We start from the raw sequence: 144,179 nt of genomic DNA on the forward strand, positions 1-144,179 counted from the left end.
CAAGGCCTTTGGTGGTTCATGTAAACTTCTAAAATATTTCTTCTAGTTCTGTGAAGTACATCATTAGAATCTTGATGGGAACTGTGTTAAATCTATAGATTGCTTTGGGTATAGCATGCACATTTCAATGATAATTCTTCATATACATAAACATGGTGTGTACTTCTACTCATTTGTGGAAAGTAATTGAAGTATTTTCTTCAATTACTTTCAATGTCTTGTAATCTTCCAAGTACTGGTATTTTACTACCTTGGTTAACCATATTCCTAGGTATTTTATTTATTGTCTTTTGACTCAACTGTAAATGGGATGGCTTTCTCAGTTTCCCTTTCTGATAGTTCATTATCGGTATATAAAAATGCAACTGATTGTTGGATATTAATTTTGTGTCCTGCCTCTGTGCTGGAATCTTTAGGGTTCTCTCTGTACAGTATTGTGTCATCTCCAAATAAGGACAGTTTTACTTCTTCCTTTCCAATTTGGATGCTTTGATTTCCTCTTCTTGTCTGAATGCTGGGTCTAGCACATTCACTACTATACTGAATAAAAGATGAACATGGACATTAGCACCTTGTTCCCAATTAAGTGGAACACTTGTGGTTTTTACCCATTCAGTATGATGCTGGTGGTGGACTTGTCATATATGTCCTTTAGGTATTGTCCCTCTATTTCACTGTGCCTGGAGTTTTTATCATAAATGGGTGCTACATTTTATCAAATGCTTTTTTTGGTACCTATTGATATAATCACGTGGTTTTTATCATTCATTTTTATGTGGTGTATCACATTTACTGATTTGTGAATATTGTACCAAACTTACATCCCCAGAATAAATCCATCTTGATCATGGTGTATAATCTTTCTGATGTATTGCTGTATTCAGTTTGCTAATATTTTGTTGAGGATTTTAGCATCTATGTTCATCAGGGATATTGGCCTATAATTTTATTTGTAGCGTCTTTATTTGGTTTTGGAATAAAGATAATGCTGACCGTGTAAAATTGAGCTTGGGAGTCATCCCTCCTCTTGAATATTTTGGAATAGTTTGAGAAGGAGAGGTGTTATTTCTTCCCAGAATATTTGGTAAAATTTACCTGTGAAGCCATTCATTCCAGGGCTTTTGTTTTGGGGAGTGTTTTGATTACTGTTTTAACTATGCTAGATCTAATCTGTCTATTCAGATTCTCTGACTCTTCCTTATTTAGTTTTGGAAAATTGTATATTTCTAGTAATGTACCATTTTATCTAGATTGTCCAATTTGTTGGCAGATAGTTCATAATATTTTCTTACAATTTTTTTGTAGTTCTTGGTGGTGTTACTACTCTTTCATTTCTGATTTATTTGGGCCTTCTTTTTTTTTTTTCCTTGACAAGTTAGGTTAAAGGTTTATCGATTTTGATTATCCTTTTAATAAACCAGCTTTTGGATTCACTGATCTTTTGTATAATTTATTGAGACTCTATTTGTATAGAGTCTCAATAAACCCACCACTGATGTTTCTTGGAGTGGGCTTCTATGCCTTCATCTTGTTTGGGTCTCCACAATTCCTGAACTTGTATGTCTATTTCCTTCACCAAGTTAGGAATGTTTTCTTTATTTCTTCATATAGGTTTTCAGTCCTTGTTCTCTCTCTCTCTCCTCCTTCTGGTACCCCTGTGATGTAGATGTTGGTATGTTTGATGTCTCAGAGGCCCCTTTAACTCTTCATTTTTTAATTTTTTTTCTTTTTGCTATCTCAGTTGGGTGTTTCCTGCTCCCTTGTTTTCCAGATTCCTGATTCAACTCTCTGCTCCATCTAATCTGCTTCCTTCAAATGTATTCTTTATTTCAGCTGTTGTAGTCTTCAATTCTGACTGGATTTTTAAAAATGTTTTATTTTTTATGTTTTCTATTGCATTGTTGAAGTTCTAACAAAGTGTATTAACTATTCTTATAACCACTGTTTTGAACTCTATATATAATTGCTTGCTTTTTTCTGGAGTTTTTCATTCTTTTATTTGAGAAAGGTGAATTTGTTTCCTCATTGTGGCTCACTCCCTGTAATTGTTTCTCTGTGTTAGGTACCTGAGCTACATCTGCCAGTCTTGGCTGAGTGACCTTACGTAGCAGGTATCCTATGAGACCAAGTGGAGCTATGTCCCTGGTCACCTAAGCCAGGTGCTGCAGCAGTATCCCTTGTGTCGGTTGTATGTGACTTCTTTGTAGCAAAGCCTTGATGTCTGTTGGCACATCAGTGGTGGGACTGGCCCTTAGACTGACTGGCTGAAGGCTGGCCTAGTGGATAAGCTGTTTGTGGGGCTTGACCCCACAGAGTAGGAGTCACTTTAGTGGGGCTTTAGTGCCAGTGGAGTCCACCCTTCCTGTGTGTCATTTGTAGTGCTTATTGGGTGGTTCTCTAGTGTGGTCTGAAGCAGGCCACCTGATGTGTTGATTCTGGAGACTCTTTAAAGGGGCTCTAGTGCAAAGGAAAGTTGGCCACCATTTTTGCTCCACTTGGGGTGGCCTGGTTGGAGCTACAAAGTGATTTACAGTTGGCTGCCACTTGTGCTGGACTTAGAGGCACTTGGGAGAGGCTATGCTGAGAATCAAGTCCAGCTGCCACTAGTAGTGCTGTACTTGGGACCCTTGGTGGGCACCACAACGTGAGCTGAGACAAGTGCCACTTGTGCCAGGCTTGTGGCCACTCAGTTGAAGCTATGTTCTAAGCCAACACTGGCCATAGCTTATGATAGGTGTGGGCCTATGTGATGGAATTTACAATGCAAATTAAGACCAGTCACTGCCTGAGCTGGCTTAGGGCCACTTAGTAAAAGGCATAGGCCACAATGAGGCCAGCCACTGCTTGTTTGGGGTGTGTGGGACTTTGAGAGGTTTTAGGGGAGTCCACAGAGGAAGCCCAGGCAGGCTGTGTGCAAAAGCCATTGGAAGTGGCTTGGGTCAGTGAATGAGTTGGATGCTGCAGTAGTTCACCAGGTCAAGGTGAACTACTAGCTGGGTTAATAGAAATCACAGGTTTGGTGCCCTCCTTCTTCTGTAAGACTGAGTAGGGGGAGAGATCAACAAAGAAACATGCCTCCTGACATCTCTGTCTGGAGGCAGCTGCTCCGCCAGCTCCAGTCCTCACCCTGAAGCTAGACAATTCAGTTCCTCCCTTTATGTTCCTGTCACTTTTCGAGCTGCTGCCCCTGCACCGGCACCCAGAGTGAGTGAGCTCTGAGCATGCAAATCCATGTGAGGGCCCCTCAAGACAAATACCCAGGACTCTAGTAGCCCTCCATCTCACTCAATTGCTATCCTCATGGGTTTCCACAGCCAAATGTTTCAGGGACTTTTCCCAGTCCTAGTGCGCCAGGCTGGGGACCCTAGTGTATAGCTGGTACCCATCACTCTTTGGGGAGTCCTCCACAGGTGAAATAGTCCTTCAGATTCTTAATTACCACACTGTGGGTGTGGGGCCAGCCTCTTGTGCATCTCGCCACTCCTATCAGTTTCCTTCATGTCTTCTTGATATCCTTAATTATAGGACTTCTGCTAGTCTTCAAGTGGTTCTCAATGATGGTTTTTCTATAACTTAGTGTAACTGTGACATGATCATGTGAGGGGCAAGCACAGCTTACCTACTCTCCCTTCTTGACCAAAAGTCTCCCTACAGCACTCTACATCTTTCTATTCTTAGAAATCATTCTGACCAGTCCACTTTCTGGGAATTAACCTTCTCCTCAGGCCATCAATTTCTGCTGTCTCCTGAGTAGGTATGCCCAGTTCCCCAAAGGTTCCACTCATTTCCCTAGCAAATCAATTTGGCCCCCTGACACAAACAAGTACTTACAGTCTAGCCTGACCTTTGCATATGTCAAAGTGTGCTCCTGTACATCATGTTATACAAAAGGTCTTCTAGGAGTGCAAGCACTGACAACAGCTTCTAAATACCTCCCTCTGAACAGATTCAAAAATTTAGCTTAGCTCCCATCCCATGTTTTCCCTCCTCATTGGGTAGAGTAAGAACAAGGTTACCAATGCCCTCTATTGACAGGACTTCTGCTGCCCTTATGGGACGGACATAGTAGCCGTCAGCATTTTCAATAGCAGATCTCTCTCCCCACTCCATGCATCTTCAACAGGCTCCCCAAGTGACGGGGCCAGCCAGTCTGTGTGTGGGACAAAGGGAGTAAAACTCCTTGTCTCCCTGAAAACAAAAGGCAATGAGATGGATTTCGGAGTTTGCCAGACCAAGATTCAAACCCCAGTTCCACCACTGGCTAGCTGGTGACCTTGGGAAAGTTAAAGCCTCTGAGCCCTGGCTTCCACATTTGCATGAAAATGGATAGTAGTACCAAGTTCACTGACTGTATTTGGTTAGACATGAAAGCACTGTCAATGACGGCTAGTTTTCTTTGCCTTAGTATCTGGTAGGTACCCTTCCATAAGTTTAGGAAGATAGACAAAGTTTGCGTGGGCTGGGCCTTCTCCTAAAAATACCTATGCGCCTCACGAAGTCATTCACTGAGCTTGGAACCTTCACTACAGATCCTTCTGGAGGGAGAACTAGCTCCCTGACTACCTCTATAGGCCACCCATGAAAACACAGCTTGCACCTTTGGGCATTAACTGGTACTGATATGTTGCAAAGTCAGCATCCAATTTCAGGACAAGGGTAGGCTTAGCTCTAAAACTATTGGACATGAGTCCTGGACAGGAGGCTGGAGAGCTATGATGATGCTCTCCTGAGTAACCTGCTGACACCGTGAAATGAGAGATTTTCAAACTTACAGGAAAATGAGGATATGCCACCCAATTACTGTGTAATTCTGATGCCAGGGTACTCCTGGGCATTCCTACAGCACAGTCTGGATCATCTTAGTGATGACACTGAGCACTTCGATGGCACAGAATGTGTCTTTGTTATCTTTTACCTGCACTGTGTAACAGAGTGCCAGGCCTACCCACAGACATGACAACATCGGACAGATAAGTGAAGTGTTACTTAATGGTTGGACAGACCAGTGCAGTTCAGAGCACGTGAACTGACTGCCTGAGTGGTTATTTCACATAATGTGCTTTCAAAACACAAGCCTTTCTTTCAAAATCTAATTCTGAAAAGCAGAAGATTCCCAGGGCAAAAATGACTCCATCACAACTGTCAAGTACAATGATGCATTAAACTAATTCATTTCATCCCTCATTCATTCAACAAATACTTCCTAAATCTTCATTACATGCCAGGCACTGTGCCAAGAGCTACAGACAAGAAGAGAAATAAGATGTGATCCTTCAAAAGGCTGGCATGAGTCAATAAAAATTTTTCCTTTGTGGTCCTAATGTGCACCTGGGGTGGAGAAGGGCTGCTGCCCAGTAGGGCCATTGCTGACCACCCAGAGCCTGCACCCTAGTTCTGGAGACCACCCACCCACTCTCATTCTACCTCCCAGTCAAAACCTCAGACTAAATTATGTATTGCTTTTTGCATCTACCAAATAATGTTTCTGTTCCTTATGGTTACCTTAACCAGTAAAAAAATAAAAAACACTAAAATAGAATATTTTAAATTTGGCTTTTTCAAACACAAAAACCATAAACTGTATTTCCTTTAAACCAACATCTCATCGATTTAATAAATATATATTTATTAAATGAATATTACATTTAGTACAACTTAGATCTCATGCTTAGAAACAGTCCTAACCTTCCATCTAAACTTGGGTACTTCTGTGGGTAAATGTCCTCAGGAGGGAAAGGTGCTCCCGTCAGTATTGAGTAAAGCCTCACGATAAGAAAAACATGCCCATGTGCTTAGGCCCAGCACTACGTCTGACATCGATAAGCCCAGATTCCAGAGACGTGTCTTCGACTCCATTCCATACAGATTATCTGATTGTGGGTGGTCACTAGGGGGACCAAAGGTCCCCAGTCTTCCCGGGTCTGAGGGTTCAGCAGAGTCCCTGGCAAAACAAGATGACTGGTCCCTCTAGTGGTCACCTCTACTCTCTCTACCAAAGTTCTTCTCCCAGGATTGAAGCTGGTTCCATACAGTGAAACCTGGTCATTAAACCATACTGCAAGTCCAAACACTGTGTTGTGATATGGATAATGCCATACACTTTATGCCAATGGGCATATCTACTATTTTTGCTGGTGTACAAGATATGTATTTCTGATCTTATGCCTCAAAATATTCCTGTTGGAGACAGACCCTGACACACTTTGGGCACCTGCATGCCCCCCCTCTATACCTACTATCTAATATTCCTCCTGGGACAGCAAAACAGGGTTGCCCGAAGAATTCCTGGTAAAATTGGGGTAAGCCTTATACTCTGGCCCAAATGTGCTACTTTGGGCTACTTTGGGCCAATTGTCACTATTTCACATAAGAATTAGAGTTCAGGTTAGAGATAAACACATTGTTTCACATTTCACTGACCTAAGAGAAGCATCAGCTGGACACTTAGCACAGCCTATGGCTTTCTCAGGGTAGCCATGGATTTTGGATTTCAGCTCTACCTCTAAGTCTAACCAGGGATGCAGCCAGAAAACACGTCCCTGTAAAACAGGAGTGCATGATCTGGGAGGCTGGGAATGAAGGTCGGAAAGCACACCAAAAACAAAACCATCCAAGTGCCTGACGTAGAGGACAAATTGAACATGCTATACTGCTCAGGCTTTCAACAAGTAAAACCTTAAGTCTGTGCACATTTGTTAAAACAAGCACATACTTCAGACTATCCAGTCTCTACTGATATAAACAAAAAGCAATTCTTCTATTCAGAAATATTTCTTTTATATAGAAACAGTTTTTATTCAGTAAGAAACTCACTTTCAAACATCTGATTTGAACAAATTTGCTTCTCCCAAGGTATGTGACTGAGGGCACACCACTGTAGCATATAATTTATTATTATCATTCTCATTATTTTCCAGAACATTTAATACCATGTTTCCTCTCCCCACATAGAGTATTAACCAATAGGAGCCACAGCATGTTCATAACAAAGCTAGAAAACTGTCTTTCAGTTTTTGCCTTTCAATATGATAGTTCAACTAATACAAAGTCAGAATTAATCAGCTCTGAGACTGGAAAAATAAGTCAGCCCATCATAGCCATGAATATTAACATCGCTATAAAAGGGAAGAAAAGAGCATAATTTCTTGTCAACTTCTATATAACTTTAAATTACTTTAAAATTGTTTCTTTAGAAGACATTCTTCTGCCTCTGATGGTGCGACCTCTAGGGTGTTTTCTCAGGCCTGTCCTGGGCAAGCAGATGGCGCATGTGAAATGGAAAAACATCTGGAAAACAGCAGCCCCGCTCAGACTCCCGGTGTACGAGCACAGGAGACTTTCTGATTTACAATCTTGGCTCAGTTCAGAAGAAAAAAGGGAAGAGATGCATTCTGGAAAAAGGGCAGCCTACCGTAGGGCATGGCTGGCTTTCAGTTCATTCAAGTGTTCACGGCTAGTCCTCCTGGCTCGCAGCGTTCAGTACCCTGAAAAATACCCCCCCAGTCCCTGCTCCTCCTGGTCTTCTGATGGGGTCACTGTGTTTGAAATAGTAATGTCACAGGTCAAAGGATCTGGGGCTTCCCGAGGAACAACCATGTGTGGGTATGTTCTAGTTTAAGAAACCTATGACAAGTCTCCTCAGCAACCACCTTCTAACTTCTAGAGCAGATGTCTGGGTCGCAGCATCCACATTTCAGTGGCTGGAATCCCTGTTGGGGAAGCAGAGACCCAGCAGCCCAGATGCGCTGTTCCTGCAACTCTGGCAGGTTCCCCACACACCTCCATACCACTCAAATGTCCTAGAAAACACTAAAACAGATCAACTGGACATGGCTGATTTACTGGTACAAAAGGGCTTTACAAAAATACTCCCTGCACTTTTATTTTTAAAAATGCATGTAAACATGGCCTCTAAGTCACTGAAGAACACTTGAGCCTTTTCATCTCCTCTTTCCAAAGTTTTGCAGTTTTCCGTATCCAGCTTTTCTCGGAGATATCAATCTGTTTTTTTCTTATTAACAGAGTTCTGAGGCTGCCGTTGAACAGAAGATTGTGGTCTCATTGGCAAAAATAGTATTATCAGGAGACTTACGATGTGTAAATAAAAGTACATGGACCTAGGAGTAAAAACACACAAAAGTTATATTTCAAACAAGGACACCAACGGGAAACGCCACATGAACACAACTGCATCATCTATAGCTGGAGATGGAAGGCTCTGCTTCCAGAGAAGTGGGCGTGTTTGAACTCAGGCTTGCCCTGGTCCACTCTACAGACACTGCCTTTGGTGGGGGAGTGGGACCGAAACCACAAAACCAGGCACAGCAAACCCAGCAGCCATTCTGCAGATAGACATGCAGTATGATGTCCTGTCAATGGAACAAGACCAAGAGAACGAACCCCACAAAGGCCAGAACCCCCAATAGTCAATGTACAAGGAAGCACAGGACCAAATTTAAACACTGCACTGTGTTCCCCACACACAAATGCAACCGACACTCTCACCGATGTGCTCTATCTACTCAAGCGTTCTTGGGTGTATTAGGGGCCAAGAGAATACAAATTTTGAGAACTTACTCCTTAGCTCTAAAAATAACTTTCATCCAAACTAATAAGAAACAAGTTTTACTTTAAGGTCGTGGACTTTTTATGTTAAATGTGGTATTCAGCACAGTGGGTACAATGTAGACACTCAATAAATACTGGACATATCAATAAATGCAAGAAATTAGAAGCAGGTTGCATCTGTGTAACTGTCCCATATCCACTTGGAAAAAGGTTCAACTTATACTTTCTCTAATGCTTTTTGAAGACCAAAGGAAAATAATGTTAAAAGGGGAGGAAAATCCCACAGTCGATTTATGTATCATTCCTCAGCTTCTGTGATCACAAGGTTAGGATTAGAATCAGATAACTCACAGATCCCCCCTAAATTTCCCCACCTTTTGGCATGAGAAAGGCCTCCCTGAAAATGTCTACAAAATAGCCAAGATCTCTAACAGAAGCAAACATATCTTCACCTTTCCTTCTTTCAATGAAGTTTTACTGTTTAGAATGTATCAAAGCATTAAACTAGGATGGACAAAAAGGCAAAGCCACCGTCCCATCCCTTAGGAATGGAAAACAAGTACAGGACTAACAGTATTTTTTTTTTGATGTTCAACAAACTTTTATTGTTGTTATTCTCTTATATTCTATTGGCCACTATACAGATATTGTGGTAGGTTGGATAATGCCCCTTTAATGATATTCACACACTAATCCTCAGAACATGTGGATATATGTCCTTTTATGACATAAGGGACTTTGCAGATGCAACAAGTATAGGATCTTAAAAAGGAAAGATCACTGTGGATTATTAGGTGGGCCTGGTATAATCCCCTTACGAGAAGCATATGGGACAATTCCACTGTGTAAATGTACCACAGTTTTTTGTTTTTTTTAATCCACTCATTTACTGACAGGCACTTGGGCTGTTTCCAAATCTTGGCCATTATCAATAGTGCTGCAATGAACACAGTGGTGCATAGATTCTTTTCAATTGGTGACTTGGGATTCTTAGGATATATTTCAGCAGTGGAATCACTGGATCAAAGCCAGTTCCATTTTTAGTTTTTTAAGGAAACTCCACACTGTTTTCCACAGTGGCTGCACCTGTCTGCATTCCCATCAACAGTGCACTAGGGTTCCCTTTTCTCCACATCTTCACCAGCACTTGTTGTTTTTCATTTACTGATGACAGCTGTTTTGGCTGGTGTGAGGTGATATCTCATTGTGGTTTTAATTTGGATCTCTCTGATAGCTAGTGTTGATGAGCATCTTTTTATGTGTCTCTGGGCCCTCTGTATGTCCTCCTTGAAGTGCTTATTCAGGTCCTTTGGCCACTCTTTAAAATAAGATTGTCTTCCTAGTATTGAGTTGTATAAGTTCTTTATATATTTTGGAAATTACACCCTTGTCCAATGCATCATTGTCAAATATGTTCTCCCACACAGTCAGTTCCCTTTTCATTTTGATGATGGTTTCTGTAGCTGTGCAGAAGCTTTTTAGTGTGATGTAGTTACATTTGTTTATTTTTCCTTTAATTTCCTTGCCCTAGATTTATTGGCAAAAATATTGCTACATGAGATATCTGAAATTTTACTGCCTATGTTATCCTCTAAAATTTTTATGGTATCACAACTTACTATGCAGCAGTAAAAAAAGAAGGAATTCTTACCTTTTGTGACAGTCTGAATGGAACTGGAGACTATTACGCTAAGTGAAATAAGTCAGTTGGTGAAAAACAAGTACCAAATGATCTCAAGTGGAATGTAATGAACAAAATAAACTAATGAGCAAAATAGAGCTAGAGGCATAGAAACATGAAACAGACTGACAGCTGTAAGAGGGGGGAGAGGAGACTTCAACTAGTCCCCACCTCAGCTGTAAGAGGTGGGGACTAGTTGAAAGAAGGTGAAGGGATTGGCCAAAAAACGTTTATGAACCATGGACATAGACAATGGTGTGGGGGTTGATGATGAGATGGGGGGTGGGCTATGTAGAGGAGGGCAAAGGGGGAAATATTGGGAAAACTGTAATAGCATAAACAATAAAATACTTAACAAAAAAAAATACAGGACAAGTCCTCCTGAGAAAAGGATGTGACGATGGAATCAGAAGTTAAGCTGATGTACTTGGAAGACTGAGAAGGGTTCCTGAATGTAGGCATCCAAGCAGCTTCTACTAGTTTCCCATAGAGACTGTTAATCCCAGAAACAGATTCGGTTGAAAGAGAATCACTTTTTCTCCCAAAAGCTAGATGTGGCTTCTGACTGCCCTTGACGTCCCTGCTGGAAAAGAGGCCCGGGTGCCTGTTTACCCTGCACTGACGCCAGTGCGGACCCAGCCCCCCAGCACAGGTCACAGGTGCCCACGGGCTCCTGCTCCATGTTGTGGCTCCCTGGGCTCACATCGCCACGCACAGACGTTTCCCTGAACTGTACACACAGGTCACGGTGGTGGGTCCTGAATGGACGCAAACTTAACCATAGTCTTTCCCAGAACCCACTAAGCTCCCAGTTCTGACACAAGTCAACAACTCAGATCTGACACAAGTCAACAACTCAGATTCATACCCCCGGCTCAGGTGAGTTCCATGTGGGTGCTCTTTCTTTTCTTCAGACACACTGCTGGTCCACAGTGACATAGCTTTCGATATTTGAGTACGGTATAAAAAGATCAATATTTTGTTCTTAAAACACTGAAAGTTTTATCCTCATAACATCTGGGTTCTTCAAATATTGTATCTTAAATTTATCTGAACACTCCCATGCATACCAAGAGATAATGAAGAGGAGCAGCTCAAATAAATGATGCTGTCAAAACTGCCCGAGGACAATGGTTAATGAGTCACCTTGTATCACCTCCCATGAGAAAAATCTACTCACAGGTTACATACTTATCCATATAGACAAGACAGCTGACACTTGTCAGCTGACAAGACAGCTGACATTAAAACTATGCTTCACTGGGCATTCCATGCCACCTCTCAAAGCTGGCTTCCCATTTCTCTGCAGGCCATATTTTTTTCTTTCTTTCTTTCTTTTTTTTTTTTTTTTTTTACTTTTCAACTACAGCAGACGTGCATATTAGTTTCAGGTGTAAAACAGTGATCAGACATTTATATAACGTACAAAGTGATCAATTCAAAAATCTAGCACCATTCAGACACTACACATAGTTATTACAATATTATCAATTACATTCCCTATGCTGCACTTTTCATCCCCATGACTGTGTTTATAACAGACAATTTGTACTTCTTAATCCTTTCATGTTTTCACCCATTCCCTCAATACCTGCTCTAATCTGGCAATCACCAATTCTCTGAATCGATGAGTTTGTTTCTGTTTTGTTTATTTTTTTAGATCACACATATAAGTGAAATATGGTATTTGTCTTTCTCTGTATGACTTCTTTCACTTAGCAAAATACCCTCTAAGTCCATCCATGTTGTCACAAATGGCAAGATTTCACTGTTTTTTTATGGGTAATATTCCATTGTGTGTGTGTGTGTGTGTGTATATATATATATATATATATATACACACACACACATATATATCACACTGCTTTACCATTCTTCTACCAATAGACTCTTAGGTTGCTTCCATAGCTTGACTATTATAAATAGCACTGAAATGAACATAGGAGTGCATAAATCTCTTCAAACTACTGTTTTCAATTTCTTCAGACAAATACCTCAAAATGGAATTGCTGGGTCATATGGAGGTGATTTTTGAAAAAAACCTCCATACTGTTTTCCATAGGGCTGCACCAATCTACATTCCCACCAACATGTTAGGATTTCTTTTTCTCCATATTCTCAGCAAAACTCGTTGTTTGTTCATTTATTGACAATAGCCATTCTGACAGGTATGAACTGGTATCTCATTGTGGTTTTGATTTGCATTTCTCTGATCAGTGATATTGAGCATCTTTTCATGTCTATGGACCTTCTGTATGTCCTTTGGAGAAATGTCTCTGCAGGCCCTTTACCCATTTTTTTTTCAATTGTGTTGTTTGAGGGAGTTTTCTTGGTGTTCAGTTGTATCATTTCCTTATATATAGAGTCTGGCAGAAGTAATGCCTGCTTTTGAGTGTAGTTGGTAGGGTAATAATGTGGGTGTAATAATTTATAGCTTTAATTTTGAACATTTCACCTAAAATGTCATATGGTGCACCATATCACCAGCGTGATATTATGCTACAGAATTACATGCTTATGAATTTGTAATTACAGACTTTGTAGCCCTGGCTGGTGTAGCCCAGTGGATTGAGCAACCAGCCTGCAAACCAAAGGGTTGCTGGTTCCATTCCCAGTCAGGGCACATGACTGGGTTGTAGGCCAGGTCCCCCGTTGGGGGACGTGCAAGAGGCAACCACACATTGATGTTTCTCTCCCTCTTTCTCCTTCCTTTCCCCTCTCTCTAAAAATAAATATCTTCTAAAAAATCTGTAAAAAAAAAAAAAAACCTTTGTAATAATAGAGGCATTATATGTGCCAGACCCTGTATTTTTTATATTACCCCCCTTTTGAATGCACCACTCACAAATATCTTCTCCCATTCAGTAGGTTGTCTCTTGTTTTTCTAATTCCCCTTGCTATTCAAAAAATTTTAGTGCTGTAATCCCACTTGTTTTTTTTTTTAAGGAGACATCACCAAAATAACTATTACTAAGCAATGTCAGAGCGTTTACTGCCTATGTTTTCTTCTAGGATTTTTATGGCTTCAGGTCTTACATTTTAGTTTTTAATCCATTTTCAGTTTATTCCAGTATATAGGATAAAAAACAAACCCAGTTTCATTCGTTTGCATGGGTCTCTCCGGATTCCCCAATACCATTTATTGAAGAGACTGTCTTCACCACTTTGTGTGTTCTGTCCTCCTTTGTCACAGATTAATTGACCATACGGGCAGGGGTTTATTTCTAGGCTTTTAATGTTGTTTCATTGACCTGTGTGTCAGCGTTTATGCCAGTACCATGCTAACACGTACGCTTAGCCCTACAGTATAGTTTGATACCAGGTAGCATGCTGCCTCCAACATTGTTCTTTTTTTTCAAGATTGCTTTGGCTCTTTGGGGTCTTTTGTGGTTTTGTGTAAATTTTAGATGTACTTATTCTAGTTCTGTAAAAAATGCCATTGGTTTTTTTGATAGAAATTGCATTAAACCTGTCAATTGCTTTCAATGGCATGGACATTTTCAGATTGTTAATTCTTCCTATGCATGAGCATGGTATATCTATCTGTCCACTTATTTGTATTTTCTTAAATGTCTTATGGTTTTCCTAAGGCTTTTTGATGCACTTATAAATGGAATTGTTTTTAAAATTTTTCTGATAGTTCATTATTGGTGTATAAAAATGCAAGCAATTTTTAAATATTAATTCTGTACCTTGGTCCTTTACTAAATTCATGTATCAGTTCTAGTTTGGAGGGGACTTTTAGGGTTGTCTCTCTATATAGGGTAGGACAAAAGTAGCTTTACAGTTACGAGTATTTATTCTTGTATTATTAATTATTGTGTTCTTTTCCATATGAATAACTATAAACCCAATTTCCCCACCTTGGTGTATCATATCATCTGCAAATAATAACAGTTTTACTTCTTCCTTTCCAATTAGGATGCCTTTCATTCATTTTTTTTCCCCATCTGACAAATGTGACTGGGATTTTGAGTGCTATGTTGAATAAAAGTGGCAAAAGTGGGCATCCTTGTCTTATTCTTGATCTTAAAGAAAAAGCTTTATCTTTTCACTGTTGAATATGATGTCAGCTGTGGATTTGTCATATATAGTTTTTCTTATGTTACAGTATGTTTCTTGAATCCCCACTTTGCTTTTTAATTCACCTGTTGATATGATCATATGATTTTTATCCTTCATTATGTGTATGTGGTGTCTCATATTAAGTGATTTGCATTACTGAACCAACCCTTGCATCCTAGAGACAAATCCCACTTGAACATAGTATATGAGTTTTAATGTACTATTGAATTTGGTTTGTTAATATTTTGTTAAGGATTTTGCCTCTATGCAGATTATGCATCAGCAAAAGTCCTATGGAGTCTGGCTAAAGTCCTGCAATTTTATTTCTTTTCAAAGGGTCAGCTCTTGGTTCAGTGACCTTTTTTGATATTTACACTCCATTTTATTTCCACTTGATCTTTATTACTTCCTTCTATTTACTTTGGGCTTTGTTCGTTCTTGCTTTCCTAGTTCCTGTAGGTGACTGGTTAGATTGTTTATCTGATATTCTCTTGTTCTTGAGGTAGATCTGTATTGCTACAAAATCCCTCTTAGAGCTGCTTTGGCCATATCCGATAGCTCTGGGGTCATTGTGTTTGTACTTTCATTTTCTTAAATTTATTGAGACTTGTTTTGAGCCTAACATGTGGTCTGTCCAAGAAAATGTTCCATGCGCCCTTAAAAGAATGTATATTCTTCTACTTTTGGGTGAAATGTCCTGAAAATATCAATTAAGTCCATCTGATCTAATGTGTCCTTTAAGGCCACTGTTTCCTTGTTGATACTCTGGTTGATCTATTAATACACGGATGTTAATGAGGCATTAACATCCCCTACTATGACTGTATTACTGTTGATTTCTCTATGTCCATCAATATCTGCATCATAATTTAGATGCTCCTACATGGGGAGCATAGATGTTTACAAGAGTTATAGCTTCTTGTTGGATTTGTCCATGTATCACTATGAAATGCTTGCCCTTCTTTGTCCCTTGTTACAGCCCTTAATTTGATGTCTACTTCACCTGATACATGTATTGCTATTGTATGTATTGCTACCTTAGCTCTTTTTCTTTTGTCATGAACTATCTTTTTCCATTCCTTTACTTTAGTCTGTGTGTCTTTTGATCTAATGTGGATCTTTTACAGGCACCAGTGTATGGGCCTTTTTTTAATCCATCTAGCCACCTTACACATTTTTATTGTAGCATTTAGTTCATTTACATTTAAACTAATTATTGATAAGTATTAGTTATTGACACTTTTTCTGATTGTTTTTGTAGTTCTCCCCTGTACCTTTTACATTCTCTTGCTCTCTTGTCTGACTTTCTCTAGTGCTGTGTTTAGATTCATTTATCTATTTCTTGTGTACCTATTATAAATTTTTTTTATTTTTGGTTACCATGTGGTTCCTATAAGCTAAGTTATATTTATAGCAATCAATTTTAAGTTGATGGCCACTTAAGTTCGAACACATTATAAAATCACTAGTTTTTACACACCCCACCTACATTTGTTTGTTATTTTTTTACTTCTTTTGTGTATGTGTGTATTCCTTAATTTATTATAATTACACATGATTTTCCTTTTGCCTTATTAAAGTTGTAATGACTTTATAGTTGGTTGATCCACTGCTTTACTGTTTGCCTCTGTCAGTGAGAATTTTTTTCTCTCCTGTATTACCTTATTCATATTTTTAACCTTTTCTACTTTAAAAAAACCCTTTATCATTTCTTGTAAAACCGATTTATTGGTGATGAACAACTTTAACTTTTTCTTGCCTGGGAAACTCTTTATCTCCTTTGATTCTAAATGATAGCCTTCCTGGAAGGAGTTATTTTGGTTTTAGGTCTTAGCTTTTCATCACTTTATATATTTGCTGCCACTTCCTTCTAGTCTGAAATGTTTCCATTGACAAAACAGTTCATAGTCTTTTGGGAGCTCCTTTGTACATAACTTACTGCTTTTCTCTGTTGCTTTTATGATTCTTTGTCTTTAACATTTGGCATTTTAATTATGATGCGTCTTGGTGTGGGCCTCTATGGGCCTATTTTGTATGGGACTCTCTCCATTCCCTGGATTTATATATCTATTTCCTTCACAAGGGTAGGGAAGTTTTCAGTCATTATTTCTTCAAATATGTTTTCAATCCCCTCCTCTCTTTCTTCTCCTCTGGTACCCCTATAATGTGAGTGGTGTTATGGTTGACGTTATCCCAGTGGTCCCTTAAATATCCTCACTTTTTTTTTCTTTTTGCTGTTCTGATTGGTTATTTTCTACTACCTTGGCTTCCAGATTGCTGCTTTTATCCTCTGCTTTATCTAATCTGCTACTGAGGCTCTCTAAAGGATTCATTTCAAACTGGGTCTTCTGTGTTTTCTATTTCTTTGCTGAAGTTCTCACTGAGTTCACCTGTCTCCCCTAAGTTAACTGAGTATCTTATAAGCACTCTTTTTTAACTCTGTACCTTGTAGATTGCTTACCTCCATTTTATTTTTTTTTCTGGTACCTTGTCCTGTCCTTTCATTTGGAACATGGTTCTTTGTCTCCTCATGTTGGCTGGCTCTCTGTGTTTCTGTGTGTTAGGTAGACTGGCTACATCACTCAGTCTTCACAGAGTGGCCTCAGGTAGTAAGTATCCCCTATTGTCCAGTGGCACACTCTTTGTTGTCATACAAGTCATGTGCTCCAGGGGTGTCCCTTGTATGTGCTCTTCTATTGTTGAGCTTTGATTGCTGTGGCACATCAGTGAGTGGGAATGACCCTCAGACTGGTGGGCTCTGAGGGCCGGCCATGACTACAGCAGACAAGTTGTTACATGAGGACTGAGTGCATAGAATAGGAGTCGCTTTGGTGGCACTCTGATACCAGTTGAATCTGACCTTCACATATGTCATTTGTGGAGCTGGTTGGGTGGTGCGCTCATGCGGTCTCAGGCTGGCCACCAGGTGTGTTGGTTCTGGAGCCTTTTATGAGAAACTCTAGTGCAGGCCAAGTTAGCTACTATTTGCGCCCACATTGGGGCTGCTTTTTAGGAGGTACAATGGCCTGCAGTTGATGGCTACTTATGCTGGGCCAGAAGCACTTAGTGTAGAGGCTATGCTTTGAACTGAGATCAACTTCTACTAGTACTGGGCTTGGACCCTCTGGTGAACACTGTCATGTGAGCTAACGCCAGCTGCCTCTTGTGCCAGGCTTGTGGCCACTTAGCTGACGCTATGTTCCAAGCCAACACTGGCTGCAGCTTATGCTGGGCTTGAGACCATCTGATGGAAGTTACAATGGAAGTTGAGACCAGGTTTCAGGCCTGGGGTGCTTAACAAAATGTAAAGAGCACACCAAAGTGAGCCCCTACTTCTTTGGGGTTTGTGGACCTTTGAGAGATTTTAGAAAAGTCAACATCAGGAACTGAGGCAGTCCACTCCTATGGAAAAGCCACTGGAAGAGACTTAGGCTAGATGTGCAAACTGTGTGAGTCAAGGTCTTAGGGAATCACCAGGGCAGGGCAAACAGTGTTAGCCACATTAATAAAGAGCTCAGATTTGGTACCCGCCTGCACCAGGCCAGCTGGGTGGTAAAAGGGGAACGCTACAAGTCAACATGGCACCTGCCAGCACTTCTATCCCTGGAGAGAGCTATTCTTCCAGCCCTCACTCTGAAGCTTGTCGATTCAGTTCCACCACTGGATGTCCCTGGCGCATTTCAAGTTGCTGCCTTGCAGCGGAGCGAAGAGCAAGTGAGTCTATGAGTGAGTGAGTCCATGCATGGGACCCTCAAGAGGAACACCTGGGACTCCAGCAGGTCACCATTATCATTCCGATGCCCTAACTGACTACCACACCGTGGGCATGGGACCTACCTCTCTCCTGGTGGCTTTTTATATCCTTATTTATGTTCTGTTCAGCTAGTCTTCAATTGGTTCTCAATGATGGTGGTTCTGTAATTGTCATTTTAATGTGGTCATGGGAGGGGATGAGCACAGCATTTACCTACTTTACCATCTTAACCAGAAGTCTTCAGAGGAGTAACAGTAATGTAACCAGCGGATGGGCGAAGACCCACAGGAAGTGGCCATCGAATGTACGGTGTAAATCAGGGCATCACTGAGGGAGAAGGAGCTCCATAGATAAGCACACACTGGCTCAATAGGTGTAAACTGGGACTCTCAGGCACACCTTCCACACAGATATGGTAACTCCAGCTTTCAAAGTCTGCTCACCTAAAATACTGTATTCTTGCATTTTTCCTTAATTATATATATGTGACCAAATGTACACTGAAGCAATTAGGTTAGATTAAAGCCAAATATTTTGGTAATAAAGAGAAAAAAACTTCAGTCCCCTAGTGAAATTTAGTAACTTATTCTGACATTCTATATTTCTCTAAAATTTTCAAGACTACTTCATCTTTTTATTATGGAAGAGCTCAACTAACATTTATTGGCCAGTCTAGGAACTGAACTGAGTACTCCAGATACTAGATGAATAAAGCATCGTTCCTGCACTCAAGGAGTTTGTAATCTACCACAATTTCTACACAAATTCTAACATTCTTACATACCGAATTTTACTTTTTTAATTAATTGATTTATTTACTGTTCAAGTACAGTTTTCTGTCTTTTACTCCCACCCCAGCACCCCCCCCCGTGCTCCCCACCTCCCTCCCATTTCCACCCCCCCTAGTTTTTGTCCATGTGTCCTTTATACCAGTTCCTGTGAACCCTTCCCCTTTTCCCCTGAAATTCTCTCCCCTCTCCCCTCTGGTCCCTGTCAGCCTGTTCTGTACTTCAGTGTCTTTGGTTATATTTTGCTTGCTTGTTTTTGTTGTTTAGCTTCCTATTAAAGGTGAGATCGTATTTGCCTTTCTCATTCTTTCTTTCTGCTGCATAGAATTGCATTGTGTAAACGTACCATAATTTTTGGATCCATTCATTTACTGATGGGCACCTAGGATGCTTCTAACTCTTGGCTATTGTAAATTGTGCTGCTATGAACACTGGGGTGCGTCGGTTCTTTTGGATTGGTGTCTCAGGGTTCTTAGTATATACTCCTAGCTGTGGAATTGCTGGGTCAAAAGGCATATTCATTTTTAGTTTTCTGAGAAAATTCCATACTGTTTTCCATAATGGTTGTACCAGTCTGCAATCCTACCAACAGTGAACTAGGGTCCCCTTTCCCCCACAACCTCTCCAACATTTGTTGTTTATTGCTTTGTTTATGATGGCCATTCTGACCGGTGTAAAGTGGTATCTCATTGTGGTTTTAATTTGCATCTCTCTGATAGCTAGTGATATTGAGCATCTTTTCATGTGTCTCTGCATCCTCTGTGTGTCCTCCTTGGAGAAGTGTCTGTTCAAGTCCTTTGCCCATTTTTTAATGTTTGCTTGTCGTCTTAGAGTGGAGTCGTGTAACTTCTTTGTATATTTTGGAGATTCAACCCTTGTCTAAGGTATCATTGGCAAATATGTTTTCCTATACAGTTGGTTCTCTTTTTATCTTAACACTGTTTTCTTTAGCCATGCAGAAGCTTTTTATTTTGATGAGATCCCATTTGTTTATTCTTTCCTTTATGTCCCTTGCTCTAGGGCACATATCAGTAAAAATGTTGCTGCGTGGAATATCTGAGATTTTTCTGCCTGTGTTCTCCTCTAGGAGTTTAATGGTGTCATGGCCTACATTTAAGTCTTTTATTCACCTTGAATTTATTTCAGTGTATGGTCTTACACACTGAATTTTTAAAAGTGTTATCTAGTTGTATGAAGATTTGTTTTACACAACTGTTTCACATAATGGTTCTGCTCTGGACTGAATGCTTGTTTTCCCCCCAAATTCATTTTGAAGCCCTAACTCCCAATGTGAGAGTACAGTAATTGGAAAAGCAGCCCCTGGGAGCTAATATGGTTTGATGAGGCCATTAGAATAGGGCCCCCATGACAAGGTTAGTGCCTGTACATGAAGGGAAAGAAACCAAAGCACTCACAAGCTCTGTCTCTTTCTTCTTCCTCTCTCTCTGTCTCTTTAACTCGGGCTATCTTGGTCTTTGTCTCTTCACTGTCTCTCTGTTCTTTATTTGTCCTTCCTCCTCTCTCTCCTGCTCTCCTCCCTGTTTCTCTATACATCTTGTCCTCCTTCTCCTCTGTCTCTCTCTCTGTGATGCCCTGCCTGTCTCTCCTCTGCCATATGAGGACACAGTGAGAAGGCAGCCTTCTGCAAGCCAGAAGAGAGCTCTCACCAAGTGTGAGAAATCAATGTCTCATTTAGGTCATCCAGTCCATAGTGTTCAGTCATAGCAGCCCAAGCTGACAGGTTCTTTCATAATATAGCAGCCCCCCACCGCCCTCTCTTTGTTCCAGAGCTTCAGTTACCCATGGTCTATAGTGGTCTGAAAACATTAAATGGAAAATTTCAGAAATAAATAATTCATGAGTTTAAAATTGCACACTGTCCTGAGCAGTGTGATGAAATCTAGTACCATCCCACTCCATCCTGCCTGGGCCGTGCTGCACACCTTTGTCCAAGTCTCCACACTGCAGACACTCCCTGCACGTGGCAGCCTTCTCAGTGTCAGACTGACTGCCACAGTTTTGCAGTGCTTGTGTTCAAGTCATCCTTATGATACTTAATGGCCCAAAGCACAAGAATGCGATTCTGATGATTCAGATATGCCTAAGAAAAGCTATAAAGTGCTGCTTTTAAGTGAAAAGTTAGGTACATACAGAGGAAAAACATAGCATATATAGGGTTTAGTGATATCTGTGGTTTCAGACATCCCCTTGGGGTCTTGGAATGTGTCCCTCGTAGATAAAGGGGGACTACTGTATATTTAAGAGTTCAGTTGGGGCTCATTTACAAGAATTTAAAGCGGAGATTTGAAGTCACTAGAGATTGAAAAGTGACCAGACATAACAATGAAACAAATCTGAAATTTAAATATAAAGCAGTGAAGGATATACTAAGAAATGGATACACATAAAACTGGTTTATTGCCAGTTATGAAAATTAGCCCAAGGCAGGAAAAGATCTGGAATGCAACCAACCCACCTCTGCTAAGACCATGCAGTTTAACTTCTTTTGCCAGATACAGTAATTCTTATAAAAGATTCTGAAAACACTGGGGACACAGTCTATAATAACTGGTGACATTATGTGGCTGCTTAAATTCAAATTAAGTAAAATTAGACGAGATGAACATTTGAGTTCCGCAGTCCACTTGGCAGGTTTCAAATGCTCAGTGGTCACGGGCTGGTGGTTGATGTACTGGACGGCATTCCTGCCACTGTAAAAGCTTCTGGGTTTTTTTTTTTTTGAATTCTTGTTTCTTCATTCTTTTCTGTTTGGTCATTTTTTTCTTCCTTCTGGTCCACTCCCTTGATTTGAGTCCCAGTTTCCTTTCCATCACAATTGGGTTCCTGTGCATTTCCCGTCATTTCAATTAATTTAGCCTTCATATGTTCCTCTAATTTGTGACTAAAATCAACCAGTTCTGTGAGCATTCTGATCACCAGTGTTTTGAACTGTGCATCTGAAAGTTTGGCTATTTCTTGGTCACTTAGAATTGTTGGCTCTGAGTTGTTCTTAAGCCATAATGTTTTGGTCTGTTCGTGCCTGTTACGTACGAGGGGTGGAAAGACCTACAACCAAGATTGCTCTATCCAGCAAAACTTTCATTTAGAATGGAAGGGCACATGAAGTGCTTCTCAGATAAGGTCAAATTCAAGGAGTTCATCATCACCAAGCCCTTATTATATGAAATGTTAAAGGGACTTATCTAAGGAAAAGAAGATAAAAAAGATGAACAGTGAAAGGACAGCAAACTCACAGTTATTAACAACCACACCTAAAACAAAAGCAAACTAAGAAGACAGCTAGATCAGGAGCAGAACCATAGAACTGAAGATCACATGGAGGGTTAGCAACAGAGAAGTAGGAAGAGGAGAAGGGGGGAGAAGGTACAGAGAATAAGTAGCATTGACGGTAGGTAGAAAATAGAAAGGGGGAGGGCAAGAATAGTATGGAAAATATAGAATCTTAAGAACTTGTGACATGTTGGCATAAACTAAAGGAGGGGAATGAAGGGGGGAAATAGGACAACTGTAATGGCATAATCAATAAAATATATTAAAAAATAAAAACAAAGGATAAACAATAATTAAATACAAAATTATATCCAACTTTCCAATTATCTAAAATAAAAGATGGACCAGCAGTGACTGGCACTGGGATGTCTCATTTTAATTTTTAAGCAATGAATATTTTTAAGTAATCTAAATTATTTTCAGTTTTAAAAAAACGGTGGTCCAGGCTGGTGTAGCTCAGTGGATTGAGCACAGGCCTGCAAACCAAAGGGTTGCTGGTTTGATTCCCAGTCAGGGCACATGCCTGGGTTGCAGGCCAGTTCCCAGCAGGGGACACACCAGAGGCAACCATACATTGATATTTCTCTCCCTTTCTCCTTCCCTTCCCCTCTAAGATAAATTGTAAAAATTTTTTTAAAAGCTTCTGTTAAACAGCTGATCTAGATAAGGAGTGTAAACGATACACACAGGCACACCTCGGAGACACTGTGGGTTCAGTTTGTACCTCCGCAGTAAGTAAATAGTTCCATAAAGTGAGTCACACACATTTTTCATTTCTCACTGCATTTAAAAGTTATATTTTATACTACACTGTAATAAATTAAGTATGCAACAACATTTCGTCTAAAAAACAATGTATGTCCCTTAATTTCAATATACTTTAACCATCATCTGAGCCTTCAGCAAGTCATGATTTTTGCTGGTAGAGTCTTATCTTCAATTTATAAAATATGCAATATCTGAGAAGCACAATTAAATGAGGTGTGTGTGTGTGTGAGTGACTGTGATAATAAGGTAATACATTAGGTTGAAATGAGATAACACATTAGGCTGAATCATCTGAATTCACAAAATTAACAGGAATGTCAGTTTCACCCCAAACAAAGGAGTTTTTGTCCTAATACTCTACACTGGTTTTAAAAAGAAATGGAAATCTACTTGAGATTCATCTGGATTAATAACTCTTTAACTGTTACCCTACAGCCCTGCCTCAGTGTAGGAATTAGCAAACTTTAGTTGGTTCAATGCATGTCACCCAAATAAATCACCACTTAGTAGGATCCCTAAGCAGTAATTTTTCTCCCAAAGTAACTTCTCCTAAAGAAATTTTTAATAACTGTATTATTGATCTTGCTGTGAAAAGAACTCTGGTCTAGCACTTCCTTGCTGTGTGAGTTTTGTTACATTACTCACCTCTGAGCCCCCTCTTCCTCATGTAATAAACAGGGACACAACTACCTCTCTCTTCTCAGCTCACCACTCTCTACCTTGGGTCCTGTGTTCTACACACCCTCGTGTTTCTCGAGTCTTCAGTGCACAGAGCCTTCTCCAACACAAGGGGGCTTTTCTCTGCTGTTCCCCACATTTAGAGCTTGGCCCACAGTGCTCCACCCACCACCCTCACACGCGCTGTGCCTGCCTCACTCCTACTGTGCAGCTTTCAGGCCTTCGCTCAAATGCCACTTCCTCCTAAAGCCACCCTTGAGGCCTGTCTGAGTCAGATTCCTGTTATCTGCTCTCTTAGATCTTTGTACCACTTGCTCAGAGTATGTACAATCTCGCTTCCAACAAGCAGTCCTCTAGAAAAATATATTAGTAAAAATCAACTCAACTTCCATATTATACTGATATAACTCCTATGATGTAATAGTTGTTATAGAAATAAATTTTATTGATGAGTGTATATAGTTCCCTCTACCTTCTTTTCCTATAACCTGAAAAAAGCCATCCTGTGTAGCTACTGTGAGCAGTAAGTGTCTTTGATCATTCCTGACCAATGAATCAACTATAGGAAATCCTCAACCTACAAATAAGGCATGTTTGCATTGCTTATTTCTAAGATACTTTTCTGACCATCACTATGCTCCAAAGTTTATGAAACTGCATTATATAATGTGCAAGCCATTAGATAATACAAGTTAGCATTTACTGAAAACAGACTGTATGCCAGCCACGGGCTGAGCCCTTTCCACATCTGCATCAGTCCTAACAAATGTGCTTTGAGATGAATTCTATTCTTAGCCTCATTTTAGAGTTGAAGAAATAAAAGGTGAAAGAGGTCAATCATTTGCCAGAGGTCACATAACCAGTTTGAAGAGTGAAACAACAAAAATAAGTGAGAACAGGTTTGCAGTTCAGCTGGAGCACTGGCATTTGAAGATAAGGACCTACACCCTTCACTAAAGACCTCATGGCTCTTGTGTGAACCTCCTCCTCCCCCACATGCAAACTGGCCATGTAAATCCTCAGGCCCATCCACCAGAACTGCCATCTCCGTAGGACACAGAGGTCTCCTACAGAAACCCCAAGTCAGCTTCCCAGCAGCGCCCCACACCTCCCCACTTCAGTCCTTATCTCAAATGGCCCACAGACACCAACAGAGCCTAAGCCCGGGGGGAAAAGGCGAGGGCAGCAAATCACCCTCTGAGTTGGTAATTCAGACCTGCCCCTTAATTATGTTATGGACAGCTGAAGGGCTTCCGGTCAGCTCTGCTCATCTGTACTGGTATGTGTGTTAGTATTTCCAGGACCTAAATCTTTCTATGGACATTTTTACATTGAAGCCAAATTTAGAAATAGTACTGGTTGATCCCATTTACCAACTCCTAAGTCAAATACAGAGAACATATGCAAGTTTACCAAACAGCAACTGAGAACAATGGAGCTTACTTGTATAAACTGATGGTTGGTTCCACAGCCAACATAACGAAAGGCGCCACTGTGTACGAGACGGCCAGCTGCGTGGCAGCCCAGGTGACCACGTCGTAGACGACCTTGAGGGCTTTTGAAGAAAGGAAGTAATGTCTATAGTTGCTCCTCACCTACAAACCAAGGAAGGCAAAGGGGAGGGTAAAACGTGAAAAACAACTTCTACTCTGTGCAGGCAGGTATACTTCATGAACACAAAGGATTGAAACCACCTCAGTTCTATTTTCAACTAAAATAGTACCATCAAGGTTTTTCTTGTTGTGAAAAAATACATGCTCACTGTAGAAAATTAAGGTTTTTCTTGTTGTGAAAAAATACATGCTCACTGTAGAAAATTAAAAGAACTAAGCAAAAACAACTTTCTTTTTTAACATCTCCCAGAGAAAAAGCACTGTTTACAAATTAGGCACATATCCTTCCAAGGCTTATTTTATTCACAGATACCCACACTTCCATTTTCAATGGCATCGATCTATTTTTAGTCTGTTTTTTCATTTAGTTAATATGTCATGAGTTTTTTTCCCCACATCACTAAGTATTAACCCAAAATGTAATTTTAAATTATTTATGGAAGTGTTAGCTTGTCTGCCACCCCTGCTACAGCAAACAACTGTGATACTACCGTGGTAGATGAATCTCTGCACTGTTTCCTAATTTTCTTTGAAGAACAGCAATAAAATAATAGTACCATTAACAGTGATGAGAGCAGCCGCCATTTTTTGGTGCTCACCGCTTGCCAAGCCTGTGCTGATGCTCTGCCTGTATCACGTCTGTTGATTCTCCCAACAAGGCTGTCACGTGAGCAGCATTATGCTCATTTGACAGACAAGGAAACTGAGACTCTCTGAAGTGGAAAATGCTGGGTCAAAGGGTATATTCATTTGTAGGTCTTCTGACACATGTGACTAAATTTGTCTCTGGAAAGACACCTAATTTCCAGATCTAAGAAGCAAAGGCAGAGCTGAAACACACTGGCTTGTAGGTAGGTCAGCCTTTACAGTGGGAAAGGCCTCCCAGGGCTGCCAAGGAAGCTGACTCCTCTCCTCATTGGGACAGAAGCTGCAGGTCCACCCACGGAGGGGGCGGGGCCGCACGGGCAATGTTGGAAAGGACGTAGGAGATTCTATTAGGTGACTGCTCGGGTCTAAGACACTTCATGACTGCTTGATTTCATTGGGGAAAAAAATGGAAATACCATTCTATTAACCCTCTCCTCTCCATCCCTACCTTACTAATTTGTGAAAAATGTTTCCAAGCCACCCAGAAATGCTTTACTTAAATCAGTGCCGTTGGGACAGTTGAGATCAACTAAACCACAGATATTATAAGAAATATTCTCAGTATATTCTTGATAACAAACCAAACCCTAGCTTTTGTTTCTTATGTTGTAACCTCTGTTTCTCAGTTTTCTTTCATAATTCAAGTAGGTATATAACTGGAGAAAAAATGTCCTCCCTGTTTCCTATGCACAAATAGGTACATACACAGTTTATTTCTGAAGTGTGCTAATCAGTATGAATAGCAATCAATTATCCAATGCGGGGAAGGGATTTCAGGAACAACTAGAAAGGACACATGGACAAAACCAATGGCGGGGGTTGGAAACAGGGGAGGGTGAATACAGACAACTGTACTTGAACAACAGTAAAATAATTTTTTTACTCTAAAATAAATTATCCACCTTGTTTACAGATACATTCCAACACACCTTCATCTAACTAAACAAAGTTCCATGGTGGGGGGGTCTCTTGTCTTATTTACTATGGTTGCCTGGCATCTAGGACCCTGACTACACATAGTAGAACTCCCTCCTGACACACTCAGAGAACAGATAAGTGAATAGCTATGCTGGGGCTCCAACATCCATATCCAAAATGCAGTTCAACAAATGTCATTAAAAGCTGTTGACATCTGAGTAAGAAAGGTCAAAATCATTATCAAAGACTGAATAAAATCAAATACAAAATTCTGTATTTGACAATTAGAGTACATTGAATTGTAATTACTTGTATATAAACCCATCTCATTCTTTAAGTGAAGGCATATTTTTTATTCTTTTCTTTTCCTGCGCTACAGCCAGGAACAGTCTAGAACAAATTGCCCAAAAAACCTGGAGAACCAGACTTATAAAACTCAGAAAGGATTTCACACAAACGAATTTAATTGAATCAGATATGAGAGGTTAGAGTGATCTGACAGAACGCAGTTCCTGTGGCTGCAATTTTACCAGCTACTCAGAGGGTCTGAATTATTTCTAGGCTTAGGATAATGAAATAAGAAATGAAGTTTAAGTAAAACAAAGGCTTACAAAGCCTACATTAATTACCAATCACTGTCACGTTTGATTAGTAAATTGCATACCTTCACAGCCTTTAATGATTAAAAATGTTTTCATCTCTTAAGTTACTAAACATTGGTCCTAAAATTCCTTTTGTTTTGCAAACACCTTCTGTAAATATTATGAAGATAAAATGGTTAACCATTTTACGGCCACAAGTTCCTATATACTGAAGTATTTCTCTAATGGGAAGACTTCTGTTTAATTCTTCAAAACATCATTCCTACCCCTCATCCCCTGTCTCCCACTAGGACTACATGACAACAAACATGCAGGCATCCGATCACTGAGGAAAAGACTCCATGACCAAAGCAAGCTTACCGTTCTGGCTGCTACTGTGACGAGGATTCCAGTCAGGAAGGTGAAATAGTACCCCGGGTAGACACCATGCCACAGGGCAGACAGGATGAAGGTGAACACTGTGGGGTACCAGGGGACTCGCTCATAGCACACTCTGTAAAGGGAGGCAGGTGTGATGAGCCACGGGTCAAGCACACCAGGAATTTCCAGCTACCCTGGCATCTCTCTGAGTCAGACCCTCAGAAATCACGTGCTGCATTCCTGATGGCCTGCCTCACCCATTCGGGGTCTTGCAGTGCAACCCACACAGCCTGAACTCCAGTTCTCTTGAACACCACCAGATAGGCAATTCACAATCAGTAGTTTGAGAAGTGGAAACTTTTAATGTGCACAAAATGTGCACATTAAATGGCCTGGACGCCATCACCCTATAGCTAGTAAAAATCCAGGGCTCAGTCTCTGCCCAGCTCTTTCCACCAGTGGCCTAAGCCACCAGGAATAATTTTGGGTAAGTAAGGCCATTGGCACCAACAATTTTGGAATCAGGATAAGGGTCTTTAGAAGTGGATATTTTCATTTAGTCAAAATTAATTTACATTTTCAACCTAGTCCCGGTGCCATCTAACGAATCAACTCTGTGACCCTCTCCATCACTTCTGGCATGACTCCAGCATATCAGTGTGTCGGCTGTTATGGAGGGATATTATGTGCATCTAGAAACTGTCAGCAAAATACCCTGGAGATCCCTGGCTTTGCTGTTGATTAGTAAAACAAAGTGACAGGGGAGTTTCCCCAAATGGAGCCTAGGATTGCCGTGGCACTGTAAGGAAGTGCTACGCGGTTTACTAAAAGGCAGGACCCAAACAGAAAATAAACTAGAAACACAGTCAACACCAACCCTGCACTTAAACCCCAAGTAAGGAGTATGGCTCCCCCCACATAGGAAGAGAATGCATTTGGGGGGAAAAACAAAGGACTGCGACCCCATTTGCAATGTTCCTTTTAAAATGAGACCTAGTTTGCATATGCACTTGTTACTTACCCTCTGTATCTTTTTTTATAAATCAAATATTTCATTTTCCAAAATGTTTTTTTTATGTGCACATATATATGTTCAAATCATCTTAGAAGTCTGAATAGAGACTGTAGGACTCTTGGTACATTGGGATCACTCAAAATATACAAAGAGGGATTTATGCTAAAATTATTTGCAAAATTAACAGCAAATTTCTAAAAACTGCATGTTCAGATCAATTTTCAGACAGCACCGTATGAGCTCACTTGTCTCTTCTTTTACCCTAATTTCCACCTAAGAAAAAGGCTACTTGTCGAAAACAGAATCTAAAGGTCAGTATTTTTATGCTCTCCCTGCACTTATATGACAGGAATATTCACTAGCTGGAGTCTCAAAGACAGCATATTATTTCCAGGTAGCATATTATCAGTTCCGCACTACGTAATGTTTCTAATTGTGGAATGTGCAGGGAAACAGAAGTATCAACAAAAATGCAAAGCGTTAGAAGCATAAACACCTAAGGGGAGCTTTTAATGCTAGGGGTAAACGCAGTGACCTTCGGGGACGGGAGGCTGACAGCCGCCCTCTCAGGGGGCTGATCCGCAGACTCTCCTCTGGGGTAGAGGCAGGGCAGCCTGGGGGCGAGGAGCCGGCTCCACAGATCCTCTGCTTGGCCTCTCATCCTTTCCTCGTGAGTTGTATGGCTTTGGGCAAGTTACACAGTCTGACTCTGCTCTTCTGCAAAGTGAGGATAATAACTACCAACATCTTATAGGGTTGATATGAGGATTAAATGAGTGTCTGGTGGAATGGCAGAATTACCTGTTTGACACATTAAAAGCAATATTCTATATTGTGACCTCAAGTCACTATATTTCTACTTTTTCACATGCAGGGCATAAATGTTCATACCAAACAACAGTGACCAGTGACACTACTACTGGCAGACTACTCTGTTCAGCCAACACCTCCCATCGAAACACACCCCAGCGCCACGCGTAATGAGGTCACTTCTTACCGCTTTAGCCAAGTAGCTGTCTGAATATTCCAGTTTCCTAGGTACATTTTGAAACTTGTAGCAGTCTAGAAAGAAGAAAATAACACCTAACATTCGCTTTAAAAATACCCCAAGTAATGGAAACTCCTCCCCAGAATTTCCCTGGCAGCAGATTCGATGTGCTATTTCAATAGAGACTCCTCAGTCAGGAGTATATCAGCTGTTCCACCGAGTGCAGTCAAATGCTGATGTTTATAAGATTAACTAAAACTTGGCTTGCGAAGTCTCAATTTTTCTCAATTTATTTTCAAATTATAGGAAAACTGAAAGAATGTTTTGTGGGTTTTCCTTCCTCTCTGGTTTAAAAAAAATTGTTTAAGTCATCTGAATTTTAAAACTCAATACCCTAAGAGGGGATGTGTCATAGGAAATTTATTGCCTTTATGGAGACAACTTGAATTTAATTGTCATCGTTTCACTATGTGGCCATCTATAAACTAGGTCAGTCTCGTGAAGTTCTTCTACAAACAGCTGCATATGTTCAAATGCTTCCTATTGTATCTAGAACAGTAAGATTTTATGTATGAAGGAATCACAATACAGAAAAGAAAACAAAGAAATATCACCAAACTGGCAATGGCACAAGTAAATTAATCACTGAGGAAGACACATTCCAAAATAAGCCCTCAGTCAACTAGGTGTCCTCATTCAAAATTAAATGAAGTAATTAAATGCCTTATTACAGACTGGTGGTCGAAAGCATGAAACATACATTCAAGAACCGGAATGCCTAATGAGGGTGGAAAGTACAAGCGCCACTTTTTTTTCTGTTTCAACCACAAGGAAATCTGAGCTAGGTCACACACTGCACTCATGTAATATGTTTGGAAAGAAGAGAGATCATCGCTAGATATATACTGACAGATTCTGTATCATGAGTTTGTATTTCAAAACCCTAAGGAGTCCTATCTATCCATCTCTTCTATGGCCAACAAAACGTTATACACACAGCATCAAGGAACCTTAACTAAACTGGACTTCCTTAGTTTTCTTCAGCTCCTTGCTCTATATCGACTCGATTAAAATTACAAACTTTCCCCTGGCTGGTGTAGCTCAATGGAGTGAGTGCGGGCCTGTGAAGCAAAGGGTCACCAGTTCAATTCCCAGTCAGGGCACATGCCTGGGTTGCAGGCCAGGTCCCCAGTAGGGGACACATGAGAGGCAACCACACATTGATGTTTCTCTCTCACTTTCTCTTCCTAATCCCTCTCTCTAAAAATAAAAATATTTAAAAAAAAATACAAACTTTCTCCTTGTTTCCCTTTATAATGAATACATAACCTGATAAGTTGGCCCTTTCCCCAAACACACCCCCCCCAGTGAAGTGGCTCTGTCCTTTGGTACACAGCTGAGGAGACTGGGGAGCCATTATAAAGGACATTTACCCACAGCAGTGGTCCAAGAGTATTGAGAGAAAAATTTTAGTACAAAAGGGAAGGAAAGCCATAACACATTTGTACCCTCTCTGACATCATCTGTATAGAAAAGAGGAACCTGTCAATTATCTACACTGTTTTTCCAAAAATGAGAAAAGTTGATCTGGAGGCTAGAACTTGTCCATTTAAGATGAAGAGAAGCCTCAGGCATCAAGTAAGTGGAGGGTATCCACTGTAGTGTCCACCTAACATGGGTAGCAGATGGTCGGTCAGTCCCTGCACCCCTTGGCTTCTTGCTCTCTATGCATATCCCCTTCTGCCCAGATTCTCCAGTGGCACTCAGCCTCCCTGTGATGGGTGGAAAACTCCAGCCAATCCAAACACGAGTCACCTGGCTGCACAGCCAACACTGTGTATGCTGAGGACCATGCCCTTACTCCTAACCTCGTGGCCCCAAGGAGACCATCTGTAGCGATGAAGACATATGGAGAACTGTGTCCTAGGACAAAGCCAGCTAAAGAAAAGAAAAACCACACACTTTCCAGTGGCCTAAAAGCTGTGTGCCATGACCATTCTTCATAAACACAAATGAATTGTCAGTGTTGCAAAGGAAACACAGAGAGCACTTGCAACACTGAAATCTAAATGCAGACACTTCCAATCTATGTTCTCGACTGAAGAAGGTAGAAGATGAACAAGAGAAAATGGCTTCTGTAATTTCGAGTAGAAAGAACAGGAAAGTAAATAGCAAAAAGATTTTTCCTGGTTCCTTTTCAGATTATTTTTGTGTTGTTATTCCTTGAAACATTAAAACTATCACATAGTATCTTTTAAAAAGAGAAAAGCAAGGAGGAAGAACTTCTGAGACACAAGATGTGCAGGAGCTGCTGGACCTGCCTATTCTGAGAGCAGCTTTTCCTCGGGCACCGCACTCACTGCAAACCACTGCTTTACTCACTGTGGCAGCTTCATTCAGAAGCATGACAGACTCACCTCAATTTTCCAGATGTTTAGGTTAGAAAGCAGATCCCAAGAGAAATTTCCATTCTTATCCACTCCGCTGAACCCAAAGCCAGCTGCATTATTCACTGCATCAGCTATGGTTTTTAAAACAACACATTAGGATATGGAACAAAAGTCACATTGCCACTTTAAAATTTAGATACCAATGCCTGTCCAGCTTTAAGACTGAGAGGGATGCAGCAGTTTCCTCGGAAAGGAAACCCCCCAAATTTAAAGGAATCTGTGAGTTCCTTTACCACTGTGAATCTGAGAAACAGTTTTGGCTTTTTGTTGACCTCAATTTTTATTCACTCATTTTTATCCACTCACTAGCCTTTAGTGAGCACCTGCTAAGTGAGAAGAGAAGCACTAGGTGCTCACAGAATGCAACATGAGAAAAGGACAGAAAGGAAGAATCAAAGCAGCAAAGAGGATTTCGTGACCAGCGTGATATAAGAGGACAAAGGGAAAAAGGTGAAAGTGCACGTGAGCTCAGAAGCAGAGACCAGAAGGAACAAGAGGCCCAGCTGAGGTCCAAGAGCTGCCATCACAGGTGGCACGACCTGAACTGGGGAGACAGCATTAAGCCAGGAGAGGGAGCTCTGAAGAGCAATGGGAGTTCGTTCTGAATATATTAAGCACGACGTGCCAGTTGTGTTATCAGTTGGACCTGCCAAGGTGCAATTTGTAAAGTTCGGAATACGAGAAAAAGGAGAGAGCTAGAGACATGAATGGGCGGCCAGCTGCCATAGAAGGCCCGTGTGGACACAGTACCAACGCTGTCCTACCCATCAGGTCATCCCGAAAGCCCCTGCTACCATATCTATTTGATGTCGCTTAACTCTAAGAAAATGTCCCCCTGCAGTGAGTACACATTTCTAATCAACCCCCTAATGAAATGTTTTTATAAACAAATAGAGACTTGAGGAAATCAATATACTTTTACTCTGATAACCAAGAGAATAGTTTTCTCCTTTTATCTTAAGTTCATTAATTATTTTTTACCACATGTCTGTCTAGCTGTAGTAAAGAAAATACTGTAATAAAACTAATCAGATCACAGCACAGTAAAGACTTAGATCTAGAGAAATCTTCCTCTCGCTTAGATCTTAGCGAAATCTTCCTCTCCTGTAGCTCTATTCCTCCTGCTTCTAGAATTCAAGCCCAACTCAAGATGGACTTTGGAAGGGCTCCTCTAAAGAAAAACAGCCTGTTCTGTTTGTCTCCTTCAGTTTTGGCATAATTGATGATTTAACGTTGCTCATCTTACTCTTGGCTTCACTGTAAAATTATCTGCTTTCTTTTAGAAGAAAAGGTGAAAAGTGCTGAGTCTTGCTATGTCATTCTCCCAAGCCAACTGGATGGAAGCTCAGTGGAAAGGAAAAACAAAGCAAGAGTGTGCCAGTTAAGCAACTAATAGTTCTAGCCCTGGCTGGTGTGGCTCAGTGAGCACTGGCCTGTGAATCAAAGGGTCCCTGGTTCAATTCTCAGGGTTCATGCCTGGGTTGCAGGCCGGGTCCCGGGTTGGGAGTATGCAAGAGGCAACCTCACACTGATGTTCCTCCCCCTCCTTTCCCCTCTCTCTCTAAGAATACACAAATAAAATCTTTAAAAAGAGAGAGAAAGCCCTGGCTGGTGTAGCTCATGATCCCGACAAATGGTCCCAGCCCGAACCCAGCCGGTCCCCTCCTTCTAAAAAAAAAAAAAAAAAAAAGAGAGAGAAACTAATAGTTTTAAATGTGTGAGCACAAATTTGTGACTTACAGGAGATAAACTACACCAGGAGAAGAAGGGCCCTTGACATCGGTGTTGACAACCAAACACAGGGCTGGGCTGACCGCGCTGGGCCCGGCCCAGCAATCCCCGAGTTCCTTCTCCAACTCCTGCCTCAGATCTGGCCAGTGCACACACACACACTTGCTGTCTTTCAGGTTCTATACATTACTTTCCATTCTCATTTAGTGCTCCGGGTGGGCTCTGAAGGCAGATCCCCTGGGTTCCTGTCGCCACTCCAGCAGCAGAGTTAAACACATGGCCCTGGGAGGGTTGTCTAACGTCGGGAGGCCTGTTCTCTTGAACATGAAACGGCTGTAATGATGGCACCTATTTTAGAGGGACGTGGAAAGGATTCAAACAGCACAGCCCTGGCCACCACGCGGCTGTGGGTCAGAGTCCCCAGGGCACCTACGGGAGGCGACAGATCAATGTCCATCTGTCTGTCTCCACCCACCCTTCCTCTCTCCCTCAAATCAATTTTAAAAAACAGTCCAAAATTGCCTTTACTTATATTGTGTATGGCTCTAACATATTATTACAGATAAATTAATTTAAGCACGTATATTTTAGTTCGTGATTTTAGAACACCACCTGGACTAAAGTTCAGTGTCACTAATTATGACTAATTAGTAGGGAAAAAACAACCAGAATTGTACACTAGGTCCAAAGGAAAGAGCTGTATTATTTCAGTCTAAACAGTAACTAGAACGAGGCTAACACAGTGTAGCTCAGCCGAGATTCATCAAGAGGCCAGCTTTAGGGATCAAATTTATAATCACATACAATTAGTACATCAATTATATGTAAATGGAGTTTTAAGCAGCTGAATAAAAACAATTATTCAGTTAAGTAGTTTAAATATTCCCTGGTATACTATTCACTGCTTCGTTATTCATAAATACTACGCAGGTTAATTGCAGACCAGCCAGCCCATGCAATCTAAACTGTAACAAACTTCAAAACAAGGCCATACAAATTAATGAAGTGTTTCTATGGAAGCTACCAAAAAAAAAGATAAAAGGAAAAAAAGAAAAGAGCAAAGTCCACAGAGAAAGGGATCCACAAAAGGAGTTACTTCTGTAGTCCAAACGGCTGGGGAACACCCCAAAGAGCAGGACCACGCCAGACACCCCCACTCCCTATAACCCCTCCCCACTCAGACCCCACAAGCACAACCCTCCTCGTATTAGACTTTCCCTGTACGGCCATGGAATGGCCTTCTTTCCTCCTTAAATCAGGAGCTGATTTAGTCCACAAGCCAGCCCCTAAACCCTGGACACACAATACGGGAGTGGAAGGGTGGGGAGAGAGGGAGAGAAAAGGGGGTAAGGGAAGAAGTGTAAGGCAGTAAAGGGAGTGAGAGATTCTCTCAACCTCACACACACTCTCTCTCATGTTAGAGCAAAGTGAAAACACTATTTCACACAGAAAAACAGCTTGGTGTCCCAAGTAGGTCCAACCATAGTTAAGTATAATGCCTACATACTAAGGAAATTGTCTTTAAATAATAAAGCAACTGCAGGAAAAGGAGTAAGATACAAGGGGGCTTCCCCGATGACCAGGCCACGTTTGTCACCTCCCCTGGGGACAGCCCGTGGTGGGCCGTGCCGCTGGAGTGCGTGTCTATGTTCCCATGGAGGGTGGCAATCTCGAGTGCAGAGGAGGAGACGTCCTACTTTTGAACGCCTTACAGCACAGAACCTGGCACTCCACAGAAGCTCCTTGAATTAAACTGAATGTGACAAGAGACACAATTTCCTATACTGAAAAAATTTTTCAAGCTCTAAGTCAGATCTCTCTGGCTAAATGTTGCATAAATACTACTTTGGACCAAACTCATCCCTGAACAATTTGACCCTTAAAAACAATTTGGACCCAGAGCTGGGGAGAGGCTGGAATGGGGCATTATTTCTTTGCTGAGTGGATGCGGGGTTGCTGTTGGGTGGGGTGGAGGTGGCAATGGCCGCATGACCAGGCAAGTGAACTCAGTGCCTCTGAGATGTGCACTCGGACAGTGGTTAAAATGGTAAGTCTTATGTTAGGTAAACTTTTACCACAATAAAAAATAATTTAGTAGCTACACACTTTAATTTGGGGCTGAAACCTTGGAGCATCAAATGAGAAAAAAGGAACTCCATAAGTGCTTTGCCCTCACTCATGAAATATGGGCTAAGCACTGGGGTCCGAGTTTAATAATCTGCACAGCTTCGTACACGGTCACTGCTCCGCGCCTAATCAAACTCCTGTACCGATCTTGGGGGTAAGCAAGTAGAAGGGTTTATTGCTCACTTCAGCAAAGCTTTACACTTTCCCAGTCTAAATTGTTTGAAATGAGATAAAACTTAATATTGACTAAGTTACCTCACAAAGGGGAAAAAAGTGCATAAAAACCAAATTAAGTTGAACTTTCTACCTTAAAAAAAATCACTTGAAGTCGGCTTCTTTCAAAGACATCAAGCTTAACCAACAATTTCTTTACAAGTGTAACCTACATTAGCACGTATTGGTAAAATTAATGTGCATGCTGTATTTTGTATAACCAAGAAAAATTACAAGACAGCCAGATCATTCTGGACGTTCTCCCTAACTTTCCACCACACTAAATGGCTGTATGACTGGTGGAAGAAGCTTCCAAGCCTGGACATCTGTTAATAACATTGGGCTTAAACAGCCGCTGGGATTGCTTTTTTCCTTATCATGGAGTGTGCGGATGGCCGGGAAGGGGAGTCCTTCACTGGAGGGTAAAAAATGACCCTGGCTCAACTGCTTTCCACTAGGTATTGGACTGTTTTTGGCTTGGTGATCCAAAGTGACGTTCTGGCTAAGCTGCCCAGGGAGTATCATTTTTTCCTCATTCATTTACAGCCACTCCAACACACTTACCTAATGTCCAGGCAAAATAATACTTGGGCTTTGAGGCTTGCATGACAACATACAAGTAGCACAATCGAGTCAGAAAGTTTGCTTTATGAACAAACCAGTCATCAACCAGGCAGGTGACAGGGAAGGTCTTCGTGAGAGTCAAAAACAAAAGGAGAGACACCAAGGTCATGCACAACTTGCGTATCACAGCTCCCTGAAATTAGGGGGAAAAGATCAGTGGAACTACTCAGAAGACTTCTGCATGAGGACGACAATTCTGGCAAGGGCACATGCTGTTCTAATAGCTGCTCCGGCCACCATCCCTACAAGGAGTGGCAACAGGCATTCTTCCTCACGGCACAAATGGCAGGATGGGCACAGATGTTCTATTTAGATGCAGGACATACTTCTGACGCTTGCAGGCTGAATGTATCGAAAATGGAAGAAAATTTTCACCAGCCAATTCTACCAACAAAGATAGATGATTTCATTACCCAGCCCATAAGAGAAACACATATGATGGAGTGGCAGCCTTCCATCAGAGAGACAGAACTGTTGCCTTCCACTTCTGTAGCCAGCAGAGCCAAGGAAACAGGTCTGAAATGCCAGCAGGGAGGCTAGGGCTTCGTCAGGAAGGATTCTGTGCATGGAGATTAAATGCCTGTGCCAGGACACGGCAGATAACAGAAAGCTTTAACAACTTTCCAGGATGGATAAATGCAGTCTGCTCGGGGCTTAAGATGTACGGACATTTTAAATCCCTCTGGATAGAGTGATTTTTCCCAGTTTCCCTGGTATTCCAGGGAATGCCATTTAATATAGTTCCCAACTTTAGAAAAACAGTCCGTGTTACAGACTTTTATCTGTAACACAGGGGTAGCAACAGTACCACCCCCAGAGGGTAGGCTGGGGTTTAAGTGATGCACATAAGGAACCAAGAACAGTGTCTGGCTCCCACCTGAATGCTCACCATGCTTAGCCAGTGGTCGGGCAGTGGGCAGCCCCTTCCCACCAAATGCAACCGCCCCATGTGTTCTGGGCACGAAAATGCAAGAATCTTCTTGGAGCATGAGGTTAATGAAGACTCAGCGATAATATTATTTTCTAAATAAAAGCATGAGGAACACCAAAGCACTACTGTGACAGACACTGTGGGGACACACCTACGGTCACTCTGGTGACTCATAGCCATGGTGACCTCACCCCAAGACTGTTCCAGTTATGAGTTGGAGTGGAGACATCTGGCTAACAACAAGGTGCTACGGAGCCAGTTGTGTCAAGACCATTGAAAATTCATGCTTAATGCACAAATCACTTAAAAGTTCAAATACTTCATTCCACCTAAACCTTAGCATTTATGAAATATTTAAATTGCCCTCAACTTCTCCTTATCTAATGTTCCCCACCCCTTCAATTAATGAAAAATTTCCCTTAAACATAGGATATTTTATCTGAAGGAGCTTAGCTTATTTGTAAAGTTTGATAACTTTTCCTTCTGTAGAGTAATTTGACATTAATAAAATTCAAATTCAAATTCAAATATTATTTTAAAAAACCACCTTAAACTCTCTCAAAGTCAGTACAACCAAGCTTTGGGGAGTGTGAAACTGGTTTCCCTGGCAACACGCAGGCTCTGCAATATAACCATTTACTCTGGTCCCCACTTCCTCTCCCTCCACCTTTTCCTGACATATTATCCTTCAGCTGTGTATTAATTTCTATTCATGAAGACAGGACGCCCATATATTTGAATGTGTTACCCAGTACAGTGCCGAGCCCATGGCGGGCACTAAATACTGGCTGCCTAACCCATGGATGGATTGCTTTAATATTCTCAGCCAGTGGGCTCCTCTGTGAAATAAACATCTGTTTCTCCAACACAGAGAACCAAAAATAAATACCAATATTGGTATTTTAAGCAAATGGAGGGAAAAGTTATTGGCCAAACTTACCGATAAACTGTTCAGCTTTTCAATTAGAACAGTTATTAGTGACAGTCTGCTCTGGCAACAAAACTCTACATTCTGACCTCTGGGTAAACACTTGGCACTAAAAACTTACAGTGGGAGAAGGTTCTGGCAGGCTGTGGTAACCTTTTTCCTTCCAGTTCACTTCCAGCAACTTCATGTGTACATGCCTCCCCTCAATGAAGGCTACGTAGTCCTTGAAATTGTTACAAGGTCCAGCTATGACGCTCATGAAGTTCAGAAGGTAGCTTAAGTATTCCAAAAAGGATGGTTTTACTCTGGGAAAATAAAGAAGTGGAAAGGCCTTCAGTCCTTATTTTTTTCATATTTGTAAATAATCACATCATAAACACAGGTGTTATCTTTATAGTTTAATAAACATAACAGGATCTTTCCTTTGTTCTATTTCTCTAAAAATCCACCTAAGAGATAAATCTTGTAGAAGTTAGCGAGGTGAGTGGCTCAGAGAAAATGCAGCGCTCTGTGGCGCCCTCTGCTGACCACTACTATAAACACGGAGGGTGGGGTTTAGGGCAAAGGTTAGTGGGAAATGCTTTCTCACTAACCTTAGCCCTCTACAGGAGAAAATGAAGGTAATAAACATAAGGCAGTCAGGAGAATCAGCTCTACTGTTAGTTGACTGAGATGCTTTGAAATGGGAAAACTCTCTCCCAACTGCCAAAATAAATACAAAACAGATGATGGGTGGAACCAGTTTCCACTTGAAGAAGCCACACAAAACTACCCTGTAACAGTCTCTTGTCTGCTTTGGCATCAGGCACAAGGTCAATAGACAGAGTAGTGGCAGGGAAAAAAATTCCGTAGGAGCCGTTTTGTTTAGTGTTTTAATGGCATTTGAAGGGACATGCTCTTCCCACAGGGTAGAATCGTGGGAAAAGACTTCCTAAAAGGCCAGTGGTGACCAGTCACTGGAGTGACACCTACAGCACTTACACTCCCACATGCTCAGCAAAGAACCTGACACAGTAGACTCTTCCAGTGATTCTCCATTGGTTCCAAGTCCCAAACCCTTAGTGAAGAAATGAAGCACTCGCTCCCATTACCACATGGGCCGCTCTCCCTTTTCCCAATCACCTCCTAGTACTTGCTAGCAGGAGCTGTCGGCCATGACTGCACCACCATGCCCAACATGCTACCCCACTTGTCATTTCTACTTCCATGTGATAGCCTCCTACTTTGCATGACCTCCCTTCCTCTCCAATACCCACCCCCTTTCTACTACATGGCAACGCCAAAGTCCACCTTCAACCTTCCTCCTGTCCCCAGCCAGTATTCACTGCTCCAGCTTTACTTTCTATCTTGTTTCATGCCAGCATTTAATCATCCTGATGGGCACTGATAACTGTTTCTTGAGGACCCTAAGACATATGCCCAATAAATCTGGAACAGGTCTGCCCCCAGTCAAGGAGAACCCTGCAGAACTAATAAAATTACAGATCCACTTGCTTTATGACCCAGCAATCCCACACCTAGGAATCCTACAGCTCTACCCAAACCCATCTGAAGTGACCTATGGACAAGGTTGCTCATCATTTACCATTTGCAAAAGCTAAAGACTGGTAGGCACACAAGTGTCCGTCAATAGCAGATTCATTAAATAAACAATATTACATCCATGTAAATCGCATGCAAATATTTTTAAATGAAGCTCTCTAGATATTGATTGATATATAAAGCACTCAAGAATATATTGTTACAATAGCCAAGAGTTGGAAGCAACCTAGGTGCCCATCAGCAAATGAATGGATCAAAAAATTGTGGTACATATACACAATGAAATTCTATGCAGCAGAGAGAAAGAAGGAGCTACTACCCTTTGCAACAACATGGATGGAACTGGAAAGCATTATGCTGAGTGAAATAGGCCAGGTGCTGAAAGACAAATACCATACGATCTCACCTTTGACAGGAAGCTAAACAACAAAACAAACAAGCAAACAGAATAAAAACAAAGACACTGAAATAGAGAACAAGTGGGCAGTGACCAGAGGGGAGAGGGAAGGGAATTTAAGGGGAAAAATGGGGAGGGATTTTGAGGAACAAGTATGAAAGACACAGGGATGAGGACTGGGGGGGAGAAATGGGAGGGAGGTGGGGAGGTGGGGAGACGGGGTGGGGGGGGCTGGGATGGGAGAAATAGACAAAAAAAATGTACCTGAAAAATAATTAAATAAAAAAATTTTTTAAATTAAAAAAATATATATTATTAAATTTACTTTATAGCAAGTCGATGTTGCTCAGCAGACAGGTCTTCAGCTCTTCGACCGAGTCCTGTGAAAAAGAAAAAATTTAGGAGTGTTTGAAGTAGATAATTAATCTTAAAAGAGGCTTGTAAAACTCATTTGAAAAAAATGATTAATTTCTGTTTCATAAATCAAAAGTTTTCAACTTTTAAAAAAATACCCTGGATCAAAGCACTACCCATAGGTCCACATGTCAGGAAGAGTGTCTATAGGTTCTATGAAGAGGGTGGAATTCAGGGGATACTCCAAGTTAATTCCCACAGCATGACATGGATCCGAGAACCCTCCAGGTCTCCCGCACTGCTTAGCACGCTCTGTGTGTCTTTGTTGCTACCTGAGAGAAATAAGTCTGCCTTTGCAGCCTCCACCAACATAAATGCCTCTCTGATATGCTGAATGAAAACACCCGGTACAAGCTGAGAGCATGGGTGTGCACTGTAATGGGGAAAGCAATAGGGACTTTCCTCTTCCAAACACAGGAAAGGCAACTCCGAATGCAAGGGGAAACACGAAAGAATTGCCAGGAGGTGTTACTTCATTTAAAACACCCATGCCAGAAAAACTCCCGAACAAATTACACTTGTGCTTCTCACAAGATGTGTATGTTAAGTTAGTGTCAAGGAAACTGAAGTGTCATCTCATAAGCATTAGAAGTCAACTTTACAACCATAACATCAGTTAAGACCGATATGGTTGCTAAACACTAAAGTCAACCCAAAAATATGCCTAAGAGAAGGCAGAGTGGTTCCAGAATTTACTTCTTCCCACACACAAGAAAAAAAGACACAGGCAAACATTTTGCAGCACGTAAGGGATGTTCCAGAAAATAGGGTAAACTGTGAACGCTTACAAAAGTAAATCTAGGCAAAGAGTCTATGTAAAAAAACAAACCAACCAAAAATAATTTTTAAAAAAACCCACAAGACGCAATGTTTGAAAAATCACACTCATGTTTCTAAGACCTCATCAAATATATCTCTGGCAATCCCAGAAATTAAATTGATTTTAACTACTGATTTATGTTGCTGATGTCAGTCTATCAACACCTCCAAGTAGCTTTTCAGGGACAAAAACGCTGACCAACTCACCCCAGTTCACCCAGGACTGTGTTGCTTTAGGCACTAAAAGTCTTGTATCCTGGGAAAACCTCTCGGTCCTGGGCAAACCGGGACAGTTGGTCACTCTAGAAAGATGCCATCCTGGGTATAAAATTACCCAGTTCTCTACAGAATGACTAAGTCACCAGTATGAACTAGAAACACACAGTGTCGATGTGAAAATAAATTAGTTTCCAAGCTTCAAGGAGGAACAAGAAGCCTCGCGGAGACTGGACATCCCCTCAACACGCAGCGCAGGTCCAGCGGTCAGGAAGCGTTCGCTGGAGGATAAGTCCTCAGATACATGTTTGCTACTTGCCCCTGACATTGATTAGGCCCATCTCCCTTCAGATCAAAGTGCTGTTCTCCTCCCTTGGGACCCGGTTTGAACAGTGAAAATTGCATTTTCTGGCCATTTCCAGAAAGAATCTGAGTAAAGAAAATGTTCAGTTTCTATACAAACAGAAGACTCTGTCTTCTCTCAGCTTTTTAGAGAGTCGGGCTCATTTTATTAGATAATTTTCAAGAAAAAAAGAACTCTAACAATAAAAAGTGGTTAACTAGCCAGTGCTATCTAATCTTATATTACCTCATGGCCATCTCAGAGATCAAACCATAAAAACATGATGCCATTTTTTCTTAACAGATTTGGAAATGAAGAGCAGAGAGTACCGTAAGTTAAGTTCAATTTAAAACATTGTAAAAGTAAACAGAAGACCCACTGTTCTTAATGCAAATATTTCAGCAAATTTAGGCTACCAATTCAGGCGAGAAATGGTAAATAACAGCTGGGAAGGTTAAAAAGCTATGAGTAAAGAGGCCTACAAATTTTTGACAAGATATAGCAAGATCCGCCAGCACTTGTATAAACTTGGGGCTGTGTACAGAGTATAAAAAATGTCAGGGGGACTTCAGAGAGAAAAGGAGGGCTGTTTTTCTTACCATCGTGAACTTGGAATGCCAAGGTTGTGATCTTCTGAGTGACGATCATGAGGGGCCTGAAAGGGAGACAGAGAATAATCGAGATGAGCAAAAGTACCCCCGGAACTTTTATTCTCTTTCTCTGTGTGGTGGTTTTTCATCTTCAAGATGGGTAAATAAAATACAAAGGCACTGAATTCAAAATCAACGCTTTTTATTTCCCTTCTGAATCACTGTACATACGTAGCTCTAACGATGCTGAACAAGACCACACCAGGAAGTCCCTCTCGAGCTATTTATTACTCAAAGTGTGAGTTCCATGCCCAGTGCCGCCAGCATGGCCTGCAGCTTGCTGGAAATGCAGAATCTCACACTCTATTCCAGAACCAGAAAATGAGAATCTGCATTTTAACAAGATCTCCAGGGCATTCGAATGCACATTCGAGTGTAAGCAGCACTGGTTCAGGACATATAATCCAGTGCCGTGGTCCCCCCTGGATGAGACGTAGTTTGGCTTCTCCATTCTAACACATTCTGATATGCTTTATTCTATGAAAGGCTATCCTTCCGTGCACATGTAGTAAAAGATGCATTGGTAAAATGGAGCTACCTATGAATAAACCATTTTGTAACAAAAAGTAACACCAATCTCAACTTGAAAACAGCCATAAAATATAAACTTGCCCAAGAAGTGCCACCCATGTCAACTAGGGTGCCAAGATGATTCAATGGAGGAAAGAATAGATGTTTCGACTAATGGTAGTGGCACAACTAGACATCCACATATAAAGAATACAGAAAGTAATTGAACTGGATCAAGAGATTTACACAGATGTAAATCTTCATGGCCTTAGATTTGGCAATAATTTCTTAATGAAAGAAAAATAATACATTAAAGGATATTGTTAAAACTTAAAATCATTGTACCACAAAGAATGTGCCCATCAAGTAAGTGAAAAGGCATTTCACAGAAGGCATGAAAATATGTGTAAATCAGAGAACCAACCATATGGGAAAACATACTTGCAAACAATATCTCAGACAAGGGTTTAATCTCCAAAATATATAAAGAACTCACAAGACTCCACTCTAGGAAGACAACCCAATTAAAAAAATGGGCAAAGGACTTGAACAGACACTTCTCCAAGGAGGATATACAGAGGGTCCAGAGACACATGAAAAGATGCTCAGTATCAATAGCTATCAGAGAGATGCAAATTAAAATCATGAGATACCACTTCACACTAGTCAGAATGGCCATCATAAACAAACCAAAAAACAACAAGTGTTAAAAATGATGTGGAGAAAAGGGATCCCTAGTGCACTGTTGGTACGATTGCAGACTGGTACAACCACTATGGAAAACAGTATGGAATTTTTCTCAGAAAACTAAAAATGGATCTGCTTTTTGATCCAGCAATTCCACTGCTAGGATTATATCCTAAGAATCCTAAAACACCAATTTAAAAAAACCTATGCACCCCAATGTTCATAGCAGCACAATTTACAATAGCCAAGTGCTGGAAGCAACCCAAATGCCCATCAGTAAATGAAAGGATCCAAAAACAATGGTACATTTACACAATGGAATTCTATGCAGCAGAAAGAAAGGAGGAGCTCCTACCCTTTGTGACCCCATGAATGGAACTGGAAAGCATTATGCTAAGTGAAATAAGCCAGGCAGTGAAAGACAAATATCATATGATCTCACCTTTAACAGGAACCTAATCAACAAAACAAACAAACAAGCAAGCAAAATATAACCAAAGACACTGAAACTGAGAACAGGCTGACAGTGAGCAGAGGGGAGAGGGGAGGAAATTTCAGGGGAAATGGGTGAACGGTTTGCAGAAACAAGTATAAAGGACACATGGACAATAACAAGGCGGGGTTGGAAACAGGAGGGAGGTGGGGAGGGCTGTGGGGGTGGGCTGGGATGAAAGTAAAAGGCAAAAAACTGTACTTGAACAAAAATTAAAAATTAAAAAAATAAAAACAAAGAAAAATGTGTAAATCATATATTTGTAAGGTTGATACTAGACTGTATAAAGAACTCCTACAACTCAGTGATTAAAAGACAACCCCTCCAGCTCCGGGATGCAAGGGGCAGCCGTCAGAGTGAATAACCAGTGCCCTAATTACTGAGCAAGGGACAGCTGCAGGTTACTGCAGCGTCTTATCCACAGTAAATCTGAGCAAGGTATTTGAGGACCATGGTCTTGTTTGAACGTGGGTTTGGGCATTTGACCTCTTTGTCTCTCCCTTACCTGGTTAACTGAGACTGTATATGTGTATCAAAAACTTATGTGATCACTTTCTGACTAAGAATGACAATTCTAGAATAAAATCAGAAATGTATGTTTTTCATTTACTGGAATAACTCAAATGTCAAATAACGAGTTACAAAAATAAATAATGGTACAGATATGGAATACTCTGCAGTCATTAAAAATACTTTTGTAAAAAATACTTATAAGTAGAACAATCTTTACAGTGTGAGGAAGCAGGCTATAAACAGTGTACAATATCATTTTTGTAAATAAAAACGTACATACATGCATGGAAAAAGTATTAAGACATACATTAAAATATTAACATTGTTTTTTGGGGGAAAAAAAAACGATGACTGAATTTAAAAATGGCCCAAGGATCTGAATGGACATTCCTCCCCAAAAGATACACAAATGGTGAATGAGTACATGAAAAGATTTTCAACAATAATTAATTATGAGAGAAATACAAATCCAAACCACAATGAAATACCGCTTCTCAAGCAATGGAAGGACTAGCACTGAAAAGACAGCTAAAAGTGCCGGCCAGGAGCCGGGGAGCTGGAACACCAGCGCGCTGCTGGTGGGGATGCTGAGTGCCTCGGGGACCTGAAGGGCTGCTTCAGAAACAGGGGCAGTATCTCGAACGGCTAAACACGGAGTTACTGTAGGGCCGAGCAACTCCACTCCTTGAGCCGTGAGATTTTGTCTTTCATGGGACTTGAAAATGTTCTAAAAGCAGACACAAAAGAACACGTACTGTATGATTAAATGATATATATGAAATGTCTAGAACAGGCAGATCCACAGAGAAATGAAGTAGACTGCTGGGTGCCTAGGCTGGGCAAACTGAGAGGAAATAGGGGTGACGGGGAATACATTCAGGTTTCTTTCGAGAGTCATGAAAGTGTGAAATTAACTGTCATGAATGGCTGTACTCTGTAAATTTACCTTATGAATATGTTAAAAAGCCGCTGAACTGTATACTTTAAATGGGTGAATTGTATGGCGTGTCAACTGTCTATCTCAACCAGGTTGCAATTTTTTAAATGCACCCGTTTTTCCAATCATCTACCCTAGTTTGGTACTTTTAGTAGCTCTATTCTTGCTCAACAGTACAAGACAAAATTCCACTGCTCTAACTACCATACTTTCTTTCAAACCTTCTTTGTTTATGCTGGCTTTCTGATATCCATTCTTACGGCTTCTCACTGCAACTGCTGTCTCTGACCCTACAGACCGATGCTCGTCTATACGGATTGCTGAGGCTCTGATGAGTATCCAGCGGCAAGGATTTCCAACCTTTCCCATCCCATGGCACACACAAACTACCAAAATTCTGTGGCACACCAAAAAAACACACTTTCCGCTGATCTGGAAAAAAATCAGGTATAATTTTGATTCAGTCACACCAGATAGCTTCGTTGTGTTTGTTGCTGTCATTTTTTAATTTGACAACCTAAGGGGGAAAAGGTCAGTGCCCCTGACTGAACAGTCAGGTTTTGTATGTTTAAAATTTTTTGTGACACACCATTGTGCAGTGGCACACCAGGTGAACATCACTGTCCTTCAGCAGTGTCCCTTGCACAACCCTGGGATGTCCGCAGACTCCGTGCCCTGAGCCCAGGCCAGGCTCAGATGTGTGGGACGATGGACTTGAACACAAACTACTTTTAGGCCAAGTTCGATGTGTGTCAACTGCACTTAGCCACTTCTCTGTGAGTCCATTTCTTCTTTAATTCTCCTCATTCTAATTCCCACTTTCCATCTCTTTAACATAATAAGCATGTAATATTTTCAACTACTGTATTAATATAAACTAGCAAGATAAAGCATTTCGAAAAAGTACCAACGAATACACTTTCAAATGTTAACACCTACACCCAACTTTATATCTGACTTGCAAAAGCATGGTGGCCAGTAGCCAGTGGCCACTGCTTGAAACAAGATTCTGACTGTTGTGTATGAGGCTAAGAGAAGAGTGAGTCTGGCTGCAGAGGGGAGGACACCTGTGCTCTGCTGGGCCTGGGGGGAAGGTGTGGCAGCCAGCAGCCGGCGACGTGCTCATGTTAAGGCAGCAAGATGTGCTCACAGCTAACACTGCTGCAACCACGCTCTTTTATAATGAAAAAAAACAAAAAAACCTCTACTATTCCGGAATGCTGACGTTTGGGTCCACAAGTAGAGGCTAGATGGAAGGTTTCTACCAGACCAAATTTGTCTTAAAGACCATTATCATCTCGCAGCTCACTGCCTGATATTCAACAAAGCCTCTGACCCACAGCATACAACAGATGCTGAGAGCTGTCTTTCTTGGAAGAGATTCACTGTGAGCATCACACCCAAGGTAGTGTCATAAATGATGTTCAGAGCAGTACGGTTTTCTTTCCAAAGCCTTTGTGTCATCTTTTTTACCTGTAAGATTGAAAGTCCTAGGAATCTCTAATAGGAACTAATAAGCTCCCTGTTTTCCTTACACAAATCCCAATGAAATTTTTTAAAATTTGAGACACACTCTCTAGTGACTACGCAATTTGCAAATCAAGTAAATTCCTACATTTGATTTAATTCAAGTGAAAATATATATTTATATTTAATATATATATATATATTTAAGGGTCTAAAAATAGATATATCAACACAGACAGTAAAAACATCATGGAATTAGCCTACCTTTCTGTCTCTATAGAAATACGGCATTTGTCTTGCTCTATCTAGGGTTAGATTTGATGTATTCCATAGTTACGCACACACTGAGATAACTAAGAATGACTAAGAATTACTCAATATGAAATCTGCATTAGTAGGTCTATGTAGAAAACATATTGGTGCCCTTGTTGAGAAAAAAATGTCCCTTTAAAAAAAAACAAAACCCTGAAGAAACTATGGATCAAATGTTGTTGCTGGTCATCCAGACTATACTGTCCACAATGTACTCCTTCTGTTTCAAACATCTGAAGAATTTCCTAGCAACTGTATTAAAAAACAACTCACACGTGTGATCACTGATTATGATAGAACACACTGATAACTTGTGAGAAGCAGATCTAAAATCCTCAAACTGAAACCTGTTCACTAGAAGGAATGAATTTAGAATTCCTCCTACATTCCTACTTCGCCATGGAGTGAGGAAGAGCGCCATATGCTCTTGCTCAGAGAGAGGTCTCTCTGAGCAATTTTTCATTGATGAATTTATTTAAACTTACGGGTAGATCAAGCGTCAAACGTAAAATGCACAAGTTACTGAAATTCAAACATCAAACCCATGAAGTTACTAATTTAAAATAAAACTCAAATACCATGTATGGTGCATTCCAATCAAAACATAATATAATCTAAGACATGTCTGTTGGTTTGTGGTTGGAACTCATGGTTTCTTTTTTTGCAAAAATGCAAAACCCAGCATCCACATGCACATACTACAAGCACAGGAAGGACATAAAAAGGCTCTTTGATACAGCCAAAGAACAGGACAATGAAGCCTTAGAACTTGAGCTGCATTCAGATTTTCCTCCCCCTGAAAAGTGTGCCCTGTCCTTGGATTTGTATACACCTGTCAGTCATGTGCCCTGCACTTGAATCCATGGGAACCATCTGACCAATCTGAAGTCAGGGTTTGAGTCCAGCACGGTTGAGCTGGGGCCACTTCTTTTTTGTCCCATGAATTTTTCCCATGATTACAAAGAAAGCTAAAGAAAACCAATGTTTTCTTCCCAAACTTAAGATTATTAGTCAAACTGGGATAAGGAAATATAGGGGAAAATTAAGTAAAGGAAAACAGGCAGTTGGAGATGTGTTTAGGATGAAGAGCAAGGAAACAATGCCATCTACCTCTCCCTCCCCATAAACATAAAATCAAGGCCTGCTTATCCAGACTGTAGGCAATTTAGCAGAAGTGGTACCCACTCACCCATTTGCATGTCTTACATCAACTCCCAACAAAAATAACCTATCTTTAAAACATTAAACAAAACTCCATTTTGAGCAATATCCAATAAGACCTGCCTGCTTTACCTTAATCTTAGTCCCTAAAGTGGTTAAGTTCTCTGCCCTGGTAAAGCTAGGATGGAACAATGAGGCAATGTAGTCAGCGAAAGAGCCAACCAGACACACAGCTGGCTGGCCAGCATCTAGCTGGATCTGACCCTCAAGGGTCTTATCTTCCCCAATGGGTCGTTTTAGACCCCAGAAGTTATCCTTTATATTTTTATTACTTCTTGTGCTCACTTCAGCAGCACATACACTAAAATTTGTATTACTTCTTTGTTTATAATACAAATCCACGTATAACACTTACATACTAGGAAAGCGAGGCGTCAGGCAAGCAAAAAGTTCGGCAGGGTGGGAAAACCCAAGTACAGCAAACTTCCAATCAGCTGTCACCTAGGCCAGGACTGCCAATGTGAACAACAACCAGAGGCACCCAGGTACAGCACAAACTGTGCCTGGACCTCGCAGCTGAGGAGCAGAGGAGGTTCAGACAGTACCCACCTCCTCGTGTCCCTGCTGCTTCTGCCCTGCCTGCACCCCTGCTCCCTGGGTTACTTACTAAGGAGGTTATCAATGCTACCACAGCTTTAGTGGAAGGCTCCTAAACGCCTTTCAAATGTGCCAACATTGTGGAAGAAAATAAGGGATTCCGGGAGTCACAACAAAGAATGAGCACAGCTCCACCGGGCTTCCTAGGGTTGTAGCTGAAGGTAGCAGGAACTCCTCTGGACTCAGAGTTCGTGGTATCTGTTTAGAATCATCCCCTGTCAATCAGAGCAAAGTGGGCTTATACTCTTCCCACTCATCTTTTCAAAGATTTCATATCTATACTCTGGCACCCAACCACAACAAAATCACCAGTTCTCCACTGTAACAGGAACCCACCAAATGTACTTCATATAACCTAGGAACTCATGTCTTTGGAATTAAATTCCAAGTGACTATGCTAATTACTAAAAAGCTGGCAGCAGCCTGATGGAGAAACACAAAATAACCAAATACTGAAATCTCTTCACAAATATGTTCTTGTTCCAATCAGAGAGAACCCAATTATTTCCACATGCTGGGCCACCCAGCAGAGTGATCAGGATGTCATAACAGAGGAAAACATTTCCCATGGAACAATAGGGCAAGTGACCTCCACCAGGAGGAAGGCAGGTGAGTGACATCGCTACTCTGGGTTACAAGACACATAACAGGGTAAAAGGGAAGACAAATGGCCCTAGTTCTACTCCTGTAGGCTACAGTTCATAGTAACATGCATGCAAACATATGTAAATAACATTTAGGGTGTCTCATTATTATAATCATATAAAAGAGTAAAACACTTATTAAAATCATCAATAAAGCACACCCCCTACAGAATCACTGTCTTAGCATTTTATTTCCTCCTACTCTTTTTTCTACACATGTCCATATTCATAAAAATGGCATCTTAATGCATGTTATTTTTTTTGAGGTTTTTATTTTCCATCATCTTTTAATCATTTGCCAGTATCATTAACATACTTTGAAGACATCATTGTCAATGGATACATTTTAGTACCATCATTTAATCATTCACCTCTTTTGGACCATTTGGCTACTTCCAATTTTTCATTATTATTCACAACAGTTGAACATGCTTATGAATAGATTTGATTTCATTAATAATGTAATTCAATTTCTAGGAATTTATCCTATTAGACGATATGAACGCTTTAAAAATTCTTTCTTGAAATTTATGGCTAAATTGCCTTTCAGAGGGGTTGTACAAACTTATACTCCCACTGGTAATGGAGAAGAGTTCTCCCTTCATAACGTTTTCAGAAGCACATGAGCAACTCAAATTTCCAATGTGGTGGGAGGGCCATAACTGGCCTGAACCTGGCCTGCCCCACAAAGGAAAGACCATTCTTCTCGCTGCTTCCCTCAGAAGACAACCCAGTTTGTACCCTTCTCTGAGCAACAAAGAAGAATCAGTTCATTATCACAAACTTAAAAGGGAATCAAAAAACAGCTCTATTACAAGCAATTGCTGAGCTGCCCCGGAAAAGAACAGTAAATGTGTTAGTATCTGTAATTGCCCACGTTCACAGAGAAAGCACAGAGGACACTCGCCACTGTGTGCGTTGATCTACACTGGATTAGCAGCACTGATAAGAGTGTATTGTGTGTTATCCTCACCATTAACATCAGTCTAGCCCTTGAAAACTTTTATGACTTTCAGAATGATAAATAACGTTTCAAGCACCAGATAATCTAAAATACAGCAAGTTTATGTGTTCCCCGAACTAGAAACATACACTGTTTGACACAACACCAGTCTAATCCAGTCCCATTCCACTCCTGTCTGTGCTCTTTCGCTACAGGTGTAATAAAGGGTGTGAGGCACTTGGGTTTGCACGCATGCTCAAAAGAGGGCAGCTACCACATCGGACTGCTTTAAACAGGCTCAACTTTGTAATGCAACTTTATTCCTCGACAGAATCGTAAATAAGATTTTTAAACTGAAATAACAGTGTTTAATTCCATTCAGAAGGAAAACATGTGGTTGCTTGCATGGTAATAAAGAGAAAAACTGGTGACAATATGTGATCTAAAACAAGGGTCCCCAACCTCTGGGCTGCGACAGGTACCGGTCCAGGCCTGTTAGGACCTGGGTCACACAGCAGGAGGTGAGATTGAATATAATGCACTTGAAGCATCCCAAAACCAGCCCTCACCCCCGACCTCAGTCCATGGAAATTTGTCTTCCACAAAACCAGTCCCTGGTGCCAAAACAGTTAGGGCCCAGTAATTTAAAATATCTTGTCCACTTTAGGTTGGTACGTGCCTCTCCCTCTACATTAACTGACATTATCCAAGAAGATGAATTCATGTCAGTGAGGCACTGTACATTTACGGTGGTGGGAGGAGGGGGTGGTGGTACAGGGAAGGCTGCTTAATAATGCACTATAATTTTTTTAAAAAAGACATACCTTCAAGAACTGGATAATATGACTACTCAGCAATCAGAAAACTAAGTTGCATGCATTTACAGGTGGAAGACATGTTTTCTACCACTTCCCTAACAACAGTCCTTTCTAATTCAAACATTCTACAGCCTTCCAGGTAATGTCTGAGATGTCTTAATACAAGGAAATCCAGCGATGCCAGAAAACAACCTCACCTGAGGAAACGTATCATGGCTATTCTGCTGAAAGTCAAGTTGACAGGAACTGATTTCCATCCCCGCCCTGCTGCCAAAGACCAAATCCACAGCATTTCACAAACACATTACTGTTTCCCACAAATACCCTTTATTTTTCCTCATGGTAACTTCCCACAATTCTGATTATGCTAAAATTATGTAACAATCATTCAAGAGCTTATGGTTTTATGTATGACACCAGTAGAGGGGGACACGTGACAAGAGCAGGAAGAGATGTGGACGGCAGAGGCACTCTTACCTGCATGATTGAGGCTGGGGTGGGGGCGGTGGTAGTGGTGCATTTGTCAGCTCAGCAAAAGGTCTATGAAATCACAAAGCAATGTGTAGCCGTTTCCTAGAGCCACCATAACAGGTTACCACAGGTTGGGTGGTTTAAAACCAAAAACATCATCTGCAGTCTGGAACCTGAAAGTCCCACACCAAGGCATTGGCAGAACTGGTTCCCCCTGGGGGCTGTGAGGGAGAATCTGTTCCATGCTTTTTCCCAGTTTCCAGCAGCTGACAGCAACCCCTGCAGTTCCCTGGCTTGTAGCTGCATGGACTTCATACAGAGACACAACCATGATGAATTTAGGGGCCAGCTTAATCCAGTGGGTCTTCATCTTAACTAGTTATATCTACAAAGATCCTACTTCCAAATAAGGGCATATTCTGAGCTTCTGGGTATACATGGATTTGGGGGGACACTGACCAACCCAGTACACAATGATATGCTCACATCTGAACTTCCTATATAAACTTGAAGTAGGTAACTGGACATTCACTCCACTGTCCTTGCTCACTGCTGTCTCCAATAACTGTGCGGCATTTGCAGGTTCTCCATCAGTGGAGAGCGATGAAGAGATGAACCTTTTGATGCAGGACCAGGGTCCTTCCCTGGCATGTGGACCTGCTGAATGACGGCATCTGCCTCTCACATAAACCCCCATCCACACCTCCAGAATCATTTCCTCTAACACAGGCCAAGAAGGTAAAGATGCTCTCAAGGAAATCTGAGTGCAGGACTCTTACTTTGTATAATCCTCCCCACACCCTTTACGCATTGTCACCCACAATGAATTCAATAGCCATTACTTTAATATACTCAACTTGCTTTGGTGACTTTCCAAAGACCCAACTTAGATTTAAAGAAATTGTGCTCTTTCCTTCCATATATAATCAGCTTATATGTAAGTACGAACTGGAATGAGTTTTAGAACAAACACAGATGACACTAGATAAGCATGCACATCACCTGATGGAAGCAGCAGAGCCCGGGAGTGCCAGCTGCAAACACTCCAGGCCCCAGGGTCTCTGTGGGTATGATTATGGGCCACAGGCAGCCCGGGCCACCAAAAGCCAGGTGCAAGGTCCAAAATGCAGTGAGTGACTGACTGGTGGGGGAAGGGACCAAGGTTAGGGTTAGGGTTTGGGGAAAAGATTCCCCCACACACAGGGATGATAAATATTCCTCTAATTGGCAGAACTCATAAGGCAGAGGCACGGATTAACCCAGCGTGCCTGCAGACCATGGGCTTTTTGGCATTGCCGCTGTCTGCAGTGCACAGGGAAGGTGGAGGTGGCTGTAGATGACGCAGGGCCTTCTCATCATCTGCCTGGTACTCTGGAACCTCACTGGTTAGTGCAAAGAACACAAACTAGAGAAGGGGCAGGGTGGGGGGAAAGACGGCCAGCTGGGAAACCTGCAGACATGAGTAGCCCCGTGGGCCTGCAGAGCAGCGAATGGAGCCAGGAGACAGCCAGGCTGCCCACCTGATAGGACGTGGGGACACAGAGACGTGGAGGCTAAGGGGAGGGGAGGTGGCTTTCTGGGACCTCCACGGACACCTGTCTGACCTCTCTGTGCTCCTGCAGAACTGTCTCCTCTGCCCAGCACGCCTTTCCTCCTGCCTGAGCGTCTGCAGGCCTGGGTACTGCACCTAGTGTCCTGGGAACCCACAAACAGCTGCAGAAAGGAGTGAGTGAATGTACACTTTGTGCCTTGAGAAGAAAAAGTGATGTAGGTGAGAAACAGCTAATAATCTACTTTGGGCTAAAGTAAAAGTTTTTTATTCAATATCCCAACCAAATGAGTAGGCAGGTATTTAATTGAGGCTTCTGGAAATATTGAAGAAAGGACTGACAAATGCCAGGTAGGGTATTTAACTCATTCGTTTACTGAATCACTATTAAGAGCCACAAACTCTTCTAAGTATCAGAGGGGTGAGGTCACGGTTCTGGGGTGAACCAAAAAAATGAAGTTTGTTAATTAAACACTAGGGAGAGTTATAATCACCATTTAAAAGTTACTTTTAATGCTATAACTTCCCAACTATAGTGTTATCTTTCTTGTTCCCATATTTTCCATATTTGGCTGGCAATACACACCAATAAAAAATAAAAAGAAGTTTGTGGGCTTGTTTCAGAAAAAAATCGAAAAACTGTTCCATAATCTGGGGGAAAAGGAATACAAGAGAGAAGACAAGTCAAAGAGAAACAGGTAAAACCCAAAGTAAAGGTTTTACTTTGCACGAAAAGCCACCCCGAGACCAAACCATAGACACGGAAATGTCAGTGCCACAGTCTTTGCGGCCCAAAGCGAGACTCGTGCCCCCCTACGCCTCTTCACAATGGGATGGGTTAGATGCCTGATTTGCAAAGCTTGCAGAAAGGACCTGTGAGTTATAACCCCCTTATTTCACTGCCTATTCTCCAGTAACTCATCAAGTGAAATTTGGTTCGACCTGAGGGGAGACCTGGAGTTCTCTCTGACCTCAGACTGCCCACAGGGAACAGAACCAGCTCCTCAGGAAGTAATGTGTATAATACACAGTGTGCAGCGAGGTGTCCCTGTGCCTTAGTGTCCGTTCCTCAGGACTCATGAGAAGCTGTTACTGAATGAACATCAACAGAGCATAGAATTTTCACTGATCCATCCATCATCTTCACCAGGTGACCAACCAGGGGAAGCGGGGCCCACCAGGTAAAGGCCGGGTGACACAGCATCTTCACAACTATTGTGGAGACCTCCCGCTGCGCCAGGCATTGCCTTTCTAGCTGCTGCAGGTCTCATGGGCCTGGTGGGGAGAGGCTGGGGCAGCCTGGGGACACTCAGGAGGGTAAGGCGGCAGCTATTTACCGGTAGTACGGAAGAATTCCTGTATTAGTAACTAGGAGAGGTAAACACCAACTCGACATTAAAGGCCTTAGCATAGGGGGTCAGCAAACTTTTACTGTCAAAAGCAAGACAGCAAAAATTTTAGGCTTTGCAGCTCAGACAGTTTCTGTCAGGACCACTCGACTCTACCATCATCATGCAAAAGCAGCCAGAGACAATGCAAGGGAGTAAATGCCTGGCTGTGTTGCAACATAACTACAAAAGCGGGTGGTGGGCCAGACACTGCCCACAGGCCATGGTCTGCAGCCCCTGCCTGACAGCACAACGGGGCTCGCAGTCCCACGGAGCAACCAAGTCTTCACTCTCACCTTATTGGCACCGTCTTGCAAACAGACTGAACTGGGCACCCAGGGTTCTGATGTGCGCACTTGGTCCTTACAGACCCCAAGACAGGGAGTCAAAGCCAGCAGTCAGAATGCCCCCCACAAATTAAGACACTCACCCAGAAAAATCCGTAGTGAGAATCCCATAGTGAAAGATGTATATTCTGCTGACATGGCACATCGTCAGGTATCCCATTGCGACAAAAAAGGAGTATCTGAAACCAAAAATGCACAAGATCTGATTATTACGCATTACAAGAATGTACTCAATCAATTTTCTCTTCTTCCTCCCTCTCACCCCCTCATTCACAATGTCACAAGGTCCTGTCTGGTCTGTGTATGTCCCAGTCCTCCCCAGCCCCCCACTGCTCTGAGCCCTTCATCTCGTCCCGCCTGGACCCCTGCAGTTCTCAACTTTGGCAGCATAACAGAATCAGATGGGGAACCGTAACAAACCACGGATGTCGGGGCCCCACCCCAGGTATTCAGGTTTAATCAGCACAGCGTGCACAGGGTGGATGTGACTCCAACGTGCAGCCAGAGCTGCTAACACTCACCTGTGAGGTCTTGCCCTCAGAGTTTCCCCTTCACAACCATCACATTTACACAATGACCTCTGCAAATAAAAATCATCACCGTGTGCCCACCACTCTTTTCCTGAAACACTTTGTTCTCTTGACTTTGATTCTCAACAAACAAATGGAAACATATACCGTGTTCATGGATTGGAAGAATTAACATCATCAAAATGTCCATACTACCCAAAGCAATATACAGATTCAATGCAATACCTATTAAAGTACCAATGGCGTATTTCACAGACATAGAACAAACACTTCAAAAATTTATATGGAATCATAAACGAGCCCGAATAGCAGCGGCTCTTTTGAGAAAGAAGAACAAAGTAGGAGGGATCACAATACCTGATACCAAACTGTATTACAAAGCCACTGTAATCAAAACAGCCTGGTACTGGCATAAAAACAGGCACATAGACCAATGGAACAGAACAGAGAGCCCAGAAATCAACCCAACCCTCTACAGTCAATTAATATTCGACAAAGGGGGCAGTAACATAAAATGGAGTAAAGATAGCCTCTTCAGCAAATGGTGTTGGGAGAACTGGACAGCTATGTGCAAAAAAATGAAACTTGAGCACCAACTTACACCATACACCAAAATAAATTCAAGGTGGATAAAAGACTTAAATATAAGCCGTGACACCATTAAAGTCCTAGAGGAGAACATTGGCAAGAAAATCTCAGATATTTCACGCAGCAACATTTTTACAGATATGTCCCCTAGAGCAAGGAATATAAAGGAAAGAATAAACAAATGGGATCTCATCAAAATAAAAAGCTTCTGCATGGCTAAAGAAAACAGTATTAAATTAAAAAGACAACCAACTGTATGGGAAAACATATTTGCCAATGATACCTCAGACAAAGGTTTAATCTCCAAAATATACAAAGAACTTACACGACTCCACTCTAGGAAGACATCGAACCCAATTAAAAAATGGGAAAAGGACTTGAACAGACACTTCTCTAAAGAGGACATACAGAATATCCAGAGACACATGAAGAGATGCTCAATATCGTTAGCTATCAGAGAGATGCAAATTAAAACCACAATGAGATACCACTTTACACCAGTCAGGATGGCTATAATAGACAAAGCAACCAACAACAAATGTTGGAGAGGGTGTGGGGAAAAGGGGACCTTAGTTCACTGTTGGTGGGATTGCAGACTGGTACAACCATTATGGAAAACAGTATGGAATTTTCTCCTTGTTTTCTTCACACCTCTTTGGTTCATTCTTCCAAGGCTCTTGCTCAGCCTACCTTTCTCCACCTACTCCTTAGGTGTTAACATTCCTAGTGCTCTGCCTGCCCATGCCTGAGACTTACCACCTACTCCATATCACCCTGTATCACCACCCTATAGTATAACTGGCCATACACACACACACCCCTGCCACTCAGAACATCCATCCATGTGTAATTATAGAGATGTGAAAATCTCATTAACTATCTCCCTTGCTGGACTGAAAACTCCATGGAGGCAAGGATGACATAAATGTGCTTTGTGTGTGTTGAATGAACAGTTAACTAAGTAACAGATACTTGTCTTAAAGGTCTCCAAGGGTCTCACTGACTAGTTACATAAAAACTCCTGATCTCAGCATGCAAGGCGCTTCCCACACTAAGCTCTACTTCGCCTTTTTGCTCTCATCTCCGGCCACTCTCCGCGTCCACCATGTGTTCCAGCTACACCAGACTGCACACACCCCACAATTACGTCCTGCATTTTCAGGTCAGATATTTTTCTGCAAGCTCCTTCCTCTGCCTGCAACTCCCTTCTCCATCCTGGCATCTATCTGGGGATTGTCTCTCTATAAGTCAAGTCTCAGCTCCAGTGCCACTTGGCTTGGCCTTGCTCCATCCATTCATGCCATCCCCACTCCCAGCACAATTCACGGCCCCACTGCCTGTATCTTTCTAGTGCTACATAAGGCATACGTAATTATAATATTAGAACTATAAGTGCTAATTTCCCCAACTCACTGTGACCTTGAACATCCCAACCTTTGACCTAACACATGAGAGGTTAACTGTTAGTTGAAATAAACTAAAATGAATACATTAAACATTTAAAATGACTCAGGAACCCATCAGAAACACGCATTCAGAAGGCGTAAATTTTAAACATGTATATTCTGATGTTAAATTATCTTGAAATACACAAATTCACATCAACAGAACTCATAAAGGCTAGATCAGCATAAGGAATAGTAAACAGTAGGAATAATAAAAATCCATTTGGTAACGAGAGGAGCCAGATAAGGAGTGCAAAGAAGTTCTACACATGCTAACACACTATATAAAACTTTACATTCTCTTTCCCATCATTTGCAAAGATTGCCCCCTATTGGGTTCATCCGCAACCCTTTCCAAACCAGAAGGTGGTGAACAAAGCCAATGACTAAGAAGAAACCAACTCCCTTCAGAGCTGACGCAGAAGCTGAAATAGGAGTCGGGCCGGCTGGCCTCCAGCACACGTTCCCTTTCGCAGCCAGTTCCTGGAGGTCAAGGCAGAGAAGCACAGAGCACATTCAAAAGACAGGTTCTTCCAGGGCCCTTTCAAGTGCAGCCGTGCCTGCTGCTTCCTCTTTCCCCTCAGAACGAAAAGCGAGTTCTGTGCAATTGCTATACTCAGAGCTGCCTGTCGAGGACGGTGCCAAGTGCTGTGCCCCAATAAATAAAGCAATGCATTCAAGCCCCGGACAAACCTGAAAAATCTAAGGAAACATGTACTCTGGAAACACACCAACACGGGTTCAAATTCCAACCCTGGCAAAACTAATCTGTGGTGTGACATATCAGGACAGCAGTTACCTTAGTAAGGAGGGCTGTGGGAACCACTGGGGCAGGTGGTGCGGTGACATCCCCTTTCCAACTGGGCATGCGTGTGTGAGTATATGCACTGTGAAAACGCATCACAGGGCACACCTGTTTACCTCTCCGAGTCTCATTTCCTCATCTCAGGGGAAAAAATCTATGTCCCATTGTGTCGTTCTAGAACAAACACATTTGCAATAATAAGATTTCAATTTTCTTGAATTTGTTGAGGTTTGTTTTGTGTCCTATCATGTGATCTATCTTTGAAACTGTTTCACGTAAATTTGAAAAGAATGTTATTTTGCTTCTTTGGGATGAAAGGTTCTGTCTATCAGTGAAGTCCATTTTGTCTAGGGCATCGTTCAAAGCCACAACATCCTTGTTGATTCTCTGTTTGGAAGATCTGTCCATTGTTGACAGTGGGGTGTTAAAATCCCCTACTATGAGTGTGTTGCTGTCAATATCTTTCTTGAAGTCCTCCAAGATTTTCTTTATGTATTTGGATGCTCCTATGTTGGGTGCATATATGTTTACAATGCTTATGTCTTCTTGATGGTTTCTTCCCTTGAGTGTTATGTAGTGACCTTCTGGGTCTTGTTTTATGGCCTCTGTTTTGAAGTCTATTTTGCCTGATCAAAATATTGCTACCCCAGCTTTTCTTTTCCTGGTCATTTGCTTGGAATATTTGTTTCCAACCCTTCACTTTCAGTCTGTGTAGGCCTTTTGGAACTGGAGAGCATTATGCTGAGTGAAATAAGCCAGGCACTTAAAGACAAATACCATATGGTCTCACCTATAAGTAGAACCTAATCAACAAAATAAACAAGCAAGCAAAATAGAGCCAGAGACAGTGAAATACAGACAAACTGGCAATAATCGGGGTGGGGAGGATAATGGGGCAAAAAAGGGGAAGGGTATCAAGGAACAGATATAAAGAACCCAAGGGTGAAGACAACGGGTTGAGGGGGAGGATTGAATGTGGGAGGTGGGGGTGGGTAGGGCAGGGGAGAGTAATGGGGACAAATGGGGGCAACTGTAATTGAACAATGACGAAAACAAAAATAAAAAAAAAAAATAAATGATACACTAAATAAGAGTTTACATATTAAAAATAAGGAAACCTAATATATTTAAAAGATCTTGGCCTGGCACTTGGCACAAAGCAGGTCCTCTGAAACTGGCCTCTGTCCTGGGAGACACCAACTACATTCTGCTCCTGTTGGTTCCTATGTGGCACATTAATGCCCAGGACTTCTGCCCAACATGGCGGTCTGGGAAGGAAACAGGTGACACCCCAGGGATTCTCTGGATGAATCCTGAATAACAACGGTCAGTCCAGAAATGGATTCGTTCCACGTGGCAGCAAACACTAACCGTCCCCTCCACATCCCAGCCATATGACAGAACTGTTAAAACTGGCTCAGTAAAAAGAACAGGACAATTCACAAAATATCATGAAATCCTGGTCTTGAGGAGAACTTAAGTGCGAACTACCACAAACCCCACATTTGACAGGAGGGAAATCAGAGGCACGGAGAAGCTGCGTCACCCTTCTGAACACACACGGCTGGAAAGAGCCGGGTTTCCTGACTGCGGTCTCCTGCTCTTTCCCGCATCAATAGGAAACAACTCCATCGTCTGAGAACTGAACCACTCCCTGCTTCAGCAGTACTGGCAACCACACAAGCAAAGAAAGAGAAAATCTTTTTCTGGCATCCTTTCTTTTTGGTCTTATGACACAGCCCTCTGATACCACAATATTACCGCCTCTCTGTAAAGTTCCACTCTGCCGAGGCTGCAGTCGCCCATTCCTGGCTGGACACCCACACAGAGACCCTCAGGGGCCCTGGCACAGGGCTAGTGTGCCCGTAAGTTCTTCGCCCTCCAAAGAATGGACCACACCCCATCAGCATCTTACAAGTGTGGGCAGAGCTGACAAATTACAGTTTGTAAGGAAATGTCCTGAAGAGATGGAACAACAGTTTTATTCATCATTTCACTGTTTCCAAAATCAAGTTTGGAAAAAGCCAGCTATTTTCACCCTACTTTTTAAAAAAAAACATTTTGTCATAATACAAAGCATGTCTGAAACCCATTCTTTCCAAATTAGAAATACGGGTTTCCTATTTCCCCTCCAAATGAATGACACGCTCTCCCTCTAGGAGGGCACTTAGAAGAGAGCTGATTGGGATTCAAATTTTCAGAGCTCATTTGCATACTAATTTGAATAACTATACATTAAAAGCATAAAAAAATATTTTCCCTTGAAAACCAGAAATTTATCTGAAGTCATTACAAGACCATGCACTGACAAGTTAAACTTCGTTGACTTTAAGAAGAAAAACCATTGTGCTATAATAATCTTACTAACCAAAGAGCTTTCCAAAGCCCAAATGCAGCATCTGCTTTTTCAGAGACATTGTCAGAAAAGTCTTAGTCATTCATTCCATAAATATTTGTTGAGGCTCTACTTGCGCCAGGCTTTGTTCCAGGCTCTGAGGATACAACAGTGAGCGAGAGAGAAAGGTCTGTGTTTTCACAGAGCTCACATTCCAGGGTCACTGACCGGCAGAACCAGGGCTGTGGTTTCCGAAAGACCCTGGAGACAGAGCCAGTGCAGAAGAGATGCCCCAGCTACGTTAACTGATGGTCTAAGCACGTAGCCTCGAGGTGGAATGAAATTACTTCTGTACTTTGAAATCAAAATATCACAGTAAAAATATTTCTTCTTTGTTTAACAGTTTCAGTACATACAGTTAAAGTAGAAAAAGTTCTGACAATTACACATGTACCAAGAAAACCACAGCCCAAGGCAACATAACAGACATACATGTCCATCACCCCCAAGTGTCTTCCTGTCTTTGGGATCCCGGTCACAACCCCCTGCACCACTCCGCCCCTGGGAACCTCTGATCTGATTTCTGTTGCTATAGATTAGCTTGCTTTTTGAAGAATAGAATTTGTGTGGCTTCCTTCACTCAGCATATTTATTTGAGATTCATTCATGTCACTGTGTGGACCAATCATTCATTCCTTTTCGCTGCTGAGTGGTATTGCATGATGGGGACCATTTGGGTTATTTCCAGTCTAGAACTAACGCAAATAGAGCTGCCTAATTCTGATACAGTGTCTTTCACCTGAGACCCAAATTGCACCCCACCTTTTTTGTAAAGCTTTCTCTAAAGACTCCCAACATTTACAGTTCCTTACCTCTCCTGATACCCCAGAGAACCTAGGGTTTGCCACGTGCGGCATACGGAAACAGCACTCCTTCCCCTGGAAACACATTTCAGAGGTCATGAATAACCTCCCCTTGCACTATTCATTCCCATGGTCTTACCTGTGAATATTGGACACACTTGCAGCGACCATGATTCCATAGCACACTAACACCAGCACAAACAGATGCGCAGAGTACCTGTAAGACACGTGAGGAAGAGGAAAAACAGTGAATGTGTTTCACATTCACATACTTACTGACTACCGTACTGATACTCCACCTCCACCCCACCAAAAAGCAAGTGATTAGTTAACTCATGTTTATGTAAAAGGAAATAAATCAAGCATTTTTGTTCTGTAGAATTAAAAACTTAGCTTGAAAGGATACGAGGAAGCCACCGCACAATCTGCCAGCTGCAGCCCCGGTAAAGCCAGGAATCGTACACGGGTGCTTATGCTTCTTCACAGACACAACTGAGAGTCCAGAAGAGAGTTCTTTCCTTCTTCGGGACTTGTTTTCCCCAATTTTAAAGTACCAGGACCACTAAGCTGTCCCAGATACCATGACTTTTACCTGTTTTGGTGACTGACTCAAAATACTCATCAATCTTGCCCAAATTTTATTTGAAAGAGTAAGAGCAGCATTCTAGTGCCCTGAGCAAATTCACAAGTTTCCTTGAGTTGTACTGCTAGAAATACGGGTTTGTAAAGCTTCTTCCTCCAGGAGCGCCACTCCCAAGGTCCTAACCCACGTACGTAGCAGACAAAGGTCCAACCCACACGTCTGCTTTGTTCGAGAATGACGCCCATGCCCCAGGACCAGCTGTTTCACTCCACGTGCAGGACAAACCCAACGCCTCCAGCGGTGATACAAGAACAAAACCTGTGTCCATAACATTTAGGGATGCTTCCTTGTCAGGAAAATGAAACCTTATAAAAATCCATTTTGCCCTGGCTGGTGTAGCTCAGTGGGTTGAGTGTGGGCCTATGAACTAAGGGATCGCGGTTTGATTCCCAGTCAAGGCACATGCCTGGGTTGCAGGCCAGGTCCCAACAGGGGATGCACGAGAGGCAACCATACATTGATATTTCTCTCCCTCTCTCCTTCCCTTCCCCTCTAAAGATAAATAAATAAGATCTTTTTAAAAATCCATTTATATAACCCAGGAGACCAAAACAGTGCAACTTCAAGAAAAATTCACCAAATTGACTTTAAATGGGTAGTCAAATTTATTGATTCCAGGTTCTTACAGTAACTGTAAATTTCTTCAACATCCCCATTATTTTCAGTACATACATATTTCCTTCCTTAGAACCTGGGAAATGCCAAGAATACTGCCACAAAACACCCAGATGATAACCATTAGAATGTATGAGGCTCCTACTCACCAGCCAAAACAAAAGATGATAAAATAGATGCCAAAAATGGTGGCAAACGTGTGCCGGGCCACGGGACTGGTTTTACCAGGACGTAAGTAGATGCGAAACCAGAAAGCAGCACATAAAGCCACGAGCTGGCATGCCACAAAATTCACCTGTAAGGGAGAAGGGAGAAGGAAACAAACCTTTACTGTTTGGCCTGTGTGAGAATGTTCTTGACATTTTTCAGATTCCCACATCAAGGTGCGTCTCAGACCAGGACCTTTCCGTAGTAGAGTGTTCACCTGGGGAGGAGCGAGGGACCGCAGGGAACTGTGCCCGCCTTGACTGCTTCAGGAAGTGAGCAGCCCGAAACAGCAGACCTCGTTTTACTGACTTCACTTTACTGCGCTTCACAGGTCCTCATTTTTTGCAAACTGAAGGCAAGACCCTCCACCAGCAAAACTCATGCCTCACTTTATTGCTATACTTGTGTTTTTATGTAGGTCTGGAACCAAACCTGAAATATCTCCTGTAGTTTCTTTTTTTAATTCTTCAAGACTGGCCAAGGTTGCTTTCCCACCCACAAAATGTGAGTTAATGTAAACCCTTTAGGTGACTGTGAGGTCAGTTTGCTGGGTCTCTTCCTACCAACCCTGGCATCATCCTAAAATAAAGAATATGTTCTTTTAGAGATAAAAATGAATCAGATACAAGAGGCTTCCCTCATCTGGTACCTAAGAAATCAAATACTTCTTCAAAGTAATCATCACCTGTCCCATGACTCTAATTTTTCTCATTTTAAATTAACACCCAACAAGCAAGAGCAGTGCTCAAATTCAAGGTGAGGCACTAAAGATCAAAAAAGCAACAGCCCTGCATTACACTTTCAATGTCAATGCTGTCCAGTTATGCCAAGTTGGCACCAGACTTCCCTAGAAAAACCTCAGTGATCTATCTATCAAAAATATTTCCCCTAACAGAAAATATAAAATAATTCCCTGACACCTACAAAAAGAGCAGCTGACTTAACACAAATTCAAAATACATTAAGTGATATAGCAGTCAATGAAAACTGGAAAAGTTGCTTAATCTTTTCAGAGTATTCTGAATGAAAACTTCAGTATCAATTTGCTTTTAGGGGACACTTATTTGAAAAGGGATTGAGAATATGAATATCTGAATAGACCCTCAGCCTGGGCAGTTTTCCATGCTATAGAAAGCTACAGCTGTAAAATTCATGAGGGCTGGGCTCCGAGGTAGCACCAGAGGTGGCAGACACCACCTCCCCTGAGGTCATTTTGGTTTCCTAATGAAAAACAAGAATACTGTGGACCCCTTCTAATTCATAGAAAATAATACTTTCCGAGAATTTTTTGTTCTTTTTAAAAAATGGGTTGTGCTGTGTTTCCCCTCCATTTGAAGCTCATTGTTCATCAGTCTTCCCCAAAACCTATTTCCCCTACTGCCCACCCCCACTTCATACCCTGAAAGGCACAGAGGAGGTGAGCTATATATGATCCTAGCCTGCATAATATTAGTCATGTCTTTTTATATAGCCTAAATGCACAACCCTGAACACACACAAAAAAAATACAGAGAAAAATAACCATCTTAGCAGTCTCAAAATGTAAAGGAATTGGAAAATGGCAAGGCAAAATAACAGTCTTCGGCAGGTCATCAATCAGATGTTCTTTCATTCTCTCACTCCAGGGTCCAGCCTGCAGCCACGGCAGAATATAGTTACTAAGGAAAGGACCAAGGGAAAATTGGCTCCAGTCCTTTTGGGTGGATGGTCATTACCGACCATCCCTAAACCTGATTATAGAGCAGTGGTTCCCAAGAGGCTGATAGTCCCTGGACCACCAGCAGGAGCATCTACCTGGAAACATGTTTGTTAGAAGTGCAAATTTTCAGGACCCACCTAAGACCAACTAAATTAGACATCCCAAGGATAGGTGCAACAATCTGTTTCAACAGCATTCCCCCAAGTAACTGTGATGTACACTCAAGTTTGAGAAGCACTGGAATAGAAGAGAAAGAAGGAGTGTCCCTGCCATCAGGACCATGGTGTTCTAACTAGAGAAAGAACACAAGTGATCGTAAATTAATATGATAATAACATTGTGTGAATTTGCTACACTGTATGTCCTTTAGATTCTAAGTCACAGGAGGGATGAGACTCAGGAGGACAATAAGAAATACTGTTGAAACAGATAAAGATCAAGGGGGAGTTAAAGACACTAAAAATACTGCTGCCGGGGTCCTACCCACAGTACTTCTGACTCAATAGGCCTGACATCAGGACTCTTCAACACATTCAGCTTATTCTACTATGCAGGTAAGATGGAGACTCCTAGTTCGGAAGTTTAAAGACAGAGACCTACAGAGGCACCCACAAGAAAGTGGGCTTCCCCAGAATGAGGAAAATCACAAATAAAAGACAGGGAGGATTGCATTGTGAAAGCTTTGGGGTGGGATGAGATGGAACAAATTTAGGAGTGAGCAAAGCCCAAAGGCCATCACTCAGCCAGCCCAGACCGCCTCAGCATCCTGAGAGTCTCCCGAACTGTGTCTGCCTTCTGTAAGACCCCTTTAAACCTACCTCCAAGGAAGAGACAGCCTTACCATGGGAAGACTACACCTAGTCTCGTCACCCCAGAGATGGAAAGAAAAAAGAAGAGTCACTGGGTCGTTGAAGCAATCTGCCATTTTTAGGCATCATAATATAATGTGTAGCCAACTGAATGCCCTAGTTCTGACATTAAGACGTCAGCTGGGCATTTCTCGGTGATTCACTGATTAATTCTGCAAACATCTACTGTTGGACTCTATATACCAGATGCTGGGGACTGGGGGCAGCAAGCAAGACACTGTCACTACCTTAAGGCAAGGAGAGAAGACTTGCATGCTCTGGGTTTCGATTCAATTCCTTCCTTTCTTTCTTTCTTTTTTTTTTCTTTTTTCTTTTTCTTTTTCTTTTCTTTCTTTCTTTTTTTTTTTTTTTTGCGTGCAAACTGTGTCTTTGTGAGAACTGGTCTCTAATGTCTCTTCCAGCTCAAAGGGTCTATGATTCTATATCCAACCCGAATCCTTTCCTTTAACTGTTCATGGTAAATGCCCAAACCCAAGACTTCGTTACGGATTAAAAGCTTCCCCCTATGCACAGACACAGCCCTCCCCACCACCCTCTACCCTGGAGTGAGTTACGGAGGGCTAGCTGAATGTGCCACAGCGAACTGTTCCAAGGCGAAAGTCGAAACACCCACAGCACCACTTAACTCCAGCGAAAGGTTCCATCGGAACCCTTCTGCAATGACCAGATATACATCTTACAAGGTACAGGCCAAAGCAAAATTAGATACCATTTCATATCCATCAGAATGACTATTATTTAAAAAACATACTAATAAGTGTTGGCAAGGATGTGGAGAAATTAGAACCCTTGTACACTGCTGGTGGGAATGTAAAATGGCACAGCCACTTTGGAAAACAGTGTGGCAGTTTTTTAAAAAATGAAAAATACAACTGCACATGATTTAGCAATCCCACTTCTGGGTATATACCCCCCCAAATCAAAACAGGATCTTAAGTATCTGTACACCCATGTTCTTAGCAGCATTGTTCACAATAGCCAAAAGGTGGAGGCAATCCAGATGCCCATCAACAGATGAATGGATAAACAAAATGTGGTATATACACACAGTAGAATATTATTCAGTCTTATAATGAGCAAAATTCTGCCACATGCTACAACATGGAGGAACCTTGAAGACACTTTGATAAGTGAAACAAGCCAGTCACAAAAGGACAAATAGTGTATAATTCCACTTATATGAGGCAACTAAAAGTAAAATTTACAGAGACTGAAAGGAGAATGGTGCCCTGCAATAGAATGGGTGGGGGGGTGGGGTTATGATTTAACAGGTGCAGAGTTTCAGTTGTACAGGTGAAGAATTCTGGAGGTGGATGGTGGTGATGATTGCACAACACTGTGAATTTACTTGATGCCTCTGAACTGTATGCTTAAAACAATGTAAAACTTTCCATTTTAACCTATGTACATTTTACTAAAAAAAAATTTTAAGTGCAGGCTGGACAGTGACACCAAATTCTTTGTGTTCTCCAGCCTATGTGAACTCTAGCAGCTCACAGAAACCACGACCATCTCTGTGGCCATGAGTGGCCAGCTGCCATAGCAACAATTCACACAGGAACAGAACTAGATCTTTGCTCCTTTCCTCTCTCTAAGGGCCACTGATTAGCACTTGCTATTAATATAATTCTATACCTACTGAATTGATACACAAGTTGTGCACAGAATAATCTCGATAAGCAGTGACTAGGGTGGAGCGGTTGAGAACCGGCTTCCTGTCTCCTCCTGGCCACCCTCACACTGACCCCCTTCCGGGCCCACCTTCAGACCACTGCCGGACTTTCCCATGGGTCCTTCTTCCCCAGAGAGGGGCAATGCAGTCGGGACAAAGAGCCAATCACTGAGTTTTCCAGCCCCTAAAGTGGAGTTTTAGAGACTTGATCTAAAGCACAAGTAAATCTGAAAGTTAAAGCAGTCTCTGAAAATGTAGGAAGGACATATTTTTCTCTTCAATTCTAAAAACTTGTCTTCATAGATCAAAAGCAAAGCTGACAAATTTAAAGCATAGAGTTTCAACCATAATCATGGATGGAAGAAAAGCTCTTAATGATGGAAGAGCTATTTTTCTGCACAAAAATCAATGAAGGGTTTTTGCCAGGTTACTGCAGGAGGGACCCAGGGGGCTGAGACCTGGGGTGGAGAGGTGAGAATGGTGCCTGGTTTTTCAGAAGGCAGCCCAGGGAGCCAGCCAACCCTGCAGAGAAGCACTGCTTCCAGAAGGCTGGGTGACCAAGTACACAGACCTGGGCACCAGCCAGGCTCTGGGAACAGCAGAGAGGCCGGTGAAAAGCCAGCAGGCCTGAGAAGGTTCTGATGGTGGACTGAGGAGAATACTCACTGTGAACCTACCACATGGAGCCATGGAAGGGACTGTGGGAAACAGCAGGTGATGCAGTGTCAAGAGGCCAGCTTCCTAGACCACAACAACAGGCTCCTCTAAGCAGAGGCCAGTGGGGGCACAGGGACCCGAGGCCCTCACCTAGGACTCAAAGGTCTGGAGACCCCTCAGGGATGAGCTCATTTGCAAGCACAGAGGGAGACAAACTAATGTAACCACTCTCAGAGAGGAGGTGAGCTGCCTAAAATTAGCTTGAATGCTAAATTTAGTAGGAAGAAATTAAAGTTACTTTTTGGGGGGATATCGATGTCTGTGACTAAATTTAAAACCCACTACTGTTGCCACTATTAGAAATGTGCACAAAAATTTTGTATCGTACAAAAAATACTTCAGTATTATTTCTAGTAGCAAAAAGAAGAAATCTGAAAGTTCGATGATTAGTGAAGACACGAGTAAATACACGAAACAACTACAGGATGTGCCCTGCATTATAATCCTTTTGAAAGGGACACGGTAGTCTTTGCTGCAGACCATACTTCCCACTGATTCATGGAAATGTATTCACTGAAGCTAAATGCTGAGAGAATGTTGAGGCCTTATTTACAAGACAAAATTAAGTAAATTCTACCTAAATATGGGCCAAGATAGGAATAGTAATTAATGATAAACCCTTTAAAGATAATAGCATTAAAAATGGGCATTATAAAGTACTATACTAAAAAGAAAAACATTTGCTAGCACAAAAAATAGAATATAAAATTGTATGTCTATTTATAAATATGTTAAAAAACAGGACTTCCACCAAGATGGAGGCGTAGGTGGAAGCACTGCACCTTCTCGCACAACCAAGTTTAAAAACAACAAAGTTTTAGCGACAAAACCACAGCCAAACCACAGAAAATTGAACTACACGGAAGTCTGACAACAACAAAACCTTCAGCCAAACCGGTAAGAGGGGCAGAGCCAGCAGCAGAGCGGGGTCGGGCAGAAAAGATCCACCGGACCGACCTGGGAGCGAGACCCAGGTGCGCCAGCAGCCGTGGGCAGATCCCAGGTGTGAAGAAGCGGGCAGACCCACTGAGGGCACAGGGCATTGGACCCACTGGGGATGCAAGGCGGTGGACCCACTGAGGGCTGATCTCGGTCACACATTCGCACGCAGATAAACCGGTGAAGGAGCTAGCAGTGAGATGGACGTGCAGGCCCCAGCGGCAGGAAGCGGCAGAGGGAACCGCCATTGTCCCTCTCTGACCACACCCCCACATACAGCGTCACAAACCAGCGACCTAGGTGGCCCCACCCTGGTGAACAACTAAGGCTCCGCTCCTCATACATAACAGGCACAGACAGATCAAAACATGGCTCAAGAACAACTCAGAGCCCCAGAGCTGATAAATCTAAGCGATGAAGAAATAGCCAAACTTTCAGATGCGAATTTCAAAACACTGGTGATCACGATGCTCACAGAACTGGTTGATTTTAGTCACAAATTAGAGGAACATATGAAGGCTAAACTAATTGAAATGAATGGAAATACACAGGAAACCAATAGTAATGGAAAGGAAACTGGGACTCAAATCAAGGAAGTGAACCAGAAGGAAGGAAAAAATGACCCAACAGAAAAGTATGAAGAAACAAGAATTCAAAAAAATGAGGAGAGGCTTAGGAACCTTCAGGACATCTTGAAACATTCCAACATCCAAATTATAAGGGTACCAGAAGGGGAAGAGGAACAGCCACCAGTGGAAAACTTATTTGAACAAATAATAAAGGAGAACTTCCCTAATCTGGCAAAGGAAATAGACTTCCAGGAAATCCAGGAAGCTCAGAGAGTCCCAAAGAAGTTGGACCCAAGAAGGAACACACCAAGGCACATCATCATTACATTACCCAAGATTAAAATGGAGAGAATCCTGGAAGCAGCAAGAGATAAGGGGACAGTCACCTACAAAGGAATTCCCATCAGACTGTCAGCGGATTTCTCAAAAGAGACCCTACAGGCAAGAAGGGGCTGGAAAGAAGTATTCCAAGTCATGAAATCCAAAGACCTACATCCAAGATTGATCTATCAGCAAAGCTTTCATTTAGAATGGACGGGCATATAAAGTTCTTCTCAGATAAGATCAAATTCAAGGAGTTCATCATCACCAAGCCCTTATTATATAAATGTTAAAGGGACTTACCTAAGAAAAAGAAGATAAAAATATGAACAGTGAAAGGACAGCAAACTCACAGTTATTAACAACCACACCTAAAACAAAAGCAAACTAAGAGGATAGCTAGATCAGGAGCAGAACCATAGAAATGAAGATGACATGGAGGGTTAGCAACAGGGGAGTGGGAGAAGGAGAAGGGGGGGAGAAGGTACAGAGAATAAGTAGCATAGATGGTAGGCAGAAAATAGGGGGGAGGGCAAGAATAGTATGGGAAATATAGAATCTAAAGAACTTGAGACATGTGGTCATAAACTAAAGGGGGGAATGGTAGGGTTGGGGGTGCAGAGTAGAGGGGAATGAAGGGGGGAAATAGAACTGTAATGGCATAATTAATAAAATGTATTAAAAAACAATAATAGCATATGGAAAAAGCAAAGATGTATAAAATTGGAAATGGCTTATTTTATCAGGATGATGGGAATCTAAGCAAATTTTTTGTAATTTTTCTACAATCTGTCATTGTAAATTGCATGTGGAATTTCCCATACACACACACACACACACACACACACACACAAAATCAAAGTACTCTAAGAAACTCATCAAAATCCAGATTTAATTCTGCCTCCTCCGTCCTCACAGCTGCACTTATTAGCACCTACATAAAGATTAGGAAGGAGCTAGGCACACACGGAAGAAGCCAACCTGTAAAACATCTCATCAGAAAGAAAAAGCAGCACAGTGTCGACAACAACAGCGTGAATGACCAAAGAGAATGAAAACATGCACTGTGACTGATGCTCTTAGATACATCCTTCACATGTAAAAGAAACATGTGTGCAGTCTTGTCTTTTCTACTGATCCGCTCCCTCCAAAGCATCAAAGAAAGCTGGGCTTTCCCTGTGACCCCAATAGCATGTGCCCACGGTTCGAGGGCCAGGCAGGCCTTCTGCGAAGGAAACAGCAAAGCACAGCTGTTCTGATCAGACTCTTAAAAACAGGCAAGACAGACATAACTCAGACTCCGCCAGAGCTCAATTTCCACAGCTCTTGCAAAATTTCAAAGTAACTGCAAGGAAATAAAACACGTGTGCAAGGATTAAGAAGTACAAATTGGTAGTTACTAAACAGTCATGGGGATGTAAAGTACAGCCCAGGGAATACAGTCCATAATACTGTAATAACTGTGTGTGGTGCCAGGTGGGTACTGGAAATACTGGGGAACACTTTGTAAATGATATAATTGTCTAACCACTATACCATACACCTGAAACTAATAGAAAATAATACTGAATTCAACTGTAATTAAAACATAAAATCTTAAAAATAAAGGCCTATTCTATTCCAAAAAAACAGAACAAAAAAACCCCACATGCCCAAGGGTTTGGCTTCCTATGTCACCACAGTGCAATGGAACCATGCCGCAATTCTCTAGTGTAAGTCTTAAGTCTTTCTGCCCTCATGTACTGCAGAAAGGCATTATTTGGGGAGTTCTGTTCTATGGCCTTCCTATTCTTCCAACGAAAAAATGAACTTTGCCAGGAGCAAAAAGCATTGCCTTCCTCCTAATGAAGAAATACAAGCAGTCTATTTTTAACCAAGAGCAAATATTAATAGCCCAAAATGATTTCCTCTACTACGGCAATCTACCAATGGCTCGCCACGGAGGTGCAGGCAACGGTCCAGGCTGGGAATGCGCTCCTCAGCAGCACTGCCTTATATGCACCAAAACAAAACCCATCTAACTAAACAATTCCTTATTTAAAGGCAAGCCATTCCTCCTCCGCCAACAGTACTCTTTTGCATTGCCCCCCACAAATAAATGTGGCCAGGGAAGAGTACAAAAAATGCTACTTCTTTCTGTACCATGAAACAAAAGGTGTTTGTACCAGACTCTTTAGCTACTGTGTATTTTCAAAGAGATCCTTGTTATACTTTCTTTCATTCCAAACTCTTCGGAATGTCAGCAAGAAATGCTTTAGGTCTGTAATGAGCCCATTTTTTTCCAAGCTGGTAGACAAGCAAATATTATTTAAGATCGATAATCAGCGTGTGTAATTTATAACCAAACTCCTCATTGATATTTCATATCATAACAATAATTGCATTTACTGAGAGCTCACCATGTGCCACGCAGTGACGCAACCGCATGAATGATTCCATTTAAGCCTTACAACAACTTTATGAAACAACTTACTATCCCTTTACATATGAGGAAAAGGAGCACAAAACTGTTATGTAGAGAAAGCACAAAATGAACAAATAAGACAAACAAAAACTCAAGACTGGATGGGATTACCAGAGACGAGCGGGGCGGGGGGAGTAAAAGCTAAAGGGTGTCAAATAAACAGTGACAGAAGGAGATCTGACCTTGAGTGGTAAACACACAATGCAATATACAGATGCTATATCATGGAATTGTACACTTAAAACCTATATAATCTTATTAACCAAAGTCACCCCCAATCAATTTAATTAATTTTTAAAAGAAGAACAGGCAAGTACAGTGACTGAATTCATAAAGATAGTCAGCTGGGGTTTAAAACCTGGCCTGAGTCCTCACTCATGACATTGTGATGCTTCCCCCCAACCCCCTCACATTCTCCCCAGAAATACTATCTTCAAGGAGAATTTAGTAGCTGCCCATATGAATTTTCTCAGGTTACCATAATAAGGCAACACAGACTGGGGGCTTAAACAACAGAAGTTTATTGCCTCACAGTTCTGGAGGCCGCCCGCCTGAATTCAAGGTGCCAGCGGGGTTGGTTTCTTTTGAGGCCCCTCTCCTTGGCTTGTAGACGGCCGTCTTCTCCCTGGGTCTCAGGTGGTCTCCCCCTCGCACATGACTGTGTTCAAATTTCCTCTTTTTATACAGACACCCGTCACACTGGATTAGGGCCCACTCTAATGGCCTCATTTTAACTTGATTACCTCTTCAAAGAGACTATCTCCAAATAGTCATACTCTGAGGTACTGAGAATTAGGACTTCAGCACATGAATTTGGGAGAAGTACAATTCAGCCCACAACATTGCCCAATAAAAATCCACTACTCAAAGGCATGAAATGAAAACTCTTCATTTCCTTGCTCCTACGGATGGAAACTAAGCAAGCCCCAGACCAAGGGCTGTGAGGGAAGCTGAGTCTTAGGATAAGTTGGAGCCTCCTGCTTGCTCACTACCAACAGTTCCTAAGGGGGTCTCCCCAGCTTCTGCCCCTGCCGCCCTGCTCCAGCCTATGTTGAAAGTTCCTTAGCCTATAATGAATGGGTTTATCAACGCTGAGAAAGTTCATCATTCCTTAGCCTCTGTCTCAAACACACAAGTTTTAAGTAATAACAATCAGCATTCATTGAACATGTACATTTATTAAGCTCAACAAATGGCTATTTTTCTAAATGATTCACATCTATTATCTCATTTAATCTTCCCCATACCCTCAACGTCCCACTGAGAGAATGGAGAGACAGAGTGAAGGGCCCTAAAACACTTAGCTCTCGGGCGCTCCTCGAGCTACACAGAGAAGCTTAGTCCTGGCCCGTGACTGCCTCCCAAGGTCTGTCTCGTACAGGGGGAGACCTGCATGCAACTGCCGGGCTCAAAGTCCTTCCCAACTGTTCGTCTTTGAGGCTTGCACAAACTTCCTAGAGGGTGACAACTCACATAACAAGCCCCTTCCACCATCTCAGAATAGGTTACCCAGTCCCTCTGGAACGAGACAGTGCCTCTCAATTCTGCGAAAAGAATCCTATATACTTGGTTAGAGCTTACATTGTACTGGAAGGCATGTGGCTTACCTTATTCTGTAATATCACGTCACGCATTAGTTATGATTTAGAATCAAAAGCCTTTTAACAACGGATTCCAATGGATATAATGGGGGGAATGTTTATGCTCTTTAGCCATGACCAAAAGAATCTTGAAACATGTAGTATATGCAGTATGATATCTTTAAGGATCTGCCTCCAAATTGTCTCCCCTGCCTCCAGAAATCACATCCTTACAGTCCTAGTCCCAGTACCCAGGGAATACTGAATAGAATTCACGACTCTTCAAGGGGTCCTGAAAAACCCTGTCCACAAACAAACCATCACCACCTCCTATGAAGACACAATTTCCCCATTTGTTAATTCCATTCTTAGCCAGTCAAAATGTTTAATAACAAAAACAACAGCAGCAGCAGCATTGAGGGTGTTCACCCACATCCCAGGCACTGCTCTAGGTCCTTCTGCCTACATAACCCCTTTAATAGTCACAACTATTTGAGGCTCTTTGAAGCAAGCATTCATCTTATGAATGAGTAAGTTAAGTCACATAAAGGTTAAGAAAATTCCCCCTCCATCACACACCTAGTAAGCGGAAACACTGGAATTTAAACTCAGGGAGCCTGAGGTTCCAGAGACCATCTGCTTAGCTACTACACAATGTTTCATTCAACTCCACCTTCTCAGGTAACTTCAACCTCTCACTTTCCAGACAAGGAAAGGGGAGCGTGGAAACCGTCAATGACCCAACTGGCTCACGCAGCCACTGAGCGCGAAACTTGGAACTAGAACCCCTCAGGGTGTCCCACCTTTTGGCGTCTCTGGAACATACTGGAAGAAGAGTTGTCTTGGGCCATGCATTAAATACATGGCAGCACATAATCATATTTCAATACATAATCACAAAAAAACTCATCCTGTTTCAAGTAAATTTACAATTTTGCGTTGGGCCGCATTCACAGCCATCCTGGGCTACATGCAGCACATGCAGTCCAACACCTTACTGGTGTTGGACACCCCAGTAAGGTGTCCTGATTCTGGTACATAGGGCACACCTTCCCACAATTGCCCCACCAGCTTTGGACATGGGATGGAAGTAAAACAGAGCGCAGGGAGTCAGGCCCATCTGGAAATAAGGTCTGTCTGAGCAGTGAACCCTGGGCTGCCAAAGAGAGAGTAGGGCACACTGTTACAGGAAACACCACTGAACAAGGAAGCGCAAAGTTTGGGGGTAACTTTATAATCTTGACCAGGGCCTGGGTATGTCAGCTTATACACACAGATGGAGATCACCACCAGCAGCAGGTGTGTGTGTGTATAAAATTTTTCATGTAACCAAGTCTACCCAGCCAGGCCAGAAGCCACCCTCTCTCAGTCTGGTTCCACAGTGGAAAGTAACCTCAGCTAAGAGTCTCCCACCACTTACGAGGTTATGTGGGAGAATAATAACATTTCCTCCACAAGACCACAATGGGCACTAAGTGGGCTGTGTAAAGTGCCTTGTAAACTACGGAACTCCACGAGTACAGCAGGACCTCCAATAGCATCATTCTGTCCCAGTCGTGTCATGGTAACGTAGGAACTTCACCCTTATTCATATGCATTGGCCTATGGTAAAACTGGTTTTGTTATATGCTGTTTGCTGAAAGCCGCGGAACCCACCAATGACATTAAGTGAGGACATACTGTGTTGGGTCAGCTGCACACTGTCAGTCACTGCACACTGCCCAGCGGCCGCGCTGACCACTCGATGCAGCACTGCCCACTAGTTGGCCATTGTGCGGGGCCCACTAAGGCAGTGAACCCTAGAATCAACCAGGGAACTATAAAAAAATTAAAAATAAAAAGGACTGATCCTAGGGCTCCCTTTGATTTGGAGGAAAGTTAGGGGGAGGCCAGGCATCTTCCTCCCCATGGTCCCCGAGAGGCTGTAATGCACGGGTGAGGCTGCAGCTTCAACTTCACATTCTGCCAACCGGGAGGGAAAAGGCAGCTTGATGAGGATATTTAAAAGATTTTTGAATCAGGCATAAAACAGACGAGAGAATCATGGACTATTAGCAATAATCTGGTCCAAGCCCCTCATTTTGTGGGTAAGGAGAACGGCTCCATAGAGGGAAGTCAACTCCAGGCGCACCTGCTTCCACCTTATAAATGAACGGAGTCGAGACTTCATGCCCACAGCAGACCATGTCTCCATTGAGTCTTTTCTGATACACACACTGACTGACCGACTGCACTTTGTGTCCCTAACATTCACTCCATCACGCCTGCTTTGTGAACTCAGAAGAGCTATGAAAAAGGCGTAGCCCACTGCATCCCTAACTTCGCACAGGAGGTTTAAAAATAAACAGGGAAACCCACCGACTCATACAGAACAGGAAAATGTCACACAAGCTAGTCAAACTATTATTCTATATTCCCAGGACTGACTAAAACATATTAAAAACAGTTTCAGGTCCTTCTTCCCAGCATCAGGTGAAACTATACCTAAATGGAGTCAATCAAAAGAAGCCACTGAGGTTTTATTTATTTTTTCTGCCTAATTTCCTCTTTATTACAAAACTAATAAATGCTCGTTTTAACAAACTGAACAACACAGAGGTGCAGTGAGAAAAAGGAAATAGTGTCCCCATCCCAACCTTCTAAACACACCACCTACTATTCTTCTTAGCAAAAAAAAAAAAGTGTTTTGATACTTTTGTCCATGTTTATAAAAATATGCCCATACATATTGGTTTCTCCTTTTCTTTAACATAATCATGGTATAAAAGTTATTCTGTAACTTCATTTTTCACTTAGTAAGATATAATAGACATCTTGTGTTTATTCATACTTAGCTCATTTATGAGGTCTGTCAAAAAATTCCATTCATTGTTAATATAACAAGAATGGTTTGCGTGACATTGATGTAACCTGGCAGCTAAAGAGACTGGACTGGAATGCACATGTGTGAACAATGGTGACTTCACTGTACTAGTCAGTGGGGGTGGTAGATGCCACTGAGTGAGCATGTGTACTGTGTGGGCTTTGCATTCAAAATAAGGGAGCGAGTAGAGCAACAAGTTTGCATTAAATTTTGCTTTAAGCTTGAACATTCCTCTGCAGAAAACTATTTAGAAGATTCAGAAGGCTGCAACTATGGGCAACTGGTGATTGGCAGCTTCATAACAACAATGTACCTGCTCATAAATCACATCTCATGCAGAGTGTTTTAGTGAAACATCAAATCACCCAGGAGACTCAGAGCCCCCTACAGCTCAGATTTGGTGCCCTGTGACTTCTGGCTTCTCCCTAAACTAAAATCACCTTTGAAAGAGAAGAGGTTTCAGACCATCGATGAGATTCAGGGAAATACGATGGGGCAGCTGATGGCAATTGGTAGAACAGTGCGAGGTCCCAAGGTGGAACAGTTTGAAGAGGACTGAGGTGTCATTGTCCTATGTACAATGTCTCTTGTATCTTGTTCAGTAAATGTCTCTTTCATATTATATGGCTGCATATCTGCTTGACAGACCTTGTATACTTTTAAAGATGAATGATATTCTGTAACATGGGAAAGACATACTCTCCACTTCTTAGATTTCCATAAATGTAAAATAATTTCAACCCCATGCCCCAGGGGAGAAAAATATTAAAAAAAAAAGAATTTCCTACCAAATGGACAATGAACCCTATACAGTCAAAGACCTGTCCTAAATGTAAAAATACAATTAGCCATCTTCTTTCACAAACGAGATCTGAGTTTGACTGTACTTCAAAGAAGCCGCAATTATTACTCTAACATTTTTTAAATTTTACTTATTTTAAAGTTGCTAGGCATATATATTTGAAATTAAAGAATTAATCAAGAAATAAAGCCCAACCAGCATGGAACATAACTCAATTATACTATAGTGTCATCTTTCTTACAAAAAATAACTACACACACTCTATTTGTTGTTCCCTATCACTAAGGAGGCAGTAAATATAAAAATCCTATGTGTTTTCCCAGTGGGCAAAATGGAGAGGTTAAATGAGGTTATTTACCGGGAGAGAGGGAAAAAGACTCCCAAGTCACCTCTTTCCCCAACAACCTACGTTGCCTCCTAAACAAAAAACCCCGACGAACAAGCTCTTTCCTGGAGGACTTAGTAAAACCGCTCTGCTCCAAAGAAAGTGCCCTCCATAGACACTTAAACTTCCCTACCAGTAATTCTGCTGCTATTTAAGATGCAACTATGAGTGAGGTCTTTGGGGACAATGGAAAATGCAGAACCAGGGCTCTATTTTCTTACACAATACCCCAGGGTGTGTCCAATTATCTCCGAGTGAGTTATGAAATTGTCAAAAGTCTCAAAACAGAATTAATTTTCATTCAGTTTAGGTTAAGAATAATACACAACACCCTTTGGCTTTTAGAAAACAGAGATGTTGTGGAGCCAGATGAGGTGACGACCCCAGGAGCAGAGACATCTGAGGGTGGCAGTGCTGTATTCTGGGGACCATCGAAACAGAAATGAATATACGGGCTTTTTCCTGCTCCCTAGGAACTAAGCTATTTCTAGCTCTTATTATGTAATCGCCTTCTCTAAAATATATGTTATAATAAAAGGGAAATGCTGATGTGGACCAAGAGTCTAAGTAACTGTGCATCCTGACTAATAAAAACCTTAGCCTTCGCAAGAGCAAAGTAGACAATGGTTTGCAAAGGCAGGAAACGAACTGCCAACTACAGGTCAAAAAACATTTCAAGTAGTAAGCAAGTTCTTTGGTGTCTATTCATTCTCCCACCTACAGAGTCACAGGAGAAAGGGAAGGGGGCAGGAACTGTTCTTGAAAAATTTAATTCCAAAGAATGCCTAAAATCATACTCCATTTCTGAACCTCGCTGCTATGCCATAAACCATGACATAACCCCGACACTCCACAACAACTGCTCTGTCCGAGTGGCCAGCCAGCTCCTTGTTTGCTGAAGCCAACGAACCACTTGCAGTCTTTGCTTGCCATGAGCTCTTGGCAACATCTGACACATGCATCTTTCTCCACTCTTTCCTCTTGACTCTGATACCACATTTTCTTGGTTGTCTACCTTTCTGATCACTCCTCGACCCTTGCCTTTGAGAGCTGCTCTGCTGCTGCCCACCCTGGGTGGGGGAGGGGGGCATTCCTGGCCAGCTTCTCTTCTCTTGCCTGTTATGTGCCAAGGGGTCTCTCTTGTTCCTGTGCCTCCAAATACCAGCTCGTGACTTCCAAAGCTTTTGCTCTAACCCAAATGTCTCTCCTGAATTCTCAGGCATATACCCTCTGGCTTACTGGGATCCTCATTTTTATAAACCACAGACACGTAAATTTCATTGTGCCTATAACCAAGCTTGTCATCTTCGCCCTCACCTATTCCTCTCTTATCTAAGTGTGGGGCCATTCAAAAACCCAACTGTTCAGGTCCCAAATAGAAGTGCATCTTTTACTTAGACCCACCTAAACAGAATCAATCTCAATTTATTAATGCTATCTTCTAGGTCTATCTTAAACCCATTTACTTCCCTCTCTTCATCTACCTAATTCAGGTCACCATTCATTTCATCTGGACAACTTCAAGGGCTTTTAACTAATCTCCCTGCCTCTGACCTTGCCCAACCTTCTCCTTCGACTCCCTCTCGTCCTTCTCATCTCAGCTCAGAAGTCACCTCCTCCAGGAAGCCTCCCCTTCTGCTGCTCCCACAGCATTTTCGGCTTCTGCAGTCACAGCTCTTCTCACATTGTTGTAATGATCTCACTACCTGGACAAATAGTTTCAAAAAAGCAGAGGCCGTGTCTATACTTTTCATCAATGTATCCCTAGTGCCTACCATATATTTGGTTCTCAATACTGAAATGAATGAATGACTAATAAATGAATGAATGGTATGTTTAAGAGCAAGGGAGGTTGGTCAGCATGTTAGGGGAATAAGAAAAGGTAAACAAAGAAAAGGCCAGGACAGCGATCAGGTCCCAGAGGGCACTGAAGATGCTCACTCTTTATTCTGTAAGGGCTACAGTTCAGGCTTTTGCTGTGCATTCAGAAAGTATTTACTGAAAGAATGGACTGTTTTGACTTCATCAAAAGTATTTTTCTTTGATTTGCAAGTGTCACATTTTTTAGTTATCGAAGTTATTTCATGTATACCTATTTAGGAATAATTACTACAAACCAAACCTGATGATCTCTTTCAAATGTAACCCTCACTCCCAAAGTCAACGGAGAACCGAAATAGTTAATCCCATTATTCCAACCCCAGCAGCACCACTGACAGCAGGGAAACCTGTTACATTCTCTAACAACAGGAAAACAAGAGAAGAGAACAACTATGCTGTAGTATAAGGTGCTGTGGAAAACAGATTTCCAGCCCTGGCTAAATTTTCTTATACCTGTAAAATCGAAGGAGGTGCTCTGCCCTATTCTCTCAGCTCTTGCTCTTCATACCAAACAGAATGTACAGTTGTCCTTTCACCTTTCCAAACTGTACAGCAAATGCCCCACATGCCGAAGTTTTTGTTCCAAGAAAAGGAAATTCCCAGGAGAACTACAATGAAAAGTCCTACAAACACATAAATGTCAAGTATGTACATGCATATTTAACCTTGACATGGATGTAGAGATCATCCACATTATGTTTGGTAAACACTTCAACATGATAGAATGCATAAAAACATAGGGAAGAAAAGGCAAAAAATGCAGAAACCTATGAACATGGTTCAGCATCCCTGGATGGACCCAATAGAGAAAAGGCAAGTCCTCACCCATGTCACACAAAATGGGAATTCTGCGGTCTCTGAGTAACAGATACCGGTATTTTCTAGACCTCTGCTCCCATAAAAGAGAAACTCCTAAAACTTAATCTAAGATCCAAATCTTAACATTTACAAAACAAGTTTAAGCAATTAAAATGTTTTTAAAAGATACCACAATTTAATGGAAACATTTAATCAGAAATGACTGATGACTCATTTTGGAAAATATCTGAGATAGAGGCAAAATACCTTTGGCTGTTTGTGAATAGGAAGACATAAAAGAGACTTAAAATTTTGTTTGACTTAGTGAGAGATAGACCAGAAATCAGACAACTGTTAAAATCGGAGTACTGCATGCAAAGCGAGGCGGTGCCAGTAAATATTTAAGAATCCTGGGTTCCAACTGCAGAAAAAGGATAAAGACAAAAACATTGGGGAAGGCACACAGGAATGGAAAAGACAAAAGGGACTTTGTGTCCATTGCGTCTTACAAGAACTAATGTAAACCTCAGATGAGGTCTCAGAACTGACAGCACAGCGGAAATGATAAAAACTTGACCAAGCCTAATTATTTTTCCCGTAGAACGTGAGGGTCCCATGAACAAAACCCCAGTGGCTTATTACCCTCTGATCTGTGACATCTAGTATGGTACCTGGCACAGAGTAAGTGTTTAATCTCTGCAGGATGAATGCGTGGGGAAAGGCATTAAGTGGAAAGCTAAAGAAAACCAGGAGAGAAAACAGAAGACTAAAATGGTGACAACAGATATCAGTGCCTACAACTGGTGGCTCTGAAGAATGACCCCAGCTGGTTCCTCGGTCTTCTTTCTTCACAGCGGGCCACAAGCCAACCAGTCAGGCCTTACTGATGAAAAGGCTGCTTTTCTTTGTTCTCTAGAGTTGAGAAGTGAAGGCAAATGTTAACCTGAGGTTCTCACCATTCTACCTTCCTCTTCTGAGTGTCCAAGGGACCACTCCTACACAAATCCAGGGTGAAGAGGGAGCTGAGGAACAGCAGCTCCCTCTCCACTCTGCAGGCCAGACTCCACAGACCACCTGGCTGCCCCAAATAGCCTTGACCAGCCACTTCCTGAGGCCTCTGGACTCAAAGGAAAAACAGAACTAATAATAACTATCAGGTCTTCTGCAAATGTTTGCATGTTTTATGTAAAATAAAGATAATGAAAGAAACCTAGAAATGATAGCACGCTAACTAATCAGATCTGTGATGGTTCTAATCCCAATTCTTGTGGTGCACTCCAGACTCATCCTGGTCCAGGGAAAACGTACAGGGACAATGAACACAGGTGTCAGTGGGCCCTCTGCTCACCTTCCAGGTGTGGGGGCTGCACCGGCTTTTCTCTCAGTTAACACTGAGCCTCGTGATACAATTAATTCTTTAGTGCTCTGTGGGGAGAAACAGACATCTAAGAGGGAACAAAAAGATCAGATGCCCGGGTTACTGATCCACAGCAAGGTGTGTGACAAGGCCACACCACGGGACTCCAGGCGGCCACTGCTGGAGACACACAGGAAAACCCGCACGACTGTGCGCAACTGAGCGGGGGGGCGGGGGGGCACGGGACGGCATCGGGGCTCAAGAAGGAAGCTGCCCGTTTCAACCAGCTTCAGGAAATCAAGTTCCTGAACACAGGTCCACCCAGAGGACCTACACGGAGTAAAAACGCTACCAAGTAACCAATTACAGAGAGGAATTTTGAAAGCAAAATGCAAATCACTATTTTTTTAATTCTTTTACTTTCTATTTTCATGTCTGACATTTTGAGTACAATCTAGAAGATGGACACGGACACCCAGGAAAGACAAGTTAATTCACCATGGACATATCATTTAATGAGTCAAGAAACAAGAATTGAAAGCCCAGCCACTGTACTGATGTGCTCAAAATGCAGAACGAAGACTCCTGGGGGCAAGCTGATGAAAGAGAGAAGCATCGAAACATAGTCCCTCCCATCAAAGCCCTCAAAAAATTTTAATGAAAATAATACAGCCAGAAAGGCCCAAGGAGAGAAATTATCTTTAACACAGACAATGCTTTTTCTTAAGTGGAAATTTTTAAGCTTAGGTTCTTAAGAGAAATTTCTGATTTTCTCTATAAAGAGAAATTCAAGAAAATACTATGACCACCTGAGAAAGACATATACAATTGCAACACACCCCAAGTAGCCCAACAGCGTCATAAGGGTTGTCTGCAAAGAACTATCTAGAGCCTGACGGTGAGGGTGTGTTTTCGGTTTCGCCTGAGAATTAACACTGGGAGGCGTGGTGGTTAACAGCAAGCACGCGTCTGGCGTCTGCACAAACCGGAAGCATGGACCTGCCCACCACTCACCTTCTTCATCTATAAAACAGACGACGGTCCCACCCCTCAGCGTGGTTGTGCGGTTTTAATGAATATGTGTAAAATAGTAATATTTAAAATAGTGCCAGCAAAGGGCTCTCTAATTACTTATCATTATTAAAAATTATTTTTACTTCAGAAGTAGTTCACTTTTTTCAAGACGAAGCTGTACACATCCTAAAGTTAGACCCAGAGGAAATTATGTCATTTACTACCAGTTTTGACTTCACCTCAAAGATAGTAAGTGGTCTAGCCTCAAAATTACTAATTATAAAGATGGGTAGAACTGAATGAACAGTTTTCATACATATTAGAAACACTAAAATTGCATAACAGTCTAACCTCCCACCAAGAATTACCTGCTCCAGTCACTACCCAGAGGAAAGCACCAGAAAAGACCCGAATTGCTGGTCTCTCAACATTAAAAACAAATTAGGCTGGTGCTTAGTCACCCTCACCAGTGAGTTGACCTTTGACCTTCAGGAATTCACACCTCTCTCCTGCTTCATTATCTCAAGCAGCAAACAGAAGGGCTCCAGCCTGCCTTGGGGACGCTATAGTAACAAATATTTCTATTAAAAAATCCACCAAGATGTGCAGGTATGAACAAAAAGTGAGGCACAGCATTGTGATTTCTCATGAAAATTGGCAACTGCTACTGAGGTATTATCCTACAATGGCTGCTTTCTCTAAAGCTTCACATTTATTTTCCCACTTTTGTTTTTCACCCCTAAAGCTCCGCCTGCCACCACCTCTACCACCTCACTTCCCGCCTTCCTTTACTCAGATGCCAGTTTCTCTAATTCCCTGAAGGCAGAACGATGGGCAACTGGGCAGACCAGTGGGCACCGAGTACCACCCCCCAGACTCACGCCCTCCAGCTGTCTAGAAGATCTGGGATGTGCTGTTGCGCATTAAAGCCACTCTATCTCGGCATGGAGGGAAAGTCCTTCGCGTTTCATAGAGAGAATATATAATGTTATTTTTTCAGTGGTGTAAAATATTTTTTAAAACTCTACTTACTCCAGAACCACACTAAGTAAAGTTGCAACTCTTTCCCCTTGTGTTTTTTTTTTGTTTTGTTTTACATGTGAATTGGACCATTCCCCCAGAATAAGGCAGAAGTTACCACCTGCCCTACTAGTTCCCAGGAATGTAAACTCTATGGGGAAGAGGAGGGAGGAGGCAAGGGTCACCTGCACAGAAGGAAACAGGAAAGTCCCTATAATTTGCACGCAATGTGCACGCAGTTCTGACTTGTTTATTCAGTGGCAGGACGTCCAGGCTGCCTCACGTGACACCGTTTCCCTTTACAGCAAATGCTAAACTTGCTACAGGTACCTCCTGCTATAAAGAGTCCATTTGTAATCTTTATCAAGCAGCCAATGGCACAGAAACACACCAGAGCATGAAAACAGCACTGCCTAACTGTGGAAAATAAACATTTAAAAATCAACAGTGGTCTTCGATATACCTGACTCCAAGTACACCTGGAGTCAGAGTGAAGACCTCCGGCCCCTAACCCCGGACCGGACACTGACGAGCTCTGAGGCAGGCCGCACGTGGGCCACAGTCCACGCCTGTTTTGAATAAAACATCAGACAACTCACCTAACCCCTGAGGGCTGTTTTGTAACTGGGGAAATCGGGAGATCCACGATGACCCACAAAATCCTTTCTAACTCAAAATTTCTTCTAACTGTATTTAATGCTCGGCTGGGATGAAGCGCCTCAGTCTCGGGGAGCAGGCTGATCTCCATCTGACAGCTAAGGATTAATTGATTCACTTCGTGAAGCCGCTGATGACTACAAGACACAGCATGGGAAGTAAATACCTTGTACTGGCCCCAATATCATGGGGGAGCAAGGTTATTGCACCAAACGGCCACTCTTTATGAAAGTTCAGCTCACCAGACTGGACATGTACATGGTGTCAAGGACTTGCCAAGAACCAGATTTCAAACAAGACAAAACAACACCTTCCTTCAAAGAACTGGGGAGAAGCAAGCACTGAATCTCTCCCTGTCTTTGGCAAGTCCTGGAACGGGCTCTGCCAGCCTGCTGCACCTGCTGTATACCGTCTCATACCCTAAGTGTCCGTGTACAGGTCACCTCCATCACCAGACTGTACCCTCCTTGCACAAAGGAACCTTGCTCGGCTGAGCTCTGCATGGCCCAGAAAGGGACAATTCTGTGTTCTTTTCAACAAACCTCCAAGGTAGCTGGATGTCCTCTAGCCTGCTTTAATCCCTGCTCATGCCTTTTTCCAACCACTACTTGCCACTTTCGTACGTTCCCCAAGGGCCCTGCCTACCCTTCCCCACACTGGCCCTGGCATTGTCCACCCTTCCCTCGCTCCACGGTCTCCCACGGCTCCCCAGTGTGCACTCTCACACAAGCCTCACGGCCGGCTCGCCAACACCTTCCTTGCTCTGGTGAACGCCAGCAGTCCTGGATGCCCTACTGCGCACTCTCTGACCCTCACAGAATCAGCTGCTCTTTCTACTGACTACGCTCAAGAGCTGTGTGCACCTGGTTAGTCTAACAACAAAATGTCACTTTTGACATGCCTTAAACATTGTTTGAATTTCTGGCCTTTAAATGTGACACTCTCCTTTCTACCACTTAACAAATACCAAGTATTTGTTTTTTTTTATTTAAAAACATATCATGTATCCGTGGGTTAAGTGAATCTAATGAAAACTTTGATTTAATGAATGACATCTCTTACGTAAACCTGTAAAATGTTTTCAAATTGGCAGTGCCGAGATTTTAAGTTGTTATTTAGAACTTGAAATTTAAGAATTAAAGAAAGTGAAAGGATGAGAAATGAGTTTGGCTTGGCCCGAACTGGGTTTAACAAGACATATCATTAAAATAGTAGAAATGGTAGCAAAGGATTGCGGCGAACGAATCGATTTCAGACAGTACAGGGGACAGGCCGGAAATGGGAACCAGGTGCTTTAATCTCACCTACTTCTCAGCTGCCGAAGTTCTTGCCTTTCCCTTCTTGGTCGCTGCCATGAGGAAAGATGACTTATGAATGACACTGCGGCCACAGAAGAGGCCACACTGGCTGTCACTGTGGTGACAGCCTCACCAAGCACCACCAGAGGACAAGGGTGGCCAGAGCCACTCAAGGGGTAGGACTGTCTCAGCGGGAGGAGGAACCTCAACATCGGGGCCACTTCAATGCCTGCTGTGTGACCTCTCCTTTCTTCTCCCTTTTAAAAATCTCGTCTCTCTCCCCTTCTGATTATCATCAGTCTTCTCCTTCTCCTTCTCCTGGCTCCCACTTTATTCCCAGAGAGCCTGAGTCCGGGCATTGTGCTACAGGTACATACCAGCATGAACAAAAAGGACAGGCACTTTGCCACCACCTTGTAGAGAACAGGGTAAAATCTAGCACAAAGGACATCTCACCACGGGGCCTCCTCAGTCTTCATGCGCAGGAGTCAGGGCCCGTGGGCAGCAGGAGGAGGGTGCTCACGTCTGCATGGGGACCAGGTGATGAAGGAGGGACCACCCTAGGTGACACCGTGCTCCCAGTGTGGAGCATAATTACGTGGCCTGGTATGTATATTTACTATTTAGCGCCTCAGATTCCCAAGAGAGTATTTTGCACCCATAGTAAATGAAAGGAAGGGACAACAGCACACACATTTTCTCATAGGAGGCCTGGGCTTTGGAGTCAGGGCCCTTGGGTCAGGGAGTCAGTCCCTGCCGTCCTGCACAGATCTGGGTGACCCTGGACAAGCTGCTCAAATTCCTCAGTTATCAAATCGGAGTACAGTGCCTACTTCCAGAGTTTTTAGGAGCTTCTCAGGAGCTCTCCTGAGAAGCCTGCCCAAAGGCTGCCGGGCCCCCCCGCCACTCCTCTGGCGTGGGAACAGCTCCCAGTGCAGCTCTTCCACCCGCCACAGAGACAAATCAGCTCAATCCATCCAGGTGGCAGCAGCTCCTACTCCAGCCCCAGGGCCACGCTGACATCTTCCTCTTCAGCTTTCCCAGGACCAAAGCCGAGAGCTGGAAGCCTAGCTGAGGCCTGTGCATATTTCCCAACTGACGCACTCACTGATTGGTAGGAGGCGGTGAAAATGGAACCCTCAAACCCTGACAGTTATTGTGACTGTAGAAAATGATGGAGAATTTTCCACTGAGGGAGAAAGATTCAGCAAACACAATGGAAAGGACTGGTATTACAGTTATAAAAAGAACAAGTTGATATACAATGCTCTTCTGACACTGGAAACCTCTTCTCCTTATCTCTCACTCTGCTCGAGAGGCGAGGCTGTCACTGCAGCCAGAGAGAACTCCCTGTCCTCTGCTCCCCCCGTTCCTCTCTCACTCAGGGCACCTGGCAGGCCGCCCTGTCCTCGAGGCTGGAATGTAACTACAATAAACCATAATCCAGTTCATGGCTCTATGATCCACCTGAAAATGATAATGTGTTTAGAAGGGGGAGGTCCACAAGGATTCTCCTAAGCAAAAAAAGGGAAAAAGTTGAGCCTGTGAGCACCCTGTCTGCAGGTGAACGGGTGCCACCACCAGCTAACCCAGGTACAGCCGTATGATGCAGGCAGGTCCACCTGCCCAGCACGGCTCACTCACCATGACCGTGATGCCCACCCCCACTGATGCCCTTTACTTCTAAGTAGCCTGTGAATTAGCAGTTGAGAAATACAGGGTTCAGCAGAAGTAATTCCTACCTGAGTGTGGTTGGTAGGGAAATAATATGGGTGTAATAATTCACAGATTTAATTTGACCATTTCACCTAAAATGTCATATGGTGTGCAGGAGTGTGATAGTGTTATGTTACAGAATTATATGCTCATGGCTTTGTAATAGAAAAAAGGGGCGTTATTTGTGCCGGACCCCGCGGATCCCTGTATAGGACATAAATGGAGTGACTACCCAACATTGGTACTTCCACCCTGCTTATCAGGGGTATTGGTCACAGTGAAGGGACAGAACGACATTCTGTTGGTTGGCACCCATCCATGAACACCATCAGTATCAGCCCACTGACAAAAAGCAAGATTCTGGGCTAATTAGCAAAGCTAAGAAACAGGATCCTGAACAGTTGTGATCCCTCCAAGTCACTGCTCTCGGCCAAGCCTTGCCCGAAAGGCCCACTACCCAACTCCAAACTTTTTGACATCGCTTCCCCGGTGATTGAACAGTGTTTAAGCAAATACACGAGTCTCCAGCCAGTGACCCACAGTACAATGGGCAGGAAGAGGCAGGGACTCAGGACCAGAGCCACCCATGAAGGGAGCATGTGCGGACCATGCAGGTGCTGGTGCCGACGGGGAAGTTCGGCCTGGCCAGCAAAACCAGCTCTGATGATCACAGTGTCCCTGGTCACTGAGCAGATGGATGGGTGGGAAGACGGGAGAAGGAGGAGACACTGTCTGTGTTGATGCCATGGACAACAGGTAGACACAGAACAGTTGGTGACAACCAGGGTAGACTGGACAATACTGGAAGCCCAAACTGACAGGGCAAACTGACAGACAAGGAAGGGCAGCCGCCCTTGGAGAGCAGGACCCTGGTCACTAAGCAAAGGCTGAGAGTTGGGCCTCCATCCCTGGAAGGAAGACTAGCCCATGCATGTCTAGACGGCCCAAATTTTGTGGTGATTCATCTGTACCCCTCAAACCGTCCTGCACTGAATCAAGCATGGAGAACACAATCCAGTCATGTTTCTTGCAAGCTTAAAACTCCCTCAGCTACACCCCTACCCCCTGCCATCTTCTGACCTCCGCTCCCTACCTACCACTGTCCCCTCAGAAACGGTCCCCTTACTCCCTCCCCTGGGTACACACATGCCCGGCTAGGCATCTGCCTCTTTATGACCTCTGTACTACCTACACGCACCTGACATTTTAACTGCCACACATAACTGAATTACTATGTGTGTTTATCTATATTCTAGCTAAGTCTGAACTCTCTGTAGGCAGAGAACAAGTTTCACTCACCTACATAAGCCTCACACCCAGAACGCTGCCCAACACACAAGAATATAAACTAATTTTATTCTCTACACTCCAAGCATTCTGTATTTTTTCACCCCTCCTCTCAACAAATCTACAAGGCAGGTATTATTATATTCATTTAGCCAATGAAGACTGAAACCCAGAGAGTCAGTGACCTGCCCAGGGCCTTGCAGGTACTTAACAGCAGCTCCGCCTGACTTCCTGCCTGTAACGATGGCGTCACATCAATAAATTACTGGGAAGAAGGAAGTGGTGGTAAGGGGGCTGAAATTTGCTGAAAGCCTCAGTTATGTCTCACCTGCAGGCATCCCACCTATGTTCTCCCCTGGAAACAAGAACCTGGCTTTTCCACACAACCCACAATCTTCTGCTTCCCAGCTCTACCGAGAAACTGACATCTAACATTGTGTAAGGTTAAGGTTACAGGCGATGATTTGCTAGGCATGTATGGTGTGAAATGGTGACCACGATAAGGTTAGGTAACACACCCATCACCTCCCATACTCACCTTTATTGCGTGGGGGATACAGTTAAGATCTACTGTCTTAGCAACTTCCAAGTGCACGTGCAACACAGCACTGCTAACAGGAGCCACCAGGCTGCATGCACGTCAGACCCCGGAACTCCTTCTCTCCATGACTTTGAGCTTCTCCCCTCTGACCAGCCTCTCCCCATTTCTCCCACCCCCGCCTCCTGGCAGCCACTATGTTTTACTGTTTCCTTGAGTTCGGCTTTTCTAGATTCCACACACAAGTGATGTCACGCAGTATTAGTGTTTGTCTTTCTCTGATTTATTTCACTTAGCAGAATGCCCTCAAGGTCTGTCAAGTTTGGCTGAATAAAATCCCACTGTCAGTATATACCACACTTTCTTGATCAATTCATCCATCAGTGAACATTTAGGTTGCTTCCCTATCTCAGCTGCTGTGAATAATGCTGCAATGAACATGGAGAAGCAGGTGTCTCTTCAAGGTTGTAACTTCATTTCCTTCGTACGAATCCAGAAGTGTGGTTGCTGGATCATACGGTAGTTCTAATTTTAGTTTTTGAGGAGCCTCTGTACCGGTTTCCACAATGTCTGTACCAACAGGTACTCTGCCTTCGATTATGTTTCCGGCAAAACCGTCCCCCTGTATCCTCCCTCTCCAGGTCCAAGCCCTTAAAAACCCATGTGTTCCGAGTTTCAGCTCCTAAAGCCCAGGGTGAAGGACTGAGACAGAAAGAGAAGTGACAGCATGTGGTCCCATGTGCAAGGGATAAGAACATGCTGCCTGACCCAAGTTCACCGAGCAAGTCTTCCCTGGCTGGCCCCTGGATCTCAATCTGTCCCGTCAGCAAGGTCAGCATGAAGAGACCTGACCTGGGGGCAGAGCTCTGGGGAGCCTGTGAAGAAGAGACACAAACAGGAACATTCTCAAAGGCACACCTTGAACAACATACACGAGTAACAATTGTATCTGTGCCTGGGGCTTCAGAAAAACCACCTGAGAAAGAAAACATCTACTTCTGAAAGTAAGGAAACTAACCAGAAATTTGGAAGAAAACCCGCAAGGCCTTGGATCACTCCCAATGATCAATTTCTAGTTAATTTAACAAGTTCCACAATGACATGTGGAAAGTAAACCACAAGCCATTCAGCTTTAAGCAAAACCTGTAGCCTGTAAATACGACCATAAAACTGTTTACCGGGTGGGTTGGAAACATTTATTTCAAACTTAAACCTCTTTGGGATAAAAATAACCTTCTATGTTTATTCCTCTAAAACATCTTTGAACACCAGAACCTGCTCCTTCAGATATTAATCTCCAGTCCTTCCCAGGACAGGAGCGATGACTCCTAAGCTGCCTGGAGTGTTTGAACACCGACCAACGGCAACTCCGTCTGCACTAACCACCCAGTGCTAGGGGTCATCCCTCCTACCACGGCCATGCTGGACTAATCCTGAAGATCTGAGCAAAGGAGTCAGCATGCCACAACAGAAAGAGCATGGACTTGGTGTCCTCGAACAAGTGATCTCATCTCCATGAGCCTAAGACCTTGTCCATACAATGTGAAGGCAGCAATATTATTGTTGGCATAATTCTGAAAGGTCTATACGAAAATGTCTGTAACACATCCAGCACAAGCATCCACATGGCCGTTCCACATGTATTTTATGGGGAGTGTTCTCCAGGGCAAGTCTCTGCGACGGTCCCACAGAGCTCACTTTCTTCGTCCTACTGCCCCAGTGAAAATAGTCCCAAAGTCTTAATTCACAAATTTAAAACAATTGGTGAAGCCAGAAGAGACCCGGCAATCTCCATCTTCAACAGAGAGAGCACACGAGAGCACCATGTCACTGAGACCTGTGGATTCATTAATATAAAAGAGTAAGTAGAGAAGTAATAATTCCATTGATCAGACCAAAAAAGGGAGAAATTTAACAAAACACCAGTTGCCTACTGAAGCGTAAAAGCACAATGGAAACACCGTGTGTGGCAGGAGTAAGAGGCGGCCCTGTGAACTGGAACAGCAGGCAGAGAAAAAGATTCCCGGGTACTCAGCCCTGCCTCAGTGCTCGTAGGAACAAGACACAGGAGGCTAAAAATGGTCAACGACAAAACACATACCCAAAGAAACAAAGGCTGGCTCAGCCTTGGAAATAACGAGTCGCCTGATCACCATGGGAAACTTGAAATTCCCCAGTGAGCAAAAATTTAGAACAAGTCCCTAAAGAAACAGAAGTTCAGACAAACCTTCACAGAGGACGCAGAGTTTTCATGCTCTAGATAAAGTCGCACTTCCTGTGAAAGTCCCTGCAGCGCATCCGGGCAGCTCCTGAAGGGGAGGCTGATTCTTTAGATTCCCTGAGAGTCTTAGACTGGGACACCTGGGAAATTCTGACTCAGAAAGATCAGGGCTGGGCCCAGGAAGCCCTGTGTTTACAAAGCTGCCCAGGTGATTGTGACAGTGACTGCTCTTTGGGAATGAGTGCTGTACACCGAGGACACTTGCAGCCACCTTGGGATGCCTTAGGACCCGAGGACATGTTGAGCCCATCCCACCGAGGACACTGCTCCCATCTACCTGGCTCTTCCTGAAGAATACATGTGAATAAATTAATTTTCTCTGAGGCATTGTTCAGTTGATGAAAACCCAAAGCCAAGGCCCTACAGCAGGGGCACCCGCACTTCTTTGTGTCTCCACCTGGAAGTGAAGCAGGCCCACCCCTGTCCCTCCAGGTGGAGCAGGAACCTTCTCCTGATGTCCTCAGTTGCCTAAGTGCTGGGTCCTGTGCCCTCTCCCATTTAATCCATCCTGCACCAACAAGTAAGTCTCTGTCAGCTTCCTCTCCCCAGATTTTGTCATCTCTTTACTTCTGTCTTCAAATACGGATAACTCTCCTCTACCTTCAAAAAGAAAAGCGAGACTCCCCGCAGCCCTTCCTGCCATTGTGCCTTGTCATCTCTCTTCTGTGAAGTCATCGGGTTTCTCTCATGAGCGGGCTACACATCCGTCCAACCCTTTCCTCCCACCTCACTCCCTCCCAGACTCTGCAGTGCTGCCCTCTGTACCACTTCTTCTCTGAAGCTGCCTTCTCCGCCACCTCCAACAACTAACTGTCTTCTCAAAACAATTCAACCCTCTCCCTCCCTTCAGGGTCTTGCAACACCCCTCCCACTCTCCGCTGTGTCCACGCTACTGAATTACCTTCCTAACTGGGCCCCTCCATGCACACTCAGGAGTGTTCGCCAGAAAGAGCGTCTGCTGTGGCCTCAGCCCACCTCCTCCCTCAGTGAGTTCATCCTTTTCCCGGTTTCATTCACCCCGGGATGCCCATCCCTTCCAGTTCCATCTCCCCAACTCTGCTCTCTCAAGTTGCACACTGCTTTCGTGGCTTTTTTTTTTTTTAAAAAAAAAAAAAAACCTTGCTCTCATCTGAACGTGGCTCAAGCAGATGTCATCACTTCACCTCCTTAGTCAACCTCTGTTTCCAGTTTCTCCTCTCTTGTGAAAAGTCCCATTTGCCAAGATTCCCAGGACTCCGTGTCTGCGACAACTCTGTACCTTCCCTCTTCACAGACCTCCCCCCGCACCCCTGTTGGCTTTATGACTGGAGAGCCCCACACCACCTACTATTCTGCACATGACTTTTTTTTTGGTCTTGGAGTTCTTTCCTTTTTGTGTTTTAAGTAGTAAAATACTAGCCCTGGCTGGTGTAGCTCAGTGGATTGAGCACAGGCCTGTGGTTTGATTCCCAGTCAGGGCACATGCCTGGGTTGCAGGCCAGTTCCCAGGAGGGGACACACAAGAGTCAACCATACTTTGATATTTCTCTCCCTCTCTCCTTCCCTTCCTCTCTAAAGATAAATAAACAAACAAACAAACAAACAGTAAAACACTATGTTTGTTTTTTTGAAATACAGATGTAAAAACTAAAAAGTTAAAATTTCCCTCATACTCCCTGGTAATCTGGGTGATTGTTGGAAGGGTTGAGGCCACTCTGACCTCTGGCTACACTTGGGGGACTATCGTTCCATAACTAGATAGATAAATAGAGCATTTTTAAAATGTACTCAATGTGATGTACATCTTTCAAATGACCTTATGCTCTCTAATACTTACATATGATTCCACAGCTTGAATATACCATAATTTAGTCTAACTATTCCTCTACTGCTTACCATTTAGGGATCTTTCTATCTTTAAATGGTCATTAGCAAAGGTTGCTCCTTAAGCCACTGACTTGTCAACTAATACTGAGATGAAAATCAATGTGGGCTGGCTGCAGGACAGAGAACAGAACTCGGGGCCAGCAGGGAGGGACATCAGGGAAGAAAAGGGCAGTTCCTGACGATGGGAATCCTCGCCACACAGCTTCTGCCTGAAAAGCACCAGGGATGGGGGCTCAGGAACACCAATGGCGGTCGATTCTTCTATCTCTATGGCTCTTGTTCATAAGGAAGTTTACGATGGATTGAAACCTAACTCCCTAAAGTTTCTGCCCCTGGACTTTAATTCTGCTGAGGACACAGAGTAATTATACTCTTCAAATACCTGAAAAAATGCTATCACATCATCCCTAAGGTTTTTCTTAAGTTACACACTTCCTCTTCCTTCAGCAATTTCTCCTGACGTGCACTGGGTCTGAGGCTGCACACACTGCTGCTCCCCTTCTTCCGCTATCCCGCAGTTTGCCAATGTCCTTCTCAAAAGCTGACACTCAGCACTGAACACGTGGGGAGGCACGAACTGGCCAGCAGAGTGGACTGCTGTGGCCACCTGACCTTCCACCATACCACCTGCTGTGGACAGGCGAGCAGAATGTTTCCCCTGGGTCACTGTACCACTTTGGACAATCCAAACAGGGCAGACGAACAACTGCTTTGCATTCTGGTTCATTACCAGATTAACCCAAATAGTCTCAGAATCCTCCTGCTTTGAGGCTGTACCTGATGCCTTTTGGCATAACATACAGAAGTGGATAAGAGTCTAGGGTACGAACCCAAACCCCCTGGGTCCAAATCCTGGTCTACTGCTGACCAGCCATGGGTCTTACACTAGTGACCGAGCCTCCCAGCTTTTTATGGGACACACTATTTCTTTCCACACAGGGTTGTTGTATGGCTTAGGTAATTCATGTAGAGTATTCGGCACAGTATATAGGAAGCACTTATTGCAGAAATTTTTATTTATAACTTGATTAGCACTATGACCAGAAGTTAAAGATAGAAATGTTGCCATATGATAGAATAAATAAGAACACCTATAGGTCCTGGCTGCTGTGGGTCAGTGGATTGAGCGCTGTCCTCCTGCAAACTGAAGGGTCAGGTCGCTGGTTCAATTCTGGGTCAGGGCACATGCCTGGGTTGCAGGCCAGGTCCCTGGTTGGGGATTATGAGAGGCAACCACACAGTGATGTTCTTCTCCCTCTCATTCTCCCTCCCTTCTCCTCTCTAAAAAGAAATAAATAAAATCTTTTTTAAAAGAAATGATGTTTGTTTACCTGATTTTAAAAAGTCATTTCCTGTGTGCACTAAACTTACTTGCATTTCACCCTCACATTTCACTACAGTCAAAAGAAAAGTTTTCTTTCTATCTGTGTCCATATCTTTACTCACTGTCTCCTTGTGCCTTATCTTTTCTGCCTTCAAGTAGCCTAAATCTCTTCAACCCACACCCAGCTCACTGCCCAGGTATCCTATTCATTCATTAAGATAGTCAAGTAAATCAAGTAAGGAATGCATGTTAGTATCTTTATGTCTAAAATGTAAACATCATTGTGAAGTAACATTGAGGTGTACTTTAAAAAAAAAGATAGTCCCAAAGACATACTGAAATCTAAGACATGTCAATGGAGTAAGACAGTTGTTCAGCTTAGACCGGTAGAAAGGAAAACTCCTACAAGACAGGAAATGTGTACGTATTTCTTAAGTTCAGTGCTATAACAACAGGGCCTTTTTCCCTACTGGCTCAAAAATGGGACAGGGCTGACGATGGGGAAATAACAGCAAACGACATCTACACGCTGACTAAATAATTTGCTAAAACCTTCCCCACGGGTCAACCACCCCGTTGATACTCACAACCACCCCTTAACATGTAGGTATTATTAGCTCATTTTACAAACGAGGAATGAGGTTCTGAAAGTTCAAATGGCTTGTCCAAGATCACACATCTACCAAGCACTGGCTCTAAGCCTATCACAGTCCCCCGCCACACTCTACCCACCATCTGAGAGGAGGGCGGAATCACAGGGCAGATCGCAGAAGGAAACCCGGACATAGATCCCGCACCTGGGTCTACAATCTGGTCTACACTCCCTTATGAGCAGATTTTTTTCATGAATTCTTGTGGATTAAACATTATATACCTAGAATGCTTTTGTTGAATGGAGAACTGAGAGCTAAAGAGCATTCTAAGTCAAAACTTTAATGTGAAAGCATCTGAGTGTGTGATGGTAAATGAACGGAACGTTGGGTTTGACAGTGGTCCTGTTGTCTGGTATTACGAGGGAAACACAGTCATCTTATTAAACAACTGCTCATTCGTGAAAATTGAATGGTGAGGAGTCTGAGGACACAGGGTAAAGTTTTACATCTTCACTAAAAGTAACGTAAACGTGTGCAAAGATTTTGACAGACCTAACTCTCAAGCAAAAAGTAAATCTAAAGTACAAACACAAACCTATGTAACTGCCTGTTTTCTTTCCATTCCTCTGACTAAAAAATTCTAAAAAAAAACAGATTGGTCCCGACTTCCACTTCTGACAATGTGGTGAGTTCGGTATTCACAGGTACAGCACAATTAATGATTCTAGATTAAAAATAAACAGCATCAGTTTTTTAAATAAACTTGACTTGTTAGAGCAATTTCAGATTTACACAAATCTTGCAGAGAGAGTTCCCATATATACACCACAACCAGTTTTCTCTATTAGTACCTCACAGCTTACGGGACATTTGTCACAGCTGACGAACCAGTGTTGATACACTAGTATTCACTAAAGCCCGGCCTTCATTCATATTTCCTTAGTTTTCACCTAATGCCCTTTTTCTGTTCCAGGAACCCATGCAGGATTCCACCTTACATTTTGTTGTCATGTTTCCGCAGGCTCTTCTTGGTTATGACGGTTTCTCGTTTCTGATGGCCTTGACAGTTTTGAGGAGAACTGTTCAGGTATTTTGTAGACTCCACTGAGATTTGTCTGATGTTTTCTCAATGTCAGACAGAGATTGGGGTTTTGGGAAGGAAGATCACAGAAGTTAAGTGTGCTTTTCACCACATCACACTAAGGGTAACATAACATTGATATAATTACCAGTCTCAGTGTTGAGCTTGATCACTTGGCCAAGGTCATGTTTGTGAGGTTCCCCCACTATACCCCTCCCCTTCCCTTTCCATACTAATCTCTTTGGAAGGATGTCACAAGCACAGCCCATGCATAGGAGGTGAAGGGTCATGCTTTCACTCCTTGAGGGAAGGGTATCTACATGGATTATTTAGAATTCTTCTGCAGGTAGATTTTTCCATTTCCTTCCATTTATTTACTTATTCAATCCCTTATTTATGTCAGTATAAACTCATAGATGTTTCTTTTATACTCTGGTTTATAATAACCTATAGATTATAGATCAATAATTTACACTTTTTATTTATACTTCTATAATCTAATACTCCTTTATTTTTTTGCTCGCATTGTTTCAGCTTTGGCCATTGGAAGCTCTTTCAGATGGTTCTATGTCCATTTGACACACTCTCAACATTATGAGCTCATTTTTGTTTTGGTAGCTCTTTACCTTCTGTCACTACAAGATAATGTACCCTCATTTTTAATATTTCCTGCCCCAGTCCCGGAACCAGCCACTTCTCCAAGGATCCCTGGTTCCTCTCATTACGTGAAGGCATTAGAAGCCAAGACCTAAATGCAGGTGTACTCACTGCTAATGGGGTGTCACTCCTCCTGGACCCTCTTGGCTCACAGATCAGGTAAATATGTGTGTACAGACAAACCCTTGAGTACACACACATCCACACATATTCCTACATGTAACCATCTGTATCTGTATTAAGCTAAACATGAGTTCGTATTGATGTGCTTGATTATTTTCATGCACAGCTGAAGCAGTGGGAAAGAGAATTCCTCAGAAGCCAGAAATTCCAGGAAGCAGCAATGAGAAATGCAGGCAACCCTGGAGCTGGCCTTGGCCCCAGGACACGCACCCATCCAGGTAACCCAGGGCTCGGGCACCAGGCACAAAGCAGGCAGAGAAAAGAGAAGTGAAAGGAAGAATTGGAGACGTTGCAGAAAACAAAGACACGTCTTGAAGGCAGGATCCCGCCTAAATTTCTGAAAGGCGGCACCTCACAGGGGAAAAGGCCCTCCCCACAAGGACAGTGGGGTGTGTGTTGATACGGGTCTTGACCTGGGCAGCGAGACAAAATGTACAAAGACTCGCTTGAGAATGCGAGTTTAGAGGCCCGAGCTCGCATGCCCTATATGGAAAAAAAAAAAAAAAAAGAAAAAGATAAAAGAAAAGGAAAAATAAATCCAAAGCGGTAAATACAATTTCAGCGGGCCTGGCTGGAGTTGCTCCCAGGTGCCCCAGCAGAAAGAACCACAGAATCTCTCAAAAGACGTGTGCTTTAAATCCAGGTCTCTAAATATTCCCACAGAAAAAGTACAGCGGAGCATGAGCATTACCAGTCAAATATAGCACCAAAGGCCCTTGAAAATGAAGGAAACCCGCCACAAAAACACGTATGATTCCATTTACATGAAATAGCCAGAACAGGCCAGCACACAGAGAATGGAAGTAGATCAGTGGTTGCCAGGGTTTCGGGGAGGAGGGGGGAAGGAGGATTTGGGGAAAAAGCAGGAATTGCTAATGATATGCAGTTTCTTTCAGGGGGGACACAATGTGCTAAAATTAGATTGTAACAAGGTTACACAACATTGTAAATAGACTAAAAAACACTCAGTTTTACAGTGTAAATAGGTGAATTGTAAAGTATGGGATCCTGGAATAGAAAGAGGACATTACTGGAAAAAGAGGGTGAAATTCAAAAAGTCTAGAATTTATCTAATAGTTACAGATCAGTGTTGATTTTTCAGCTTTGACAAATGCACCGTGGTAACGTAGGATGTCAGCTCTGGAGGAAATGGGTGAGGCGTGTATAAACACTATGTACTGCCCTGGCTGGTGTGGCTCAACTGGCCGGAGTGTCTCCCGTGAACAGAAGGGTGGTGGGAGCTCTCTCTCTCTCTCTCTCTCTCTCTCAAAGCAATGAAAAAAAATGTGCTCCGGTGAGGATTAAAATAAACACACAATTCTTTGTACTATCATTACAACAGTTAATCTAAATTATTCCCAAATTTTAAGCAAAGGTTTTTTTCTTAATTATCAAAGAATATGATACATCTACTGTGAAGCAAAGGGCAGTCTTTGAAAGCGGTGCATGTTTTTTTCTGAAAGAGGTGTGCCCCATTTATGGCAACATACCAACCAGCATTTTAAGGTCTTCACGGGGGGGCTACTGCATGATGTGTGGCTTCCACCGTCTTTAGTCAATTCTTTCATCCAAGTGCATTTCCGTTTGTTAAGCAATCTTCAGTCTAGCTGTTCTCATTACCATTTTTCTGGTTCTTTTTTAACCTCTCCAATTCTAGCAATTGGCAACGGAGAACCCCATCTAGATACATAGTACTCTCATAAACGTTTCAGCTGCCAAGCACGCCAGAGCTGGCTGACTTTCCCCGCAGCTCTCACAGACGGTTTACAGCCCGCGCTCTGCCTTGGACTTCCCTCTGCAGTTTCGGCTGAGACACACAGTCATGATGCATTATCCGTTATTATGATGAAACAGTGCCCCACCCTAAATCTAGATGAAATTCTTTTTTAATTTTACATTTTGCCCTTCTCTCAAACTCAGAGAACACAACTGGCAATTAGATAAAGATATATCAAAGGACAGTCTTAATCCCTCAGTTTGAGGATAATTTACACATAATTCAATTTAACTTTTAGAACTTAGTAAAGCTAACTATAAAAGTAAGGTAAATGTTAACTCAGTACACCTCAGATTACAAAAATAAATGTTAAGATAGTCTTGTGCTATACCTTTTTTGTAAACTCCCACCTCCAGGCCTCATTTGTTAAAAAAACTTAAAACTTTTTTGTCTTTCTCTCCACATTGACAAAAAAATTGCTTCCTTTTTGCAAAATAGCCTACAGGTAAGTTAACACATTGTTTTGAGAAGAATGGGCAAAATTATCTTTCACAGAAGGATGTGAAAACAGTTCAACATCCCTAGCACACAAGACATACTGTATTTTTCAGACTATAAGATGCACTTTTTCCCAAATTTGGGAGGAAATGGGGGGTACATCTTCTAGTCTGAATGTAGGTTACCTGGCTCATGGGGAAGGGGGTGGTAGTGGAGTGGGGTCCCAGGTTATTAAATATTTTACCACACTTTTTGCTTCAAATTTTTCCCCTATTTTCTTCCTCTAAAACCTAGGTGCATCTTATGGTCCAGTGCATATCTTATAGGTCAAAAAATACAGTAGATCTTCTCGACGTGGTCTTTTTGTCAGAGTAAAGTACCCAAATCTTGAGGCATTCTGACCCTACTCCAATAAGAAAGTAAAAGAAGAGAAGACTCCAGAGCTTCGAAGTTCAATTCACTTCTGCCATGCTGCACCAAAATGCACACCGCCTCATTGGAAGAAATAAGAAAGTAAAATATACAGGTACAATTCTTTTAGCTATGTTAGCCACATCCACTAAAAAGCAGAAAATAAAGAGTCTTGGTTTCTGGCCTTTACCCTCAAAAAGTGTTCTTTACTATCTAAAGCAAGCCTTCCTACCGTTGAAGATCCTGGAATCCGAGAATTCAAGAGCTAAGTAGGACTGAAAGAGCACGGTTGCCTGCAGGGGAATACCAAGACTCCTGGAGACCAGGCTAGTCAGAGCCGAGTTGTTTTTACCCCTGAGATGCAGGGACGGGGAATCTTCAATGCCCTCCTGCCTGAACCCAACTTATGCGTCTTCCATCTGGGGGGAACCTGGAACACCAGTCTCTGCCTCCTCTGAGCTCCGAGTTTTCCACCGCATGTGCCATGGTGAGTGGCCCTCACTGCTCTCCATATGCCCTGAGAATGTGACCAGAGCAGCTGGCACCAAGGTGGGAAGACCCCTCCCCAACCCCTTTACTCCCCACACCCATCACCAGCAGCACCTTCAGCCACAGCTAAGGGACAAGTCCGTTCCTGGAAGCACAGACACAGAACTCTCAGAGAAGCCAGAAAGGAAGTCAAATGTCACAAGAGCTCTGCATATGCAGATATGGATCACTGTTACTCTAAGAGTCACTGTTATGATAAAAAAATTTTTTTTAAAGAGACGAGTGGAAGAACTGTACACATACAACACTTGTGTCAGAAAACAGACAAAAGGATTCTGGGTGCCTGTGCCCAGAGCCCATCTCCCGGAGGCGCCCCCACTGCCAGTGGGGCGGGGTCTGGGCATCTGGGAAAGAGGGGCCGGGGGCACCAGCCTCTCAGCACATCCCCTCTTCTGCCGTGTGACTTTGACACTAAGTCCATAAGCTACCTAGTTAGAAAACTCATTTTTAAACTGTGTCTATACAAAATAAAAACAAAAAATATTTTTTTTAATTTTTCAATTAAAATTAATAAATATTTAAAATAAGTAAAATACAAACAACAACGCAAAGCGAAGCTAATGTCAGGGAGAAAGATGTCTTTGGAACAAAGATGCCTCCCCCCAGTGACATTCACAGCTAAACCACTTCATGAAATTTCACGAAGTGACTTCTGAATTCAGCAACTTCCTGCAGGCCTGAGCAACCGGCTGCTGCTGTTGGCCTTTGTTGATTCCGTCTCAAATTGGAGGTACAGAATGAGTGAGACAGAGGGGGGCCTGGATTGGGGTGAGGGAACAAACCAGTCTTTTTTTTTTTAATTACTTGTTAGAAATAAGAATTTATAAGCACCTAAATAAAAAACCTTTTCAAATGTACCCCTGCTCTTTTTCAACTTAGACTATAACCTGAACTCCTATTGTGATTTGGTAACTAACCAGAGAGGGGAATGTCTGTGATAATGTGATGGTTGGGAAACCCCCAGCACTATCAGCCCAGGTATCTTCACTTAACATTTAAAACCACTTTCATGCTGCTGTGAACTTTCAGAACCATTACTGCAAATCAGATCAGTGCTACTAATGCAGAAAACACTAACCACTGATAACTTTAAAAAGTTACAGCAGAATTCCACCATTACAAAGAAGTCAGTAAATGATTCACCACGTGCACAGTTCTTGTATAAAAAAACAAACACATTACAAAAGGGTTAATGAGTGCACCTTGTGGCAGGTGGTCACGTTTCCCGATTAGTGGCCTATTAGTAAGGCACGTGTTTAGCCAGAGTAAATGACTTGAAGTCGCTTTTCCCACTGATTCCTCCTCACCCTCATGCTGCCCTGAAAAACCACTGGGAACTGCCATCAATAAGACGGCAGCAAGTTCTCCCTTTATCTTGTTTACTGAAAGGCTGGACTTACTTAAAATAGAAAGCTTCTGAAAAGCACACAGCCACTGTTAGTAAATTACACATCTTGATTTCTTTTTACCAGTTGCTGCTACAACAGATATTTCCAGACTGTATTTCCTTAGATATAGTCTCTCCACGAAATTTTTCTTTATAAGTGGAATTTTGAGGCCACACGGCCCAATGCTTGGAGCACGTGGGTATACGGCACCGTTTATATGTGGGGCTTCCAGCTGCTAAAGGAAACTTCCACGTGTTGTTCGTGCAAACCTGAGATGACTGGTCCAAAAAATAGTATTAATATCTGCAGATGTAATCACATGTGATACATACATCAACCTCACAAAATAAAAACAGGAATGGAGTATTTAATATTTAAACCACCCAAGATTAACATCTAGCTGTCTGAAATTTGGCCATGATTTAACCTTCAAATCAGAAATTAGGCCCATTCCATCTGAAGTGTAGGATCCAAGTAATAAACGGACCTAACCGGTTGGTAAAAATAACTGGCTCCCAATTTTATCTTAACTTAGTCACTCTTTCCAATGCAAGAATGTAAATAAAATTCTACTTCAATCCAACAAACATTAATTTAGTTCCTACTCCATACCAAACACACCGAGATGACTAACATTCACTGCCTACAGAGAGTGTTCACCTTTTCTCCAGTCTCAGCATTTCTGTTCAACCAGGGTCTTCTTCCTGGACCGTTCTGCCTGTCCCCCCGCCACCCCCCCCCCCAGCACCTTCACTTCCTCCTCCTCCTTCAAAAGCAGCAGCTCCCAGGAAGTCGTCCCAGCACCCTCTCAGGAGAGCCCCACAGGTGCCGAGGCCCCGCGTTCTGTGTTCTCGGGCAACGGCATCTGCACACGGCCCTGGGAGCACGGAGTACATGCATTACCAGGTTTCCAGGTAAAACGGTAGTAACAAGTGCTTCCAGGCTTGTCTCCCAGAAGGCTCAGGTCCTCATTAATCTCTACCTCACCATTCTAGCCCAATATCTGGCTTACAGCCCTCAATAAGCAAATACAGTCCTGTGCCGTTTACAGACAGAAATTCATTCCGAGAAATGTGCTGTTAGGTGATTTTGTCATGGTGTGAACATCACAGAGTGCACCCAGACAAACCTTGATGGCACAGCCTACTATTCACTCAGGCTACATGGTATAGCCTACTGCTCCCAGGCTATAAGACTATACAGCATGTTATGGTACAAAATGACACGGGATTAAATTAAGCACAAGGAAAATGATGCCATGAAAAGATGCAATAAGCATGGGATGTATGAGGCACAATGTTCTACAGCAAACTTTAAAAATTTTTTTAAAATTTTCACCCGATATGTTTTTTAATTGCTTTTGGAGAGAGAGGAACAAGAGTGAGAGGGAGTGAGAAAAAGAGAGAAGCATCAATGTGAGAAAGAAACATCAACTGCTTGACTGCCATATGCACCCCAGCCAGGGCTGAACCCACCCCCTGGGTATGTGCCTGAACTGGGAATCCAACCAGCAACCCTTTGGTCCACGGGATGATGCTCCAACCAACCGAGTCACCCAGCCAGGGCAGCAAACTTTTTTTCTTTTACAAGTAGAAAGAATGCACTCCAAAATAATGATAGAAAGTATGGTAGAGCAAACACATAAACCAGTAACACAGTCATTGTGCAGTGCATCATCAAGTAACATGCACTGTAGAAAACTGTATGTGCTGTATTTTGTACGCCGGGCAGTGCAGCAGGTTTGTTTACACCAGCATCGCCACAAACACGTGAGGAATGCATTACACTATGATGTTACAATGGCTACAAAGTCACCAGACCTTGAGAATTTTTCAGCTTTATCATAGTCTGTGGGACCGCGGTGGTTGACTGAAAAGTCACAAGACACAGGACGGTGGATGAGATAACAAAGGCAGAGCAGCCGGCTGGGTGCCTGTCAGTATAACCATTCTACACACAGAGGTTTTGGTGTCATTGGCCAGAAAGGTAAACCAAGGTCAAGTTGGGAAGAACACCTCTTGTTCCACAACAGGAAAGCGAAAGCTCCAGGGCCTACCAGGTCTCTCCTTGAAATACCAGACAGTACGTGGCCACACCTCCACCCTACCTGCCTTCCTTTCAATTACTGTCAAAGCAAGCCACCAGGCTGTGACACCAGCCCGGCTGGACTCACCCAGGGTCCCTACAGCAGAGACTGCTCATCCCCAGTTCTGAGTGCAACTGCCCCCTTCACCAGCCCTATCCTTTTAGTTCTGTGAAACTGGGGGTTTATACCTTACAGTATTGCCCTGAACCCATCTTACCCTTTGATGTCCCTGGGCTGTTCTGCAAACCACCCTCCACCTCCCAACAGCAATCTCTTCAGAACCACAAGGAACTTTCTACCACACCTGCGGTGTGGCTCCAGGAAAGATCAAAATGCTCAGGGTCAGCCACTAGCCTTATCAGACCTGTGGGACCCCAGAGGGGGCACACTGCCTGCCTAGAACCCTCCCACTCATCCCAGACCCTCACGCCCAGCAAGCAAGTTCCACTTCCCAACTTGAAGCTGTGGGCTACAACTGACTTCCTCAGCTTCCTCCTCTCCACCTCCTCCTCCTCCCCCTAGACTACTAAGGTTCCCACTGCGACCTCCTCCTCTCAGCTCTCCCTCAGCTCCACCCAAAACCTCAGTCTGCTCAGCTCTCCCCTTTGTCGTTCACTGAGCTTGAGAATCATCAGCCTCCAGGCATTTTCTTTGTCATTTTACCACTACAATGGTGTGTGTGTGGGGGGGGGGGGGCAGTGGCCGGCAAGTACAGAAAAGAACCTCACTTCTTTGGACCATTTTTCTTCCATCATCTTTATACGAAATCTTTCCTCCCCTCAAACTCCACCCATATTAACTCCTCCTTATATTAAATGAGATGCTGTCCACAGAGCAGCTGCCTGTCTGAGGACAGAGCAGGCCCTACCCTCTCTGGTCCTTCTTCACACTGTCTGACTCTACCAACCTCCACAAGAGCTCTCACCCTCCACGAGAGCTTGGGTCCTGTGTTGTCTTCTCCACTTCACCTCCCTGGATTCAGCTGGGAAGCTTCACTGGTCAAGAGGACAATCCGTCAAACCCCATCTCCCCAGGCTAAACCAAACTGACTGGCACCCCAGCTCCCATGCCTCCCCTGACTTTCACCGTGGCCCAGAAAAGCTTCACTGTGAATCTTCTCCTGCAGCATCTGAGCCTGCAGCTCTCTCCCTCCCTCTGCACCTGCTCCTCAAAGTCCTTCAATCTCTGGATAGTTCTCTTTTCGCTTTCATCATTTCCAACTATTTGCCAGGATCTTTCTTTCAACACCCTTACTTCTTAACTTTCCGACAGCCTTCTCTGGAAATATCCAACTATGTGTATTACTTTTGCTCCTCAGAGAAGCTGCTGAATGACGAAGGTTACACATTGACTCAAATTCCTGAGACTAAAATTCTGTGGCTTTCAGTGGGTTGATTACACCCATTAAACTGCCTCTGGTCAGTTCTTCCTCCACTCACCCAGAAAGACTGACTACTCTAGATCCTCACTCATCCTCAAAACCCCTGCTCTCCCCATTCCTGCATGCTTAGGCCATGCCCCTGCTCCACCCTGCAGAATGGAAATCCTTGCACAAACTAAGCCCTCCAACACCCTCCCTTTGGTGGTAAGCAGTGGCTCTAAACTTCAGCTGGCGTGAGACGTACCCACGGTGCCCTTCCACTCTGATATTCAGATTCATTAGGTCTGGAAAAGATGCCCAAAACTCACATGGCAACAGATTCTGGTGAATGGTAGTCCACGCAACAAACTTTGAAAAAAATTAGTCTACAGCACAGATCTGCAAAGTCTGGCCCTTGGGCCAAATGCCACCAGCTGCCTGTTTTGGTGTGGCCTGCATGCTAAAAATGTGCTTTATACCTGTTAAGGGTTAAAATAAAACAAGTGAAGAAAATTCCACGATGCCTGAAAACGATATGAAATTCAAATTTCAAACGATATGAAATGAAATTCAAACGATATGAAATTTCAGTGTCCATAAACAGTTTTGGGAGCGCAGAGCCACGCCCAATTATTTACATCTTACCTGTGGCTGCTTTCATCCTACGATGGCAGAGCTGAGTGGTTGTGACAAAGGCTGTAGGGCCCGCAAAGTCAAAAATATTTACTGTCTAGCCCTTCAGAAAAAGCTCACTGGCCCCTGGCCGGCGGGATAACGTGTAAACCCCTCACCAGGGCATTTCAGCTTCCTGGTGATGTGAGTCCTGCTTACTTCTCCCGCCTAGACTCCTGTGGTCCACAGGACTGCAGCCCACTGCCCACTGCCATGGGCTCTCGGTTCCCGGAATGAAGCACACAATTCCACACTCCATATCTCTGCGTGCGCTGTTCTTTTTCACCAGTTTGCCTGACTAATCTGGCAATTTATTTACCTGAAAACTTGGGTCTTCATCCTTCAGGACCCAAGTGCTGCTCCTCCTCACCTGAGAGACGCTGTGTGATGACCATGCCTCATCTCTTTCACCTGTGCTTGATTAACTTGTATCCCAGTTGTCCACCCAGCTGGGGTGTCCAACCCACGGGCCTCGGGCTGCATGCGGCCCAGGATGGATGCAGCCCGACACAAAATTGTAAATTTACTTAAAACAATATGAGTTTTTTTTTTGTTTTCATTAGTATTTGTGTATTTAATATGTAGCCTAAGAAAGCTTTCCTTCTACCTGTGAGGTCCACAGAAGCCAAAAGGCTGGACACCCCTGGTATAGCAGTGGTTCTCAAACTTCCAGGCACATTGTTAAATCACCAGCAGCTGGGCCCATCTCCAGAGCAGCAGATGGGGGCACCAGGCAGAGAATGTATTGGGTAGGCCAAAAAGTCTTTCTTCTGTAAAATAAAAGATGCATTTTTCATTATCGCCAATAACTTTATTGGTTTGTATATTCTGAGTATGTCGGCTGTCTCCTGCTATGGGCTTGTAGTGGGCAGAGGCCAGGGGTGCTGCTAAATATCTTCCAATGTATAAAGCAACCTCACAGCAAAGGTTTATTTGGCCAAAATGTCAATCGTACCAAGAAACTTCATAAGCCACTTTTGACATGTTCAGTCAGTCACAGTGCCCTGGCTGGTGTGGCTCAGTGGATTGAAGGCCAGCCTGTAAACCAAAAGGTTGCCTGTTCAATTCCCAGTCAGAGTACATGTCTGGGTTGCAGGCCAGGTCCCACGTTGGGGGCACACAAGAGGCAACCAACTGATGTTTGTCTTGCACATCAATGTTTCCCTGCCCTTTTCCCTCCCTTCCCCGCTCTCTGAAAATAAATAAAATCATTTTTTTAAAAGGCTCTATTTAATGAAGTTTTATAATGGGTATCAGTAACAATGGCATATACTGTTACTAATGATAAACATTTATTGAGAGCCTACTATTTCCTTTGAATACAAGAAGGAATAAAACCTCCGCCTCAAAGAGACTTTAAATAAGTTTGAAACTCAGCATATAAACCGAGCAAGATAACTAACACCATAAGACACCATCCACTAAACCAAATGTAAACCACGGGCATGGTTTGACGATGAAATGTCAAAGGTAAACAATGGGTTCCACAGGCAGCCTATGTGTCCGACGGCTTTCCCTTCTCTGTTCCACCTGAGTTCCAGCTACACCTCCGTCAGCACCTGCACTGCTCTGGGGCTGTACTGAGCTTGTGCACTTCCACGGGTCCTCTGTCCCCTCCACTGGTGTGGAAGCTCTTCCAGACAGGAACCATCTCAACTTTTTTTTTTATCCTTGAACTCTACAACCTGGCCGGGTACCTGGCACTAATAACATTAAATAAATATTTAATTGGCTTAACAATGACTATGGAATGTGAGCTGAGCAGTTAAGGAAGGGCAAGACTTAGATAAGAAAAGGGTTGAAGGTTGGGCTTTCCAAGAATGTGCAAGGGAACCAACAGGGTGATTAAAAGTTCCAGGCATGTAAAGGAACCCTGTGGTCACAGCCACACCCACCTCCAGCCCACGCATGAAATAATCCATCAACCCCCTGCGGGTCTCTCACCTGTCCAGAGGGCCAGGTTTTCAGAGCTGGTCTTCACTCACCCAGCCTTTTAAATTGTAACACAAGCTTACCCTTAATAGCCCTAAAACTTTGCTGCTTTAATCTCGATATCATTTCCTACATTCTTATGTCCTGGTCTATTTTTCTCATGTCCCTTTTTCTGCTGATTAACTTAGTAAGAGAGGGAGGCATAAGCAAACAAACCAAAAAACTCCTAATTTAACACTGACTTGATACTTTATACAAACACAAAATTTGGGGGTGCCAGTCAATAAAAATAGCCTTGGCACCCAGAATTCCCCCACCAAAGTGAAAATTCCTCAAAACCAGGGAACGAGTTTCAGCTTCCACAGCTCCTACTACCACCACGCACCACACAAATTAACAAGGTCAGCATCCATCTACCCGGGTAGCTGAGTCCGTCCTGCAGACTTAGACGGCTCTGGTTCAAGTCAGATCAGGTCTCACTCCACAACCAAAACGAAGTGGACAGGACATGAACAGATGATTTATTTTTTAATTAAAAAAATTTTTTTATTAAAAAAATTTTATTGATTGATTTGAGAGTGAGAGAAATAAACACTGACATGCTGTTCCAGTTATTTTGCATTCATTGGTTGAATCCTGTATGTGCCCTGACTGGAATCAAATTTATGACCTCAGCATATGCAGCCTTGGCATATGAGGATGACGCTCCTAACCAACTATGCTACCTGGACAGGGTAACATGAGCAGATGATTTAAACAAGAAATAAAACACTCATCCTCCACTCCTTGATTCCCCCTAAATTGGAAAGAAAAATTCTTTCTTTTCTTACTCTACCATGAGTAAGTGAAACTTTGTATCTGACTAATGGTACTAATTGCCAGAGCTCCGTATTTGCTGGACAGGCAGGGACTCACTATTTAGCAATCAACTCTCAACACACTCATTTGGGAGGTGCCTCTGGAAGACCCTAAGTCATCACTCATTTCCTATACTCTATCTGAAGTGCTGTGCTCTACTTGTTCTCATTAAATAAGACTCATTACATTGAACATCTATAAGAGGATGTCAGACTAAGAAAAGGCTCTGGAAACTAAAGCCACAGACTTTTTTCCTCCGTGTGGCCACAAGTACACACACAAGCTTCCCCCAGGAGTCAACAGAACAGGTAAGTGGAAGAATCAGAAAAAATAATCATAACAGCGGTTTTCACTCACATAGTAGAATGCTCAACAGATATTTCAGTTTTTGCAGACAATAAACTACTTGACACAGGAACATCCAAAGCCAAAGAAGTTCTCAGAAGTGCATTCAATTCAGAAATTATGAAGGTACATGTGTGATGTGAAGTCATTTACTGGGGGGGAAATCAGTGTCTTTAAGAGGCATATGAAGAACAATTTGGGTAATCTGAGGTATATGTTTTATCATTTTTTTTAGCATATCGCAGGCCAATAAAAGTCACTCTTTAATGCAACAGGAGCAAACACTGATCAAGGACTGTGCTCCTGAACTGCCCTCCAGATCGGGCCCTCCCTTTCTCTGCCCCACTCTGTGCCCGGGGAGGGACCCCTGCAGACCCAGCCACCCTGGGGCGGGAGGGTGGACGGGGAGAAGGGCTGAGGTTCTCCATCTGCTCCCCAACCCGTCCTGGCAGGGGCTGGGTGCAGCTCTCCCCGGGCAGTGACAACAGGACTTCCTTCCCTTTCCCCTCTGGCTCCCAGGTCTTGGTACCTGATCATCCTTCCTCAGTTTCCCTAGTGCTGCCCACACCCCTCTAAGTAATTCATTCATGTTTCTCCACAGCAACCCGTTGAGTTGAATTTTGTTTCCGGCTGAATTTTTGTTTCCTGCCAGGACCCTGTGTGATACAAGGACTTTCCTCACATAGGAAATTTTACATCTACATAAAATTTCTCACCTCCCAAATACAGATCTTATTGCATCTCTCACTTTACACACGAGGATGCTGAGGCTTTAAGATGTGTTTGCACAGGAAGTTTGCTGATGGAGCAGGAATTACACCCAGGTCGGCCTGACATTAAAGATCATTAAAAAGCCCTTGAAAGTGTGAAGAAGACATCACACTTGCAAACCCTCAAGCCACCATATATCCTCAAATCACACTGTTTATGATTTGGGATGTTTCCCTGAGTCTAAAATAAGCTAGCTGGGGCACTGCCCTATGAGAGCTTCTGTCACCAAGCCATTCAGACTGGACCCTGCTGGAGGGAGGAGGGGCTGTCCTAAGATCCAAGAGATCGCAGGTGCTCCTTCCTTGCCCATTGCCCACATTTTCCCTTCAATCACCCCAGAAATCCTTAAACATCTGTTAAACATCCATTAAACACCTATAAGGCCCATATATATATATATATATATATATATATATAAAAATTATTATATATATATATATATAAAAAAATATATATATATATATTTTTTAACAACAGGGTTTCTTGACAGAAACCTAGGACATTTGGACATGGGGGTAGATGCAGTTAAAAAGCACTTGATAATATCATACTGGCACCTCCCAGTCATAACTCGCCAGGTTCCATTAACAAGTCTCTTTCCACACACTAGGCCTCACTGGATTCCTCTCTGCACCTGTGCAGAATAGCTTAAAACAGAAAATGCAATTAAAATAAATTCTGATGGGGTGGCGGGGGGCAGGTAAGTACAAAATGAACTCCCCTTAAGGAAATTCAGCTATCAGTTCTATTCATTTCAGGGCTAAAGACTGCTGTTATTTCTGCCTTTGCCTAGGTCACTAGGTCCCTCCACCCTCACTACACACCGAGGAGTAATTTACAACAGCACGAGGTAGGATTCCATACCTCTCCCATGTTCTAAACTCACTTGGATGTTGCAACTGATAAGAAAGCAATGGTGAGATCAGGTAAGGTTCTGAATCAGGTCTTCAGAGGAAACCAGGTGGAAGGTGGGTCAATAAATAGTATCTGAGTAAGGCAACTGGCCGGCTCTCACTTCCTCATAGCTGAAAGAATGTGAGTGGAAAGGCGGCAGGTGTGCTCTTGTTGGAAAAAAATATCACTAGTGAAAGGCAGAGGAAGAACCCCGGCCAAATGCTCAACAAAACAGGCAGGAGTGCAGTGGGCCTCCTCCAGCAGCCCCACCCGGTTCCATTTAAATCCACAAACACTTGTTGACTCAATACTAAGCCCACGGTGGATCTAGCCTGTAATGCCTAAAGCAGACAAGAAAATGAGTAAGGCAACCACAACCCTCAGGAAGATTTCCTACCAGGAATTGCGGTTCTTCATTGCCATTTTCAATTTTCATGGTCACAGACGATGTAAGAAAGTCCGAATAACTTCAGCAGCGCCCTCTCTTCTCCCACTAACCTGTCCAACTCGGGAGCCCTGGGGAAGCCAGTGTCCTGTGTCCTTCCTCCCTGTCGGATGGACATCACATACGGTACAAAATAACTGTCATCCTGATTTGACAAGTCTAACTGCTGACGTTTAAAACGCAGGTCCCTCATTCAAAATTAATTTAGAGGCTACAGCCTCTAAATTAACCAAGTGTAATTTTTATGAAGAATCATCTACACTAAGAATAATGACTTCACTGGTGGGAGAAACAACTAATTCACCTATCAAAAGACTTCAGGACTTGGTAACAGGAAACAAGGCAACTCAAAACTTTTTTATAAGTTCTTTCGGAACTGTCGTGCACAGTACATCAATGTTTTTCACACTTACAGGAGAAAAACAAACTCAAAAAAAGTGCCCACCTGTCTGGTTTGTAGCTGTGAAGTCTGCTATGCGGCGCGGACAGAGGGGGATAATATTACCCGCACAGACTCCACGCCTGCACCGGCTCGGGGAGGGGTCTGGCGCCCCGCGCCGCACTCACCTGGTCCAGCGGGATGCCCAGGAGCTGGCTGAGCGGGTGCAGGCAGGTGGAGCCTGTGGTGCGGTAGGAGAGGCTGGACGGCAGCTCGGCTGCCATCCCGCATCTTCGGGAGGCGGCTGCCCCAGCCCCGGCGCGCGCCACACCACTCCGAGCCCTCCCGCGCACTGCTCCTGGGTGGCCGCCCGAGGGGCCAGCGACCTCCTCGCTCGCGGGGATCTAGCAGCGAGGCCGAGGGACTCACTCGGACGCCAACTCCCGCGGCGCAAACTTAGCGTTGGCGCCACTGCCAGGGCGCCGTAGGAGGGCCGCGCCGAGCACGCCGCTTCCCGCTCCCGCCTCTCGGCGCTCATTGGCCCGGCATCGGACCGCCCGGGCGGAGGGAGGGATGCAGGGAAAGTGGGGACGCGGAGCCGGGACCAGAGCGCCGCCCCGCCCGGCCCAGCCCAGCCCAGCCGGACCCGAGCCCCGGGGAGTGGAAAAGCGATTCCCGCAGGCGCGCTGCTGGCGCTCAGCCCGGACCGCGGGAGGCTCCTCTCCTCCTCGGAGCTCGCGGTCCCCTCGCTCCGCAACACGTCATGACCTCCACCCACAGCACCCAGGCGCCGCCTTTGAGGCTAAACCCCCGCCCCTCCCTATTTACAAAGTCACCCTGCTCCCTGTTTTGTCTCCCACTAGGATTTCCTGCGCTTTCCTTTCGAGCTTTCTCCCTCGCAGTCCTTACTGCAGAGGGTTAACGCGCCAGTGGCTGGAGCCCAAGGAGAACCCCACGCAGCGAGCCAGGGCCCAGCCCCCAGACGCGCCCTCTTTCTTGAGTTTCATCACCAACAAACTGCACTGAACTTTAAATGGCCCGACCGGAGTTTCTCAACCTATGTCCCCTATCGAGGGGCAAAAGCAGCCCCTACCACCACCCCTTGTCACCGTGGAGATTTTACAGGGGGCCACCACCACCAGATGACAGTCTCACCGCACACACAGACACACACAGGCATATGCTTGAAAATTAATTATACTACACAGGCTCTTTAGACACCACCGAGTGTAGAAACTGACCAGAACTGAAGCACCGTTCCTCTTATCTTGAGCAAGATAACAGCTTGAGCCGAGTGTTTGAGGAAGCAGTGGCTTGAAAGCACTGTTTTAAAAAAATCAGCACAGATGTAAATTGCCACATAAGAAAAGTCCTACTGATACTGTAGTACAAGTAATATTAAAAGAACTATTAGATGACACAGTACCAAGAGAACAGATAAGTTACACTGTAGATTATTGAAATAGGCTCCTGAAGAACTGGATATGATCCGAAGATTCTTAAGAGCTGTACCATGAACACAGGGCTGTCTTTTCCTTCCCCTTCATCCCTGTTTCCATCCTCATTCAATTGCAGATTCAGCATCATAATTATATGCTAGATACAACTTCGTTAGCGTTGTTTCATGTACCAGTGACAATCACCCATGTGGTCGTTATAACCTCTCCAGCTAAGAAACCTGGAGCTGGTAGAGTTGAGAAACGGGTTTATTTAGGGAGGCTCAGTAAAATACATTTGCCTGATCCCGGCGCCTGGGCTCTGAGTCATTATGATGCTTTGCCTCCTCTAAAACAAAGCGCTGCTCTCTTTATCAAGAGGCCCACCCACATACCTGACAGGGGCCTGTCATTGCAGTGGACAGGCACTGTGTTTACCGTTCAAAATGAGGGGGCAGCAGGATGCCAGAGGCACTCGGTCTCAGCCGTTTTCTATCTGCAGTAGAATGCAACTTGATATCAAAGTCAGGTCTTTAGTCTCCCTTCCGGGAGATTAAACCACGGTCAGAAGGTGAAGTCATCCAGAAGACTCAACGCTCATCCTGACTGGTCTAAAATTAAAGGCCAGGCAAAAAGACCTGAAAAAGCTTCTGGCTTGTTTCAGGAAGGCAGCTTGACACTATGGACTGATAAACCCTCAACACCAGTCACATGCCAGACCAGGCCCTAAACAGCAAGACTGAATTAAAGCAGTCCTCAAAGTTTCCAAAGGTAGAACCTCTCAAAATGATAACATTGTAATGATATGGTCCGTCTAGATGCAACCAAAAATAATCACTACAAAACCATCAACAATGATATGACCCATGTAAAAATGGAATTGCCATTTTAATAATACCAAATGTGTATGTGTTGAAACTATATACTCACAGAGTGTATTCATTTATACCATCCTGCTGATTCTGCCAACAACTCTATGAGGTTGGAAGGGCAGGTGTCATCATTTTATCATGCCATCATTCTCTCCAGTTAAAAAAATGTTTCTGTACTTTTAGAGAGGGGAAGGCAGGGGGAAAGAGAGGGAAAGAAACATCAATGTGTGGTTGCCTCTGGCACATCCCCCACTGGATACCTGGGCTGCAACAGCTAGTAAACAGCAAAAGTAGGATTCAAATTTGGCTATTCCATTTTTGTTTGTATTATACAGAAATCTTTTTATTATGCTAGGACTCCACCTCCAGGAAAACTGCAGAAATTGTTATCTATATAGGATATTAAACTCCATGCTTAACATCTGAGAGCTGATCTGCAGAATGTTCTAAACTGGCCCACAGTAGGTATCACTCTTGATTTTTAAGCAGTGTCTTTAAGCATTATCCACAGAACCTTAGGGAACATAGATTTTGCAGTCAGTGCTCAGTTTTTTAACATTTTAGCTCGACCACTTTGCATTTGCTTGGAACATATATTGCCACCTACCTGCATAACATTTTTTAAGGTTGAGATCACAGTTAACATTGTTTTTATATTTGTACATGTTCTGAAAATGAAGAAATATAACTGAACACCAGCCAGATTTAGTTATTACAGCTGAGTAATAGCATGTTTTCCTAAGAATATCCATCACTTGGTCATTCAAGATAAATCAACACAAATCAGCTCAGCATCCTAACTTACGTACATACATCAAGGAGATGCTGATATGTCTAAAGACAAGAGAATCAAAGATAATATACCAACCTCTGAAAGAAACCAGTTATGAGAAATGCAAAGCAGAAGTCAGTCACTGATAACTGAATGCAGAAATGAAGTGTGCTAACAAAACTCCTTTAACTAAAAATACTCAGAACAATATATATAAATACGATTGTGTACAACTTCTAAACGTGAGGACCAGGGCCTAAAACCTAGAAGAGGAACAGATAATGAAAATACAAAGAACCCAGCCATCAGAGCAAAACAAAAGGATCTGAAAGTTAATACTGCCTTTTACTGACTGGTATTGTGACTCTGAGTAAATCAATTAACTTCCTCAAATCTCAATTTTCTCCTCTATAAAGTGGGAATAAGGATTATGACTTCTTGGGGCTGGTATAAGAACTGAAGGAAAGGTTGTATATAAATAACCTATCACAAAGTAATTGTTCAAAATATATTAACAGCACAGCTAAAGCCTACTTTTTAGGAACTAACATTTTATTTTATTTTTTGACCCTCACCCAAGGATATGTTTATTGATTTTAAAGAGAGAGAAAGTGGGGAGAGAGAGAGAGAGACATCAATCACTTGCCTCCCGTTCATGCCCTGACTAGGGATCGAACCTGCAACCGAGATAATGTGCCTTGACAGGGGATCCAAACTGCAACCTTTCCTTGTTTGGGGATGATGCGCCAACCAACTGAGCCACCCAGCCAGGGCTAGCTTTATGTTTAACTTTGGTCTTTTGGGAAGTAGATCTTCCTAAAATATATCTCCACATCCTTAAGTGGAGTTAGTGCTCATAACTGAACTTCTAGTGATGAGATGGACATTATTGCAAACAAGGACCATCCTGCAATAATGATGCCCTGGAGTCCACTGACTGTCAAGAGTCTGTCCTTGCAGTGAACTACACCCAAAGAGGTAAGCTTTCTCAATTACCGCATCCACTTTCTAGTTTTCAGTCTTTTGCCCTCATATTTCAGTTGTCACTGTCTTGCCTCCTACTTTTGTTCTCCTGGGATCTGGGGAACTCTATAGATTGCCGTAGAATCACTGGACTTTGAAAGCTGAGTGCCTCACGAGTTCTTAAAGTGAAGTACTTCAATTTTAAGTAAATGCTATGCTATCTTCAATATTCAGAGGCTTTTTTTTTCTTTACTTCCTGCTTCTTTGGCTGTGTTCCAAATACATAGTTACCCTTGCCAAAGAAATGTCCCATATAATAAAGTGTGATTGAAGATAATATTGGAGAATACAGAGATAGGCAAAATCCCATCTGCATAAGCATAAGCTGCCAGGACTTTCTGGTTGGCTGTGGTGGGAAGCTGGTGTTGAGAGAGAGAGAGAGAGAGAGATAGGGTCTAGCTTGATACCCCTGGAGCCTCAGGTATCCTGAGATGCTTGACCCCTACCCTCTCCACCCTCCACTCCTACTGTGCCATGAGGATTATTGCTGAGGCCACTGTCGTCTTCAGCTTCTGGGAGCGAGATAGCAATAACCCTTTACTCCAGACCATATATTCATTTTGGAGGCTACTTGGAATGTCCCTCAACTCTTGTATTTTTAACCTTACTCCTCACCCTCTGTTCTGCACCCTGGCCCAGTGAAAGTGCCAAGCACAACAGTATTTCAGAATGAATCGGTGGATGGTTTCCTGGCAAACAGCACAGCCAATAGGACGCGTGACTGTCTCTTCTTTTCTCACTGAAATCCTCATGATCCAGACTGTTGTTCTGAGCCCGCGTGGCCTTCAGTCAGCACATTGCACTGGGGAGCCCCAAATGCTGAGTATACAGTCTGTGACTTACAGGACCAAAGTAGGTACGTATTTGCCCATTGCCTGAGTTCTTGTCCTATATTCCTAATGCGCCATTTCTGGAACATAGCAGGTACTGTCAGTTGTCAGTCTCCAAGAAAAGGGCATCACCCTTAGTTGACCACAAGGCATTTTTCTAACTTTTTATTGGATTTATTGGGGTGACACTGGTTAATACAATTATATAGGTTTCAAGTGTACAATTCTATAACACATCCTCTGTGTATTGTACTGTGTGTTCACCACCCCAGTCAGGTGTCCTTCCATCACCATTTGATCACAAGGCATTTTTTGCATACATAGTGTGCATCCTTTACAATTAGCATTCCCCAGATTCACTTGGGGGAACAGTGTCTTTGCTCGTGAAGGTTGACTCGACTTTCAGCAAATACGTATTGAAGAGCTATTATTTATAAAGCATTCTTCCAAGTGCTTGGGAGACACATCAACTTCAAACAGACAAAAATCCCTCCCCTGCTGGAGCTTACACACTAATAGAAGGAATAAAAAAAAGTCATATTAATATGTCAAAGATAAGTGCATAGAACAGAAGGAAGGTGCAGCGAGGTTAAAAGGTGAATGGGGGCAGGTTACCTGTGTTGTAGTGTTTAATAGGGTGGTCAGGAGAGGCCTCATTGAGGTCACACGTGAACAAAGACCTGAAGAAAACTAAGAAGTTAATGGAGCAGATTTCTGGACAAAGAACATTTTAGAAAGAGGAACTAACTAGAGCAAAGGCCCTAAGACAGGAATAGGCCTGGCAGGGTGGAGCAACCTCAGGCTGGCCAGGATGGCTGGAGCAGAGTAGATGAGGGGAGAGAGGGAGAAGACGAGCCAGGGAGGAGGGGGTGCGGGGAGCAGGCTACAGGGACCTCAGAGGCCCTTGTAACAACTTTGGCTGCCCCTCTGATGGTAGTGAAGAGTCACTGCAGAAATTTGAACAGAGGAGTGCCTGTACTCTTTAAACCATTACTCTGCTTTTTCTCTCCCCGCAGCCCTCGGGAAGCACCATTCTGCTTTCTGTTTCTATGAATTTAACTATTTTAGATACCTCATATAAGTGGAATCATACAGTAATTCTGTCTTTTGGTTACTGGCTAATTTCACATGGCATAATGTCCTCCAGTTTCATGCATATTATAGCATGTGTTAGGATTTCCTTTTAAGACTACACAATATTCCATTGTTTTTTTCAATTTTTTAATCAATTTTTCTGTTGATGTACAGTTGGGTTGCTTACACCTCTTTGCTATTATGAGTACAGCTGCCATGAAAATGGATGTGCATATATCTCTTTGCGACCCTACTTTCAATTCTTTGGGGGCTTGCTAGATCGTAGGGTAGTTCTAATTCTAATATTTTGAAGAACCCTTGTACTGTTTTCCAGAACAGTTGTGACATTTTACAATCTCAGCAACAGTGAACTATTTCAGTTTCGCCATGTCCTGGCCAACACTTGTTTTCAGTTTGTTTGTTCATTGTAGCGATCCAAATGGGTGTGTGGTAATATCTCATTGGGGTATTGATTTGCATTTCTTTTATGATTAGTGATGTTAAGCAACTTTCTTATGCTTTATATCATCTTTCGAGAAGTTTCTATTCAAGTCTTTTGCCCATTTTTTAGTCAGGTTATTAGATTTTTTTAAACTATTGTATTGTAGGAGTTCTCTTATGTAGAGGGATATTAACCCCTTAGCAGACATATGATATGCAGGTATTTTCTCCCATTCCATAGGCTGCCTTTTCTCTTTGTTGATTGTGTCTTTTGGTGCACAAAAGTTTTGTTTGATATAGTTCCCACTTTTCTTTCCTGACTTTTGTTGATTGTGCTTTTTGTCATATCCAAGAAGTTATTGCCAATCCAGTATCACAAAACTTTTCCATGATGTTTTCTTCTAAGAGGTTTCCTATTTTCGGTTTTATGTTTAGGTCTTTAGTCTTTCATCTCTTTTGAGTTGTTGTATTTTTATGGACCTTGAGACCTTGTTTGGAGTTTCTAGTAGGGAGCTGTTCATATATCCTTCACCAAAGCATGGTCCTCTCCTCTACCAAGGAAGGTTGTCCCTCCACCAAGAGCACAGCTTCTGGAGGGACACATATGACGTGGTGAGGGAGGGAGGGGACATCCGCCTAGCCAGCCAGATCAGCCAAATCAACCCTGGCAGTCAATGGAGTGACAGATGTCACAGGCAGAGCACCCTCATCGCCAATCCCTTTTGAGTTAACTTTTAGATATGGTGTAAGATAAGGGTCTGACTGCATCTTTTGCATGTGGTGTTTGGTTTTCCAAACACCATTTGTTGAGCAGACTGTCCTTTTCCCATTGAGTAATCTTGATATACGCCAAAGACCATGTACCATACATTGACCATATGTGGGAGGGCTGATCCAAATTCTTTCATCTTTAATGTTAAACCATTAAACTATCTTTTTGTTTATTAACCTCTTTAAAGTCTAATACATAATAGGGCTTATCATTTTCCTACCTAAGACAGCTTTCTGCCAGAATTTTGTCAGATCTGAAGATTTTTTGCTTTGTCCCCAGCTGACACACCTGTGAATGCAGTCTCTCTGGGCTGCAGTTTTCATGAGTGTGTGGGGGGGAGTGGACGGAATAAAACTGCCCTGCAAATTGTAGATTTAAAAAACTATATTTATTCAGAGATGCACCGTATGTGTAAAGTGTAGTAATATATATATAATTTAAAGAAAACTAGTCAAATGAAACAGATATGCACGTTCCCACAACCCATTTTAAGAAAGACAATATCAGAAATACCATCAACAGTGCTCTTCAAACTGAGGCCTTCGGCCCTCTCACCTTTCCTCGCCCCTGCTCACATATGTAAAAACTTTCCTAGGGGTACATACATATCTTCCAGCTTAAGGAAATCTATTTTTATATGCCCAAGTTTCATATATACTCTTCCTAAACCAAATTTGCCCGAGAACACTTTAGTTCACAACTGTCTTCCTTCTATTCACCCAAAGCACCCACAGCAAATATTGCAGAGGACCAGATCCTGGGGAGTGCACCCTCTCATCTCCAGATGGGCCGAGCCTTCTGAAGAATTAAGCAAGGCACCACATAACCCACAGGGCTTCCTTTGTTTCTCATTTTATACATATTTCTGTTAAGAGTAAAGCATGAATTTTACCATCAAGTATTTTGGCTCCTGTTCAGAGGTTCTGAAGTTAGATCTACAGTGATGATAAGGAATGGGGGTGGCTACGGTAGTTTTCACCTCTTTATTCTCCACTTCATTTTCAAAGAATGAGGAAGAGACCTGGGGGAGCAAGCCAAGAAGAACATGGGTGAAAAACATTCAACACTAGAAACCTGAGCTTTTTTCATACATTTAAAATGAAGCATTTCCATTGAACTGGTCTCAAGACTGTTTCCTAGGGTATGTCATTTGCTGGAAATAAAAAAATTTTGAGATGAAGAAGCAGAATTATTCTAATTCTTTTCAATAAAACTGGAATGTTTTCTGGGACGACCAAAATATTTAGCATGATTTGTGCAAAACCCAAAGATAAAATTTTCGTGTAAATTATTCCATGTGGTATGTAGTATTCAATGTAGTAATTAAAACCTATTTTAACAATTGTAAATTTTTTTTAATTATATAAATTTCTCACCTTTTTTCTTCCTCTAAAATGCTAACCATTTTTGCTACTAATAAAGAAAAGTCTAAATGAACTGCTAGTCTCTCCATTCTTACCAGTATAAACATTCCTCTTTATAAAAAAAACATAGGAGATCATGATTGTTCTCACAAAGAATGTATTCCCAGACTTCCATTCAAGATGGCAGTAGAAGATGTGGCGGTACTCACATCCTCCCACAACCACATCACAATTACAGCTAACCTACAGAACAACCATCATTTGAAACTGCCTTAAATCTTGCTGAATGGAAGTCCTACAAACAGAGATTTAAAGAAGTCACATGGACACTGGTGGGAGGGACAGAGATGTGGAACAGGCTGGTCCTACACCCACGTGTGGTGGATAAAAATCAGGAGGGATATCTTGGCCGTGGGTCCTCCCGAAGAGTGAGGAGTCCCAGACCCATATCTGGTTCCCCATCCCAGGGTTCCAGTGCCAGGAAGAGAAGTCCCCATAACTTCTGGCCATAAAAGCCAGCAAGGATTGTGGCAGAGGGAGACAGTGCTTCTGAAGTTCAGGCAGTTCCTCTTAAAGGACCCACGCACAGACTTACTCTGACTCACCACCTCTGAGTTGTAGCACTAGGGCAGCAGCATGACAGGCACCAGAGGCATATGAGGAGGAACTGAAATGCCTGGCATTAGGGCAAGAGCTGGACAGCTTTCTCCCAGACAGAAACACTAGCAGAGGCCATGGTTCGTGCCATGAACACTCCCCCCACAGAGACAGCAGGCAGGTGCCATCAGCCTGGATATCACTGTCTGCCTCCCTGGTGATTCCCTGAGACCCTGCACCATGAAATTTGCAGGCTTACCAGGCTGTTTCCAGTGCAGGGCAGAGGGAAATAAAGGGGAAAGAAAAGATGGGACAACTTAATAGCATAATCAATAAAATATACTTAAAAAAGAATTACATTTATATGAATATTTTGTTTGGGATAAGAATGATACAGTAATGGAGTTCTGCCAAGATGGAGGCATAGGTGGAGACGCTGTGCTTTCTCACACGACCAAGTTTAGAGACAATAAAATATTAGCAACAGAAAACACAGTCAGAACACAGAAAATTGAACTTTTCGGAAGTCTGATAACAACAAATTCTTCAGCCTGACCTGTAAGAGGGGCGAAGCCAGCAGCTGGCAGAGTGGGGTTGCACAGGAAAACTCGGTCAGACGGACTCAGGCATGCAGATCCCAGGCGTGGGGTTGCAACGGGCAGGCCCAGTGAGCTATGCAGTGAGCGACGAGTGGATCCATCGAGGGTGAAGGGTGGCGGGTTGACTGTGGTGGCGCATTTCCTGTGCAGATAGACCGGCAAGGGAGTGGGCAGTGAGACGGGACCGAGCAGGCCCCAGCGGCGGGAGGCAGCTGAGGGGGCCAGCAGAGGGGGCCGCCATTTCCCCGCTCTGACCCCGCCCCCACATACAGCGTCACAACCCAGCGACCTGGGCGGCCCCGCCCTGGTGAACAACTAAGGCTCTGCTCCTTCTACTTACCAGGCACGAACAGACCAAAAATGGTTCAGGAAGATCTCAAAGCCCCAGAGCCCATAACTCTAAGCGATGAAGAAATAGCAAAACTTTCAGATGCACAGTTCAAAACACTGGTGATCAGGATGCTCACAGAACTGGCTGATTTTAGGCACAAGTTAGAGGAACATATGAAGGCTAAACTAATTGAAATGAATGGACATGCACAGGAAACCAATAGTAATGGAAAGGAAACTGGGACTCAAATCAAGGGAGTGAATCAGAAGGAAGGAAAAAATGACCAAACAGGAAAATATGAAGGAACAAGAATTCAAAAAAAATGAGGAGAGACTTAGGAACCTCCAGGACATTTTTAAACGCTCCAACATCTGAATTATAGGGGTACCAGAAGGGGGAAAGGAACAGCCACCAGTGGATAACTTATCTGAACAAATAATAAAGGAGAACTTCCCCCATTCTGGCAAAGGAAATAGACTTCCAGGAAATCCAGGAAGCTCAGAGAGTCCCAAAGAAGTTGGACCCAAGAAGGAACACACTAAGGCACATCATAATTACATTAGCCAAGATTAAAATGAAGGAGAAAATCCTAGAAGCAGCAAGAGATAAGGGGACAGTCATCTACAAAGGAGTTCCCATCAGACTGTCAGCTGATTTCTCCAAAGAGACTTTACAGGCAAGAAGGGGCTGGAAAGAGGTATTCCAAGTCACGAAATCCAAAGACCTACATCCAAGATTACTCTATCCAGCGAAGCTTTCATTTAGAATGGAAGGGCAGATAAAGTGCTTCTCAGAGAAGATCAAATTCAAGGAGTTCATCATCACCAAGCCCTTATTATAGGAAATGTTAAAGGGACTTATCTAAGAAAAAGAAGATAAAAAAGATGAACAGTGAGTGAAAGGACAGCAAACTCACAGTTATCAACAACCACACCTAAAACAAAAGCAAACTAAGAGGACAGCTAGATCAGGAGCAGAACCATAGAAATGAAGATCCCATGGAGGGTTAGCAACAGGGGAGTGGGAGGAGGAGAAGGGGGGAGAAGGTACAGAAAATAAGTAGCATAGACGGTAGGTAGAAAATAGATAGGGGGAGGGCAAGAATAGTATGGGAAATATAGAATCTAAAGAACTTGAGACACATGGTCATAAACTAAAGGGGGGAATGGTGGGGGCGGGGGGTGCAGGGTGGAGGGGAATGAAGGGGGGAATAGAACAACTGTAATGGCATAATCAATAAAATAAAAAAATTTTTTAAAGAATGATACAGTAACCAATAGATCACTTTCTAGCATAACAATCTATAGGAACAAAACTATATAAGGGAAATAGAATAGAAATGTTATTCAAGATTTACATATTTTCATGTAGAAAAGCTTGTTGGTATATGATCTAAGTTGGTTGGTGACAGTATGAAAATTTATAATATGTTCTATTAAACACTTTTAAAAGCAATGTATCACAGTATCATTTTTATATATTTTTATTGATTATGACATTACAGATGTCCCATTTCCCCCCTTCATTCCCTTCCCCCCATACACCCCCTTCCCTCATTTTCCCCCTTTAGTTCGTGTCCATGTGTCACAAGTTCTTTAGCTTCTACATTTCCCACACTACTCTTGCCCTCCCCACTGTCTATTTTCTACCATCTATGCTACTTATTCTCTGTGCCTTCTCCCCCCTTCTCCTCTTCCCACTCCCCTGTTGCTAACCCTCCATGTCATCTTCATTTCTGTGGCTCCACTCCTGATCTAGCTGTCCGCTTAGTTTGCTTTTGTTTTTGTTTTAGGTGTGGTTGTTAATAACTGTGAGTTTGCTGTCCTTTCACTGTTCATATTTTTTATTTTCTTTTTCTTAGATAAGTCCTTTTAATATTTCCTATAATAAGGGCTTGGTGATGATGAAGAGCTCCTTCAATTTGATCTTATCTGAGAAGCACTTTATCTGCCCTTCCATTCTAAATGAAAGCTTTGCTGGATAGAGTAATCTTGGATGTAGGTCTTTGGATTTCATGACTTGGGATACTTCTTTCCAGCCCCTTCTTGCCTGTAAGGTCTCTTTGGAGAAATCTGCTGACAGTCTGATGGGAACTCCTTTGTAGGTGACTGTCTCCTTTTGTCTGGCTGCTTTTAAGATTCTCTTCTTATCTTTAATCTTGAGTAACACAATTATGATGTGTCTTGGTGTGTTCCTTTTTGGGCCCAACTTCTTTGGGACTGTCTGAGCTTCCTGGACTTCCTGGAAGTCTATTACCTTTGCCAGCTTGGGGAAGTTCTCCTTTATTATTTGTTCAAATAAGTTTTCCACTTGTTGCTATTCCTCTTCCCCTTCTGGTACCCCTATAATTCAGATGTTGAAATGTTTAAGGCTCCTAAGCCTCTCCTCATTTTTTTTTAAATTCTTGTTTCTTCATATTTCTCTGTTTGGTCATTTTTTTTCTTCCTTCTGGTCCATTGATTTGAGTCCCAGTTTCCTTTCCATCACTATTGGTTCCCCATGCATTTTGCCTCATTTCACTTAGTGTAGTCTTCATTTGTTTATATAATTTGCAACTAAAATCAACCAGTTCTGTGAGCATCCTGATCACCAGTGTTTTGAACAGTGCATCTGATAGGCTGGCTATCTCTTGGTCACTGAGAAGTATTGGCTCTGGGGCTTTCAGCTGTTCCTCTTCTTGAGCCATAATGTTTTGCTCTGTTCACACCTGTTAACATATGAGGGGCAGAGGCTTACGTGTTCTCCGGGGCAGGTCAGCCCAGTCACCGGGCTGTGACTGGGGGGCAGGGTCAGAGAGGGAACAATGGCACTTGCTCTGCTCTCTGCTGGATTTCAGTCCCTCTGCCACTTCTTACAAGCAAATTGGGTCCTTCTGGTGCTGGTTCCCAGGTGGGTGGGCTTGTGTATGTTCTAGGACCCTGTGGGTCTCCCCAACGAACTCTCCTGTGAGGCTGGGAGTCTCTGCTGGCACCTCAATCCCCGTTTTTCCAGTCGGTGCTTTTAGGCTTTATTTCCAGTCGCTCGGGCCCTGGGTTGTGTGGTCTGTCTCACTGAGCATTTTTAAACCTGCCTGGTTTATCTGCACGTGAATGTGTCTGAGGTCAGCCAGCGCCTTGCAACCCTTACTGGGTTTTTGTCCTGCACCTGCCGGGGTAATCAATCACCACCTCCTTTTGCCGGGACCCCTCTCCGCCAGCAGACTCCATCCCTCTTACCGGTCTGGATGAAGGGTTTGTTGTTGTTGGACTTAGGTACAGTTCAATTTTCTGTCTGTTTTGGTTGCATTTTTTTCCTAAATCTTTGTTGTCCTTAAATTTGGTCGTATGAGGTACAGTGTTCCACCTATGCCTCCATCATCCACAGTATTATTTTTAACTGTCAGTATTTATAACATGCTAGAAATTACATTCTTTGCAACTATTTCAACCTACAGTAAAAATTGTTGATGTTAACTTGAAATATAGAAGCAAATCAATGTTTTTTCCAATTGTTTAAGGGAATAAGTGAGGAAAATATTTGCCTTAAGAAGTTCTATGTGGCCCTTCTCAATGCATCACAATCTCAGAAAGGTAGCAATATTTTTAATGTTAGTTACGTACTTGCTCCTTTCGGCAGCTTTACGACATATGTATACATCTCTAAGCATATATTGTTAGGTTTGGCTGGTTTTAACCTCTATAGGAATCTCCTCATCCTTGGGTGCTGTTTGACTCAATAGTATGTTTTTGAGATTCATTAATTTAGAGATGTGTTAAAACAGCTTCTTCATTTTCACTGCTGTGTAGTAATCATTTGCATAAAATGTACTGCAATTCATTTAACAATTATCTGGTCTACTTGACATCTGAAAACAATTTACTTCAGGTTTTTGCCTTTAAAAATACCAATCTAGTATGTTATGAATACACTTGACCTCTGGCAAACACATAAAGACGTTCCCTTGCAGTGTAGACTTAGGAGTGAACACTGCAGGCTCATACGCTGGGTGCACCTTCAACATTCCAAGGTAAGGCCGAGCAGTTTCCCAAAGTGGCTGCACTATCACACTTGGCATTGGCAGCCTTCTCAGTTTTTTCTCAGACTGGTGAGGGTGAGGTACTTTCATCATTTTGTCCATTAGTAATTAAGTTGAGCATGTTTTCATCTGTCTGGGGGCCATTTATGTCTCCTCTTTTCTGAAATATCTATTCACACCTTTTGCCTATCTCTCTTTCGTATGTGTGGTTTATCTATTTTGCTTTTATTTTTAGGAGTATAGTATATATTCTGGAAGCTAGTATTGAATATTTATCAGTCATAATTGTAATAAATATCTTCTCCAAGCCTATAGTCTGTGTTTCACTGTCTTTACAATATTTTAAATAAGTCATCTTAATATAAATTGAGTCACTTATCTATCTTTTTTCTTTATCGTTGCATTCTACTTAAGAAATCTACCTAACAAACTGACAGTGACCGAGGTGGGGGTAGGGGGATAACGGAGGAAAGAAGAGAAAGGGGCAAGTCAAGGAACATATAAGGGACCCTGGGCATGGACAACAGGGTGGGGGTTGACTGTGGGGATGGGGGGTGGGAGGGGCAGGGGAGAGCAAAGGGAAGAAGAGGGACAGCTGTAACTGACAAAAGTAAAAAAGAAAAAAAGGAAAGAAATCTGTCTTACCTGGAATTCACAGATAAAATTGTTCTCTAATATCTCCTAATTTTTAAAAAAAACAGATTTGTTTTTTGAGCACTTTTAGGTTTACAGAAAAATCGATCACAAAATACAAAGATTTACTCCATACCCCCACCCTCACATTTTCCTCTATGACTTACATCTTGTATACGTGTGGTGCATTTGTTAGAATTGATGAGCCAATCTTGCTACGCTACTGTTAACTAAAATTCATAGTATACATTAGAATCCACTCTTTGTTGTACATTCTGTGAGTTTTGACAAATGTATAATGAAACATATCCATCATCACTGTACCAAACGTTATAGTTTCACACTTCCCTAAATGTATTCTGGGCTCTGCTTCTTCACCCCTCCCTCCCCGCCACGCCCCCATCCTGTAGTTGTGACTGCTCCAGAATGTCATATAGTTGAAATCATGCACGGTGTAATCTTTTCAGATAAGCCCTTTTCATTTGCAATATGCTTTATAGTTTCCCTTATGTTTTTTCATGGCTTGACAACTCATTTCCTCACTGAATAATATTCCCTCAGACGGATGCACTACAGTTGCTTATACATTTCACCTACCGAAGGACACCTTGGGTGCCTCAAACTTTCTAAAGTTTGGTTCTGTACTAAAGTACCCGTCTCATCTGAAATTAATTCCTGGGTTTGATGTGAGATAGAATTCAGTGTTCATTTTTTCCCCATATGAATTATCGGATTTTCCAGAACCTTTTATTAACCTTTCTGTCTTTTCCTCACTGACCCAGCTGTTGTATATCAAGTTTTTATTTTTGCAGCAACCTGTTTGTAAGCCCACTGTTTTATTCCACTGGTTTTCTGTCTACCCCGGGCTGACACCACAATGTCACAATGTCAATACAGGTGTTACAGGTCTTGGTACCTGGCGGGGCATGGTCCACCACATAGTTTTTCAAGAGCATGTTGGCTAATCTGGGACCTTCTTTTTCATATAAATTTGAAAACCAGTTTTGGGGGTCCAGAAAAAAACTCTCGAGTATGGGAGAATTACATTTAGTCTACTTCTTAATTTGTGGAGAAATTCTGACTTTGTAGTGAACTGAAGTCCTTATAGAGACTTTTGCCCCATGAGGACAGTATTTCTTTCTGTGTATCCAGATCTTAAGATTTTTAAGAAATGTTTATCATTTTCTGTATACTAAATAAATGACTTGATCATTTTTATTAGATTTATTCCAGGTACATTATATTTTTTATTCTTTGGTTTTTTACATTATATGTCTTTACTGTGCTTTACTTTTTAAAGCAATCTATCTTACATGTAGCAGTCTTTTAAATTTGTATTATTAATTGTATTGATTTATATATAGATTCCTTGGAGATTTCTAAGTTTAGAGTCATACCACTTTCTTAAAAAGGTTACAGTTTATGTCCTCCTTTTTAATCCTTACATTTCTATTTTCTTTCCCTATTAAGATGGCCAAAACCTCTTGTATTTTCATACGGAGTTTGATAAGACATAGTCCTCTTGAATGCTTTACTGGGGAAACTAAATACATCTATACGACACAGTGTGACAGGACTTAGAAATCATTTCTAGAAAGTGTGTAAAAACTAAGGCCACATTTAATTCCTCCTGAGAAGACAGAGATCAGTTCCTGCCATGGGTTTATCACTGTAGCTTAAAATCATAAATTAATATTTTGCTCATTGAAGATAACTATATACGCATTTACCAAGTCTTAAGACAGATAGAACATTGCTTTGAAGTGAGAAGATAGATTTTTAAAGCATCGATCATTTTATTAATACCTTTATTATTTATTTTATTTTATTTATTTATCTTTAGAAGGGAAGGGAAAGAGAGAGGGAGAGAAATATCAATGTATGGTTGCTTCTGATGCTTCCCCTACTGGGAACTGGCTTGCAACCCAGATATGTGCCCTGATGGGGAATCGAACCTCAATCTTTTGGTTCACAGGCCCATGCTCAATCCACTGAACTACACCAGCCAGGGCTATTAATACCTTTATTGAATGTAGGACCTATTGAATGTAGGCCCATATTAAGGACAATGCCTTCACCAGACATTGTCCAGACCATACAGATACAGTGGTGTACAAACGCAGCTCTCAGTCATTAACCAGGGGAGGGGAAGGGACCATGTTTAAACAGTGAAACATTTCTGTGTCGACTGGCTCTTCCAAAATAACAACCATGGAAGAGTGCCCGTGTGTAATCCACGGCCGACACTGCAGGGAGAGAGCATGTGGGGAACCGCTGCGCTCACACTGAGCCGCAAGCTGCCCTTCTAAAACTCTCAACCACGCACGACTCCGAGTTCTGCCAGAGAAAAGAAAATGATGAAAATAAGAATGTGTTTCTTCCAATTGACAGCAGGTCAAATCTGTAAAAGCATCTTTTTTTCTCTCCCTTTTTAAAATTAAATTTTATTGGGGTAATATTGGTTAATAACATTATATAAATTTCAGGTACAAACTTTATAATATAACACATGTATGCTCCACTGTGTGCTCACCACCCAAAGTCTCATTTTCTTCTCTCTCCCTCTCTTCTAAGCCTTCACTTTTCTTGGGTAAACTTCCATTCCTTCAATAACAGTGTGATTTTAGGACCCCATAGCATCCTGGCCACACTCTTCCTGAGATCCTATTGTTTATCCCTGTCTCTCTCAAAAACCATTACATACAACTGAAAATAATCTCCCAATCCAGAAATGATCAGAACAACGTAGATAGAGACTATCCTCAGCTATTTCCAGAGCTTAAAAATATCCTTGCCACAAAAGTAAATTTATATTAGTTCATTTAGTGCCAGTTGCTATAGGACTAAGACCTACTGTTTTGTAGTTCAGGAAATCAGATCTGAACTTAAAGAGTAAGAATTTAGACTAAGAGCCTTTTAGGAATAGGCTTTGGGATATGTCTCTTCAATCCTATAATTATCATGTTTTTATTGTTTCTTTCAGTTGCAAATAACAAATCCCATTAAAGTATCCTTAGAACAATTGTTTAACAGGCAGCGATTTATTGGTTTGCATAACTAGTCAGATCCCTGGAAAGTTCAAAGGTACCTGCACTTCAGGTGCCGCCAGACCCCAGGGTCTCGAAGTTTTCAGGATTGGTCTTTTGCCATCTCCGGGCTTTGCGTTCCCCCTGTGGTCGTTTCGCTCTCATGGAATGCTCCCTTAAGATGGCAACACGGCGGCGGCAATTCCAGCTGATGTCCTATCCTTTCCACAAGCAGAGAGATGCTGTCCTCCCAATACAAACCTCAGGATTGAATCTCACTGGCTCTGGATAGGTCATGGGCCCAGCTCCGAAGAAGTCACTGGTTGGCCAGATCTGTAACCAGATGCCCATTGGTCGAATGTGGGGGAGGAGTGATTTTACAAGGAAAAATAGGAATTTCTATTATCAAAAGAAGGGGGAGTGGTTGTCTGCTTTTCAGTAAAAACAAATTACACTTCAGCTCTAAAATTTCAGACATATTTATCCCTATTAAATTGAACCCAAAGTTCTAATTCTAATGTTGACATTTTCACTACCAGCAGAGTATTGGTTTAAACGTTTAACACTTTGAGTTTGTTTACTCTGTAAAATGAAGGAGAGAAAGAGGTGAACTAATCACTAAAGCTATTTTCACTCTTAATTCCCTTGTTTCATGATATATAGGTTAAGTGAGTGGAGGAAAACAGAACTTTAAAATACAGTCTCCATGTGGAAGGATTAGAGGTTTTTTTTTCCTTTTTTTCCTTCAGTTTTCTATCGTGAGACTGGATTGTACCTTTAAAAATATTTACTTTTTAATTCAAAAGTAAAATATGAACATATTCTCACTTTTTAAAAATATGTCAAATGTACAAGGTGACGTTTCCTTTGGCACCACCCAAGATCTGAGTCTCCTTTCTAGAGAAAATGACTCACCAGTTTGTTAGTATCCAAACATATCTTTACTTCGAGATTTAAACCTGTCTGTGTGTGTGTCTACGTCTATTTCTCCGTGTGTTTTAAATGTAGGAACGGTTGATTTTATACCTAAATCTTGTTATACTTTACTTCTTGTTCTGCAAATTGCATTTTTGTCACCGAATGGTATCTTTCGAAGACCTTTCCACATTCGCACACACAGGTCTTCGCCCTTTTCTGGCGTGTGTGTGCCGCCCGGTCTGGATACCCTGCGGCGTGCTTGTTCCAGTGCTGATGCTCCCGGCCCTGCCTGCTACCGGCGCTGCCGCAGGGGGAGGTACTCGTACTCCGTGGTGGCCGCGTGGAGACGGACACAGAGTTGCTGAGCCACGGCTTGTATACGTGTTTCTTTCTGACAGACACTGCCAAACCCATACTGCGGAGTAGCTATAAAAATTTACACTAAAGAAATCAGTAAGCCTCACCACGGACTTACATCACCATCAGTATTGGATACAAGGAGTCTGTGCCTCCGATGAGTAAAAAATTGTATTTCTTTGTTTCAACTTGATTCCCCCATAACTGATGAAGTTGAGCCTCTTATTTATTGCTCATTTGTATTTCATCTTTGAGGAACAGGATTATCTGCATGTGACTTTTGTGCATTTTTCCCCCAGGATTTTTTTGTTTCTTTTTGAAACAAATGTCTGTGTTCTCAGTGTTAGTTTTGTTTTGCTGAAATGCACTTTTTTGTAACTCATTCAGATAAGAACTGCAGATGGTCGACTTTCTAAGTCCGTGCATTTCTGAAGTGTTCTCCACAGTGTATGCATAGATGGTTTTGTTTTTTCAATGCATTTACTCTGTAATTATTAGGAATATTGAACATTCATCACATGTTTATTCTGAAAGCCTTTTGAATTGGAAGTCTTTTGTGATTTAAAAAATGTCACTAAGAGAAAGCACGAGCAAATGTACAAATCTTAAATCTTTGTGTTATGCCTTAAAAATAAAGCAATTTCAGCTAAAAATAAAATATATTCTCAAATGAAAGCAATGATAAAATTAAAACTCCTGTGACTATAAGGTTTATCAAGTATGCTATGTCCCCGGGAATCCCTAAATTAAATTCTAAAAATACTCATTGAGTGCCTACTATCAATTAATCAGCAAGCACTCTGATAAATGGAAAAAAGCTCTTGGGAAGTATTCAAGAGAGGAATGCTGATTTCAAAATGGCAAATGATCACCAAAATAGAAGGGGTAAGTGGGGACCTAAAGAAATAGTTTCAATTGCAGGCCCTACTTAACTCAGATTTTTAAAAAATATATTAAAGAAAGGAGGAAGGAAGGAAACAACCAAGAATCAGCAAAATCTGATATTGACCTACAAGAAATAACAGGAAGTCCAAAATCCAGAATTACTGACACTTGCCTTGGAAGATGTGTCAAGGTATAGAGAAGGAAAACAGGGGCCTCCAATTTAGAAAGAATTGGGTGTAGCCCTGCTCAGGGTGGCTCAGTTGGTGGGTGTCATCCTACAAAGCCAAAGGTCACCGTTTTGATTCCCAGTTAGGGCACATGCCTGGGTTGTCAGTTCAGTTTCTGGTAGAGGCCTGTGCAAGAGGCAACAAATTAATGTTTCTCTCTCACATTGATATTTCTCCCCCTTTCTCCCTCCCTTGCCCTCTCTTTCTCTAAAAAAAGAAAAAAGAATTGGGTATAAAGGCTATCTCTGCACTTACTATTTACTGGCTTCGGGAATCTGAGCAACTTACCCATCTGAATCTATTTCCCAATCTTTAAAATAAATATAATGATTTTTCCTAAAGAGAAAGAACGGCTTACATTAAATAAAGCTGTGGGCATCAAGCAGTCAAAAGATTCCCCTTCTTTCTCCAACAGGCCTGACCTTACACAAGTTTTTGATAAATGATTTGCCTGAAATCATGGTGACATTCACCTGATATCACAAATGATATGAAACAGAGGAATAGAAATTATTTGTATATTAGATGAAAGTGGGAAATCAGAGAGGTTTCCTGCTACCTTGCTACATGATCTTTGGCATTTGGTAAAGAATTTGAATCTCAGTGGACTCATCCATAAAATTAAGATCATTATAGTCAGCTGTTTTACAGATTATTGTGAAGAGCAAATCAGACCACTTTCGGGAAAACCTGTGAAAATGCAGAGCACTGTCACCCTCAATGGTCACTGACGGGCGCCGAGGTTAGATGTGTAGACTGCGCACCGCGCCAGGGCTGAGTGGGGCGGGGGGGGGGGGGGGGGGGCGCTGCCATTCACCTTCCAGACGCGGCAGGTTTCTGCTTCCAGGACAACAATTTTCTGACTGGTGGCAGCAGACACCTTGTTCACCACTGAATCCTAATAAGAATCCATCAGAGGTTGTTTCATTACCCCTATTTTAAAGAGGAGGTGGTCAAGTACTTTTCGAAATTCATGTGGAGCTGATAAGTGGCAGTGAAGAGACTGCCAGACTCTGTTCGTTTCCTGTTGCGCTGTCACCAGCCACCACAGACCCCGGGGCCTTCAAACAGCAGACGTTTTTTATCCTGTAGTTCTGTAGATCAGAAGGCCAAAATTGGTTTCTGTGGGCCCAAACCAAGGTGTCAGCTGGGCCCTGCTCCTTTCTGGAGACTCGAGAGGAAAATCTATTTTCTTGCTTTTTCCATCTTCTAAAGGCTGCCCACAGCCTTCCATGGCCCACGGGCCCTTCCATCTTCAAATGGCCACATCTTTCCCACATCACGTGACTTTGATACTGACTCTTCTGCCTCTCCTCTTTGTCTTTAACAATCCTAATGATTATATTGGGTAATATCCTTACTCTCAGGTCAGCCAATGAACTGCCTTCATCCATCTGCAACCTCAACTCCCCCTTGCTAAGTAACCTAACACATTCACGGGTTCCAGGAATTGGGACGTGGACATCTTTGTGGGGCCTTTACTCTCCCCACCCAGACTCCACGGCCCCTGCTCTTTTCTTTAGGGCACAATCCCTTCTTCCTGCAGCTCTAAAATCCTTTTCAGTGTTCCATGAGGCTTACATGAAATGTAGGGGAAACTAGAAAACATGGCTTCTACTCTTAAGGAGCTTCCAGTGAAGCTGGGGTGGCAAGATTAGCCCATGTAAAGTGGCACACTCGGCTGGCTGTGCAAGTGACACAGCCATAATAGACACCACAGCTAGACCTCAGTTTACATCTCTGGCTGTGGAAACCTAGCACTGATCTTTAGTCCCATCACTGCTCTGCTCATAAAAAACAATGTTTTCATTTCTTGAGTGCAAATTGGGAGGGCCTGGAACTAATTTGGGGGTTGGGCAGCCCGGAGAAAGTGGTGTCCCCATGGCAGGTGAAAGGGGACATGTGCTGAGGAGGAAGCGTCAGGGCGAAGTCACAGAGGCAGTGAAGGCCCAGGGACGGCAGCCGAAGGAGAGGGACTGCGTGGGAGACAGAAGAGGTGGCATCGTGAGATGTCTCAAGGGGAAGAATCGTCTTTCAGTACAGATGCCTCGTGGACAGGCCAGAGCCTGGGACCTTCTGCATGGAACTGCGGACAACAAGCACACCCTCGGCATGCTGCTGTTTCACTCACTGTGGCGGAGGCAAGTCTAGACAAGGGGGAGGTAGAGCAAAGGCACAGTCACGTTCCAGCGAAGCCACGAGAACTGAAGGAAGAGGGTTGCTGTGGCCGCTGAGAGGAGCGGAGACCGCCTGCCCTGGGGACACGCTGGGAGGGGCAGTTCTGACGTGCACGGTGGGGGAGCTGCTCCCCGAAGCCTCTCCCAAGCCTGGTCGTCATTCTGCATTCCCGAACCGGGCGTGTTTTAAGAGCATCTTTATCCTAACCAGCACTCTGCTGCTGCCCCAGACACCGCCGGTATCAGCATTATCTAAGGTACCTGTTAAAACTACACATTTGGGGGCCTCCATGTCAGACCTTCTAAGTCAGACTGGCTGGATTCTTCAAGGGGATAAAATTGAGAGTCACAGTGGCTCTGTGAGAGAGGGCACTGCAAATAGTGTCAGCATAGAAACATCCAAACCTGTAAAGGATTTTTATAAGTTCGTTTGGGCCAAACTGACAACATATGCCAGGAAGCAAGACATTAAATACTCCTGAAAATAACAGTTTTGCCGCTTCTTTTTTACCCCCTCACTCAGGACATGCTTATTGATTATAGAGAGTGGGGAAGGAAGGGAGAGAAAGAGGAAGAGAAACATCAGTGTGTTGCCTCTTGCGCACGCCCTGACTGGGGACCAAACCACAACCCAGGCATGTGCCCTGACTGGGAAGCAAACCCAGCAATCGAACCAGTGACCTTTTGCTTTATGGGACAAGCTTCAACCAACTAAACCACACTGGCCAGGGCTTCTCTCTCTCTCTCTCTCTTTCTCTCTCTCTCTTCAATCCACACCTGAAGATATTTTTTCATTGCTTTCAGAGAGAGGAAAGAGTTGTGGGGAAAGAGAAACATAGATGTGAGAAATATTGATTGGTTGCCTTCTTGTACGTGCCCCCACTGGGGATCCAACCTGCAACCTGCTTATATGCCCTGCCAGGAAATCAAACCCGTGATCTTTTGGTCTAGAGGATGACACTCCAACAAACTGAGCCACACCGACCAGGGCTGCAGCTTCTTTCATCCATTACATTCCCTCCTTAGCTTCCGAAGGAGACCTGGAGAAGGCTGAAGAAAGGGAAGTCTTCAGAGGGAAGACTGGAGAAAGCAAGGTGGGGACTGGGTTACAGGATAGTTAAAAAGATTAGGTGCTCTCTTGAGGGTTAATTCCCCTTTGAGGAGTATTACTTCTGGCATTTCAAAGGTGTGTCAACCCAGATACACAGGAACATGGACAGGGCTGGCTGAAAACCTTTCACCTATGGAGTTATAGACCTCCAGCGGGACTACCCTCCACCACCTGCTGAGGTAGGAATTCATGATCGGGTCGCCCTGTGAGGTTACTTTCTATAGAACACCTCTCTTTCATCCACAGTAAATTAATACCATCAGGTAAAGGTCAATGAACCAGGGCAAGAGAAAGAAACTGTGAAGAAAAAGATGTGTGTTCCTGGTACTGTGGCCACTGCAGAGAGCAGCACGGAGCAATGTAGGAGTGGTTGCCAACAAACATTCAGCCTCCTTACACTCTTTTCAGACCCCAACTTCTGTGGCGCCAGCTAAAAAGGAAAGCATTTGGTTCTGTCTGCCATGGTATTATTTTAACCGCTTTGTCTTTTCTGTAGCTATGAGAAGAACATGCGTTAACTGCAGTGGAAGGAAGAGTATGAACAGCATTTAAAGGGAGTAGATCGTCCCTCGATCTTGTACTCACCAGTGGCTGCTGTAAATTGTAGGTGAGTTGTAAGGAAAGTAATAACACTGATGCCTTCTGATCCAAGAAAAAGCGTTTTTCCGTTAAAAAAAAGAAAAGAAACAAAATAGCAAATGTACTATTTTACCTGCCATTTTTTAAAAACCAGGAGCTCAAGTTTTATTTCTACACAAAAAGGTCTTTTTTAAGGTTAGGGCTAGGTATTTATTTATTCTATATGCCACAATTAGTTTATCTGTATTTCATATACTTGCTTGCTCAACATTAAACACTTAAACTGAAATGGTTATGAACAGTCTATAAAATCAGTCCTTACATATCTTCTCCTTGCAAGTGTATGCCTTGAAGACTTCCCTTTATATATATCTATATAAAACCACCCTAAAAGTTAAAAAAAATTGTTCTGTTGAAACAGATATCTGTTGCTTTTAAAAGAGTATAAGCCTATGCTAACATTGGACATTTATACATCCTACATGTTGCTGTTACTGATTTTATTCCAGTGGAGCTTCTGAATGGGGCTCCGGATTCAACTTTTTGTTGACCTGACCCACCTTTTAAAACCCTTTAAACTTCCAACACTTCTTTTCATCATCTTCTACACAGAGAAGGAAATGCCTTCATGTCACTAAATTGCACCGCACCTCTCGAGAGGATTTGCCTCTAACAGGTGTGGCTGAGGCTCCACCTAAGTCTTCTGTGTGCTCGGGCCAAGCGAGAATCCTGTGGCTGGAGAACAGTTGTTTCCTTTTTGTGGCACTTCCTTCCTCAAGAAGAGTCGAGACACTTTTTAAAGCCTAGACTCCCGCTCCTCAGTCGGGCGTGTGATGCAGACCACGGGACCATTCAGAAATTGCTATTTCTCTTTCCTTTCACTTTTCAAAATTTCATTTCATGGTCCATTTTCTTAGAAGATTCCAACTATTCTTCAAACTTTCAAGCCAACGCTAGAGTCATGTATTCTCGGAGGGCAATTTTCGTTTAGCTGTGTCTAGCTTTACACCAAAGTTCACAACCTTGGCTAAACACCAGCATCACCTGGGGGACTTTTATAACTTATTGATACCAGGGCTCTATTCCAGGCCACTTAAACCAAAACCTCCTAAGGGGATCCCTAGAAAGACAGACAAGCATATTCTAAAATCTGTATTAAAAGGCAAAGGACCTAGAATAATTCAGTTTGAAACAAAAGAAGAAAGAGGAAGGAGTCACTTTACCTGACATTAAGGTGCTGTCGCTATAGTAATCAAGACAGTGACAGTGTAGCACTGATGGAGGGACAGATACACAAACTGATGGGACACAAAAGAGAATCTAGAAATAGGACCACATAAATATGCCCAGCCTGTTTTTGACAAAAGATGGAAGAATAATGTAATTGGGAAAAAATCGTCTTTTCAAGCAACCATGCTGGAACAGTTGAATGTGTAGAGGCAAAAATGAATCTCAGATTAAACCACACATCTTATTCAAAAATTAATGCAAAATGGATCTCAGACAAATGTAAACTATAAGTCTTTTAGGGAAAAACATAGGAGGAAATTGTCAGGACCTAGGGCTAAATGAAGAGTTCTTAGACTTGACTCTAAAAGCATGATCCATAAAAGAAAAAATTGGAAAAAATTGGATCTCATTGAAATTAAAACTTTTACTCTGTGGAAGATGCTTATGAGAGAGTAAAAATACAACTACAGAGTGGGAAAATATTTACAAACTATATAGCCAACAAAAGGGTCATTTCTAGAAAATATAAAGAGCTCTTAAAACTCACTGTAGAAAGCAAAGAATCCATTTAAAAATGGGCAAAATTCATGAAGGCACATTTCACCCAAGGGGATATACAGGTGATGAAGCAGCACATGAAAAAAATGTTCGACATCCTTAGTGATAAGGGAATTGTAAATTAGAACCATTGAGTTAAGAAGAGAAAAAACTCAGGGGCATGGACAACAGTACGGTAATTGCCAGGGGGAGGGGGAATGAAGGGAGGGAGGGAGGGTCCAGGGGAGACATGGTGATGGATGGAGACTTGACTTGGGGTTGTGAACACATGACATAGTGTACAGATGATGTGTTGTGGAACTGTGCACCTGAAACCTGTATAATTTTGTTAACTAGTGTCACCTCAATAAATTCAATAAAAAAGAAAACAACAAAAACAAATTAAAAGCATGAACTATCACTATACATCCGTTGGAATGGCTAACAAAAAAGTAATGAGGCCACCAAATGCTGGCAAGGATGGCAAGAAACTGGTGGGTATGCAAAATGGTATGGCCACTCTGGAAAATAGTTTGGCAGCTTCTTATAAAACTAGGTGCACACTTACCTTATGACCCAGCAATTCCACACTTGGTCATTTTTCCCAGAGAAATGCAAACTGAGGTTCAAACAAATATCTGTACACAAACATTTATAGCATCTTTATTCATAACAGCCTCAAATTGGAATTACCCAAATATCCTTCAATAGGTGAATGATTAAATAAAGCATCGTAGATCCATACCATGTAATACTACACAAGTTGATATATGCAACAATTTAAATGGATTTCAAGGGAATTATGTTGAGTGAAAAGAAAAACAATCTCACAATGTTACACACTGCATGACCCCATTTACATGACATTCTTGAAATACCAAATTAGAGGGATGGAGAACAGATTAGTGGTGGCCAGGGGTCAGAGATGGGAGATGGTGTAAGTGAGCCTTTAGGTTATGGCACAGTTCTGTATGTTGATTGTGATGATGGTTACATGAATCTACACTTGCAGAAGAGTTGCATGGAAACACACAAACACATACACAAGCATATTTAAAGTACACTAATAGAATACTGCTGCCTGAGTCCTATCCCATAACAATGAGATGAAAATTTCCTGGGGTGGGGCAGGACATCAATATTTTTTAAACTTTCCCCAGATCATGCTAATGTGCATTCAGGGTTTAACCAAGCACAGATTTCAAAAAAATATGCAAGTTAAGAAGATGAGCCCTGCCTGGTGTGGATCAGTGGATTCAGTGCCAGCCTGCAAGCTGAAGGATTGCTAGTTCGATTCCCACTCACAGCACATGCCTGGGTTGCTGGTCAGGTCCCCAGCAGGGGGTGCTCAAGAGGCAACCACACATCGATGTTTCTCTCCCTTTCTTTCTCCCTCTTTTCCCCTCTCTCTAATAATAAATAAAATCTTTTTAAAAAATTTTAAATTTCATTAAAAAGAAAAGATGATAACTTCCTTTATAAAAGAATCTTTGCTCTAGGATATAAAACTGATCCCTAGAAGTCTTTCTAGTGAGCCCTATAAATCACTCAAGAAATCTAAGATACACATTACCTTCCAGGAACACATATGCTCATTGTTCGTGCTTAAGCACATGACAGTGATATGAAGGTTTTGCTATAAAGGAAAATGAGTGGTTTCTAAATAGATGTATGTCTGCAGGTGAGTGCTGTCCTTAGTGGTCATCTTTGGAACCAGTACCAGTGTGCTGGCCGTACTCAAAACAGTATTACAACTTGTTTGTTGGGAAGCTCTAGACCCACCCCTGTGGTTCTAAGAGACGAGCAGGAGTGCAAACTAAGACCCACATGTCATATCATATGTCTAAATAATTCAAAGTTATAAGTCAAACTAACAGTTAAAATGTGTTCCATCCTTCTCACTTGACGAGAATGACTTCATAATAAAAGAAGGAAAAAAAGTACATCAAAGCAGTGGTTTTTATATGACGGAAATTCAGCAAAGTATCAGAAGCAGCTGAGTTGGTCTGGATAGTTTGCTGATGGATCAGCAAACTTGTATGAGTAAAAAGATTGATATATGATTTATAAATTAATTATTTCAGAAAATGTTTTTCTTTCCTATCAATAAAAATCACCAGTTATGTTGTATTAATTAAGATCTTCACATAATTTATATTCTATTGATGGTAATGATTTAAAGGATGAAAAAACAAAATGTATTTGTAATTCAAGTACATATAATTTAAATGCATTTTCATAAAATTATAACCATTAAGAATCAAAAATTAAAATTATTTCTCTCTATATATACATATTTAGATAGACTTTCCAAAAAAGTCATTTTTCTTTGAATATTAAAATTTAAATTATTTAAAGTTGAATTTTTATATTTTTGAGACTTTAACTACACTTTATTTTTTTAAAGATTTTATTTATTTATTTTTAGAGAGAGGAAGGGAAGGAGAAAGCAAGGGAAACATGAATGTGTGGTTGCCTCTCACGCGCCCCCTACTGGGGACCTGGCCCACAACCCATTGCTCTGACTGGGAATCCAACCAGCAACCCTTTGATTTGCAGGCCCGCAACTCAATCCACTGGGCTACACCAGCCAGGGCTAGTTACACTTTATTAAACATTTGTACAAATACAGCTACTCACAATTTTAGTCTTCAGTGTCCACCTAGGAGCTAATGGAAAGAATTAGAGACAAACTTTATACATGTTACATCTAGACCCACAAATCTATTTTATAATACTACAAATTGTTTAATGTTGCAAAATCTTTTCAGCCACCATGTGCAATTCTTGTGAACTGTTTCTGCAGTCCACAAATTGTAACATGAAGGGTGAAAATAGACAGTGGACACGAACTGGGAAATGATACTTCCTTAAGTAAACGTCTATCGCGTTCCGTGCTCTGAGAAACTGCATCTCACTAATTAACTTGTATTTTATAACTATAAGTATTTACATTTACGAACATAAATATAAATAAGCACATCTACAGCTCCAAAGGGGCTGGATCTCCAAAGCAGCGTCAGCAGAGGCCCAGCCTCACCTCATCCAGGCACTTGTCTTCTGTCTGAAGGGTATCTAGGGCAGAGATTTTCACCCTCGTCTCATGGCTAAACCAATAGCTAAAGTTATGCAGCATGCCAAAAAAGATACTATATATTTTTTGCTGGCCTGACAAAAAATAGGTGTAATTTTGATTCATTCATACCAGATGGCTATTGTTATGTTGGCTGTTGTCCTTTTTTTTATGTGATGTCTAAGGGAAAAGAGGTCAGTGCCCACGAATAAATACTCAGGTGTCATGTGTTTTAAAAATTCTGGTGCCCCAGTGTGCCGCAGCACAGCAGCTGAAAGTCACTGACCTAGGGTATTGTGCAGGAACCAGGGCCAGAACAGCCTTAATCACGAGGTGGATGTTTTAGGGAGGAGTTGCACTGCACCAGTGCTGGACACTAGACCTTGAGTGAGAGACGTTCCCTGCAGTCGTTGTTTTTTAGGGTGTTTGTGACACATGCAGGGCCCTCTAAAGCATGGGCCTAACACTGGGGCTCTCTCACAACGAAGGCTAAGGGCAGCATAGCACAGCCCATGATGTGTCTCATTGTATTGTTTATAAATTACTGTTGTGCATCTGATCCATTTGATACCAATTTATTTACCGTACTGGGCTCAAAGTAATTTTTGTTCGAAAAATTATGCCTGTCCACCAGCAATGGTCTATTACTGTTGAAAGAGTTCCAAAGAATATTCCAGACCCCAAAGGAGAATCCAGAACAATTTGAACTGTGGCAGCATCTCTGTAATATTACTGTAGATTCTTAAGGTAAAGCATTACAAGAAAAAGAATACTGATTGTTTATTACATGCCATACCCCTATCTTGAAAGCTCATAAGTGCATGGCTGCCACCCTGCAGAAACTAGATGAGGCTCAGGAAGCTCCCGAGGCATCTGGGAGGTTTAAGGTTATCACAAACTGGGGCTGATGATAAAGAGAAGCGAACAAAGTGGAGCTCTGGGAAATCCAACTCACAGAAGCTAAGCCCATTCAAGATGAGGTAGTTCAGAAGCAGGGGAGGGGACAGGTATGATGGCAGTGGTTGTGGCCAACTTGGAATGGCCAAGGACTCTTGTTGAGAGATAGATACACAGGTCAGACCGATGGACCAGAACCTGAAGTGTCCAAGTTTGGTGAAGAACAGTCTTCTCCAAGAAAGGCAGACATGAAGAAGAGATAAAGAGTCTTATTAAACCCAAGTTAGCAGTGTCTAGGACTGAGCTTAGGAAGAAATGGACAGCCAACCTGGAAAAGACAATTCCAAATTGATAATTTGGATGCTGAGGTGAAATACACCAATGCTGAGTTCATTACACCTGACTGGGGTGCACCCTCATCCACCACTCAGCTTCTCCCTCCAGACTCCGCTTGAACCTACCTGCTTAAAACTGACCTGTATTTTTTCTTTTTAATATATTTAATTGATTATGCCATTACAATTGTCCTATTTCCCCCTCTTCACTCCCCTCCACCCTGTATACCCCTCCCCCACCATTCCCCCCTTTAGTTTATGTCCACGTGTCTCAAGTTCTTTAGATTCTATATTTCCCATACTATTCCTGCCCTCCCCCCATCTATTTTCTACCTACCGTCTATGCTATTTATTCTCTGTACCTTCTCCCCCTTCTCCTCCTCCCACTCCCCTGTTGCTAACCCTCCATGTGATCTCCATTTTTGTGGTTCTATTCCTGTTCTAGTTTTTTGTTTAGTTTGCTTTTGTTTTAGGTGTGGTTGTTAATAACTGTGAGTTTGCTGTTCTTTCACTGTTCATAATTTTTTTAAAGATTTTATTTATTTATCTTTAGAGGGTAAGGGAAGGAGAGTGGGAGAGAAATATCAATGTATGGTTGCCTCTTGTGTGTCCCCTGCTGAGAACTGGCCTGCAACCCAGGTATGTGCCCTTACTGGGAATTGAACCATGATTGTGTGGTTCCCAGGCACCTGCTCAATCCACTGAGCTACACCAGCCAGGGCTCACTGTTCATAATCTCTATCTTCTTTTTCTTAGATAAGTCCCTTTAACCTTTCATATAGTAAGGGCTTGGTGATGATGAACTCCTTGAACTTGATCTTATCTGAGAGGCACCTTATCTGCCCTTCCATTCTAAATGAAAGCTTTGCTGGATAGAGCAATCTTGGATGTAGGTCTTTAGATTTCATGACTTGGAATATTTCTTTCCAGCCCCTTCTTGCCTGTAAGGTCTCTTTTGAGAAATCCGCTGACAGTCTGATGGGAACTCCTTTGTAGGTGACTGCCCCCTGATCTCTTGCTGCTTCTAGGATTCTCTCCTTCATTTTAATCTTGGCTAATATAATTATGATGTGCCTTGGTGTGTTCCTTCTTGGGTCCAACTTCTTTGGGGCTCTCTGAGCTTCCTGGATTTCCTGGAAGTCTATTGCCTTTGCCAGGTTGGGGAAGTTCTCCTTTATTATTTGTTCAAATAAGATTTCCACGGTTGATCTTTCTCTTCCCCTTCTGGTACCCCTATAATTTGGATGTTGGAACATTTAAAGATGTCCTGGAGGTTCCTAAG

At 42.6% G+C, this 144,179-nt stretch overlaps 1 protein-coding gene across 1 annotated transcript; it reads right to left on the reverse strand.

Moving 5' to 3' along the window:
* Window positions 1–5,609: 5,609 nt before the first annotated feature.
* MBOAT1 (membrane bound O-acyltransferase domain containing 1) lies at window positions 5,610–113,430 on the reverse strand. Its single transcript, XM_037153631.2, has 13 exons — window positions 112,975–113,430; window positions 63,993–64,138; window positions 62,725–62,802; window positions 56,103–56,198; window positions 43,072–43,127; window positions 41,006–41,060; window positions 38,863–39,046; window positions 36,823–37,015; window positions 32,155–32,258; window positions 29,747–29,811; window positions 27,735–27,867; window positions 25,037–25,188; window positions 5,610–8,117 (listed from the first exon to the last, which is right to left on the reverse strand). The coding sequence occupies exons 1-13, from the start codon at window positions 113,068–113,070 to the stop codon at window positions 7,997–7,999; spliced, it is 1,479 nt and encodes a 492-aa protein (XP_037009526.2). The 5' UTR covers window positions 113,071–113,430; the 3' UTR covers window positions 5,610–7,996.
* Between the last annotated feature and the right edge of the window lie 30,749 nt (window positions 113,431–144,179).

This window comes from Artibeus jamaicensis, unplaced genomic scaffold (genome assembly GCF_021234435.1).
Source record: "Artibeus jamaicensis isolate MK-2021 breed Jamaican fruit bat unplaced genomic scaffold, CSHL_Jam_final contig_482, whole genome shotgun sequence".
Taxonomy (NCBI): Eukaryota; Metazoa; Chordata; class Mammalia; order Chiroptera; family Phyllostomidae; genus Artibeus; species Artibeus jamaicensis.

Excerpts from the sequence above, each read along its gene's own strand:
- MBOAT1 (XM_037153631.2), bottom strand. The coding sequence starts at position 113,070 with ATGGCAGCCGAGCTGCCGTCCAGCCTCTCCTACCGCACCACAGGCTCC. Across the intron at positions 41,061-43,071 it reads GGCATTCCAAGTTCACGATG|GACTCGGTCGAAGAGCTGAA; the intron begins GTAAGAAAAACA and ends TCTTTTTCACAG. Across the intron at positions 25,189-27,734 it reads TCACAGTAGCAGCCAGAACG|GTGAGGAGCAACTATAGACA; the intron begins GTAAGCTTGCTT and ends CTTGGTTTGTAG.